This window comes from Pagrus major, chromosome 20 (genome assembly GCF_040436345.1).
Source record: "Pagrus major chromosome 20, Pma_NU_1.0".
In the NCBI taxonomy this organism is placed as follows: domain Eukaryota; kingdom Metazoa; phylum Chordata; class Actinopteri; order Spariformes; family Sparidae; genus Pagrus; species Pagrus major.
The window spans coordinates 13,589,390-13,730,097 of NC_133234.1; the positions used below are offsets into that span (position 1 = coordinate 13,589,390).

General features: G+C 40.4%; 12 protein-coding genes across 20 annotated transcripts in view; 6 read left to right on the forward strand and 6 right to left on the reverse strand.

The window, feature by feature from the left end:
- Positions 1–14,889: 14,889 nt before the first annotated feature.
- On the reverse strand, positions 14,890–19,073 carry rexo4 (REX4 homolog, 3'-5' exonuclease). The gene is made up of 8 exons (XM_073490076.1): positions 18,541–19,073; positions 18,104–18,435; positions 17,870–18,016; positions 16,172–16,365; positions 15,952–16,040; positions 15,785–15,859; positions 15,627–15,701; positions 14,890–15,518 (listed from the first exon to the last, which is right to left on the reverse strand). Exons 1-8 carry the CDS (start codon positions 18,772–18,774, stop codon positions 15,360–15,362), a joined length of 1,305 nt encoding a protein of 434 aa, XP_073346177.1. The 5' UTR covers positions 18,775–19,073; the 3' UTR covers positions 14,890–15,359.
- A 261-nt stretch (positions 19,074–19,334) lies between these two features.
- Positions 19,335–21,740, forward strand: pigp (phosphatidylinositol glycan anchor biosynthesis, class P). The gene is made up of 5 exons (XM_073489815.1): positions 19,335–19,478; positions 19,689–19,773; positions 20,804–20,876; positions 21,022–21,140; positions 21,272–21,740. The coding sequence occupies exons 2-5, from the start codon at positions 19,692–19,694 to the stop codon at positions 21,385–21,387; spliced, it is 390 nt and encodes a 129-aa protein (XP_073345916.1). The 5' UTR covers positions 19,335–19,478; positions 19,689–19,691; the 3' UTR covers positions 21,388–21,740.
- A 1,125-nt stretch (positions 21,741–22,865) lies between these two features.
- Positions 22,866–25,302, forward strand: LOC141015438 (putative nuclease HARBI1). The gene is made up of 2 exons (XM_073489514.1): positions 22,866–23,632; positions 24,471–25,302. The coding sequence occupies exons 1-2, from the start codon at positions 22,948–22,950 to the stop codon at positions 24,905–24,907; spliced, it is 1,122 nt and encodes a 373-aa protein (XP_073345615.1). The 5' UTR covers positions 22,866–22,947; the 3' UTR covers positions 24,908–25,302.
- LOC141015974 (receptor-type tyrosine-protein phosphatase H-like) lies at positions 25,302–35,270 on the reverse strand. The gene is given in 21 exon segments (XM_073490202.1): positions 25,302–25,531; positions 26,043–26,178; positions 26,388–26,548; positions 26,778–26,900; positions 26,997–27,131; positions 27,433–27,497; positions 27,613–27,703; positions 27,865–27,946; positions 28,148–28,195; positions 28,290–28,383; positions 28,637–28,912; positions 29,099–29,329; positions 30,550–30,819; positions 31,069–31,353; positions 31,356–31,478; positions 31,782–32,051; positions 32,297–32,551; positions 33,008–33,265; positions 33,781–34,038; positions 34,560–34,590; positions 35,199–35,270. Coding segments are annotated over 21 exon segments (3,402 nt in total). The 3' UTR covers positions 25,302–25,393.
- Positions 35,271–38,227: 2,957 nt separating this feature from the next.
- Positions 38,228–51,224, reverse strand: LOC141015437 (receptor-type tyrosine-protein phosphatase H-like). The gene is made up of 20 exons (XM_073489513.1): positions 50,990–51,224; positions 49,733–49,895; positions 48,799–49,056; positions 47,768–48,037; positions 46,821–47,084; positions 45,533–45,790; positions 44,495–44,752; positions 43,567–43,827; positions 43,203–43,433; positions 42,225–42,500; positions 41,867–41,960; positions 41,740–41,775; positions 41,355–41,436; positions 41,094–41,184; positions 40,892–40,968; positions 40,501–40,635; positions 40,087–40,209; positions 39,734–39,894; positions 39,389–39,524; positions 38,228–38,739 (listed from the first exon to the last, which is right to left on the reverse strand). Exons 1-20 carry the CDS (start codon positions 51,059–51,061, stop codon positions 38,602–38,604), a joined length of 3,384 nt encoding a protein of 1,127 aa, XP_073345614.1. The 5' UTR covers positions 51,062–51,224; the 3' UTR covers positions 38,228–38,601.
- Positions 51,225–52,854: 1,630 nt separating this feature from the next.
- Positions 52,855–55,142, forward strand: LOC141015439 (ferritin, middle subunit). Of its 3 annotated transcripts, none has more exons than XM_073489515.1 (5): positions 52,855–52,977; positions 53,633–53,736; positions 53,933–54,079; positions 54,201–54,326; positions 54,547–55,142. In XM_073489515.1, the coding sequence occupies exons 2-5, from the start codon at positions 53,635–53,637 to the stop codon at positions 54,694–54,696; spliced, it is 525 nt and encodes a 174-aa protein (XP_073345616.1). In that variant the 5' UTR covers positions 52,855–52,977; positions 53,633–53,634; the 3' UTR covers positions 54,697–55,142. The 3 variants fall into 3 exon arrangements, with proteins under 3 accessions (XP_073345616.1, XP_073345618.1, XP_073345619.1); XM_073489517.1 differs by having other exon boundaries at positions 52,903–52,997; XM_073489518.1 differs by lacking the exon at positions 52,855–52,977 and adding an exon at positions 53,353–53,500.
- A 3,353-nt stretch (positions 55,143–58,495) lies between these two features.
- syt5b (synaptotagmin Vb) lies at positions 58,496–62,161 on the forward strand. 2 transcript variants are annotated; one of them, XM_073489780.1, is made up of 8 exons: positions 58,496–58,694; positions 60,142–60,326; positions 60,402–60,500; positions 60,635–60,802; positions 61,164–61,331; positions 61,485–61,602; positions 61,717–61,850; positions 61,952–62,161. In XM_073489780.1, the coding sequence occupies exons 1-8, from the start codon at positions 58,496–58,498 to the stop codon at positions 62,159–62,161; spliced, it is 1,281 nt and encodes a 426-aa protein (XP_073345881.1). The 2 variants fall into 2 exon arrangements, with proteins under 2 accessions (XP_073345881.1, XP_073345882.1); XM_073489781.1 differs by having other exon boundaries at positions 60,142–60,317; positions 60,411–60,500.
- A 1,563-nt stretch (positions 62,162–63,724) lies between these two features.
- Positions 63,725–70,208, forward strand: LOC141015636 (dynein axonemal assembly factor 3-like). 2 transcript variants are annotated; one of them, XM_073489778.1, is made up of 12 exons: positions 63,725–63,778; positions 64,070–64,152; positions 66,135–66,241; positions 66,331–66,424; positions 66,507–66,661; positions 66,851–67,030; positions 67,170–67,292; positions 67,390–67,512; positions 68,710–68,854; positions 69,168–69,282; positions 69,483–69,557; positions 69,723–70,208. In XM_073489778.1, the coding sequence occupies exons 2-12, from the start codon at positions 64,071–64,073 to the stop codon at positions 69,862–69,864; spliced, it is 1,341 nt and encodes a 446-aa protein (XP_073345879.1). In that variant the 5' UTR covers positions 63,725–63,778; position 64,070; the 3' UTR covers positions 69,865–70,208. The 2 variants fall into 2 exon arrangements, with proteins under 2 accessions (XP_073345879.1, XP_073345880.1); XM_073489779.1 differs by having other exon boundaries at positions 68,743–68,854.
- A 171-nt stretch (positions 70,209–70,379) lies between these two features.
- LOC141015575 (troponin T, slow skeletal muscle-like) lies at positions 70,380–72,549 on the reverse strand. 4 transcript variants are annotated; one of them, XM_073489699.1, is made up of 12 exons: positions 72,527–72,549; positions 72,395–72,408; positions 72,277–72,303; positions 72,080–72,098; positions 71,903–71,963; positions 71,692–71,808; positions 71,488–71,565; positions 71,231–71,344; positions 71,044–71,153; positions 70,870–70,960; positions 70,747–70,787; positions 70,380–70,425 (listed from the first exon to the last, which is right to left on the reverse strand). In XM_073489699.1, exons 1-12 carry the CDS (start codon positions 72,547–72,549, stop codon positions 70,380–70,382), a joined length of 741 nt encoding a protein of 246 aa, XP_073345800.1. The 4 variants fall into 4 exon arrangements, with proteins under 4 accessions (XP_073345800.1, XP_073345803.1, XP_073345804.1 ...); XM_073489702.1 differs by lacking the exons at positions 72,395–72,408; positions 72,527–72,549 and having other exon boundaries at positions 72,080–72,095; positions 72,277–72,307; XM_073489703.1 differs by lacking the exons at positions 72,277–72,303; positions 72,395–72,408; positions 72,527–72,549 and having other exon boundaries at positions 71,885–71,963; positions 72,080–72,090.
- Positions 72,550–79,280: 6,731 nt separating this feature from the next.
- LOC141015254 (carnitine O-palmitoyltransferase 1, liver isoform-like) lies at positions 79,281–98,110 on the reverse strand. 2 transcript variants are annotated; one of them, XM_073489215.1, is made up of 19 exons: positions 97,983–98,110; positions 93,960–94,148; positions 92,831–92,970; positions 92,249–92,420; positions 90,583–90,684; positions 90,143–90,280; positions 89,829–89,906; positions 88,584–88,691; positions 88,008–88,095; positions 85,666–85,861; positions 85,382–85,570; positions 85,184–85,289; positions 84,992–85,108; positions 83,659–83,823; positions 83,084–83,212; positions 82,713–82,868; positions 82,057–82,170; positions 81,700–81,792; positions 79,281–80,644 (listed from the first exon to the last, which is right to left on the reverse strand). In XM_073489215.1, exons 2-19 carry the CDS (start codon positions 94,098–94,100, stop codon positions 80,519–80,521), a joined length of 2,358 nt encoding a protein of 785 aa, XP_073345316.1. In that variant the 5' UTR covers positions 94,101–94,148; positions 97,983–98,110; the 3' UTR covers positions 79,281–80,518. The 2 variants fall into 2 exon arrangements, with proteins under 2 accessions (XP_073345316.1, XP_073345317.1); XM_073489216.1 differs by having other exon boundaries at positions 93,960–94,105; positions 97,983–98,093.
- Positions 98,111–102,244: 4,134 nt separating this feature from the next.
- Positions 102,245–114,132, reverse strand: LOC141015770 (serine/threonine-protein kinase BRSK2-like). Its single transcript, XM_073489950.1, is given in 20 exon segments — positions 102,245–102,480; positions 103,450–103,539; positions 103,880–104,090; positions 104,405–104,528; positions 105,581–105,629; positions 105,870–106,440; positions 106,442–106,501; positions 107,829–107,889; positions 108,008–108,161; positions 108,921–109,018; positions 109,793–109,957; positions 110,088–110,119; positions 111,091–111,237; positions 111,356–111,424; positions 111,780–111,813; positions 112,064–112,180; positions 112,822–112,962; positions 113,541–113,626; positions 113,859–113,953; positions 114,048–114,132. Coding segments are annotated over 20 exon segments (2,625 nt in total).
- Positions 114,133–125,947: 11,815 nt separating this feature from the next.
- The window catches only part of LOC141015185 (proline-rich protein 12-like), a 16,824-nt gene continuing 2,063 nt past the window's right edge, over positions 125,948–140,708 (forward strand). The window contains exons 1-14 of the mRNA XM_073489139.1: positions 125,948–127,132; positions 128,956–129,113; positions 129,573–129,734; positions 129,998–134,700; positions 134,911–135,138; positions 135,294–135,984; positions 136,257–136,744; positions 137,026–137,142; positions 137,330–137,463; positions 138,197–138,708; positions 138,825–138,944; positions 139,332–139,429; positions 140,001–140,132; positions 140,578–140,673. Coding sequence (XP_073345240.1) covers positions 127,050–127,132; positions 128,956–129,113; positions 129,573–129,734; positions 129,998–134,700; positions 134,911–135,138; positions 135,294–135,984; positions 136,257–136,744; positions 137,026–137,142; positions 137,330–137,463; positions 138,197–138,708; positions 138,825–138,944; positions 139,332–139,429; positions 140,001–140,132; positions 140,578–140,673 — 7,722 coding nt within the window. The 5' untranslated portion in view covers positions 125,948–127,049. The remainder of the gene's footprint in view (positions 127,133–128,955; positions 129,114–129,572; positions 129,735–129,997; positions 134,701–134,910; positions 135,139–135,293; positions 135,985–136,256; positions 136,745–137,025; positions 137,143–137,329; positions 137,464–138,196; positions 138,709–138,824; positions 138,945–139,331; positions 139,430–140,000; positions 140,133–140,577; positions 140,674–140,708) is intronic.

A 140,708-nucleotide genomic window follows, 5' to 3' on the forward strand; every position in this document is an offset into this window, starting at 1 on the left:
TCAGCTGGTGGGAAAGGGGCGCAAAAAAATGACCTTGTGCAGGTGCAGTGGGTGAGGTAGGGGAGGGGAGGGGGAGTGCATCAGACAGGCAGGCAAGTTTTTCTTTTGACACACAGCATCCTGGCGTGCAAAGACGCCTTCAACTTGTATCAAAACAGGTGGCTTTGAGCGCATTCATGAGTCAGCATCCTGTCAGTGATGACAGTGAAGATACCCCCAGAGTCAAGGGGAGGGGGGTCCCAATCCTCACCCCCTCCTCCAACCACAATTGCATGCTCTCCTCAAGAATCACTAAATTGATCCGGTTGCATGCAAATCCTCTCCCTAACGAGGCCACTGTGAGACTTGTGAGCATCCCTCCCCACCTTGCTGTTAAAACCCTGCTCTGGCCACCCCCAGGAGGAGAAAACTGGGGATCCATCTCCAGTCTTCTTCCCCCCTTCCCTGAGAATGCCTCTCTGACGTAAGGTGGCGCAGCACCATGTGTGTGTGTTTGTGTGTGTGTGTGTGTGTGTGTGTGTGTGTTAATTGCCTCCCGAGAGTGCAGTGTCCGTACTAATGTTAGATCTCCTCAATCAGCCTATGTGCGTGCTACACACACTGCTGCAGCCCCCTCCGACCGCAACTGAGACTCATGCGATGCACAATTATGTCAATGCATCCCTCTGCCACCTCTCCCATGCACTGTGTGTGTGTGTGTGTGTGTGTGTGTGTGTGTGTGTGTGTGTGTGTGTGTGTGTGTGTGTGTGTGTAAAGACATGTGGAGGGTTGAAGAGGGGGGAGGCCATAAATCTGTTTGTTTTTTCCTTCACGGGAAAAGGACAGAACAATGAGGAAAACAATGGGAGAGAGATGGAGGGAGAAGAAGTGGGATGCAGGAGCAGCTACAGTCTCTCCCCCTGTTAATGGAAGAAGGGGGTTGAGGAGAGAGTGTGCAGGGGGAGGAGGAGGAGGAGGAGGAGGAGGCATCGAAAAGGAGAGTGCACTATAAAAGTGAATGAATTCTGCTGCAGTAAAAAGCCAGAGTTATTTGCTCTCCCTCTCCTTCTCCTTCTTCTGCCAGCGAGGTCAGATGATTCGCCCGCGAGCTGCCTCCCCATCAGGGAGGCTCACGACGCTTCAGAAAAGAGACACGCGTTCGCAGCCAAAGCAGCCCATACATGCACCGTATCTATGTTGTTAACCTTTTTTCTCTATTCAAAGAAATGCACCACTCTCTCTCCCCCCCCCTTCCTCTCCCAGCTCTCACTGGCCCTCCCCCTCTCTCCTTCCCTCCTACTACTCTCTCTCTCTCTCTCTCTCTCTCTCTCTCTCTCTCTCTCTCTCTCTCTCCCTGCCTCACTTTCTCTCCCTCGTCCGCTCTCATGTTCCGCATAAAGGAGTCACATTTCATTGAAGGAGGCGAATCAGGGCTTCATTTCTTCTTCCTCTTCCTCCCTCTCGCAACATATTCCGAATCCAGTGTCCTCTCTCCTTCCCCCTCACTTCATTTTACCCTAATGCATCATTCTCCCATTTCTCCCCTCTCTTTCGTCCTTCCTGTCCCATTCTGTCCCCCTTTCCCAAAGTCTCCTCACTTTGGGTCAACTCTCTCCTCTTCTTCTTCTTCTTCTCCCCACTCAGACTTTTGCTTCCCTCCATGTAGGACACTGCAGTCTTTTTTCCCTACTTGTTCCCTGTGTTCACTCTTGTTTTCATCGTTTCACTGCACTTTTTAAACCTGCAGAAACAACTTTTTGTTCGTGGAAAAGTTTGCTGTCTCTCTTTTCTCTTCAGATCTTCTGTTGAGTTTAAGTTTCTTTGTTTTTTTCTGGTTTTTATTTTGACTTTTTTTTCAATCTCTCTGTATTTACTTTTTGGAGATCCTGGAAAAAGACTTACCACTACCACAAGGTAAGATACTACTAAGACCGAGGCTACTGCATGGGTATCCCAGTTTGGAAACATTACTACACAAATCTTTTAGCGCTGTGTGACAAAAACTAAAAAGGACGTGTCCTTGCTGCAGGAGCATCAAATCTGCTTGCTTGACAAAAAAAAAAATCCTGCACTCCTGAGTTTGAGAGTTGTACTGCATCATTCCTCCAAAGTAGTTTAAGCCTGAATCTGTGCAGCAAAAACTCTCAAAAAACAATTAATTTAATTCTACTTGCATCTAAAACTAAACAGTTTAGAAGTGAGGTCAGGCGGGGAGAGTGTGAAAAGAGTCAGCCTCAGCCTGTGGGGCTGTCCAGCAGGAACCGCTCGTGTTGTGGGATGGATTATATTTCAGCACCATGGACAGCGGCGCTCACTCTCCCCCTCTCTCCCCTCTCTCTCTGGGACAAAACTCTCCTCTGACAGGACGCCAAACTTTCCAGAAGCAGCTCTTGTGATCTCACTGAGAAACTTTTATTCCTTAGATGACCTTTTTTCTTTCTTTCTTTCTTCCTTTCTTTCTTGGACTTCACTTTGTAACTCTGCGCCTCTCACTTCTACCTCATAGTCAGCCGTGTCTTATTGGTGAACTGCTGAATATTTTATACACGGACAGCCACAAGTCTGTAACTGTGGTTAAGTGCCTTTTTGTGCCCTCCGAGTCGTGTGTGGTAAGATTATTGATTTTGAAATTTTACTTAAGTATTATTTTTATGCGTTAAAGCAAATTTAGAGGTTAATTGCAGCCCCAAAACTAATTACAATTTAAAACAAAAAAGTAATCTTCAGATCTCTCTGGTTGCATTTCAGGAGAATGTCCGCAGTTTCAGGGTTTGGGCTTAAAAGGGGGGGAGGTAAGCACATCTCTTTAAGAGCCAGCCTCAGCAAAAAAAGGGTAGCAAAGAGGGGGGACAGCCAGCATGAGGAGGAGGAGGGGGGGGCTGAAGCTCCAGAAGGTGAGGTGCAAAATGGAGGAAGATCCGGAGTACGCATGAGGAAGAGGCTAGAAACTGAGCAGAGAGGGAGCAGAGAGGAGAAACAATCTCCACCACCACCTCTCTTCCTCTCCGCTGCAGCATTTCCTGCCTCGGCCACCATGTCCTGCGCCACCCTGCTACCACTGCCTCACCACTGCACTCACACAGGGGGGAAGGAAAGCGAGAGGAGGGGAGGGAGGAGGGAGACGCATACTCTCACCTGGCTGCAACAAACAGGCAAAGAAATGAGCAGAAATGAGGCTTAATGATCATGAGAGGAGATGATTTCTACGTTGGACTGATAGATCAGGAGAACGGGGCCGAAGGGAGAGGAACATTCATGCACACCAGCTCGCGCACGAAGCCTGCACTGACGCTAATATATATTAGCAGAAACACTGCAGCAAGAGGGGGGAGGGAGCGCGGGATTATGGGATGCATTGACTGTGAGGTACCAGCAGCAGTAACCGGGGGGAGGGGAGGAGAGCGCACACAAGAGAGAGAGGAGAGGAGAGGAGAGGAGAGGAGAGGAGAGGAGAGGAGAGGAGAGGAGAGGAGAGGAGAGGAGAGGAGAGGAGAAGGCAAGGGAGGAATTTGGAGGAGTGCTGACTATGCGGAACAGACCCTGGCAGAAAAAGCAAAAAACCTTTACCAATCACAGAGGGGAGGGAGAGATGAGAGGGAGATGGAGATGGAGAGGATGGGAAGGCGAAGGAAAGAGAGGGGAGAAAAGGGGAGGGGAAAAAAACACCTTGCAGTGGCTCAGGATAGCACCTGAATGGCTGCAAAGGTGTGTGTGTGTGTGTGTGTGTGTGTGTGTGTGTGTGTGTGTGTGTGTGTGTGTGTGTGTGTGTGTGTGTGAGGAGAGAGAGAGGTGTGTGTTATATCACCAATAAGAGAGGAGTGATTAGGAGAGAGGAGGAGAGGAAGGAAAACAAGTGTAGGGATGTGAAAGGGACATGCAGCTGAGCTCTGGGGGGGAAGAAGGAGGCGAGTGTGTAATGTATGTGTGTGTGTGTAAGAGAGAGAGAGAGAGAGAGAGAGAGAGATAGCACAAATTACGTATGTGTTTCTGGTGCGCAGCCATTTTTTTCCCCCACCCGCTACCTCATCAAAGGATGTAACCACAAGGCTTCACGCTGTTCCACCCATATCACCTCCCTCCCTGCCTCCTTTCCTCATTCCTCTCCCCCTCATCTCTCCTCTCCTCTCCTCTCCTCTCTCTCTCTCGTGCACACCCCAGTGTCGAGGAGACCCCAACAGGAGAAAGCGAGGCACTGCAGCAGCGCGTGGAAAAAGCACTGCGGTCACCTCCCCTTTTAGTGCGGTGTCACACCACACGCTGTCCTCCCCTCTCCTCTCCTCTCCCCTCCCCTCCCCCCCGCCTCCCTCCCTCCAAATCGTCATTGCACCTCCTGGCGTAACTGTGCCAGGATGAGAGAAGAAGAGCCAGATCAGGTGTGTGAGGAAGGAAGGCGGCACATGAAGAAGAATAACAATGAAAAGAGGATCATGAATGGAATCGAGAGAGAGGGAGGCCACGCAGCAGTCGCTCTGAGACAAGAGGGAGAGGGGGGGAGGGGGGGTATTTCTCATCATAATAAAGCTCACCAGCGGCCAATTCCCAAAACATGAATTAAATAGCCAATCAATTAAGCAAGCAGAGAGGAAATGGCCAATCTACCGGAGGCAGCTCCTCCACTCAGCAACACCAGCGAGGAGATCTCCGGGGGCTGACCAATCCACACACACTGCAGCAACAACACACCCCTTCAGGGGGTCTTGAGCCTTGTGCATATTGGACAATCAACCCTCCCTCCACCTCCACCAGCACCCCCACCCTTGGAAGCTACTGCTGCTGCTGCTCCATCCTACTTTTTTTTATGAGAATCATGTGCTCCTGGTTTTTCTCCTTTTAGCCGGCTGGAGATGATTAATACATAAGGCCATTTTCAGGAATAGTCTAGCAGAAGTGAAGCCTGTAACAGAGCTGGGAGAGCTCAGCCAGTGTCCATGACTAAAAAGATCCTTCCTTCACCACAGGAGGATAAGTGTTGAGATTTTTATTTTTTATTTTATGACGATAGATGTGATGGAGGAAGAGGTGGTGAAGGAGCGGTGATTGGTGAAAGAGAGGTCAGAAAAAATCCCGAAACAGCACTGTGAGCACAGGGAGGAGGAGGAGGAGGAAGAGGAGGAGGCGGGGTGGGGAGAAAAGCCATGGGATAGTGTGTCATGTCGGGAAGGAACTCTATTTTTGGACGTGGATAAATCTGAACTAATATCCCTCAGTATTTGCATCAGGAGCAAATAGCTTTAACCCCCCCACACCTTCCGACTCTCTCTGAGGTCATCTAAACCTGTCTGCTCCTAATTAATGACGCGGCCCTTCCTGCATGATTAGGACCATTACGATCCAGCAGCGCTGTGGGACCAGACAGACTGAACGGGAGGAAGAGGTATTAGTGCGCTGACACCTGACCTGTGAACTACAGCCGGCGATTATACACAGAGGAGGTGCAGGGAGGTCGCAGATTAGAGCCTCGACGGGAGGGGAGGAGAGAGGAGGAATGAAAGGTGAAGCCTCAAGGTCAAGAAAACTCAAAAAAAAAAAAAAAAAAAAAGGCTTGAGATGGAGGATGGAGGATGGAGGGAAAGTTACCTGAAGCTGCTGAGATGAGAGAGATCACGGCCAAGGAGAGAGGAAGGGTCAGAGGCAAGAACACACACACACACACACACACCCTGGACACGACAGATGCGTAATTCAATCACAGCCTCGAAATAGATCTATTCCCCCCTTTGCTTAAACATCAGCGCCCTCCTTTTTTCCCCCCCCTGAGCCCCATCACTACTCTACCAATCACATCCGCTGACAGCACGCCACCTTCTCCAGTAGAGGTTTTTTTTTTTTGCTAAAATCGAAGGGGTGTTTTCTGGGTTACCCTCAATCTAAAAATAGCATTGGCTGTAGATTTATAATGCAGAATTGAGGGAAGGAGAGGGAAGAGAGAGAGTTCCCAGAGGGGGGGGAAGAGATGAGGAGCACGCTGGAGCTTGAGGTTGCCAGGAAGAGGAGAAGTGGAGGAAGAAGAGGCGTTATGAAACTGGAGACTTTGTGTGTGATGCAGCGGAATGCAGATGGGGCAAGAAGAAGAAGAAGAAGGAGAAGGAGAAGAAGGAGAAGAAGAAGACCACGTCTAGACATTTAACTCCCCCTTTAGACTTCCTGGATGAGATCTCTGTGAGGCCGTGTCCTTCCTGTGGTTACGCTCCAGTGCCATCTTCCTCACACCTCCTCTCTCCCTCCTCCTCTCTCATGTGTGCGTTTGTGTGTCAGCCCTCTCACCCTCATCCTCTTCCTCATCTTCCTCCTATGGTTTCTTTACCAAACCTCCATTTCAGGCCCTGACACACACGCACACACACTGAGAGGGCACATGCAAGTGAAACAAAAGCACGCGTACAAACAAGCAGAGAGCAACGCACACACGCACACACACGGGAACTCGTGCAGACAGACACGAAATGATGCCGAGAGGAATGCACACACACACACACACACACACACACTGACACACACACTCCCCTCAGAGGCATGAAACTGCTCTGATCCAGCGGTGTAGATGGGGGGGAAACACCCACCATTTGTGCAACGAGGAGTGCTCGGATTTTAACAGAAAAACGAGCTGTTTCAGTGGATAAATCAAGTCTGGCTGCTGAAATCAGGCTACAAAAAAAAAAATCACAGCGAAGAGGTTGAATTTTCACACGATCCCCTTAAAAGGATAGTGATCCAAAGACAAGACAAGGCTGAAAAATGGCAGTTAATGTGGATTAAACGATACTTGTTGAATGCAGGCTAGACGCCGTGTTAATATCCTACCCCCCCTCCTCTCCTCTGTATCCTCTCCTCTGTATCCTCTCTTGTTTTAGAGCTGCCCAATAGATGCCCTGCTGTTAGACGGGGCTAAAAAACGCAGAAGAAAGCCACCAAAACACAGACATACACACAGACACGGTTCATACTCACTTGCTTTCGGTTCAGGTTCGTTTCGAGCGCGTGCAGAAACACGCACATGAAGCTGTTTTGGGGTTTTTGGTTTGTTTTAAAGAAGAAGAAGAAGAAGATGGGGGAAAAAAAGAGGAATCAATCAAAATGGTAGTTTTCTTTGTTAGCTCGCTCTTTTTCTTATGATTTTCAGAGAGTATATCCAGTTTTTTCTCGCAGGCACTCGGCTGACGCGATTATAATAAATGAGAATGGGATTGCGCGCGTCTGTTGCTGGAAATCTCGGTTTTTTTTTTTAAAGACACGCCGCTATGTTACTTATAGCTTTATGGTCATGCTGATGATGGCAAGTGGATGAGTCTTTTTCGGATGAAAATGAAGCAGAAGTCCCCCAGAAAAGCTGCCTTGTTATTTTGTTGTTGTTGTTGTTGTTTTTTTCTCCTCTCCCACCTCTTTGTTATTGCCAAAAATAATTGCCAGCCTTTGTTACAGTGTCTCTACGCTTCCAGGCGCAGGGTGCAGCTACCATTCAGCTCTTCCTCTGTCTCCCACCTCTGCCAGAATGTTTTCAATGGAGATGCAGCCTGTAGACACCTCTCTCTTTCTTTGCCTTTCCCTCTCTGTGCCTCTCTCTGTTCCTTTGGAGGAGCGTCACCTTCTGCACTATTTTTTTTCCTCAGACGATACATGTGGGCGGATTAGAGAACAAGACAGAGGGGTGGGAGGACCCCGGTGGATACAGAGGCTAATTTCTCATATGGCTGCTGAACTTCATAAATACATATGCTGGGGGGGAACGCGCACGCGGCAGAGCTATAAGAGGAACGATTGTGTTGATTTATTGGCATTTGTCTAATTGGCGCTTTCTCTTTTTTCCTCTCTCCCCCCTCCTCTTCCCCACTTAGCCCACATTGCCCACACATGCTCACTCTGCTGGACGGACGCACAAACACCATTTTGTCTACAGGTTCCCAGCTTTGACTCTCTGGCTTGGCTGACATCAGCAGTCATGTGGTGAGCAAGAGAAGCAGGTGGGTTATATGATGGAGTGAGGAGTAATATGTTCTGTAATGATGATAATGATAATCATGAGAGGAGGAAGAGACACTGTTTAGACACAGCTATCTGGGAAAATGTCACTACATCAATGAAATGCTGAAGCTGCTGCACTAAAAAAATGGATTGTTTCAGTCTGTTAAAGAGCTGTACGTGTCAAAGGCTAATGTGAAAATAAAAACATGGCTTGTTATTTGGACATTACGGTTACTGTCGATGGGCTGATGCACTTATCGACAGGAAACTCATCAAACATCGCCTCATAAAAATTACAACAGTAGTAAAAGGGCAAAAGGCTATTGCTTTGGTGCTGGTAGCATTTTCCTTTGACCGCAAAATGTTGTTGTAAAAGCAAAGTGCAGACAGACCGATCGAGGATGAGTAGAGAGACAATGAGATGGCAGTTTTTTAAAAAGAGCTTTTATAATCAGGACAGAAGAGATTAACGGTTTAAAAAGCTGTTTAATAGGAAGAATTTGACCATTATCGAAAGCGAAGACGAATACAAGCAACATTAAGATCTACAGAGGCTCCGGACCACCACACTCGCATGTGTTCAGACTGAAGAAAAAAACACATGAACAGGCTCCAAAAACACTGAGCCACTGCACCTTCCTTTACAAGAACTACCAGAACTCATAAAACACTTAATTTCTTCAGTGAGCCATTATCCGCCAATAATTCTGGCAGATAAAATCTGGGAATTGTGTCAGTTGGGAGACTGTGTTGTGACAGACCATCCAAAAAGGAGGGGAGCTGTCAGATGCAGAAAAGTGAGAACATTATGCTTAATAAGTACACAAATACAGGCACTTAGTAGCACGAGGAGCACAAAGGAGGCTTGAATTGGCAGCTATTCTGGATCGCACATCAGTCCACAAGACGATAAATGAATGTTGTATTTAATATTTAGAAACCAAGTCACACCTTGTGTGGCTCCCAACCAATACCTCCACCAAGTGTGAGTTTAAGAGCTGTTTTCTGCACCCTCAGGAAACACTGCATAACTATTCTGCACTATATCACTCCTTGTTCTTTTACAACCCCCCCAAACCCCTGCAGCACCATTAAGGATCGGTCAAACACAAGAATTATACTGGTACTCAACACCATAATACATAATTCAAGCTGTTAAAACAGTAGTCAGAGCCCTTTTAGCCAAGTCTGTAGGAGTTTTTATTCCGTATCTATAGAATTTATCAAAGCATTTGTTAAAGGCAATAAAGATGTGCATTTTGTGATATCGCCGTGTTGGTGCATCATAAGAAATGTTGGTCAAGGACAGCTGAAACTGACTAATCACATTTTTGTAATGTCATAGGTTAGCAACATGGGAGAAGTTATCATTTCAAACATGTGTTTAATGATGTGAAACGGTGTATTTTAACCCAAACCACGTTTTCCTAAACATAACCAAGTAATTGTGTTGCCTAAACCGAACAAAACAGCGACAGAAAACTGAAAAGAAATGTAATATAACAAGAAACAAGGAACAACACCAACACGGTGATATCAGATCCACCATAAAACAACAAGACACGGCATCTACAGCCATGCTAGCAGCTCTAAAATACTGTGCCAAGGCACTGCAATTCTGAGGGATTAATGCTAACATCAACAAGCTCACAGTAACAATGCTGCGTGAATATTGGTAATCCATCCAATAGTTGTTGATCTTTCAGTCTGAACCAAAGACAAAGTCAACCTCCTGATGGCGCTCTAGTGGAGCAAAGTGGGTGAACGACCGATCTAAAGACTGACATTGCCATCACCAGAGCCACGCTGCTAGCATGGCTAAAAACAAATCAGCTATGAATCAATGTAGTTAGAGCTCCATGTCACATCCTATTTCATTACACTAATTCCATGTCAAAGCTCTGTAAGCATCGTCTAATAATAAATTAATGTACAGCATTTAAATGTTCAGCATACAATGTCCAATAAGCAGATCAATCACCTCCTGAAGGCAACAATCTGCACACCAAACTTAGAGCAAACGCACCCTCAGCATCCGCAGACCAGAAGAGATGAGCAGGAAGCCGTGCACAGAAAGTAGCTGACAGTGTTTCTTCATCAACCTGCATAAATACTGAATGTCCAACTTTGTTCATCCTAAGAGTGGGCATTAGTCAACACAGACACATCCACAGCCAGTCTCTTGTCAGCAGCATAGTGCAGCTCATGCATAAGGAAGCAGCGAGCAGCAGACCTGAGGAGACGTTGTGTGATCACAAGAAAATCCTCAAGCATTGATGGAGAAAAGGGCACATCTGTGATGATGATGTCCATTATTTCCAGTAAATGTCAGTGTTCTACGACACCAAACATTGTATATAGTATACAAATTAAACAAACAGCCTATACTGTATTAACATCTGCCATGTACAGTATATTTGTCCAGGACTACACTGTAAATGCAAAGGATCGCTGGCCTTGAGGATGCGAAGACTTGACTGACACTGAGAAACTGGTGGTTCAATAATCTGTATTGATGTTGTCCATCACTAAACGAAAAATAGTGTCCGCCGACTTGGTGGACAGAAATGAAAAATGCCACGTCACAGATGAAACCCAGAGTGATCTTCAGGTCTTTAACTTTAATTTTGTGTTCAGAGGAAGGCGGTTGCGAAACAAGATGCTCAAATCAAAAAATTGGCAGAGCTGCGTGTGTAAAAAACCCACAGACCACACAACGAATGTCAATACTGACTCTAATCACTTTGGAGGCAGTAGTATGGAAGACCGTAAGCTAGGTTTTATTGAATTATGCAGTAAGTGCCATGTTAGCAGAAGCAGTAATGCCTCCAGTCCCATCATGAGATTTGTTAAACCAGTGGACGCAGTCCTATTATAGCCATGTTATTTCCAGCTCTGCAGTTATTAGAAGGAAAATTCCAGCAAACTAGTCTGTGAAGAGGCCCTCGGTTTCTCCAAATCACAATCGAGAAGTATCTAATTACCTGATTAATTAATTAATTTTTAAAGACATAATTACTGTAATATTGTTAGAATGCAACCGAAGCCTTGATTATCTGTTCTCAGAGCCTCACTGAGACCAGAGTTTTAAACAAACAGTATGCAACAGCAGCTTTGACAGGCAGCTGTACATGATGTTCTTTCATGCTGATATCACATACGATCACAACACAGACCTGAAAGTCATTCCGAAAGGCACTACAGGAAGCGTACGGCCAGATGAGACCGAATCATGTTTTGGGTTCATTTAAGCAGAAATGAAATTAGCCATCGATATCTAATTGAATAGACGAGCTCTGCGTGATCTGCTCCGCTCGCCTGTGAGCCATCACATCGTGGAGCCATGCAGGCAGCACGAGGATGGATGGCGCAGCAGATGAATGATGACTGCAACGCTCTGTGGGTTAATAAATTCTGTGTAATTTCTCAGAAATCACGTCTTTACAATAAAACCATGTTTTTGATAAAGTACTCTTGAGTGGCGAGTCATTTTTTCTGAAGGTCATAATCTGTAGTGTGTGATTACTGTGTTCTGTGTCCTGGTTTCCTGGAAATTTGACACCTGTCAAGGTGAATGACAGCATAAATACATTTGGGACAAAAGGACATCTCATCCACGCTGTTTTTTTTTCCTTTTTAGCTGTGACTGAGCAGCTCCTGATGTAGCATCAAGGTCAGATAACTATTACAAAGGCTGTGGCAGATTAAAGAAACTTTATTGCATCAAAAGTTTAGTGGTGTTACAGGATATGTTCACCCGAAAAATGAAAATTGAGTCATTCTTCATTCCTCATGTTGGATTTACAGCAAAACAGCGTTGCAGCATTCTCCTGAACAACTGAAGTAGATGGAGTCTTGTTTTTAAACGAAAAAAAAGAAAAGAAAAAATGAAGAATAAAACATACAACTTTTAAACCATAATACAACAACTGCTGGGAATAACATTTCCGGAAATGATGTCTGGTAATATTTAATGAGGAAATGACTGAAAAGATCAGTGTGAATAAAGGCTCGGCACTCTCTCAGATGTTTTGAATAAACCTTAAGGTCTTTTTGGTGCTGCTGAACATTTAGTCTACCCTCACTGAGTACGTGTACATGCATATTAGTATCCTGGATCTGGTTTATTCTGGTGTTCTGGCATTTTCATGGAACATGAGAAACCTGGTTATTCCCTGAACATGATTCTAGGAGTATCCAGGTTTGTGATCACCTGTATGCAGGTTTATGTTTCGTCCCAACAGAGAATGTTGAGAAACATCGATGAGGTGTTTACGTACCACAGGTCAGACACTCACTGACATAAATGGGGAGGGACATTAGTGAACTTACAAGCTGTAAACAAACAAAGCTACCAAAGTTTGTAACAGTGACAGTATCATGAAACCTGAATATTTATCATACATTTCCACATGATGCACTAAAGTTTTGCAACCCACTTTTTGTTGAGCACAACTGCTGAAAGAAAGGATGTATTTCTTGTACTATTTGTTCAGGGTTTGCTTCACTGCATTCACATTCACGTTATTAAGTCCGATTTCTGGTAAATGTATAAAGATTGTAAAAAAGTTAAACACTAACTGCTGGACAGAAACTAAAGTCGAATATACAAGAACAGAGTCTGCACACTAGATAATGCCCATATGTGCACCATGTATATGAGGTTTCATTGATTTTCTTTTTAATATGCATTATGTTCAGTTATGTATCAGTCCTGCTGATCTTCTCATGGTATATCTAGGTGTTATAGATAATATACCACATATAAGTTACCCTTACAGAGTTCACTGAACATATTTATTTTATTTGTAAGGTCTAGAATTGTGTTTTTTAATTGTATTTTTGTATTTTGTAGTCATATGGCCAGTCAGGTGACCCGTCTGCACAGGTACTTGTATGGTGCATCTTCACACTTGTTTTGTGTTCTGAAAAAAAACTTGAGCCTGAAACATCACACGTGAAGGTGGCAAGTGTTCACAGGAGCGTTATCTAGTGTGCGGACTCTGTTCTTGTATAAATGTATCTAGATCCCCAGGAGATGGTATGCTGGTGTCATATTCTGGATGACAACAATGATCAGATGTGGCCTCTCAGCAATACATTTCCTATAGCAGCTACAGCAACCAGTCTGTACCTTCTTCTCATGAACTCAGACTGAGCTGCGTGATGAGTCTCTTCTTTAAGCCTCTGTCCTTAAATGGCTGCCATTAGCTTTCATTATTCATAAGTGTTGCATGCCCCCACACTCTAACTTGTTCTTTCTGGTTAAGATCCGTACAAAGTGGCCTCCATACGGAGACACACGAAGCCCAAACTTCATCACATTCATCCTCTGAATTTAATTATTTCAGCTGATTCCAATTTTGAGATCATCTGCTGACTTAGTTTGCCAATCATTTTTAAATTCCCAGTAGAGAAATAGTTATCCCTTCATCAACACCACCACCTATGTTCGAAATGTATTATTTTTAATTTCAAACTGGCTGCTCTTAAACTGCTTTTTGCATTTTTTTGCATTTGTTCTACAACTTGGATGTTCCAATCATTTATCCATTACTTATTTCAGATTATCAATCACCTATGGCTACCTCCCCTGGTTGGTGATCACTGGTCTGCCGTACAAAAAGCTTCTTGTTTTGTGATTGCCTTTATTATGCTTACTATAAGGTGTATACCTTTAAATCTTTAACCACTAGGAGGAGACATTACATACAGTAGGTTAACCCTTTTCTGTGTGGGAAATCCAGTGAGGAATCATCTCTGCCGTTCCCACACACTACAGTCATAACACAGCTGTAACAAAACACCCAGCTGTTATCCAGAAAACGACATTTTCAAAAAGTCACGCATCCACACGAGTCAATGCCTGCATTTCAGTTTAAAGTGAGGCATGCTGTGCTGCTTTTCCTCTGCCAGAGGCCTCCGCTGCATCCGACCGAGCTCTGTATACTGTAGAGCCTAATTTAGAGCCTGGAGGCTGCACACCAAGGGCGGCGGTTTCATTTCAGCAATGTGGGGCACACTGTGCATCAGCTTCTGGGCAGCAAATCATACTGACACACTGTTGGCACACAGGGAGCCTAAAGTCCTGACTTTATAAGTGAGAGGGAAAAATCTAAATCAGCTCCACAGAAAAATGAGGGCAGCAATAAGATTGTGTAAGATAATAGCTAATTTGATTATAGTAATGATATAAAGTCACTTAGCAGATTCGTTAAGATGCTTTATAATATTACAACTGGGTACATTTGTGACCATATCATTTCTGTTATAAAACACTCACATTTGAAACAGAAACAATCACGAAAGACAGTTCATCCTTCTAAAATCGAAGGGTATCTGTCCCTCTCTTGTGTGCCTGTGAGAAAAAAGACAAAGTTTTCCTCCACCTGAGACCTCCAGAGTCTGATCTGATCCATAACTTAGCTTAATTTAGAGCCTGGACTCCCCTGACCAAGGTTTCATTCCTACTATGAGGGAGACAGATTATCCATCAAACATGGGCCGCAAATCACACTGACGCACAGTGGGCACACAAGGAGCCGAAATCCCTCACTGTCACTGGGATTAAAACCCAAGATACACCTGTGCAGAAGAATACGCAGCTGTGAGGATCCTCGATCTACATATGAACTCAAGAGTCAACTTTGGCTATCAATGAGGCAGTTAACAGTCCAAACTATGCCGTTGTACACCAGCATCATGAGCAAGAGGATTTTAATAGCTACCAGACACAGGCGTCAACATGCTTCCATACATCCTGTGGATCATTAGGTCCTAAGAGAGCAGATCACAAAAAACATAAGCACAAAAATCCAAAAGGAGTGGATTTCTGATATTCTATGTTGTTTCTCAGTTTAAGGTAAGATCGGACCCGAATCAACTCGCTTCCGTCTTTCACAAAAACTGTATCACTGATGACGAGCTTTATAAAAATAATTTCAACATAGCTTCATAGACAGAAGTTGTCTCGTTTAATTCATACTTCCATAAACATCCACCTTTTAAGGCATCAAGGAATCAAATGATTAAAAACAAAACCTAACACTGTAACCATAACACAGAAACAATACACTGTGTGTGAGCAGACAAAAAAATAAGTTCTCGAGAACTCCAGAGAGGATATTGTATGTCGAATGATTCGAACACCTGCCTACCAGTGGGAATAGCATTTTGGGAAATGATGTCTGGGAATATGTAAGGAGGAAATGGCTGAAAGGATCAGTGTAAATAATATCTCTCCTGTGTTTTAAATCAGCCGAAAGGTCTTTCACCTCCTGAAACGTCCGCTCTCAGGAGATCAGGCTGACAAAGTCCCACCTGTGGACATCTTTCATTTCATTGTTATTTTTAATGGTCTCTTTTTGTGGTGATAGAGTTTCCAAAAACAAAAACCCAAAACTCCTCTTGCAGCTGTGAGTTCAAAATCCCATGGGCTTCTTTTCCTCGGTCTTGGGCAATTTGGGCTTTCGCTCATTCTTTGTGTCTGAGTCTTTGTTTTTCTGACTTTCTTTGATCTCTTTTTCCCACTGTTTCCTCACGAGCGTGTAGAGCCTCATGGTGGCCTGTGCGTCTTGGACCTGACAGACAGCAGAGACGAGGGAGGTCAGTGTGAGATGTTGTAAAGTGGTTGTGGTTGTGTTGCTGTTCGAAAACAAGAAGAGAAAGTTGATGTTTTGGCAACTTACGGATGAATGTTCACCCTGCTGGACGTTAACGTTGAGTATTTCTCTACAGAGGACTCTCAGTGCGGGTCGAGAAGTCTAAAAAACAAGAAAATAGTCACTTAGATCACAGCAATGATTCTGAGAATTATATCAGGGACACTATTGGGTCGTAGAGGTACCTTTGCAGTCTTCTGAAAAGGTTTGTACTTCTGAGTGTCCCGGATTTTCTTTTTTGGATGATCCAAGAGTAAAATCTGAAACAGGAAGATTGAAGATTGGTTTGTAAATGCTAACATTTATTTTGAAAATTGTTTCAGTTTCCTCTTAGATATTTCATCCAGGCTACCTTTAAGTCGTTGTGTATGGCATGTCCAACCACTATTCTGCCTTTTAGGATCTCAGCCACCTCCCTCTGCACAGTCCGTACATCCTCTCCTGCATCGAGACAAACATGAATGAGAAATTATGGTACAACAGTACATGAACACTATTTTAAAAAGGGACACTTCAAAGAAATTATTTACAACTTGTTTCAGTTTCTCATTGTAGCTGCCTTCGTGACTCACCATCCTTGATGTCCTCTGGCCGGATGCCGCTGAACTCTGTCCTGTAGTCCGTCACCTTCTCCGTGGGTTTCACGTATTTGTCATAGATGCATTTCCCAAAGTGGTTCACGAGGGACACACGAGCCAATATGCTCTCCTCTCCCTTAGGACCGACTCCCACCATCTCGCAATCGATGGCCACAGCTCTGGTGAGGCTAATGATTGGCGAGTAGCAAACAGGGTGATAAGAGAGGACAGTCGTCACTACTATGTCAATCTGGCTGAGGAGTTAGAGCCGTGGAGATGTATCGGTTTCTGTTACATACATGATCAAATTATTTAAAGGAGACCTAATGTGCTTTTTCCTTTTCTTCAGTGTGTTACATAGGTTCTTGTGCATGTTAAATACCTTGAAAGTTAAAAAGGCCAAAGTCAGCACATACAGAAGCTCTTCTCTCCCACAGAAAACACTGATCCTGAAACGCCTCGTCAGTAGTCCTGACTTTAATTCTGTGATTTTGTGACATCACACTACATCACCATGTCACACATTCATATAATTTCTGCCTAGTGTCTATAGTTTGGCACGCAAGAATTCATTTAGCACAACTGCTGTTGTTGTTAGCAGTCTTGGCTCAAGCATTGGCCAGCTGACCAATCAGAGCAGGAGGCGGGATTTAAAGAGACAGGAGTGTACACAAAGCGTTTCTGACAGAGGAGGAATACAAAGCTGTTGTGTTTTTGAGCATCAAAGCATGTCAACCTTTTCTAGTAGTAACCCAAGTAGCAGTAGTAACACTAAAAAGCAGAAACTTTACCTAACTACAGTATCTATCTTTCTCAGGCCATTTGTATTTTGTGCCAATCTTCTTCCTCAGTATGTTGTCGTGTTTTAGACTTTTTATTAAGTGTGTTTTACGTCCCTTCAAGGCAACTGAAGGTTCAGATTTATATTCACAAACTATGTTTCAACGATTAGGAAAATGAAAATGGTAATTTCTTAGCTTTTAATAGTGATAAAACCGCTTTCTGAAGGCTCAGATGTAAGAAAGCCACACTTAAACACCCCTCCAACAAGGCATTTCTAAATCAGCCCCTGCTCTCAAACGAAAAGCTACAAGTTGATTTCATGCTGTTGCAAAATAAAATTGAAACCAGTCGCTGTCTGGAAGGCAGAGAAAACACATTCACTAATCTAAAATTGGTAGGCAGTAATGTAACAGAAATAGGCTGCTCATTTTGGGAAATATTCTTTTTCCTTGCCAGAAGTTAAATGAGAACATTAACACTACTCCTGGAGTGTTATCGATCTTATCACCTATTTCTTGCCAAGAACACAAACAAGTGAATTATCCAAAAAGTCAAACTAAATGTGCAACATTTGTAATATTCCCTAAAATATACAGAAACACCAGCATGGTCCTTTCAAAGAAAAGGTGCACATCTTCTATTCATAGCATAATAACAACACTGCAGCTAGATTGCTGCCAATGCTGCATTCAGGTTGTATCGGACTTATCAGTTACCAATTTGACTGTTTACATCAGAAAGACGTAAGTTTAGCCCGGCAATCAATTTTGTTGACATTATTAACATTATTTTGGATGATAGCATTCCAATTAATTTGACTTGTGATTGTCTGTCACATTACATCCGTATCAGTGTGACCTGAACTCTCTTGAAGCGCGTGTGTTTTGTTACATCACATTACACACTCACCCCTTAAAGGCTCTATCCTTGACCAGAGCGCTCTCTGTGTCCTTGTGCTTCTGAACGCCCTGCTTCTTCCTCATGATCTCTGCAGCCTCTGCTCCCACTGTTGCCTCAATGTCGTCAGGGTCTACATCATCAAACCAAAGGTCCTCTCTACAACAGCACAGGACGAGATGAAGTTAGCAGTCACAATTCTTCTCGACTTAAATGTGACCAGAATTCAGCGCTGTATATACTTACTCTGTAGGTTTCCTCTCTTCAACCGCAGGCTTACTTTTCTTGGCTGCTTGCTCGCTGTCTGACTTTCCACCCTCCTTTTTCCTTTTTGGAGCAGCAGGCTGTTCCGTCTCTGAGACACCTGGGACCTTCAGGTTCACCTGAGAGTCCTCGGGGACACCGGTAGGAGCTGTTTTGTGCTTCACTTTCTTCTCTGTGTCTGTCTCCTCCAGACACACATTGTTCTTGGAAATATTTTTAGAAGAGGTTTCTTCAGCCCTCTTTTTCTGCAGGGCACCATTGTGGTGTTTTGGTGGCACAGGCTTCTTCTTTGCTGGTTGACTGACCTTCAGCACCTGCGGAAAGTTTAAAAAAAGTGTGAACATTTTTTGGGGAAGCACTAAACGTGACAGAAACAACTACACGGATATGACATGATAACTTGCTAATATTCTACTCACCTCTTGTAATGTTTTCCAGTTAGAAGAGAAGTCCTGGGCCTCTTTTGGGGGTTTGGGGTCCGGGTTTACCTGAACTTTAGGTTTTTCCTTCTTCTGGGGAGGAGGTTTTAGCTTGACATACTTCACCTCCAGCCACTGTTTCCGTTTCTTTTTCGCTGTGAATTGTTTCTCTGAAGATTTTGGTCGTGGTGTTTTGGCAGACGCGTCTGTCTTCTTTGCCTGTACCTTTGACATGATGGCCACTTTCACAGAAATACTTGGTATTATTTGTTTCAAGTCTGTAAAATCTGTCCCTCTTCCTCAGCCACGCTGGACCGTCACAGCACCGTCACTTGGTTACCAGGTAACGTTCAAAAAGTAACGGTCAGTGACGTGTCACCGAGAAATGTTTCCCCAAAGTAAGTTTACCGTGTAGCGGCACCGAATCAGAATACTTGTTCGGATACTGTCTTTAATAGCTGAGACATTAGCTCAGTGGTACACTTCAGCTGCTGCGAAACCATGCTGGAATGTGTATTTCCGAAAAGTGCAGCAGTGAAATCTGTCCGGCAGAAACATGGAACCGTGACATCGTAGTTAGGTCTAGTAGGTTACTAAGCTTGATAATACACTAATTACAGTGTAGTCTTTCGACTCATATAGGCACAAATCTATATCATATATCGATACACTTAAAGTTATGTTTTGCTGTTTGTTTTGCCCCTTATTCCTAATGCGGAACTCCCTTTCTGGAAAACGTTTGACACCGGACCGGACATCGTGTGGGACAAAACGTAGGCGAGCTAATTGAGCGACGATGTTTGACAGCTTCATGTGTCAGAGCGAAGAAGGGGGCTGTGTGTTTATGTATATTTTTGAGTGGAAATGTTGATTTTAATCTTGTTTTGATCTTCCATTTTTGATAAATACGTCGCGTCGCATATTTCGACGACATCTTGGTAAATCACCAAAGCTCAGTTTAGCTGCGTTGACAGGAAAAGAGGAACACATCTGATTGTTGTTATGATTCTTGTACTAGCTGTTAACTTTACCAAACGTACACATATTTCTAAGTGTGTAACTCGAGCTAACATTGGGTTAGAACATTTATAAATTCCTTGAATTGTCACACTTCTTCATCGTACCTTTGTTTTTTGTTGTGGTTTCAGATCATGGTGGAAAACTCTCCCTCTCCCCTGCCTGAGAGGGCCATTTATGGCTTTGTTCTTTACCTTGGCTCACAGTTTGGCTTCTGTAAGTAAACCATTCATATTCTTCTTTTCCAATGATAAAATAATAAACATGTTTATAATGTCCATAATGAATGGTCCAGCAGATACATAAGTGAATTGAATAGCATGTTCATACATTTTTACATACATTACCAGTTCAACTGCAGAGAGATTATTCCAGTGAGCTCATAACCACCATAATGCTACCTAGGCAAGTTACATAGTCTTAGATATGAGACACAAAAACACATGGGAAAATATAGCCTCGGTTTGTGCCTCTGGTGTATTATCATTACACCCCATTCACAAAGTTAAGCATCAATAAACAAAGAAAGTGTGAAATTGCAGCTGGTACATGTGTATTGATATTGTGGAAAACTAATATTGAAACTGTTTCAAATATTCAGACTCCATATGTATCAGTATATAAATATGTTTGACAACGCTACATATGTCCTTGCTCAGCTACATAACACATCTTTCATCTTTTACTCAACACAGCAAGACATGACAGCATAAACACAATAATGTCTCTTTTCTTGCACAGGCCAAAATAAATGGCTAAAAAATTGTGAAATAAATATTTAGGTGTACAAAAATAACAATTTTATTCATGTGTTGCCATTTCTCTTATCAACCGTTTTTAGTTTCGTCTGGATTGTTTTTTTGGTTGTGATCAGTTAAGAAAACATCCATATGAAAAACCAAAAGACCACCTTCAAAATGAAATACAGTGTTTATTCATTTAATTTACTGAAGAATACAAAAGGTTCATTTTATCCTTGTGTCTGATCTGGCTAAGTACTCAGTACTACAGATGTACTTTAAATTCCCAGAAAATACTAATAAAATGAGTCAGATGTAGTCATTCAACTCACTCACTGTCATGTTATGATGATTGTAAATCATGCATTAACACTGGCAGTGTGTGTAAATTAACAGCTAAGGATGTCAATTATCCTTAATTTCTCAGTGTGAATGAGTATTCAAACCATAAACTCTGTCAACTATGTCTGCTGTCCTTCGCTTACTTTCCTGTCTTCTCTCCACAGGTCTGTTTTGCCTTTGGGCATATGTACCAGAGGAGTGGCTTCATTCAATAGGACTCACTTACTGGCCTCAAAAGTAAGGAGAATAATATAATCAGATAATATTCATCCAGTAAGAAGTTCCCTCTCTTGACTGTTAAATGGAGTTATGTGCCTCAGGGAATATACGTACCACATTAGAGGTTTATGATCTGTTAACTTAAACATTTTGTCTTGTGTAGATATTGGGCCCTTGCTGTGCCGATCTATCTGCTGGTTGCATTAATGATCGCTTTGGTGTTGCTGTTCGGAGTGAACATGAACAACACAGCTCCACTCGACTCTATCGACAACATCACAGGTGAGGATGTTGCACCTATGCGGCAAAATTTGGACAACAAATGTTCCTGATATTAAAATTGTAATAAATGTTCTCAAATGTTAAGAGGATTTTCTCACCGAGTTTCAAATTCCTTCTCCTTTCTGTCACAGATGTGTACGCTCAAGGCCAAAGGCCAAATGGCTGCCACAAGGGGGGAATACCCAGACTGAAAGATGTTTCCATAAGTGAAGTCAACAAAATGTTCTATTTGTCGCCCAAGCAATAACAAGCACAAACTGGAGGCAGAGCTGAAGTGAAGCTGCTGGGGATTTATTGTGCTGTCACTGTTTACGCTTATTACTGTTTACTGTTATTTATCCAGGAACAGTGCAACATCAGGGCAAAGATGTACTGAATAAATGTACTTTTTCTACATCTACATTGGACAAACTCATGTCCTGTGTGTGTGTGTGTGTGTGTGTGTGTGTGTGTGTGTGTGTGTGTGTGTGTGAGTGAGACATGCTAAATGTGATGTCACATAATAATCTAGCCAAATTAACATACTGTCAGAGCAACTTGTACATTTGGTGAAAATGGAAGCATATAATTATATTCAATAAATTACGTACTTTTTATAAATATTTACGTGTTGTGCAATAATTACACTTTTAATAACATTATTACATGAAATCAGCTATGCTTTCTTTATATACAAAATATCCTTTTGCATTATGAATTTTAAGGGCAAGATTCGCACCTCCAGATCAATTGCTATAAATTTAGGATTCATTTAAGTTTTAACAAATCACAGGTCCTGGAACAATTTGAAATTCTCTGATTCAAAATTACGACTTGCAGCACCAGACAAGGTTTTATTGCCAAATACATCAATCTGACTGATTTAAAACCCCAACTAGACATGTATAGATATGTACAATTCAGGGGCCAAGTGTAAAGGTTGATGATTATAGTTTCCCCAAGTACTTCAAAATCAAAATACGCTTTACTGAAAAACTTAAAACCAGAGTCAAATTCTTGTTGACTCTGGTTTCAGACAGACAGACAGCTCCAGGAACAATTTACAGGAAGGTAAAAATAGACAGTTAAAAACAAGACAGGACAACAAAGAGGAACAAAGATAAGTAAAAATAAATACATATTACGTACATACAGGTAGGTCATGTGTATATATAAAAATACATAAAAAGCAACAATGACCAACGGTATACAATACCTACATACACAAGTGTGTCTACAAACTGTAAACAAATACAAACAAATAAATAGTGCAAAAACACAAATATTGTGGGTGTTTATGTACAGTGTATTCAAAGCATGTGTCTTTATACAGTATATTAAGTGAATCACTTCTATTTGACAGTGATGGATGATATGTAGGTAAATCAGTAGGTATTTTATATGCCACTGAAATGTAACTACGTGATTTATTTATTTACTCATTTTATTATAGCTGCATTTGTTTGTAGCTACTATTCATGACCACTAGATGGCGACAACGAGCGACTTTTTGGATTGCCTAACCCTTACAGAAGAAGACAGCGTGCTTCCGTGATACGAGGGGATGGTGTGTAGTTATTTGAGGTACTTTCCATTAAAATTACCTTATACGTTGATTTACCCCTAAACAGCATGTTACGTATCTTTTTAAACACAGCTGCATTTGCTTGTAGTTTCCATTCCTGTCCACTAGGCGGCGGTGGCGTGCAGCTCTACCGTCTCCCTGAACCTCGCAGAAGAAGACTGTGCGCTTCCATGATTCTGGCTGCTGTTTATTTTTCTGTCATCCATGCTGTTTTTGTTGTAAACGAGCCGCAGCAGTAAACAGATGGCCTTCTCTCTGCCGGTGTGGCTGGCGGTCCAGGAGGAGCTCCTCGGACCTGACGAGGATAACCCCGGGGCTCCGAGCTGCTTCGACGACATCGACGACGAGACCTTGTTCCAGATGTTCCACCTCACCAGACCCTGCATCTCCTTCATCACAGACTCCGTCCGCATCCGCATGAGGAAAGTGGCCGTGAAGAAACCCGCGCTGTCCGTGGACGAGATGGTCATGGTGGCGCTGAACTATTACGCACACGGAGTCGCCTCCGCAGCCATCCTGCAGAGAGTCGACCTGAGCCAGACGGACTACACCGCGGTCATCGGCACAGTGTCCGGGGTCATCGCAGGGATGTCCGATCAGTTCATCTCATTCCCGCTGATGCAGGACGCCAAATCCAACGTCGCCTTCAAGATAGAGAAGCTGTGCGGGATCCCCAACGTGCTGGGCGTCCTGGCTCCGGCTCACTTCAAGATCAGAGCCTCTCCGTACGAGAAGGACAGCTTCAGGTCTTTTGTCAACACGCTGGGTCACACGTCAGTGGTGAGCCAGTTCATATGCGACTCCGACGGCAACATACTGAGTGTAGAGAAGTGTTGTGTGGGCAGCACGTTTGAGCAGGAGATGTGGGAGTCGTCGTTTAAAGGAAGGGAGATGGAGGAGGAACTGCACGGACCATACTGGGTTATTGGTAAGATGACGTACAGCATGAGACACAAAAGGCAATGGATGTTTGTTTGTTTGTTTTGCACAGATTTTCTTCAGTCTGTGCAAAAATGATGCTTAACATGTGCATGTGTGAAACTATCCCACTCGCACACAAACACACACATACACACAACCAGCTGCATCACCTGCCACTGACTAAACACATGAGAAAACGCCACCATCCACCATTTTGATGTCATATTTGATGACTGATGATATTTGGGGCTGATGCCAACACCGATATTCAGGAGTTGAGAAATTCTGATATCGATGCATCAGCCCATATCCACACATTTTTTGCAACGCTCCCTCAAACGTGTTTATCAAACACGAAAATATATAATGGAGGGAGGATATTTTACAATTTACCAGTAACTTCACTATCTAAAGAGATATCTGTGTACTAAGCAGTTAGGGATTTAATAATGATAAATTATTATAAATCGATATCAGAATCGCTCCAATAATAGCGAATCAGTCCGGCTCTAATTGTTGTCAAACTTCTGTTTCCAAGGTCAAGAATTAACTCTCATACTCAGCAAGGACATCATACGACACTGGTATTTTGTCCGCAACATGTATGATGATGCACAACCTTTTTCTGTGTGTTTTTAGCTTGGAAACACATTATTTTATCATCTTCCAAATAAAACAGTCACATTAGGGGAGTTATCATGCTGGTTTCCTTGGATTAGGGGTGCAGATGAGTTTCTCAACATTGTCTAATAAATTCCTGGCAGACAAGTCTTTAGGATTAACATTTCATTGGTCTTGTGTCTCTGATGCTCTGTTATATGTATTCTCTCGTGTCTTTCTCAAAGGTGGGAAAAGCTACAACTTGAGCACGCACGTCTTGACTCCGGTGTCACAACCGGCAAACGACAAGGAGACCCACTTCAACGAGGCCCACGCAAAGATCCACAACGTCATGCGGACAACGCTCGGCTCCATGAAGAGGCGTTTCAAGTGTCTGATGCAACTTGGTTTTGCACAAGAAGGCTCTCTGGACAAAAAGTCCAACATTATCAAGTCGTGCAGCGTCCTACACAACATTGCGAAGAAGTTCTCCACCCCTCCCCCGCCGGTAGCTGGTAAAATTGAGCCCCTGCATCCAGGAAGGCAGCGTTCAGTGCCAGTAGAGATCAACTCTGAGGCTGTAAAAGCCAGACAGGAAATCATTGATAGTAAATTTAATAAATCTGTTGTCTCCAGTAGCAAGAACCCACCAAGTAAAGGTGTCACAGAGGAGGATGTGTGAGCAGAGTTGGTTTGTTCTCTGCTGTTGGAAGCAAAAGGATCAAACACTGGAACTGGAACCAAAACCTAGTTTATAATGCCTATAATAAGACTTGTACACAGTCTGAGGCAGGTTGTTGTTCTGTGACTCTTTGACACTAACATGTAAATATGATCTGTTTGTTTTTTATCTCAGTTGCAGACTTTGTAAAAACACATTCAGGTATTTTTGTTAATAAAAAATATTTTATTTCTTGTACAAATAGAAAAATCTGCCTTTTCCACCTACATTTCTTACTGTTTCTAGATAAGAGTGACTGTGGCTCCTCACATAATAATAATGATAGTAGTAATAATGATGGTTGGTATAATACTACATGTTTGACAAATGAGAGGAACAAAAATTAAATGTAAATAAAATCGTAAGTGCGTTATGCAGAGACAGTTAATGTAGAAGACTTTTAAGGGTTTTTCAAAGTCTTGTTTAGTTCAGGGATTTAGATTTAGTTTAGGCATTTTTGTGAAATTCTTGGATCTCGATGGCATTGGCATATATCATGTCTGGATTCTCATACATGTTCTCCTCAGTTGTCTCGTTTGTCTGCAGACAGTCCATGACGCACTGGTGCAGGAAAATGTAGAGGGACTGAAAAGAAATGAATCACAGTTGCTGGTCATTTGAAAAGCAGAACTTTTAGCGAAGGAGTGCTGATTTACACACTATATTCTGGCTGCCACAGGGTTTAAGGTTAAACACATTAAACTGCATAGTGTAGATGTCTAGCACTTATTACAATTCAGTTTCACAAAGATTGTAAATGAGCTTATAAACATACACATTAGCTCAGTGAAGCCTACATTAATGAGACAGAAAACACAACTGCAGTTCTCACACAAATGTATTACATAGCAAACTTTATGTCAAGGTGTTGCTGCATATAAACAGTACAACCCTGACTGTTGACTGAAATCATTTTTTACTTTCAAAAAGACAGATCATGATAAATGGATTTGTAAATAATCAGTACAACAGTTGGATCTGTTTCAGAGTGTCTATTTTTGGTAAATAAAAATCAGGGAGAAATACTAGCCTAGACATATTCAGTGCTTGTACTATATCACATTATATTTGTGGTCAGGTAACTAAGGTAACTTACCTCTGTCTGCACCATGTGAGGTCGACTCAGTCTCATCTTGTGCACAAAGGCATTGATGCCCACTTCTCTTTCTTTCTCAAGCTGCTGAAGCAGCACATCCAGGGCAATGATAGTGCCTGTCCGCCCCACTCCAGCACTGACAGAGACACACACAGCAAAATGTAAGCAGTTAGGGTAAAGGTGTGATGTTCATCATCATCAGGTGGTCCTGATGGTTGTCACACAAAATATAATTGCAGTAAGCTTTTCAGTGTAACTATTATTTTGTTTCCCTAATGTGGTTTTCATATAAACGTGTCCAAAGATGGCTCTGGACTTAAAACAAGACAAACACTCATTCTGTACCTGCAGTGAACCACAGTTGGTGCTCCAGCTCCTTCTCTCTGGATGTGCTGTCTCACCAGTCCTCTGAACTGGATCAGGACTTCTGTGCCCTGTGGGACTCCATGGTCAGGCCAAGCAGTGAAATGAAAATGTCTCACCGTGCGCTTCTCTGGGGTCTTGCTCTGAGAGAAAGATTTACATAGAGGAAATCAAATACTGTAGGTCTGTGTTTTTAACCAATAGAGTGGTTGGTAAATAATACTTTAAATTGAAAACCAATACATAATGTTTTTCTACACACAGACATAGTCATGCTTTTCTTTCAATTCGTCGTGCTTTGTGACTTGAAAATATATCAATAAACCCAACCTATTTAATTATACCATAAACATTTTTAGAGGTGTTTCGTACATGTTTCACCCTAAATTCCCTCAAGGTCCAGTTCTGCTCCTGCAGCTCAGAATTCATGGTGACTGTCAGCTCTCCGTAAAGGCAAGGATGACTGTCGGCAGGCCAGTATTGTTCACACTTAGTCTAGGAAAAGGAAACAAACCAAAAATACAAAATCAAGTTCTTGAAGTATGTAGCTGTGGCAGTAGACCATAAAGTCAAATCTTCATGGGAACTCACCCGTCCTCCCTCAGTGCAGTTGGTTACCATGACGATGCCTTTCACTCTTTGTTCCCAGATCATCCTCCAGAAATCATTCACTGTGGACGGCAGAGGACCCTGAGTGGCGATGTACTCTCCGTCGCTGTTGTAGCCCTGAGGAGTAATTGTTAAAATGAATGTGTACACTTTTTGAGCTTTTATTTGTTCTTCATTGTCCAGATGTCAAAACTGTGCATGTGCAGATGTTTCAGCAGCCATTTACTTGCAGCTGTGCCACTTTGCCACTTCACTCCAGATAGTGAAAGGTTCAAACTTCTCAAATATGTTCTTTCTAACTGAAGGACTTTTTTAACCACTTGAGTAAAAAAAATGTTGTAAGTTCACTGTATCCTGGTGTACAACAATTAGAGAAAGAGTTTTATTAAATGATTTTCAGTCATCAAGTAATACCTACTGGTATGTAACTGGCATTTATGTAGTCAGAGGTAGCATTGGTTAGCTTCACCCGGCACCGGTCATCTAGGATGAGAGAACAGAAGATGGTTTTTGTTGCAATGCACCACAACAGCCACGACTAGAAACAGAGTCAGTGGATCGGGACTATTGTAAGAGTATGGTCTAGCCATAGGCTTACATGGCAGGATATTGTCGAGCCGATTCCTCGCTTTGTTCTCAGAAAGAAGAGCTATCTTTTGTGTCTGCTTTGTGCCAACAGGAATGAGGCTCTGCATTACAGTTGGCAGATGACACGGCATGCAATTGAGACAAAGGAAAACAGGAAACAAATGAAACAGCACCACAATGACACACAGGCACTTTTACAGTCCTTTGCAAATATAGGAAGATGCAAAAGAGCACTGAAATATTATCTATCTTCCTTATGCACCTCATACTCCTGGCTGAAACCCCGGTTGTCGTCCCCACTTAATTGGTAGAAGTGGTCTGGAAACTTTGCCACCGAAATAGTTCTAAAAAAAAACATCAAAAGTATAATTCATGTCAGGTTGTACACCTAATCATATAAGATAACTGATAAACATACATATTACAGAATAGGGATGGACATTATAATATAGCAATATTTCATATGTGGTTAACCAACTTTGTCTCGTCCAGATGAATTGACAGTGGACTGACAGTGGTGTTAACATTATGAAGAGCATACTTACTTGCACTTTTTATTAGATTGTTTGGAACCAACGATGACTGGCTTTTTTCTGCTGTGGGAAAGAAGCAAAGCAGTTCATTGATGAGTCTGATGAGTACACTTCAGGGAGATAATGCAAGTGTAGTCACTGAGGCAGCACCAACCTGATAATATCTGGTCGTTTTAGCAAGATGAAGACAATAAGACAGACCAGGACAGCAAAAAGGAGCACAGCAAACACTGACCCTGCAATGACTCCTACAGGGAGTAAAATCTGAATTAAATTATATGTAACATAAAGTAGATGCACAGTCACATTGTCTTTATGTTTCAACCTGTAAGAAAAACTGCGAAATTCAGAACCAAAGAACCAAAACCAAACAATAATCAAGTCACATTACTGACGCCAAACAGCACAATAATAAGGAAAAAATGAGACTATATTGTTTAAGTTTTACAATTAGGAAACACACTGAGATGGTATTTCTACAGTATAGAGTCACATACTCACCCCTTGGATCAGTAGCACATGAAAAAACATATGGCTCAGAACGCTGCTCAGAACCCCTTTCAGTCCCAGACAGTGAAGCTAAAGACACCTCGTATGTTCTGGCGGGTTGGAGTCCAGGTATTTCGATATGCTCTTCACCATCTTCACCACCTCTGTGACTTTCCCCGGTCACGTTCACCTCCACTGCAGTCCACACACCATCCGGTTTATTCCAGGTAATACGGACAGAATAGCCAGCATCCCAGTACTCACAGCGAGCATTTAAACGTGGAGGAACTGAAGAAAACACATAAGAGATGCCTTTACAGTACAATCAAACACAACACATATGGACAATTTCAATACTAAAGACACACAGATTTGACAAAATGACTTATAATTTTTAAAAATCTGCATTCCATTGCAAAGTGCTGGAAATGCATACAAATATTCACTTTATATGGAAGACAGATTTGTACTTACTGGTTGTCAGACTGTGATTACACTGTTCAAAGTGTTCAGACTTGTTTTCATACCAAAGATACACCTCATAGGTTGCACCAGGGTAAAGGCCGGTAAATAACACTTTTGGACTTCCAGGACTGACATGTTCTTGTGATTTGTTAGTGGCTGTTGCATTCGTGAACAAGCCTTCAACTATTCCTTGGATTGATGAGTTAGTAACATGCCACTGTACACTGACACAGTCGATGCCTGAAATAAATGAGAAAATATTGGAGAAAAAAACATTCATTTGTTAGTTGTTAGCACATGATTCAATCAAAAAATGTAACAATATCTTATTTTTCATATAAGAAAATATCTGCTGATAACAGTTCTGTATTACGTGTTACTGTGGAGTCTTCATAAGCAGTGCTGTTGAGTCCAAAGAACTGTGTGATCACGCTGAATGGATACTCAGTTCCAGGCTGGAGAGATGTGAATGTATATGATCTAACTGAGTGAAGAGTCACATTGTCCTCATTCATTTGGAGAAAGTAGCTCCAGTCTTTATCCACATCCACATTCCACTCCAGGGTTATATTGGTTGTAGAGCGCTTAGTGACAATGACCGAAGTCACAACTGAGGGAACTGATGAAGAAAGAAAAAAAAAGCCTTCACTCACAACCAATTAAAGGATTTTCAGTATAATTCACACAGACACACAGGCTATTATCAATATGAATACTTTTGGGAATGAGCTTTAAGTCTGGAAACTTAGAATATAAGCTTTCCAAGAGCTGGACCTGAAGATGAAGTGTGACAAATAGCCTATGTAGTATGATATATTTTAGAGACAGTCTAGTTAAGCCTTCAAAGTTAGTTAGTAGTTATTAGATTTATCTCAATGATCCAGGCAGTACAAGTTCACATCCAGGTCAATTTCTACTGGCTGGTGTGTGTGCAGTGACATTTATCTTGTTTCCATTGAACAAAAGTCTATAGTTAAGGATGTCATCCACTTTTTTTAAGAACTAAAATGTAAAGAAACATGATGAAGGAACTGTCACAAAATGATTTAAACTATACTTAAGTATGTAGTTCAGAAAGCCATCCACTTTATTCCACTGCAGAGTAATACTGGTCTCATTTTGTGTAACCGCTTTGAACTCTTCTGCCTTAAGAGGCGCTATAATGTAAAGAGGCATTCATTCTTGTAAACATACAGTACATAATCATCTCTCTATATTAGAGAAACTTTAAATTGAATATTCTTACAGATCTCTGGCCTGGATCTTGTTCTAGACCTGTGTCAGGACAGACAGACATTAATCTTTGTAGATATACAGTACACTGTATAATCTCTCTATATTAGCTGTTGCAAGTTGTGTTGTGCTCTTGACTGACAAAGAGGAAAGTGAATGAAAATTATTATTTTTTCATATCACAAGCAAAATGGCTTATTCCAAATGTATGTTTAGTGATCACTTACTAGTGGCAGCTTGAAATGTGTATCCAGAGCTGTTCATTTCCTCAAACACAGTGAAAAGTGTGAAACTGTATTTGGTCCCAGCAGTGAGAGAAGAGACATTAAATCTAACTGATGCTTCTGGATGAGATGCGTTGATATTTTCCACCTTGTAACTGCCATTTTCCTTGTATTGTAGCAAATATGTTGAGTTGCTGTTAACCTTCTCCCACCCCAGAGTTATACTGGTCTCACTTTGTCCTAACACGTTCACTACCTCAACATTCTCAGGAGCTGAAAAAACAATGAGTTTCATGAGAGAAAAACTGTTGAGCGCAAACACTGTCAACACAAAATGTCGGACTTTGTGTATTCTTTATTTACTAAATTAATAGTTTCATTGAATTCCATTATTTTATCAGCAACAGTCATAAGTGTTAGCGAGCAACACCAGTCTATAAATAAGAAATTGTAATATATATATATATATTGTTACAGAGCTCTGTCCTGTTGTAGGCCTGTATCAGGAGGAAAACAGCTTACCAGTGACTGCAGTGAGGTTTACTCCACTGCTTCTGACATTTTCAAACACAGTGAAGAGACTGAAAACATATTTAGTCCCACTTGTGATTCCAGGAATTGTACGTGTCACTTGATTTCCCACTGGTGCAGTAACATTTATCTCTCTTCCGTTGAGCAAAAGCGTGTAGTTGTGAATGTCATCTACTGTTTTCCACTGCAGAGTTATACTGGTCTCATTTTGTTCAATTGCTTGAAACACTTTTGTGTTACGAGGTTCTAAAATGTAAAGAAACATGATGAAGGAACTGTCACAAAATGATTTAAACTATACTTAAGTATGTAGTTCAGAAAGCCATCCACTTTATTCCACTGCAGAGTAATACTGCTCTCATTTTGTGTAACTGCTTTGAACTCTTCTGCCTTAAGAGGCGCTAGAATGTAAAGAGGCATTCATTCTTGTAAACATACAGTACATAATCATCTCTCTATATTAGAGAAACTTTAAATTGAATATTCCTACAGATCTCTGGCCTGGATCTTGTTCTAGACCTGTGTCAGGACAGACAGCCATTAATCTTTGTAGATATACAGTACACTGTATAATCTCTCTATATTAGCTGTTGCAAGTTGTGTTGTGCTCTTGACTGACAAAGAGGAAAGTGAATGAAAATTATTATTTTTTCATATCACAAGCAAAATGGCTTATTCCAAATGTATGTTTAGTGATCACTTACTAGTGGCAGCTTGAAATGTGTATCCAGAGCTGTTCATTTCCTCAAACACAGTGAAAAGTGTGAAATTGTATTTGGTCCCAGCAGTGAGAGAAGAGACATTAAATCTAACTGATGCTTCTGGATGAGATGCGTTGATATTTTCCACCTTGTAACTGCCATTTTCCTTGTATTGTAGCAAATATGTTGAGTTGCTGTTAACCTTCTCCCACCCCAGAGTTATACTGGTCTCACTTTGTCCTAACACGTTCACTACCTCAACATTCTCAGGAGCTGAAAAAACAATGAGTTTCATGAGAGAAAAACTGTTGAGCGCAAACACTGTCAACACAAAATGTCGGACTTTGTGTATTCTTTATTTACTAAATTAATAGTTTCATTGAATTCCATTATTTTATCAGCAACAGTCATAAGTGTTAGCGAGCAACACCAGTCTATAAATAAGAAATTGTAATATATATATATTGTTACAGAGCTCTGTCCTGTTGTAGGCCTGTATCAGGAGGAAAACAGCTTACCAGTGACTGCAGTGAGGTTTACTCCACTGCTTCTGACATTTTCAAACACAGTGAAGAGACTGAAAACATATTTAGTCCCACTTGTGATTCCAGGAATTGTACGTGTCACTTGATTTCCCACTGGTGCAGTAACATTTATCTCTCTTCCGTTGAGCAAAAGCGTGTAGTTGTGAATGTCATCTACTGTTTTCCACTGCAGAGTTATACTGGTATCATTTTGTTCAATTGCTTGAAACACTTTTGTGTTACGAGGTTCTAAAATGTAAAGAAACATGATGAAGGAACTGTCACAAAATGATTTAAACTATACTTAAGTATGTAGTTCAGAAAGCCATCCACTTTATTCCACTGCAGTTATACTGCTCTCATTTTGTGTAACTGCTTTGAACTCTTCTGCCTTAAGAGGCGCTATAATGTAAAGAGGCATTCATTCTTGTAAATATACAGTACATAATCATCTCTCTATATTAGAGAAACTTTTAATTGAATATTGTTACAGATCTCTGGCCTGGATCTTGTTCTAGACCTGTGTCAGGACAGACAGCCATTAATCTTTGTAGATATACAGTACACTGTATAATCTCTCTATATTAGCTGTTGCAAGTTGTGTTGTGCTCTTGACTGACAAAGGGGAAAGTGAATGAAAATTATTATTTTTTCATATCACAAGCAAAATGGCTTATTCCAAATGTATATTTAGTGATCACTTACCAGTGACGGCTTGAAATGTGTATCCAGTGCTATTCACTCCCTCAAACACAGTGAAAAGTGTGAAATTGTATTTGGTCCCAGCAGTGAGAGAAGAGACAGTATATGTAACTGATGTCCCTGGATCAGATGCGGTGATCTCTTCCACCTTGTCCTTGTATTGTAGCCTATATGTTGAGATGTTTTTAACCTTCTCCCACCTCAGAGTTATTCTGGTCTCACTTTGTCCTGACACTTCCACTGCTTTAACTTTCTCAAGAGCTGAAAAAACAAAGAGTTGACAGTTTCATTAAAAAAAAAAGAGCTAAGTGTGAGACTGTCAACACAATAATAAAAGTATTCTTTTTAGCATAGGATTAATGAAGTGACATTTATCTCTTCTTCATTGTACTTAAATAAATAGTTGGAGAAACCATCCACTTTATTCCACTGCAGAGTAATACTGGTCTCATTTTGTGTAACTGCTTTGAACTCTTCTGCCTTAAGAGGCGCTAGAATGTAAAGAGGATTTCATTCATGTAAATATACAGTACATAATCATCTCTCTATATTAGAGAAACTTTAAATTGAATATTGTTACAGATCTCTGGACTGGATCTTGTTCTAGACCTGTGTCAGGACAGACAGACAATAATACCTGTAAATATACAGTACACTGTATAATCTCTCTATATTAGCTGTTGCAAGTTTTGTTGTGCTCTTGACTGACAAAGGGGAAAGTGAATGAAAATCAAGCAAAACAGCTTATTCCAAATGTATATTTAGTGATCACTTACCAGTGACAGCTTGAAATGTGTATCCAGTGCTGCTCACTCCCTCAAACACAGTGAAAAGCGTGAAACTGTATTTGGTCCCAGCAGTGAGAGAAGAGACCTCATGTGTAACTGATGTCCCTGGATCAGATGCGTTGATCTCTTCCACCTTGTCCTCGTATTGTAGCCTATATGTTGAGATGCTGTTAACCTTCTCCCACCTCAGAGTTATACTGGTCTCACTTTGTCCTGACACTTCCACTACCTTAACATTCTCAGGAGCTGAAAAACAAAGAGTTGACAGTTTCATTAGAAAAAAAGAGCTAAGTGTGAGACTTTCAACACAATAATAAAAGTATTCTTTTTAGCATAGGAATAATGAAGTGACATTTTTCTCTTCTTCATTGTACTTAAATATATAGTTGGAGAAACCATCCACTTTATTCCACTGCAGAGTAATACTGGTCTCATTTTGTGTAACCGCTTTGAACTCTTCTGCATTCAGAGGTGCTGGGTTATTAAAAATAAATAAATAAATAAATAAATAAAACATGGAGGAAAAGATTTAACTGACAGTGCCTGATAAAATGTTGTTTTTTGTCTAGTTTTTAAAAATGAAATAATAAGTTATATTAGTCGTCCTGAATCTATAAAATCATCATGTTTTTATTGGCTATTGCCATTTTTATTTTGTTAAAGAATAGGACCCATTGTAAAAGTTATAATTACATTTAAATACAGCAATTTGTCAATGCGATTTGTATATCCCAACAAAAGTGCATGCAACAGCAGCTCATACTTACGTGGTTTTGTTGTGTTGGAGTCCGTGACATCCTAAAAAACAGAATAGAAATCATCAAGCACAGAGAAAATGACCTAATCCCCAAACATATCTAATGTCATACTGTACAAAACTGCCAGAAGTGTTTATCTGTCTATGAAATCTACTTAATTTAGAGAGCAATAATGTAATCTCTGAGTATCCCCAAACAATGTAACTTATGCTGTTATCTTGTATATTTATTAAACTATATCGAACATACTGTGAAAACAACTTACTGTCACTGTTCAGAGGTGTTTCTACTTTACGTTTTAGTAAACAACTCTCCTCAAAAGTTTGAGGCAAAGACATATTTGTTTTGCAGGAACCTTCAGGAAACATCCGACCAGAAACTGTTTTAACCTCTTAGTCTATAACAAGTGTATCACATAACAAATGCTACTAAAAAAGCTGACAAAAAGATTCAGATACAGCTGTACAACTATTGATTTGTTTCATATAATTGAAAGCAAATCACATCACGTCATATTATCTATATTTGTGCACAAAAGTTACATAAGACTATATAGTTTCCTTTTGGTGAGGGTAACTTTCTTTTGAATAACGATGCACTACCATCAAAGCTGAAGGTTAAAAATAAAATAAAAATAAATGCACTTACCAAGAGTAGACTCAGGAAGACGCACAGCAACAAGTGACCTGAGGTGACTTTGAAAGATAACGGCTTCTTCATTGTTACAGTTTATGAAGCTACACACATACTACAAACTTTTTGCCGCCAAGATTAACTTCAAGGTCTATTTTCAGTCCTGCCACTGATCGGTTGACAAAGACAACAACACTCAAGGCTGTCAAAGAGTTTCTCTGTGCCTGGGTTGATACAGTCCAATATTAACTTTCATGTATGCCTGTGATGTTGACTTTTAATTCTTAACCAAGTCCTTTCTTTGTCACCTCTGGCCCCCTCCTTTGCCCAAAGGTCACTTCCTTATTAACTTTACATATTTATTAGCTGTATCGATACCAGTTTCATGGTTGTTGGAGCCCTAGAAAACTTTATGATCTGTTTGACCTGTTTTATTTATTTATTTCAGATTTCTTCGTGAATATCCTTGTGTAGCCTCTTCAGTTGAGCAGATTTCACAGAACAGTAGATTTGCTTTTGGTATCTTTGCACTTTCTCGGAGGGCTGTGATATCTATAGCGTCCTTGTGGTTGAGATCAACTAAACTAAAAGAACGTCACTAACACCTTCAACAGAACATGAGTCATGACAGTGTTTATGGCTTCATGTTATGGCGCAGCACTCAATAAAAGTGTCATTGGGTCAAAGAAGATGTTGTCTGATGTTGTCCACGGGGAAACATGAGGAGGAAGTTGGTCTTCATAGATTATCGATTTCTGTAATCCTTTTATATTCCATGATGTGAGTCGTTAACAGAACAACTTTAATGAGCTTCCTGTTAAGATAATGAGCACAACTAGTGCTTGTTTTCAAAAGCATATTCATTCCACACTCATGCAAACTTACATTGAATACCAGTTTCATGTTAGTGACAGCCTGTAAACCCTCATGATGTCTGTTTTTTGACCTATTTTAAAATGATCTGAGTGATTTCTTAGTGAGAATCCCCGTCTAGTATCTTTGCACTTTCTCAGAGGGCTGTGATACTTATAGCATCCTTATGGTTGAGATCAACAAGGAACTACGAACAGAGAACATCATTAATACACTTTGAGCAGAACATGAAGTCAGTGTTTATGACCCTCATATTATGGTGCAGCATCCAATTAAGTGCCGTTACGCCAAACAAAATGTTGTCTGATGTTGTCCACGGGGACACATGAGGAGGAAGTTGACCTTCATATATTATAGTTATCTTCAATATTTGAATATTCAAAATTTCAAACCGATCAGAACTTAACTGATATCTCAAACTACTTTGGTGTAGCTTAAACCTTTGAATACAGAAAAACTGTAACTGCACAAATACAGAATTTCAATGTTAACAGCAGATCTTTGTGAACTGACTGTTTCAACAGACCAAAATGTTGAACTAGTAACTGCAATATTCCCAGAATCCCTTAAGAAATCACGCTATTTTGAGAGTTGTTGAGTGGGAAGAAATTTAAGATACTCATTAGAAACAGCTATGTCAAATTCTTATATGAAAAAGACTGCCTCAAGAGATACAGTTACTACATTAGAAGTTAATGACCTGTAGATATGGTTGAATTCACAATCTTTGTGGTGTTGCCGTTCAGAGTGAACATGAGCAACACAGCTCCATACGACCCTAACATCACAGGTGAGGACATAACCATAGGCTTACAATGACAAGGCACCTACAGTATGTGGCAACATATGGTTTACAAAGGCTACTGATATTTAATATGAATGTACACAAATGTTAAAAGTATTTTTTTCACACAGTTCCCAAACTTTCTGACCCTAACACTTGTGAATGTCTCCTTTCTGGCACAGATGTGTACGCTCAAGGACAAAGGGACAAAAGGCTGCCACCAGGGGAATACACAGACTGAGAGATGTTAGTGAAGTCAACAAAATGCTCTATCAATGCAATAACAAGCAGAAACTGATTTTAGCTGGAGGCAGAGTAGAAGTGAAGCTGCAATGTCACTATTTAGCTTTTATTTTTCATTAATGAAGGATTATGGTTTGTTTATTTACCCGGGAAAAGTGCAGCATGGGAGCAAATATGAACCAAATGAACTGACTTTGTCTGATGCTTTACACATCTTAATTGGACCAGGCATGTCCTGTGTATGTTAATAACAGAGATATGCTGAATGACATGTTACACAGTATCCTGACCACATTAAAATATTGGCAGAGCAGCTTGTACATTGGATGAAAAAGGAAGCATACTATTATATTCAATAAGTTCCAAACTTTTTATGTATATCATGTGTGTATGCAATGATAATCTAGTTGATAACATTAGGAAATAAATGAGCTATTGGTGCTAGTGGTTACAAGTCCTGTCACAAATCCACTTTTAAAGAGAAGGGAAATTACCACTTCCCTCTGTGCAAAAGAATATTTTAAATCAGGAAGAAACATGGACAGGAAAGTCAAGGAATATCACATCAGTCTTTAAGGGAGCTGTAAGCCAACGAGACACTGAAGCAAAAAAATGGTGCAATGCTCAAAACAAGTATCATGGATTATGTGGCAGAATGGGATGATATGACAATAAGTCAAAATATACTGTACAGGAAAATATACTCAATTTTGACCAAAAAAACAAAACAATCTTTAGTCAAGGTCCAGGTAGCTTTATCCATGTTGTTCAACCATATGTGAAAGGCATCTTCAGTTGTCATGGAGTCTCAATGGCAACTGAGCAAACTCCATTTGCTGAGGAAGAGCATGTTTGGCTGAAATCTCTGGAAAAACTAGAACATAAAAACACTAGAACGTTTATTTTGGGGTTTTTGTCAAACTACTGTATGCTAATGTCAAGACTGAACTCTTGTAATCACAAATGACATCATACAATACTGATGTTTTAATGTCTTCAATTTATAATTCGAAACTTATACACAGTTTGAGGCGAGCTGCTGTTCTGTGTTCAACACTGATATGTAAATGTGACGGCATACTGTTTGTCTTATTATCTCGTTTGCAGAATTTGTAAAAGAAACAACAACAAAAACACACAGGCATTTTTATTAATACAAAATATTTAATTTCTTTTGCAAACAGAAAATCATTTTCTACCTACATTTCTTATTGTTTCTAAATTAAATCTGAAAACATTCTTCAGTCATCTGGAGTGTTGCTCATTCACATAACAATAAAAATAATAATAAAATAGATAAAATTATATATTATATATTATAATTATAACACACATTTGACAAATGAGAGGAACAAAAATTCAAGTTAAATACAATCTTAAGTGCTTGATGCATATCCAGTAAATATATAAGGCTTTTGTCTGTTCTTCATATTTACAGTTTTATAACAAAACACAGCTTGTAGTCTTTAGAATTAGTTGTACAAAAGTTTGACTGCAGGGTTGACAATCTTGTCTAGTTTAGGCATTTTTGTGAAACTCTTGGAGTGCAGTGGCATTGGCATATATCATTTCTGCATTCTCATATATGTTCTCTTCAGTCTTCTCTTTTGGCTGCAGACAGTCCATGATGCACTGGTGCAGAAAAATGTACTGGGACTGAAAAAAAGAAAGAATCACAATTGATGGTCATTTGAAAGAGCAGTACTTTGAGTGAAGGAGTGCTTATGTACACACTGTATTCAAGCTGGCACATCCTTGTTTGCTCTATTGCTGCAGGGTTAAAGGGTTAAACACATAAAACTACATACTGTAGATTTGCTCAGAGTTCCCTGATAATGTAGACAAAGCCTTCGTGTTTGGACTTCAGTGTCACAAAGATTGTAAATGTGTATATAAACATACACCTTAGCTCAGTGAAGCTTACATTAATGAGACTGAAAACACAACTTCTGTTCTTACACAAAGAACTACTACATCGCACACTTCATGTCAAGGTGTGGTCTTAAAAAAGAAAAGCACAACCCATGACTGAAATAATTTTTACTTTCAAAATGAGTTACATCTTAACACAAGGACATAAATATCAACCATGACATTGGCATTATTTTAGAGTGCCTGTTTTTGGTAAATAAAAATCAGACGGATAGCCTTGTAAAGGTTTAAATGGGACATGAGAAAATACCTTTTCAGACGCATAGCTTACATAATGCTACAGTCAAAGTGCTTGTACCGTATCACAATTTGTGGTCAGGTCACTAAGGAAGTGTAAGCTCAGCCTGAAGCAACTTAATACAACTCGTTTTACCTCTGTCTGCACCATGTGAGGTCGACTCAGTCTCATCTTGTGCACAAAGGCATTGATGCCCACTTCTCTTTCTTTCTCAAGCTGCTGAAGCAGCACATCCAGGGCAATGATAGTGCCTGTCCGCCCCACTCCAGCACTGACAGAGACACACACAGCAAAATGTAAGCAGTTAGGGTAAAGGTGTGATGTTCATCATCATCAGGTGGTCCTGATGGTTGTAACACAAAATATAATTGCAGTAAGCTTTTCAATGTAACTATTATTTTGTTTCCCTAATGTGGTTTTCATATAAACGTGTCCAAAGATGGCTCTGGACTTAAAACAAGACAAGCACTCATTCTGTACCTGCAGTGAACCACAGTTGGTGCTCCAGCTCCTTCTCTCTGGATGTGCTGTCTCACCAGTCCTCTGAACTGGATCAGGACTTCTGTGCCCTGTGGGACTCCATGGTCAGGCCAAGCAGTGAAATGAAAATGTCTCACCGTGCGCTCCTCTGAGGTCTTGCTCTGAGAGAAAGATTTACATAGAGAAAATCAAATACTGTAGGTCTGTGTTTTTAACCAATAGAGTGGTTGGTAAATAATACTTTAAATTGTAAACCTTCAACCACAATTTACATTCACTTTGTTGTGCTTTGTTACTTGCAAATAAATGAATAAATACGTTACAAACAGTAATATTTTAGAGGTGTTTCGTACATGTTTCACCCTAAATTCCCTCAAGGTCCAGTTTGGCTCCTGCTGCTCAGAAATCATGGTAACCGTCAGCTCTCCGTGAAGGCAAGGATCACTGTCGGCAGGCCAGTATTGTTCACACTTAGTCTAGGAAAAGGAAACATCAACAACAAAACATAAAATTAGGTTCTTGAAGTTGTACCAAAGCTTTTTAGCAATAGAACAAAAAGTGGCAGTGATCATTAGTTCTACAGTAAATCACAGTTCTTTTTGGAGACCGAAAAACCCAGAAAAAGACACTATGAACTAGAGAGCAGACACACGTATACGGTTGTTTTTTTTACAATGGCTATAAAAGCAAATGATTTGTGACAACTATGTTTTCACTTCCTTTAAAGTCTTGCAATAAAAGGTTCTCAAATCTTCATGGGAACTCACCCGTCCTCCCTCAGTGCAGTTGGTTACCATGATGATGCCTTTCACTCTTTGTTCCCAGATCATCCTCCAGAAATCATTCACTGTGGACGGCAGAGGACCCTGAGTGGCGATGTACTCTCTGTTGTTGTTGTATCCCTGAGAAGTAATTGTCAAAAATAATGCGTACACTTTCTGAGTGTCCATCATTGCTCAGTATGATTATACACAATACTGATAATATGACCAAACACGATTTTATGCTCATGAAATCACATTAAGTGAAAATAAATGAGATGTCAAATGATGCGCGTGTCCGTTTTGACTCTTTGAGTCAAGGTTTTCACAAGCTCATTATATGTCGGTGTACAACAATTACAGAAAGAATTATTTTCAGTTATCAAAAAATACCTACTGGCATGTAATTGGCATTTATGTAGTCAGAGGTTGTATTGGGATTTGATGTAGTTAGCTTCACCCGGCACCAGTCATCTAAGATGAGAAGACAGAAGATGGTTTACTGCAATGCAACAGCCACAAGTAGAATGAGTCAGTGGATCTGGACTATTTTACGAGTCTGTATTGCTCGTGATAGCATGGTCTAGCCATAGGCTTACATGGCAGGACATTGTTGAAACGATTCCTCGCTTTGTTCTCAGGTAGAAGAGCTTCCTTCCGTGTCTGCTCTGTGCCAACAGGAATGAGGCTCTGCGTGACAGTTGGCAGATGACACGGCATGCAATTGACACAAAGGAAAATAGGAAACAAATAAGAAAACAATTAACAGTATCACAACTACATGCACTTTTACAGTCCCCTGCAAAAATAGGAAGATGTAGAAGAGGAAGAACAAAATACAAGTAGCTCTTTTCATGCACCTCATACTCCTGGCTGAAACCTCGGTTGTCGTCCCCACTTAATTGGTAGAAGTGGTCTGGAAATTTTGCCACCGAAATAGTTCTAAAAAACCCATCAAAAGTATAATTCATGTTATGTTATATGCAGAACGTAAATGTATCTGATATGTAAGAGAACTGACATACAGAAATACTACAGAATAAAAAATTAACTGTCAAGAGTCGTGTTGTATTCACAGTTTATACATGAGTCATAAAAGTTGCCACTACATTAATCGTAGAAATGTCTATTTTTCACATGTGGTTTACCAACTAATGAACTAATGAACCTTATAATACAAAACATTTTTACCACATTGTAGAGGAGTGAGAGTGGTATTAACATAATGAAGAGAAGTATACTTACTTTTTATTAGGTAGTTTGGAACCAACCTTTTTTCTGCTGTGGGAAAGAAGCAAAGTGGTTCATTGATGAGTCTAATGAGTACACTTCAGGGAGATAATGCAAGTGTAGTCACTGAGGCAGCACCAACCTGATAATATCTGGTCGTTTTAGCAAAATGAAGAGAATGAGACAGACCAGGACAGCAAAAAGGAGCACAGCAAACACTGACCCTGCAATGACTCCTACAGGGAGTAAAATCTGCATTAATTGATATGCAACATAAAGCGGATACACAACACAACAATCAGTCCCTATTGCATCAGCCTCACATTATCTTAATTTCCCTCTACAAGGAGAATGTTATAATCTAATAAAACAGATGAAATTCAAAGAATCAAAACCAAACAACAAGCAGGTGACATAAACAGCACAATAGTGAAAAAAAGTGAGAATACATTGTTTAAATTATACATAAAGAAACTGAAATGGTTTAGACACATACTCACCCCTTGGATCAGTAGCACATGAAAAAACATATGGCTCAGAACGCTGCTCAGAATCCTTTTCAGTCCCAGACAGTGAAGCTAAAGACACCTCGTATGTTTTGGCAGGTTGGAATCCAGCTATTTCGATATGCTCTTCCCCATCTTTACCAACTGTGTGACTTTCCCCGGTCACGTTCACCTCCACTGCAGTCCACACACCATCCGGTTTATTCCAGGTAATATAGACAGAATAGCCAGCAGCCCAGTACTCACAGTGAGCATTTAAACGTGGAGGAACTGAATAAAACAGGTAGAAAGATGCCTTTACAGTACAATCAAACACAACACATATCAACATGGTAAATTTTCATTAAAAAAGGGTTGGATGAAAATGACATTGTTGTTCTTGACAACGTTTTAAAATTTGCACTTCACTGCAAAAATCATTTTTTCTTTTGTTCCTTTCAATACGAATTGGTCCAACATTATGCTTGATGCCAAATAATATATCGTCTTGACACATCCACCATCCAATTAGTCAATCCACAGAAACTTGTTGAAAACTTTAATACTAATTGATTGCCAAAATGGGGATTTGCTGCTTTTCTCTGTTTTATATGTTGGCTACATTAAATAATTTGGGGTTTTGACTGTTAGTTGGAAGAAAATTGCAATAGCACTGCTCTGGACTCTGGGTACTGGCTGGTATTTTTACATTTTTCTCAGTGAGTAATCTATTCATTGAAGGAATCATTAATAAATCATTGATTAAAAAAAATTATAGTTGCAGCCTATATAATCATAAAGAACCATTTCAAACAGCACCATCAACTTGTGGTTTGAAATTAGAGGTATTTTTAAAGCACACACAAAATAATCATTATAAAATACAGGTATGTACAGTGTACCTTCAACTACTATTATGGTTAAAATGTTTTGAAATGAGGGCATTTCAAAATTCAAATATTCACTTTATATGGAAGACAGATTTGTACTTACTGATTGTCAGACTGTGATTACACTGTTCCAAGTGTTTGGACTTGTTTTCATACCAAAGATACACCTCATAGGTTGCACCAGGGTAAAGGCCGGTAAATAACACTTTTGGACCTCCAGGACTGACATGATCTTGTGATTTGTTAGTGGCTGTTGCATTCGTGAACAAGCCTTCAACTATTCCTTGGATTGATGAGTTAGTAACATGCCACTGTACACTGACACAGTCGATGCCTGAAATAAATGAGAAAATATTGGAGAAAAAAACATTCATTTGTTAGTTGTTAGCACATGATTCAATCAAAAAATGTAACAATATCTTATTTTTCATATAAGAAAATATCTGCTGATAACAGTTCTGTATTACGTGTTACTGTGGAGTCTTCATAAGCAGTGCTGTTGAGTCCAAAGAACTGTGTGATCACGCTGAATGGATACTCAGTTCCAGGCTGGAGAGATGTGAATGTATGTGACACAACACCTGTGAATCTAACTGAGTGAAGAGTCACATTGTCCTCATTCATTTGGAGTAAGTAGCTCCAGTCTTTATCCACATCCACGTTCCACTCCAGGGTTATATTGGTTGTAGAGCGCTTAGTGACAATGACCGAAGTCAAAACTGAGGGAACTGATGAAGAAAGAAAAAAAAAAGCCTTCACTCACAACCAATTAAAGGATTTTCACTATAATTCACACAGGCATATACGCAGGCTATTATCAATATGAATACTTTTGGGAATGAGCTTTAAATCTGGAAAGAAACTTAATAGAATATAAGCTTTCCAAGAGCTGGACCTGAAGATGAAGTGTGACAAATAGCCTATGTAGTATGATATATTTTAGAGACAGTCTAGTTAAGCCTTCAAAGTTAGTTAGTAGTTAGTAGATTTATCTCAATGATCCAGGCAGTACAAGTTCACATCCAGGTCAATTTCTACTGGCTGTTGTGTGTGTCATTGAAATTTTTAGCATCTGTTTTCCACTCTACTGCAGTGTTATACTGGTAAGATTTTATTGAGCTGTTGCTAACTTGTCTGCATTATGGATAAGTAGAATGTAAATCAATTTAATTTATTGTAAACAAACCATCTTTGCACAATTTCATTATACACACGTATAGTGACAATGAAGAATATTCTATTCTATCTTCTAAAGCCAGTCTTAACTTTCCTTCCATTGTGATATTTTCTCAAAAATAGTCATATAAGGTGAGCAAGGTGAGCATTCTGTTACTGAAACTTTAAATTAGATATGGTGGGTTATTGTAGGGCTATGTCAGAGGAAATAAATCTCACCAGTGACTGCAGTAATGTTAAATCCGCTGCTTCTGGCATATTCAAACAGAGTGAAGAGACTGAAAACGTATTTTTCCCCACTTGTGAGTCCAGGGATTGTGTGGTTCACATGTCCATGTCCCTCTGATGCGTTGACATTTATCTCACTTCCATTGAACAAAAGTGTGTAGCTGAGGATCTCATCTACTTTATTCCATTGCAGGGTTATACTGGTCTCGTTTTGTTCAATTGCTTGAAACCTATCTGTGTTACGAGGATCTAAAATGTAAAGAAACATGATGAAGGAACTGTCACAATAAGATTTAAAATGTTACTTTCTTTACAGTGTTTCTTTTTCTAAACAAACATTTCTAAACATATGTTTCATTCAATTCCATTATTTCATGAGAAACTATTAAATTAGATAGTGTTAGACACATGGAGAAGAAACTGTAGCAAAATGTTATTTAAAAAATGACTGACAAAAACTTGTGTTTTGTGTATTTTTCCAAAACCAATAAGTTGTATTAAATCCCTTTTTTTTTTTTTTTTTGATGCAACAATATAAAAATCTTTAAGCTACTACAAGGAACTTTCATTTTTTTGTTGGTTCTGGCCACCCCTTTGGACAAATGACGACAATGGTGAAACAAAGTTCTTTGTTTTAGTTGCTTATTGTACCAACAGGCTACAGAGCAGTTTCTCTCCTCAGGCTGAGACCCCTTAATTCACCCTCAGCACTCCGCCAAAAAAAAATGTTTTATGTTTTATGACTTATGACTTATCCAACCCAGTTAAGTCTGAGTCTCACCTGGTCACAGGTATAACATTAGCTACAATAATTATACAGAATGACAAACCTTCTTGCTGATTGCTTATATAGTTTATATAGAGGGATCAGTATTAAATTCAAACTCTTTCATAACGAATTAATAGCTTTTTGTAGCACCTTTAAGTGAGCAATACCCATCTATTATAAAAAAAAATAATAATTACATATCATTGCACGTTTGGTCCTAGCTCTTGTTGTAGGCCTGTATCAGCAGAAAAACAACTTACCAGTGACTGCAGTAATGTTAAATCCGCTGCTGCTGACATCTTCAAACACAGTGAAGAGAGTGAAATTGTACTGAGTCCCACTTGTGAGTCCAGGGATTGTGTGGTTCACTCGTTCATGTCCCTCTGATGTGTTGACATTTATCTCACTTCCATTGAACAAAAGTGTATAGTTGAGGATCTCATCTACTTTTTTCCACTGCAGAGTTATACTGGTCTCATCTTGTTCAATTGCTTGAAACACATCTGTGTTACGAGGTTCTAAAATGTAAAGAAAGATGATGAAGGAACTGTCACAATAAGATTTAAGCTATACTTAAGTATGTAGTTCAGAAAGCCATCCACTTTATTCCACTGCAGAGTAATACTGGTCTCATTTTGTGTAACCGCTTTGAACTCTTCTGCCTTAAGAGGCGCTATAATGTAAAGAGGCATTTATTCTTGTAAACATACAGTACATAATCATCTCTCTATATTAGAGAAACTTTAAATTGAATATTGTTACAGATCTCTGGCCTGGATTTTATTCTAGACCTGTATCAGGACAGACAGACAATAATCCTTGTAAATAAACAGTACACTGTATATGTTGATGAAAGTTCTCAGTCTTTCAGATCATGGTAAATCTAGGTGCTGTATCGTAGGTGACTGGACTTTCAGTTTCAGTTTCTTGAAGACGTTTCACTTCTCATCCAAGAGTCTGGGAGGGAACTCAGTACAGCATTGTAGGTGGGTGATAAGTAATGACAGATTGTTTGAAAGAGGAGTAAAGGAATCCATCTATGTCAAACTGGAACAACCGTCTTTGAACAGAAGAGGTGGCCTAAGACATTACTTATCACCCACCTACAATGCAGTACTGAGTTCTCTCCCCAGACAGCTTAACAACCATTCACACCTGGGCTCACCTAGCCTTAGAAACCCAAATGAAGGCCGGTTGGACCAACGACCCACAAGTGGCCCTAACGACTCTGAAACTCAGAGCTTACACATGTCCTTAACGACTCTGTAAGGACACGCCCACACAGAGTTTAAAAGCCTGCAACTCCCCTCCAGTTAGTTACAACTGAAGAAGCCTCTTGGATGAGAGGTGAAACGTCTTCAAGAATCTGAAACAAGTCCAGTTGCCTACGATACAGCACCTAGAGTACACTGTATAATCTCTCTATATTATCTGTTGCAAGTTTTGTTGTGCTCTCGACTGACAAAGGGGAAAGTGAATTAAAATGATTATTTTTTCATATCACAAGCAAAATGGCTTATTCCAAATGTATATTTAGTGATCACTTACCAGTGACGGTTTGAAATGTGTATCCAGTGCTGTTCACTTCCCCAAACACAGTGAAAAGCGTGAAATTGTATTTGGTCCCAGCAGTGAGAGAAGAGACCTCATGTGTAACCGATGTCTCTGGACAATTGATCTCTTCCACCTCGAAAGTGCCATTGTTCTCGTATTGTAGCGAATATGTTGAGATACTCTTAACCTTCTCCCACCTCAGAGTTATACTGGTCTCATTTCGTCCTGTCACGTTCACTGCCTCAACATTCTCAGGAGCTGAGAAAACAAAGAGTTGACAGTTTCATTAGAAAAAAAGAGCTAAGTGTGTGACTTTCAACACAATAATGGTTTTTTTTGCATTGTTTTTAGCATAGGAATAATTTAATTTAACCTTTATTAAACAGCAAAAGTCAAACATGATAAGCAAGCAACAACAATCTGTTAATAAGAATCTTTTAATTAGATATTGTAACAGAGCTCTGTCCTGGCCCGTGTCTCAGAACCATTTCAGCTGAAAAACATTTTATCAGTGACTGCAGTGTGATTTACTCTGCTGCTTCTGACATTTTTAAACACAGTGAAGAGACTGAAATCAAATTTTGTTCCACTTCTGAGTGCTAAGATTATGTGTCACTTGATTTACCGCTGATGCAGTGACACTTATCTCTCCTTCACTGTACTCAAGTATATAGTCGGAGAAGCCAACCACTCTATTCCACTGCCGAATTATATTGGTCTCATTTGTGCAACTGTTTTGAACTCTTCTGCATTAGGGGGAGCTGGAGTGTAAAGAGTCATTAACCTTTGTAAATATACAGTATACAATCATCTCTCTAGATCAGCTGTTGCAAGTTGTGTTGTGCTCTTGACTGACAAAGGGGAAAGTGAATGAAAATTTTTGTTTTTTCATATCACAAGCAAAATGGCTTATTCCAAATGTATATTTAGTGATCACTTACTAGTGACGGCTGGAAATGTGTATCCAGTGCTGTTCACTCCCTCAAACACAGTGAAAAGTGTGAAACTGTATTTGGTCCCAGCAGTGAGAGAAGTGACATTAAATCTAACTGATGCTTCTGGATGAGATGCGTTGATATTTTCCACCTTGTAACTGCCATTTTCCTCATATTGTAGCAAATATGTTGAGATGTTGTTAACCTTCTCCCACCCCAGAGTTATACTGGTCTCACTTTGTCCTGACACGTTCACTGCCTCAACATTCTCAGGAGCTGAAAAACAAAGAGTTGACAGTTTCATGAGAGAAAAATAGTTGAATGCAATCACTTTCAACACAAAATGTCGGACTTTGTGTATTCTTTATTTACTAAATTAATAGTTTCATTGAATTCCATTATTTTATCAGCAACAGTCATAAGTGTTAGCGAGCAACACCAGTCTATAAATAAGAAATTGTAATATATATATATTGTTACAGAGCTCTGTCCTGTTGTAGGCCTGTATCAGGAGGAAAACAGCTTCCCAGTGACTGCAGTGATGTTTACTCCACTGCTTCTGACATTTTCAAACACAGTGAAGAGACTGAAAACATATTTAGTCCCACTTGTGATTCCAGGGATAATTTGCGTCACTTGATTTCCTGCTGGTGCAGTGACATTTATCTCTCTTCCATTGAGCAAAAGCCTGTAGTTGTAAAAGCCATCTAATCTTTTCCACTGCAGAGTTATACTGGTCTCATTTTGTGTAACTGCTTTGAACTCTTCTGCCTTAAGAGGTGCTAGAATGTAAAGAGGCATTTATTCTATTCTTGTAAATCTTGTAAATTGAATATTGTTACAGATCTCTGGCCTGGATCTTGTTCTAGACCTGTATCAGGACAGACAGACAATAATACTTATAAATATACAGTACACTGTATAATCTCTCTATATCAGCTGTTGCAAGTTTTGTTGTGCTCTTGACTGACAAAGGGGAAAGTGAATGAAAATCAAGCAAAACTGCTATTCCAAATGTATATTTAGTGATCACTTACCAGTGACGGCTTGAAATGTGTATCCAGAGCTGTTCACTTCCCCAAACACAGTGAAAAGTGTGAAATTGTATTTGGTCCCAGCAGTGAGAGAAGAGACCTCATGTGTAACTGATGTCCCTGGATCAGATGCGTTGATCTCTTTCACCTTGTCCTCGTATTGTAGCCTATATGTTGAGATGCTGTCAACCTTCTCCCACCTCAGAGTTATACTGGTCTCATTTCGTCCTGTCACGTTCACTGCCTCAACATTCTCAGGAGCTGAAAAAACAAAGAGTTGACAGTTTCATTAGAAAAAAGAGCTAAGTGTGAGACTTTCAACACAATAATGGGTTTTCTGTATTCTTTTTAGCATAGGAATAATTTCATTTAACCTTTACTTAACAGCAACAGTCAAACATGATAAGCAAGTAACACCAATCTGTTAATAAGAATCTTTAAATTAGATATTGTAACAGAGCTCTGTCCCGGCCCGTGTCTCAGAACCATTTCAGCTGAAAAACATTTTATCAGTGACTGCAGCGTGATTTACTCTGCTGCTTCTGACATTTTCAAACACAGTGAAGAGACTGAAAAAGTATTTAGTCCCACTTGTGAGTCCTGGGATTGTGTGTGTCACTTGATTTTTCACTAATGCACTGACACTTATCTCTCCTTCAATGCACTCAAGTATAGAGCTGAAAAGACAGTTAGAATGATAATAATAACAATAATAATAATAATGTAATGACAGCATATCTCAGATAGAATATTGTGTTTTGTATAGTTCTTTGAAACAAATCACAAGTTGCATTATTCCTCCTAAATATACAACATCATGTTTTCATTTGCTATTGCCACTACTATTTTGTTGATTAAAAGGACCCATTGCCATGCGATTTTTATTAGGCAATAAAAATGAATGAATGTAAAAACGTCAATGGTGGCTCAGACTTACGTGGTTTTGTTGTTGGAGGAGTGGTTGTTGGAGGAGTCGTTGTTGTTGGAGGAGTGGTTGTTGGAGGAGTCGTTGTTGTTGGAGAAGTGGTTGTTGGAGGAGTCGTTGTTGGAATGGTTGCTGGTGTTGATGATTTATCTGCTGTGTTGGAGTCAGTGACACCCTTAAAACAGAATAGGAATTGTTGAGGCGCAGAAAAAAATACCTTATCCAAAAAAATATCTCAATCTAATATAATATTGTACAACATTTCCAGAACGGTTCATCTGACTATAGATTTTCATAGTTGAGAGAACTGTTATATAATCTCTGAATATACCAAGGCAACATAACTTATGATGTTATCTTGTATCTTTATATTCTTGTATTGAACATACTGTGAACATTGACAAGGAAGTAAAAAAAAGACTGTTTAGAGCATTCTAGTCTCCCCGTTAGTTAAAAATGTTCCTTACAGAAAGCAAAACCTTTTTAGACAGATATATAGCACTGCTGTGAGGAACCTTGAGGAAACATCAGCATCCTCAAATGCAAATTATGGCCCAGAAACTGTTTTAGCATTTCGTATGTCGACCTCTAAATCAATCAGTGGCAACACCTAAAATGTGCTAATAAACGAGCTGACGAAATAAATTCAGACTGAGCTGTACAACTTCTCTTTTGTTGTTAAATGATCAGAAAATCAGTCATTAAATACAGATATTTGTGCACAAATGTAAAACAGCATATCTCCCTTGGGCTACATATTCTACCACATCATATCATTCAAAATGCCATGTATACAGACTTTAACACAAAACAGTATCCAGCTACATCACCTTGTCTCAAATATACAATAAACAAGACAAAAAAGGCCAGAGGTCCAGCTCTCTTAGTGTTTTCCTTCAAGCTATTTCCTCATTTGTGCTTTTGTCTCTGAGGAAGTGAGTGAAAATAGATAACTGCTGGAACTGAAAGAATGAATTCATATTGCTTCATCTGAAAAAGTCCATCATTCTAAGTTATGCAAGTCTTTTCTTTCTTTCTTTCTTTCTTTCTTTCTTTCTTTCTTTCTTTCTTTATTTCTTTCTTTCCTTCTTTTCTTTTCTGTAAGTACTCTTATTTCAATGTAATTCCACTGTCTGAACTCTGTTATCATGCATTGAACCTTCACTGTGGTTTTGACTCTAAAGTGTCCTCTAGTTGAAGGTAACCTTTTGAAAAAAAGATACAATATCTGATAACCATCAAAGCTGAAACTAAAAAAAAAACACTTACCCAAAGTAGACACAGGAAGACGCACAGTAACAAGTGGTCTGAGGTGACTTTGAAAAATAACGGCTTCGTCATTGTTACGGTTTATGAAACTACACACACTACAAACTTTTTAAATTCCTTTGTTGTCCCCAAGATAATCATCAGGTTTCTATTTTCAGTCCTGCCACTGATGTGTTGACAGAGTCAACAACACTTGAGGCTGTCAAAGAATTTCTCCGTGCCTGGGTTGATACAGTCCGATATTAACTTTACGCCAGTGGTGTTGACTTTTAATTCCTACCCATGTCCTCCTTCTGTAACCTCTGGTCCCCTCTCATATTGGCAAGTGACTAACTAAATAGCTGCTTCTCCTTTTTGGCCTTGTACAACCACAGAGACCTTTGCCCCGCCTGTCACTTCCTTATTAACGGTCAAAGTGTGCATGTTTACATATTTATTAGCGGTTATTGCTTTAGTTCTGCTGTGTGCTTATCGATACCAGTTTTATGTTTGTGACAGCCTGTGAACCTCCATGATGTGTGATTCTTGACCTATTTTAAAATTATCTGAGGTATTTCTTCATGACTATCTCTTTATAGCCTCTTCAGTTGAGCAGATTTCATAGATTTGCTTTTGGTTTCTTTGCACTGTCTCAGAAGGCTGCGATATTTAAAGCGTTCTAGTGGTTGAGATCAACAAGGAACTACTAAAGGAACATCACTAACACCTTCAATAGAACATGAAGTGACAGTGTTTATTGCCTCATGTTATGGTGCAGTAAACTCAATAAAAGTGCCGTTAGGTCAAAGAAAATGTTGTCAAATGTTGCCCACGGGGAAACATGAGGAGGAAGTTGACCTTCATAAATGATCGATTTCTCTAATCCTTGAATATTCCATGATGTGAGTCTTTAACAGAACAACTTTAATGATCTTCCTGATAAGATAATGAGCATAACTAGTGCTTGTTTTCAAAAGCACATTCATTCCACATTCTATGATATTTGGGCCTTGTCTGCATGATCATTTGCTTTTTATAACATTTTAAATTTTGCAATATAAAGTTACTAACAAGCGAAGCTCATATGCACCACGGCACTCGTAGTGTTTTAGTCTTAATCTGTACAAACCTTAAATTAAAAAAAATCTAACTTTGCAGTACAGATACAGAACACGTTTGTGGAAATACAGAAAAAATGTCACATCACAATAGATGCAAGGCGATTTCTTGGGTCTGCACATTCTTAAAGAGAGAAAGGCCTAAGACCTCAATGCAGTGGGGTTTTTTTTTGAGTACCATTGATTCTCCAGCCTATCAAAATTTGACAGTACTGTATGTCAAGTCTTGCTTTGCTTATGCATTATGCCACTAGATTAATTCCCGTACAATTGTTATGCTCTTGGACTAATGCTGAGAAGCTCATCCACAACTGTTTCCTCTTTTTTTGGTCCTCCCAGATTCTCAGCCACATATTGCAGCACGTAGGCATGCTGTAACTGTACCACCATCCACCCTCTAAACCCTCCCTGCTGCTCACATATACTGGCTGGCTTGATTCATGTCCTCATATATGTTGATGTGCTTACCAACCAGCATCTACTTCCCATCTCCACTATCATATCTTCATCTTTGTCTTAACTGGTCACTGTACTGGTCTTTGTTTTTGTTCATGAAACATTATTAGATATGCAGCAATATAGGGTCACTTTTTTTAAAATAAAATTACTGAAACAACTGACTGCTATAACATTGTGTTGTTTACGCATTTGCTTAGGTTGGGTTGAATATACAATATATGGGATGAACACTCACATTGTTTGAAATATACCACGCGTCCCAACAACCAAGAGGTGGCAGTAGCGACTCACAGGGAGTATAAACAGGGCGAGCTAACAGGCTAGCATCAGCCGAGGGGGGGGGGTCGGTGTTCCTGGTGTGTAAACAAGAAGATAAAGCCAGCTGCAGCAACGTTTCTAGCTACGTGAGGTAGCGTTACCTTCACAGACCAAGTGAGTGACAAAAAGCAAAGGTAACATTGACCTGTAATAGACTAACTTTAGCCATAGCCTGTCTCAGCTAACATTGCGTTATTTGTCTTACCTAGCTAATGTTTAGTTGATGCTAACGTCAGCTAGCTAAACAGACAGCATGCAACTTTGGCTAGCTGTCATCGCTGACTAGTTGAGATACTGTCAGTAACTACTCCTTGTTTTCAGTGCTTTCAACAAACAAGCGAGAGTTCATGTCGTCTGAGCCGGAACTAACGATATCTATCAACGTTACTTGTACTTCAGTTAACTTTGACAGCTTACAAACTATGCTAATGTTAGCCTAACCTTCACCTGGCTACAAACGTTACAGCCCACTTTAACTCACTTCATAACACATGACGACGGTCTGGCTGATGTGTTACTGGAGCTGTTAAACACGGGTTGCATAAAAGCCGGCTAGCAAACAAGTGCAGAGCTTTGAGAAGATTACTTCAGAGGACAAGTGAACAAAAGCGTTGGTTAGCCAAATTAGCTGGAAAGGGTGAAAAATATTTATTTTTTCTTCACAACTGTTCCCTGCTACTAAACGGGAGACACATCTGTCTTAAGTATGATAAGTAAGTAATGGTTTTATCTGTTCTGGCGCTGGTTAACACTTATTTTTCTCTTTCAGAAATGCAGTCTGTGATAAAACAAAACCTCCATTCGGAGACCGAAGGAGACATCAACAAACTCATCAACCTGAAGCTCACTGCATCCTACACCTACCTTTCTCTGGTAGGATTTCTGTAAAAGTTACATTAATCCACAGTAGTATAGTCCTTGTATGACTAGTAGTACTTGTAATGTATTTAAAGCATGTTTTTACATTGATACAAAACAATAGATATTTCACTTTTTTGCAAGGAATCTTCTTTTTTATTACATGTCTGCACTGTAATCCCTAAATAACGTTTTTTTCTCATCTCTCCAGGGGATGTTTTTTGACAGGGATGATATTGCCTTGCCAAAGTTCTCCAGTTTTTTCCTGGAGCGCTCGGTGAAAGAGAGGGAACAAGCTGAGAAGCTGCTGGAATATCAGAACATGAGAGGAGGTCGGATTTTGCTTCAGACTATCGCTGTAAGTACACAATGTCCTGCCCTTGTTTGGAGGCCTAGGGGGCACTTTCAAGCCATTATCGATAAGATTGGTACATTTTTTGTTATATATGTTTATGCAAGTATAATTTTTTTTGTTGTAGAAACCAACTAGAGAGGATTGGAGAGGTGGTTTGGATGCAATGTCCTTTTCCCTGGACTACCAGAAGTCCCTAAACACATGTATCCTTGATGTTCACCGCAGAGCTGGCACCCACACTGACGCTCACGTAAGTCTGCAACCCTTAGATAGATATAACTGCCACTTGTTTAGCTATGAGATAGTGAATATGGGGAAAGACAGCTGAGTCCAATATATATTGAGCAAAGTTACAGTCTGGAAGATTTGTTAAGTTTATTAAATGTTAACTGTCAGAATTTATTTCGTATTTGTCTGTCTTTACAGCATTATTTTACATCTTACTATTTTCTGTCTTACTTCTTTTGTAGCTGTGTGACTTCCTCGAGGGGCACTTCCTCACCGACAGCCATGAAACCATCAAGAAGCTGGGCGACTACGTTGGCAGTCTGGGCCGCATCACTGCGTCGGAGACACACGGCCCTATGGGAGAATACCTCTTTGATAAACACACTCTGTAAAGGTCCCAGCAGCAAAGCGACTCAAGCTCCACATTTTAAAAAAATACACAGAGTCAAGAGGGCAACAGTCCCTTGCACTGTGCATTTCTCTCCGTTAAGAAAATTGCAAAATATTTTCAGTTTACCACAAAGGTCATTCTTGTACCAATGGCACAAAATAAGTTCTCAGCAAAATAACAGAAAATACCTCTATTTTTCTCTAAAACCACAGTGAAACAGATAAGTCTCACAAATATGGTGCTAAAAATGGCAATTTTCCTAAGCTGTTAAAAAGAGTCATTTTTACATTTGGACCCAGTTGTATCATGTGTCATGCATTCCAGTGTGTCAGAGGTTTTTACCTCCACCAATATTCTGTTTTATCCATACTACTTTTAGTCTAAAATAGTTAAGAGTTTAAGATTTGGAAAATCATTGAAATGCTGAATAAAGTCAAATTATGCTGACATATGTTTTTTGTCCTTTTTTTTGTTTACAACCAATGTAACTCTTAAAAGTGTATGTCTTATCATTCAGTCATCTGATTTTCTGTGTTTTTTCCTAATGTCATGTCTGCACCTATAGAAAGCTGTAAAGATAACAGTGGGACTTTGCTTACTCACTGTTCGGTGGAAGCTTAATGTTTAACATTAAGCAACCAGACAGCTTGTGGTTAAAAATGCCCGTGCTGCTATTTCGTAAATTACATGTTTCAGCAATGATAAAACCAAGTTGGAGAAGTATGTCAACAGTGCATCACCAGGGTTATGCCAGATGGATTTCCTGTTTTACTCTGGTAGTATTTTCACATGAAATTTTGCAGTGATGCATCACAGCCAAGATATGAAACATTGTATTATAAAGTACAGTAGAGTATAGGAAGTTTGGATCAATTCTGGATTTCTTGATAGATTTGGGTGAGTTGACTGTATGACTGAAAAAGAACATGCAGTACTGTTTACAAAGAACCATTGTGGTATATTTAAAATGGTCTCTGGTATTGTGCATAGTGAAGACCTACAGGATTGTTGGGAAAAATGCCACGTCAACAATAAGCAAAAAAAAAAAACTGAATAAAGGCTTTTCTTGCTTGAAATAAATTAGAAAACCTAGAACAAGTGAAAATTCTCTAAAAAGAAGTCCCTATATCTCACTGAAATTTTACTTTGTTGGTGGTGTTTGTGTCCTATATAGGGCTGTCGATATGGTCAGAAAGTCATACTGCGATTATACTGACAGATATTGCAATTGCAATAGAAATCACAATTTTCACTAACTGAAATATATCATGAAAATTATTTATAATAATGAATTTTTTTGTGGTAAGTACCAAATAAACTTGTTCTTTTACATCTGGGGAACAAGATTTGCAGGCTAGGACATCTCCGCAGCACTACAGTGCTTCATTTTAATGCTGTTGGGCCACTCATTTTACCTTTATCAAATAATTGCAACATGTTGTGATCAGGATATTGCATTCTGCCATATTGCAATATTGATCAGTTCTATATTAAGTGTAATGAGATATTAACAAGAAATTAGACACATTTACTTAGTAAGATTCTGAGTTTTTGCAGCGAGTGCCCTCAGTGGGGAAAAGGTCATATTAATTAGCTGAACTCACTAACAAAAATATACAAAGGCCCTCTGTTGACAAAAACACTCTACCCTACACTCTACAGTGGAAATATAATGCAAACAAGTATATTGTTGCCATAACTGCTACAAGCTAACACTATTGAATTTTTGTTCATATGTTTGTGTTTTATTCCATTTGGAATTTACTATTAGAGGAGGCTGTTGCATGTTGGATTGGAGCCACCTAGATCTCCAGATGTAGCGGTGTAAACACGTGGCACCATGCCTGGGGATTACGGTTCACAGCGCTCTAAATACGAGTATGTGTTTTGTACAGTATAATGGTAAGCCAAGGGATGGGGAGGATGGAATATCCACTCTCAGTGAAAGTTGCTGGTAGATTGACGAGTGACTGTGAGGACAGCGATGCTGAAGGGATTAGTGAAGGGCCGGATGCACTACAATCTCCTCAATCTAATGGATAAACGCACCCACCACTGCCATGTCTCATCAATCCAATGAACAGTTACTTTTCCTACTCAAGGGGAACCTTAAAGTGTTCAACACGTGTGAAATGTTCAACAATGGAGTAGTTGTACAGTACAAGAAAAGGTAGCTGTTGCTTTTTAAGCATCTTCAGTCAGAGACATGAAGCAACAGATGTGTTTTCAGCATTCTAATATCGGGAGGAGGGGTAGGGGGATTAAATCACAACACAGCTCTAGTGATTTGCCAGCGCTTTAGCTTTGATGGAAAGGGGTTGTGGGGAGCCTGCCAGTCAGAGTCAGCGACATACAGAAGGAATGATGGGTTTGTGAAGGCGTCAACAGGCCAAAGGGGAAGCAACAAGAAATACACTTTGAACTTAAAGTTGCTCCAAAAGCTCTTTTTTTTACAGAGGGAATTTAAGGGACATATCAAAAGGTAAGATAAATATACATCAGTATATTAGTAGTATAGTATAGTATATTTGAACCAGTATGAATAATAATTAATAATTTACAAAGTTACATTTGGTTTTGAACATACCTCCTCCAACAAGGAGGTTATGCTTTTTATCCATTTGTTTGTTGGTTGGTTGGTTCTTTCAGCAGGATTACACAAAAATAAAACTGCGTCTCATCCCGGAATAGACCCATTTAACTTTTGGTGCCGATCCGAATACATTTTTTTTCTCTTTCTTGAATGTTGAGAGAATAGTGTTTTTCATCATTTTCTCAGGGAATAATGCATAGATCTTGATTATTTTTGTTTTTTAAATCAACCATATTTTGGTGGTTGGTATCTATGAATGAGTACAATGTGGACTATTGGGTCTTGGTGGAGGTTTATGCTCTACTGAGTGCCATTCCAGTTTCCAATGAATCTGAACTTAATCATCACCCCCATTTAAAAGGCTGATAAGAGTTATATATAAACATGGCACAAAATAAGCACCAGCTAATAGAAAAATGCTGGTAAAATATAGAAGTGTCTGGTAGATTTGCTTCACTCAGCAGTCAAAGAAACAAAGGCAATCTATTGAGTGGCTGGTAAAATCTGAACGTCGCTGGCCATTTGGCTCGTGGGCACAAAATTAATTTTGCACCCTGCCTATAAATGTGAACAGACACCAATAATGTTGACAATTGCCATTAAGAATTAGGGTCTAACAGAAACATGTTGCTTTTCATGTATATTATATTCTAAAAAGTAGAATGTTTATTTTTTCTCTTATTATAAATGGTAAAGAGATAACTATACATGAAAACTACAATTGAAAACATCAGGATTTCACCCTCAATCTTCACCATGGTCCTTTGAAATACCTTTGTCAACAGTCGTTATTCCAGAGAACTCTTCAAGGCAGAAAAATTGAGGGAGGAGACCATCTCTCAATCCTCGGCTTTGAGGATCTGGGATTTTGGATTAATATTGTAGCGCCAGAGTTTAATCCAGTTACATGCAGAGACAGTGACGAGAGAAAAATGGGGATGGGACAAACGTGAAAGCATGGGTTAAGGGGCGGGGGAGATGGCAGAGAGAATGAGAGTAACAGAGGGATTAGGGTCAGCCATGTTGAGCATCTGGCTTAGGGATGTCCTATGCTCTGCAACTGTACTGCAACGCATGGAAATAGGGATTACACAGCATACATATGAAGTTGTGTTGTCTTGCACTATAGGGGCCAACATGACAGAGAACATAACAAACCCAACACCACATGAATGACTGCACTGATTCTGATGTTTTGACAGCTAACATGAGGTTCGGCAGTGTCGGGGTCCGAGCCCGGAGGGCTGCGGAGCCGTCAGAACCGGAGCCAGAGGAAGCAACAGAACCAATTCATCATGAACACTCCCATACAGAACACCACGAGCACTCGCATTCAGAACATCACCCAGGCCACGACTACAACCACATGAAGGAGAAGTTCATGAATGAACTTGGTCATCTGCCACGTAAGCTACTTCTACAATTTGCAGGAACATGATCAATAAAAACTCATAACTTAATTTACCTGTTGTAATAAACTATATCATCAGTTATTATTTGAAAGAGCAACTTCACTGCATGATCTGATATTGCAGTGTTGGTGTTGTTGCTGGGACCTCGTAATTAATGTTGCTCCAGGACCATCATTGCAACTGAATAATCACGTTTTTGTAATGTCATAGCTTTGTGACAAAAAAACAGAAAAATAAACACGTGGGAGAAGTTATCCTTCCTAACATGTGTTTAACATAATGAAAGGGTCTATTGTGACCAAAACCATGCTTCATGAACTAACAAAGCTTTCTCAAAGGTTCAGGATCTTGTGGCTATGACAGGAAAATCCCTTTACAAAGCCAATATTTGAGTATTTTTTTGACATATCAGAATAATGAATAATCATAATGGAATATGAGCTTGTTTTATGGGCCATTACACCGCCTATTTTCAACGTTCATGCCTGTGACAAGTGAAAAAAGTGCATGAGAAATGTTTTCCCTTCAGTTAATAACTACTGCTGAGCGGCTTTGTGTAAAGCACTTAATGATGAACTGCACTGCTGGGGACTGTGGTTGTACAGGGCAACTCCCAGCCGGGAGTGTGTTATTATCAGATTGCGTTGAAGGGTGTTGCTGACACATGTGTGCTCAGCAAACCGTCCTTAGATAATAGAGTGCTTGAAAAAAAAACATTGGAACATTAAGTTAGAAATGCTCAAAAGAACCCCCAAGTCTCAAGATGTGAAAGAGCTAAATCCTCTTGAAAACCCTGATGTGTGAGACAACTGAGCCTTCAGCAGAAAGTATTGTGCTTAAAAGTTAAGATTTCTACTTTAAGATCAAATTTAAACACAATTTTTGTGTGTTTTGTTGTTGTTGGAGGGTTGGGCTTCTATCCCAGCATGCTACTATTTAGTGCCGCATGAATATGGCAAAAATATAAACTTGATTATTTCAGTCAATATTGAGATCACAATTATGTAACATGATTACTTTCTGATTCTGGGCACATTATGCATGTATTAAACTTAAAAATATTTTTTTTTATGTTTTTTTGTTTTTGATGGTGTATTTCCTTGAAATTTAAAAGAACTAAAAACAAAAATAAATGTATTTTTGTAATTGTGATATAATAATATAAAATATAACATGATAAATAAAGTAGTAAGACTTATTTGATTTATGATGTGTATTATAATGTGATATAAAATGTGATAAAGAATCATTTTGTCTCTATTATCTTGTTTCATAATAAGAAGCCAAACTCGTAACTGAAAATAAAATCTGATCAATTGCCCCTACTACTATTGTGAACATAAAGGTCATCAGAGGATCAGACATCCACTCCTTTCTACCTTAATCAGCATACTCCCTTTCTTCATACTGATGAGTGAACTCAACTCTTTTTATTGTGCAGTTCCCATGTGGGCGGTAGTAGCCATTGTTGTGGTGGTCCTGACTTTGGTGGCGTGCTGCATCTTCTGCGTTTTCAAAAAATGCTTTGGGAAAAAGAAAAAGCCAAAGAAAGTGAGGGAGAGGAAGACAGGCCGTCGCAGAAAGGAAAAGGAAGGTGACGGAGAGGCTGGAGATAAGGTGAGTGATGTTCAGTATAATCTTACCTGGTCCAGATCTTCATGATGATTATCCAATTATGCACTGATGTCTTTTATTTTGCAGGAGGGGGAGGCGAAGAAGGACGGGGAGGAAGAGGAGAAAGAACAAGAGAAGCTGGGTAAGCTGGAGTTCTCATTGGACTACAACTTCACAGATGCCCAGGTAGGTCCTGTGTAGAAACAAATTCCTTTGATCAAAGACATTCATATAAATGAGAAGAATTTGGGGACTCAACAAATAGCTGACAAAAAGAAAGGTTTCACGTTATTCTGACATTTGATCTCTTTCTTCTCAAGCTTATAGTGGGTATCCTTCAAGCTCAGGACCTTGCCGCAATGGACATGGGGGGAACCTCAGACCCCTACGTCAAAGTGTTTTTGCTGCCAGACAAAAAGAAGAAGTACGAGACCAAAGTTCAGCGCAAAAATTTATGCCCTGTCTTCAACGAGACTTTCATCTTCAAGGTACCACTTGCCCAACGTCAAGCCTTCATTGACCTATTGTTGTCGGTGTTTTGTTTGTTCTCTCTCTTGTCTCCATGTCTCTGTCGCAGCTTGTGTTCGTGTTCGGGGGTTGTTGGTGACATATCACTTTTTACCCTCATGAGGCAGAAGTTTGGCCCATGTCTCTACTTCCCCTACATCTTTAGTCTTTCATTCCCTGAATGGCGTCTGTCAAGGTATCCCTCCCCAAAAAGACTGTCTCCTGTCAATAAACGTCTGTCTTATTGTATGGAATTACAAATGTTGTTTTATCTAAACAAAATTACATTGTCTACCTTGACCTATTCTTCATCCCAACACTTTAATAACCCTTTCTCTCTAGATCCCGTATGCAGAGTTGGGCGGAAAGACTTTGGTGCTGCAAGTTTTCGACTTTGATCGTTTCTCCAAACATGATATGATCGGTGAGATAAAGATTCCCATGAACAGTGTTGATTTGGGCCAGCCAATGCAACAATGGAGAGACTTGGAGAGTGGTGAGAAGGAGGAGGTATGATATATTGTGCTCTCATAAAACCTTGTTTCACTCAATGTTGGAAGATAAATATCTTGATAGAAATCACAGTAATCCTCAGTTTTATAAAAGATGTCTTCTATTTAATTTAGTGGGGAATGATGCTAATCCATAATATTTTTCTTTCAGCAAGAAAAACTGGGCGATATTTGCATTTCTTTACGGTATGTACCCACTGCTGGAAAACTGACAGTAAACATCATGGAGGCAAAGAACCTAAAGAAAATGGACGTTGGCGGTTTATCAGGTACTACTCCTGTCACTTATAATTCAGATATTTCCTTAATTCCTCGTACGAATGAGAGAGTAAAACAAACAAAACGAAACACAACTACATAACCCTCTTTTCCTCTTCCGTTAGATCCATATGTGAAGATTGTTTTGCAGCAAAATGGGAAACGGATAAAGAAGAAAAAGACAACTGTCAAGAAAAACACGCTCAATCCTTACTTTAATGAGAGTTTCAGCTTTGATGTCCCCTTTGAGCAGATACAGGTAGGCTGTGTCTTCATGTCAATTATCAATTTCAAAGTGTAACAGACACTAAGTGTTGACAAGGAATGACTTGATTACACATCTTTCTTTTTTTCTTTCAGAAAGTGCAGGTCGTCATCACAGTGTTTGACTATGATAAACTTGGGAGCAATGACCCTATTGGAAAGAGCTTTATGGGTTATGGAGCTACAGGAGTTGGCCTGCGCCACTGGTCAGAAATGCTTGCTAATCCCAGGCGTCCAGTAGCCCAGTGGCACACTCTGCAGCCAGAAGAAGAAGTCGATGCGGCACTCAAAGCAAAACCTCGTTAGACTTGCATCTTGTCTAGTTGTGAAATACTGCTGATATGTTGCTTATTGTTATTCCTGATGTTTTGCATGTTCTGTAATCCAAATGTTTTCTTTTAAGATGGGCCTACTTAAATGTGTGTATGTATGTATGTATGTGTGTGCGTGTGTGTGATGTACATACTATTTTTAAATTTATTAAAACCTCAGCCTCTCTGTTTTACCTTAAACGTAAACCAATATGACTCAGTACGTGTATTCTTGGAGACCATTTGCATCTTTCATATTTGCTCATGCATGGGCCTAGTAAAATTTGGATGCATAAAGAAAGAACTGCAGAATTATTCTGTCTTCTGAAATGTTAGTTGAATATATGGTAGAGCTTCTACATGTCATGGTATGTACACATGCTTTTTTTGCTAATTTTGTAGTGCTGTGGTGCAACAGAGTCCCTAAAAATGCCTGGTGTAATGCTTTGGATATTTTCAAATGCAAATAAAACCACGTTGGACAGTTCCTCATCAATGCTCTTACCTTTAATCAAATTAAAATCATTGGTTTATTTCAGTTAGTCTTAGTTGATGTTCAGACTGTCAAGAGAGAAGAATATTATGGATGCTCATTTATCCAACCATGGTTCACTATAATAATCTGTAGGTCTTAAAATTTGAAGAGGGGGCTGCTGTAAAGAAGCTATACTACTATGGTCCAGTTCTTAATGACTTCGTCAACTGGTGTGAGGCCTCACATTTGAACCTGAACACATTTAAGACCAAATTACTGATTTTTAGATCGTGATCTTATCATAGATCACAAGCACTCCTGGGACCAATGTGCTGATGTTATGTTATTAAAAAGGGCTTTACTATTTTTAAAAAAACTTTGAAAACAAAAGTTTAAAAAACCCCAGTTTACAAATTTTTAATTGAGAGTATCCTGGGTTATTGTATGCTGGTATGGACATTCAAACTAACTCATAGAAACAAATTAAGCAGGTTGACCATCTGCATCTGACTAGGCTGACTGAGATGGCAGACACGGTCCAAATGCATACATCTCATCCTTTTAGTGAAGTTCCAGTCACTCCCTTCTGGTCAGAGGTAAACATACCCCACGGTCAGAACCAACTGAGCCAAAAACACATTTATTCCACACGCAATTACTCAATCAATCAAGACGCATGAGTCATGGGAGTGTTGGGAAATACATGGACCAGGGGATGTAAAATAAATAGATACACAGGGAATGGGTAGTACGGTAACTATTGATTTTTAATACTTTTTATGATAATTGTTGACCTACACTTTAAAATTCAATTAGATTAAATTTGACTAATCTAGATTATACTATGTGAGATGACACTTGTATTGCCATTTTCCATAAATGTCTGCCTGGACCTTGATGACATTGATAATGGCTGCTACAGTCGATCTTAGGCTATTGTTCAGGCCTATCTGGTGTGTTTTGAATGCACAACAAATTGCCCCTCAGGAGACATTAAAGTTTTTCCCGCCATTTCACCAGTAGATGGCGACCGTCCTCCCCATTTAAGACACTGTTGCCATAGCAGCAGAACCCAAACTTTGTGTTCAGACGGTTAGCTGCGAACTTTACCCCAGTTGTCATAAACCAGTCTGTGAGGTGAGTGTTCCCCATTACTATACTTTAAATGACATGAACTTGGCCGCAGTTTATGTCATGTTTTATCTCCATGTTGAGGTTAGAGACAGTGTTGTGCCTCTGGACAACACCGTCTATTTTAAGCTAACATAATAACCGTTAGCTAGCGTTAGTTAACGTTCGTGCTAAGCTAAGATAACTAACAAACTGGCGCTATTAAGACATTTATATCACCACAGCTGGGTGTCATGATGTGAACCACTTACAGTAAGGTGGACGGCTTTGTTTGAGTGTTTTTCGGCCATGTTACAGGATGAGCGCTGGACGGCTGTCTGAAGCTGCGGGCTGCGTCACCTGGTGGGGCTTCAGTCCTGCGCGCGACCTGCTGAGTCCGGGTGAGAGCCTCACGTGCACACGTGCGTCAGCGTGGTCATGATTTTATGTACATTTTACTCATGTACTCTACTTGAGTATTTCCATTGAATTGTTCTTCATGTTTCTACTTCATTAGAGAATATTGTGCTTTTTATTCCACCACATTTATTTGACACATACATTACATATAAGCCCTTTATAAAATACGCTGCATTGCTATATATACAACTGCCTAACAGTAATCAAATCAAATCAATTTTATTTATTATACCAAAATCACAATCACATTGCCTCAGTGGGCAGAAAAACAAAAAAACAAAACCCTTTTAACAGTGGAAACAGATGGAAGAAACCTCAGGAAGAGCCACAGAGGAGGGATCCTGCAAATAGATGTCGCATGAACAGAACCGAACAACAAAATCACAATTTACTAATTGCATTGACAGAATATCTGATACAATTTATATAATATATGTAAAGTGTGTGGATCCAGGAGGACAACCAAGCAGGCTGAGACATCGCCAAGTGGTGCCTGGGCCACACGAACTCCTCTCCACCGTGGTGACCTGGAAGAGGGCAGGCATCAAATTTGACAGAAATACAGATATAAGGAGATAACAGTAGGCTATGTGAAGGCGTTATATTGATCACAGCCTCGACCAATTACAACATTAAAGTACCACTTGAATGTGGATGCAATAATAGAAATGATTCAATAATATGATAATGAAGCACCTATAGATAAAGTGTACTTCCATTTTGGATACATTTAGTCACTCTTGTATTGTAACAGTTTGAATGCAAGACTTTAACTTGTTATGGAGTATTTTATCAGTGTTGTATAAAGTACCCAAAAGTCATATTTGAGTAAAAATAAAGATATTGTGTTAAAATATTACTATTGTAAAAGTGAAAGTTGCTCATACAAATAGTACCTGAGTAAAAGTCTTAAAGTATCTAATATTAAACATACTTACGTATCAAAAGTACAAGTAAAAGTAAATGATGCATATGTTAACATGTATGTATGCTGTATACTGTGGGTCAATCGATTATCAACCTGGCCAATTATCTGATCTGATATTCAGCATTTTTCTGATGCTTGGAATCAGTGTTTTTTTTTTTATCTGATTGTCGATAAAATAAGTAAATTTAAATATACTCTCATTTGGCTCTGATGCATCATGTAATCTGAAAAGTAACTAGTAACCAAAGTTAGAAATTAATGTCATCAGTAAAATATTTTCCAAAATGTAGTAGAATGGAAGTATAAAGTACAAGAAACTTGAAATACTCAAGTAAAGTACAAGTGCCTCAAAATTGTACTTAAGTACAGTACTTTCGTGCTACATTCCATCACTGTATTTTATAGTATGGTATTGTTACAGGCTTCATGTTATACTGGCAAATAATGTATCATAGTCACAGCAGCAGAAAACAAACATGAGTTTTAATGAATTTGACTTTGTACACTAAACCAGACACATCACTCATGAAACAGTCTGTATGCACTATATTATATATACAAATTAGCTTAATATATTTGTTTAACCAAACTATGGTCTCAACTATGACTTCCTACTCAAAACAGATACACAGACAGTCCCTAATAATATCGTATTGGTATCTACTGCAAGGCCATTAATCTTAATAATACAGTGTTTCTATAATAAAAGTTGGACACGTGTTGAAATGTTTTACAGTACCTTACTTTTTTTCAGTCAAGAACAGCCAAACTCCTTTCATGATTAATGATTTTTACTCAGAAACAGCTGTTAAAAACACTTGATAATACAGTCTAAAACTATGACAACGTTATGAATTATATATCATTTAACTATCTGGCTAAAAGTTGATACTGCAAATCTGACCATAGATTCAATGCACAAATTTCAAAATTCAATAGACAAATTTCTGTACTAACAAAGCATTGAGGTTAAGTGCACAGCCCTGGATGTATAGTGTGTTGGAGCTAGTGTATGCTCTCTCTCTCTGTGCCCAGGCCCTGCAAGACCTGAAGGGGAGGTCAATGTTTTGCTGGTTGGCAGTGCAGATCCACGACATATTTTGAAGACCATTGCTGGTTTCCAGAATGAAGAAAGCCTTCATGTGAGTCCCCTAAACGTGAAGTCATGTGACCCCTGAGAACAAATTGCTATACTGTACTGTGAACAAATCTTCTATCTGCTCTACTGCAGGTGTGGGTGATAGAAAACAGCATGGAGGTAGTGGCTAGACAGCTGCTGCTCCTCTACTTGGCTCTGATGCCCCTGGAAGGCATGGGAAATAATGGTGCGTGGGATTTTGTGAAATTAATATTATTAATAATGCTAAACATTTTGGTTATTTTTCCATGTTTATTTTTTATTTTCAGAGAAAACAGAGGTTTTCCTGGAGGTGTTTGGGAACAGTGAGATCCGCAGTCAGACGGAGGAGACGCTGAGATGTGCAGCATCACAGCTCTCTCTGTCTGTTACTGAAGCACTGGAGACGCCCACACACCCCTGTCTGAACACAACTCTTCTCAAGGTTGTTAAACTAGCCCATTATCTGTGTTTCTTTAAGACAAGAACATCAGACATTGAGGCCTGCTCAGTTAAATCCATGTGAAATTAGACATGGTTTACAGTTTATAGTGGACAAAACACAGCTGTCTAAGAGCTCCACGAATTCATTGGAAGTCTCGTAATTTCATAATCAACATTTATTTTTCTGCAGTTCAAGGAGAGAGATGAGCTAGCCAGGATATTCAAGTTGTGGATGCAGCCTCAGTCTTCATCATCTATCTCAATGTCCAGAGCCTGGGATTATCGAGTCAGGCAGCACCTTGGAACGCGTTACAACTCCAAGATGGGCTGCTTCGACTGGGACCTTACAATGAAACTGCACCAGAAAGGGGTACTTGAATACTTGGTGTATTTTCTTTTGCATGTTAATTAAAATGTGATTTCCAAATTTGCCATTTTTATTAAGTATGGATATTTTGAGGTTGCAAAAAAGGATGGACACGCTTTTTGTTCTGACTCTCTATCTGCAGTGTGGTGTCATAAACAAACAACAATACGTGCAATGGAGGGAGCGGGGTTTGGCATTCGAAATGAGGGAAGGTGTCTACCAAATGACCAATCCAAGTTTGCTCTCTTCAAGAGTCTTCAGTCAGGTTAGTGTTCGCCTGTTTTCCTACATAACCTTTCTATAAGATGCAGCAATAAGATGAAATAAAGGTATGTATGTATGCTACGTATGTTTTCGGACAGAAAGGGAACAAAGTGGCTGTCAAGGGCTACTGGGGAGACATTGTTTCCAGTCCTTACCTCGCCTTTGGCATTGAAACTGATGACAAGAGTATGCTGAAGACACAGAATGGGCAACACATTAAGGTAAAATATACAGTAGTGGTGCCACAGATTGCATGTTAGAGGCTGTTCACACCTGGCATTTACACACATCTTGGTTGATCTGACCACAAGTGAACAGCTCAAGACGCACACAAGACACATCGAGGGCCTATTGAGATCTGATCTCTCGGGCCACATTCAGAGGTGTTCAGGGCCAAGTATGACCACAGTTTTTCAGCAGTGTTCACTTGAATGTGTCCTGGGCCATACTGATTGACCACCTACTCAACTGACCTCTGCTAAACAACAGAAAGAAGCTGCAGGCAAAATTAATTCTTGTACACACGAAACAAGCTGTCTGATTTCCTTTTTCCTCACTGTAATGCAAATTACTTGTTTGGACTCCCTTATCTGTCAGTATAAGCAGCAGATGTTTGTGAATACACTGTCTGTTTCAACTGATTTCACCACTTAACTAGTTACCACTGTATCTCCAGACTCCCTTAAAAAATTGCACAATTTTGAGAGTTGTGATTGAGGAGAAACTAGTCTAAGTTTGCTCATTTACGACTACAGCAGATTTTTAATAATTTGCGCCTTTTTGTTTTTTTAGTATTTTATGCAATACATTTGGTTGTGTCTTTCCTTTAAAAAAACATGTCTGAAGTGTGTCTTACCTGCCAACATTTGTTTGAACACCCTGTTTCAACCGATTTCAACATTTACAAATTTTATTGACAGTTAATATGTCAAATTTTACAAATACAGAAAAAGTAAACAATACAGGCTACTTCTTTGTCGCCTGTGGAGAAAGTCCCAGACTCTCTTGAAAAATCACTTGTGAATTGTTGAGTTAGTAGAAACTTTATGAACTATGTAAAACGATGTCAGTGAAAAATTCTTGATTATTTGGGACTTCTTGTAAATTCGGCAAATAGGCATTAATATAATTCTTTCTTTGTGAAAAAAACATAGTATCTGTTTGTCTCAGCAACTTTCGTGTTTATTTGCATATAGAGCAGGGAAGTGAGATCCAATCACGTGGTCACTCGAGGAGCCTGTCGAGACACATTCTAAAGCCAGGTGTATATTTGTGTACTTTGAGCTGTCCACTTGTGTTGGATTACCCAGGACAGATGTTTATGCTGGGTGTCAACAGCCTCTTAGATTATAGTTATGCCTCTGCTTCCTTTTATCATACAGAAGCAGTAAGTTCCTTCCTTTTTCTCACATCTACAGACAGCGCAGGATATCTCCTTTGTGAATGTACAGGCATTGTTCCAGTCCCTGTCCAGTAGACGGGGCTGCCCCACTACCTCTCAGTCAGACACAGAGGCAAAGGAGCCATCCCCACAGATTGACCGAAAATCTGTCACTATCAACGGTAAATGGCTATTTAACACTAGCAGGTCTGTGGCTGCAGATGATTGTCACTGTCAGTGCAGGTGAGAAGTAGAACAGCAGCTCATAGAAAACAAAAGCTGTTCAACTCAAAGTGAAAGGGTTCAGGCTGAGGTGGAAGATTGAAATTGATTATGTTGAATGATTTGTGGTTTCAGTCTGTTTTAATTTCCATATTTAAGCGTATGTATGATCGATGACTTCCCGTCCCTCTGGAGTCTGTTTTGATGTTCAGCACACAGAAAACAAATGAAACCCGATGGTTTTAGAACTGAATTTTCTAAAATCCTCCTCAGACCTGATACATCTTAATAGAGTCTCTGTGACGTTCCTGCCTATGGATTCACTTCACAAGCTGCCAGATAAAAAGAAATACTCCCACTTCTTCAACACCATCTACTTCGCTGCAAGGTGAGAGCTTTTTCCTCTAATTACAACAAAGATAATTTTACTGAGTAAATAATCCATATTTTCTTAAATATAAATACAGTAACTTAACCTAAAATAGGATCCATTCACCACCCAGTCTCCCAGACAGCAGACTACTGGTATGACTGCTGATCATGTTTCATTTCTGTGCTTTTGTTTCCCTCTCTGTCACTGCTGTGAAGCTGCGCGCACCAGTTGGGCCCGGCGATGAGACAGATTGCAGCACCAGACGCCGTGCTCGTCGTGGAGTTGGCCAAGTGAGGGTTTTTATAGTAACTGAGCTTGTTACCATGGTGACAGTACAGTCACCAAGAGTACAGTGACTATGTAATTCACAAGTGCAGAGTATTTGCTTTTGTGTATGCTATAATTAACATATTTAATTGTAACTGCATTTATTTGTGTGTCGCTGTGTATCTCAGGTACATTTTGGATCTGAACAAAGACCAAGAGGAAGGCTTTGCAAAGAAAGTGGCGAGCATCGCTCTCGAGGGTGGATTTGAGACTTGGCACGAGGGGAAGAGTGATGACGTATATGCTGTTTTCATACCACAGAAGAAGTAAAGGTGGTTAATATCAGCAGAGAGCTCTGCTCCCATTGTCAGCACCTTTACCTTTACAGTATGTAACAGACTGACAGTCAAAGTGATTTTGCTTCACAGCTCAGACATTTTACAAGATCTTAAGCAAGAATGTGTTTTTCCTTCATAGAAAAGTTAAAGGTGCAATATGTAAGAATTGGCAACTTGTCAATTTCATCCTCAGCCCCTTTGAGCTTCATCTGTGTGTGGCCTCAGATAGCATTCATCTGTCTGCAGAAGCTTTGAATTTTACTGTTTTAATCTTAAAGAATAATAATCAGAATTAATTTCCAATTTGAATGACACTGATTTAACATCCATTTTATGTTTACGTGCATTTTATTGATTACAGACACAATTGTGAATGGATGTATTTCAATAAATGCCACACAAAAAAATATTTTATATCTCTCCAAGAATAAGTGATAAACACTGCAAAATTGCTAATATCTTGTTTTGAAACTAGTGAACTGTCTTCTCTTTGCATCTCGTACTTGTTCACTTCCAGCGTCCTCCAACCTTCCCCTTACCGTGGACTTTTTTGCTGCAATGACACAAGAAAAATAATAGGCGGTTATGAAGAGTTGCAGGCCACACAGAAAAGACCAGTAGTTGTGTCTGACTGGAGATAGAAATGGAAGTACTTCTCTTTCTGCTCTATCACATATGTTCTATGTTCATATCTTGGATGTGTGCATTCTGTTGTTGCAAACGTTTCAGAGTTGTGAATTTGATGTTTCCTGTGCACAAGTGACTTTTGCCATATGTTTGCATAATCTATGCAAAGTAGCTTTCTACAATGCTCTATTTTTTTCTTTCCTTGGGCGTAGGAGTTGTGTAGTTTGAGTCGAGCAGACTGACTCACAATTTCTGAGCATGCTGGATTCTGTTCAGGAGGACATTGATCTGGAAAGAAAACACATTCTGACGTCACAAATGAGCCTTTTTTTGAATACTACTGTTGTAAATACTCAGTAAAATGGCCCACCTCATACTTCTGCCTCCTCATCTTCTCAGTCAGGTCGAATTTCTCGGACTCCAGCTGGTAGATACTTTCCCACATCTCCTTGGCTCTCTCTCTAAAACACAACAGCATTAACAGCTTGAGATGACAGAAGTACACACCCTCTAAAATCTTAATAAAAATGGACTTTAAACTGACCTCAGACCGTCCTCTCTCAGGTTCTCAATCGCCAGAGGCTTGCGTCTCTCTGCCAGAGTCTTCTTCTTGATTTCCCTTGCAGTTTGCCTTTTGCCTCGCCGCTGCTCTACCTGCAGGAAGCAAAACCCACTTTCTAGGGAGTATGAGGCACATGAAGTCTACAAACTTTCGGATGTATTTGTCTGACCTTGGCTAGGAACCCTCCAAAGTGAGCCCCCATGTTGGAGAGAACTTTCTTCTTCTTGGCCTCATCGTCCGCCCTCTTCTTGGCCTCCTCATCCTCTTTCCTCTGTCTCTCCTCCTGAGGAAGCAACCTTCAGCTTATTACTGCACTTTCTCTTATTTAAATAGCTTTTTTACAGTGTGTAGGGTTATGATATTGTGATCTAAGCAGATTATTGACGTGCATGGATTAAACAACATACGGAATACAACATTAATTACCGCAATCCGCGTCTGTCTGTCGCGCTCTTTTTCAGCCCTCACACGCTGCTGCTCAGCTCTTTCCGCCCGGCGGCTCTCCTATAACACAGACACCATGCCAGCTGGAGTTTTACACATGGCTCTTTAAGCTCTATTATTCCGAATATTCAGTGTGTCTCCATTTCAGACAAATAAATGGGAAAACAGCATATAAAAAGGCTTTACAATCCTGTCTTTGAGTCCAATGAGCTCCTCCTCCTCCTTCTTCCTCTGCTCAAAATGGACATCAATTAGAGTCTGCAGCTCCAGAAGATCTTTCTCCATCCTTTTCCTGTGGATATCCTAACAGGAACCAGTGGATCAGGATTATTTAATGCTATTTTTGGTGCTAGAATAATTGAACTGTTGCATTAATAACAACCTTTCGGGAACATACATCAAAGTCAACCCGCTCCCCCTCAGGGATTTTTGGGGCAGCGAGCTGTGTCACTAAAGGCCTGTAAAATAACATGAGGACGGGTCACAAAATACATTCATTTTAACTTCTTTGAGATGCATTTACTGGAAATATCTGTCTTTATTTTTAATACGAAGTATTCCCATTTAGGCTTACTTGTATTTGGGGCGTTCTTCTTCAACATGACAGCCAGAGCAGCAATGAGAAAGTGAATCAGTTAGTTTTTTTACAAACTACAGACCAGACAAAATCAATACAAGTTTAACTCTAAAAGGCAAAGAGGCATAAAGAAAATTTTAATCAGAAAACCAACAGTTCAATAAAATCAACATAGCTCTGCGTCACAGTCTCACCTCCCTCTCCCTGCTCCTCATCCTCTTCTGGAGAAAAGAAAGAGTGACAGAGTGATTGAGTTAAGAGAAAATATGAAACTGCTGCTTTATTAAACTGATAATAAATGAATGTTCTTACCCTCCTGGTGGCCTCTACATAAAATAAAAGAGTTGAAAGTATAAATCAGACACACAATCAAAAAAAAGAAATCAAAACAGAAGCTCATGTTATGAAATGAGAAATAAGGTAGCTAGTACAGGATTGACTCACCCATGATCTTCTAAGTCAGACATGGTGACACTGAAATCAAAAACATACCTCATATTATTTGTTTGTTCATGATTTTTTTAAATGTATTTCTGCTAAAAAGAGTAAAAAATAAATTTCTAGAACATATATGACGCCTTTATAGAAACTGCACTGGAAAATGTTGGGAAATGAATTACACAACTAGCTGTTTAACAAAAGTTACAAACTTAAATATACTATTTCAGTAAAGGAGATCGTTCAATTTAACTTCAATAATACACCTGACTGTATATAAATTGTTTGCATGCGACTCCTGATGGCTGAGCTTTAATAGTACCAAAAGCTCCTGCTGCCTGAGGTCAGAAAATAAAAATTGTGAACAAATATCATGACTTATGAGAGGGCCACGGGAGTCAGCGGGGTCAGTGCTTTTGTTCAAAGAATAAGATTAAAGGGAAGGCCATTTGTAGCTAATGATCTAGGAATAGAAGAGGCTGGAGGGGGAGAGCAGTGTCCTGTTACCCAAGATAACAGCGAGGTATCAGCTGGCCGATCCCTCTTTATTAATTTGATTTACAAGAGAGAATGTGGGATGGAGAGATTAAGCTGGTCGGCCGGCTGCTATTAACACCAGCCAAGTCCTCTATTATCATTTGATCTACTAGTAGTCTCACTGAACTGAGGGAATATCTAAATGTGTGTGGGAGGAACCCATAAATATTTTAGCATTCCTAACCATAACTGCAGCAGTTTATATAAGTATTTCAGTGTGACTTGTTACAGGAGACACAGTATTATAATCTTACAAAGGCAAAGCAGTCTGATGAGCTGCTCTTAAACTGAATAAACAAAAACGAAAAATCTCTAGGAAGACACACCAGCAATAGACCAAATTTTAAAACACTATTTCCAATGCAAATAACTGGAAGCCCTCCTAGACTGTCTGTCTTTGAGTGTATTAACGTGGTAGACGAAGCACTGAGGCTCCCCAAAATCCCTCAGATCCCTTCATAGCTAGTTTTTAGCCAAGATCTCAGAGCATGAGCATGTGATTCTGAGTAAACACGGGCACATGGACAAAAGGCAGATGAGGGATTGGGAGAGGAATTCATCACATTGCTTCACTGTTGGATGTTTCCGGCTAAACTGACCGCCATGCAGGCGGACGGAGAGGCCAAGGGCAACAAGAATAACTTGTCATGGGGAGCATTCCGAATTTCAGAGATATAATACACCTTTATCAACACCCACTGGTGCAGTCCAGTGTTCAAGCACAGATTATGATGTTATGTTTCGGAGAAGAGCCCACTGAATGTTTATGTAATTAAGGGGAAAATCCCAAAGTTGCCAAAGATATCTAATACTGCAGGCCTAACATGTCTGTTAAATTGCACACAAGACATCTATATATTTCTGTTTGGAGCATTAATGCTTCAATCATTCCCCAATTTCAAATGTTTAAAGTTAATTATTTGCCCATTTTAAAATGTTAGAAGTTAGCTGATTTTTTGGCCACTTGCAGGTAGTAGAAACAAGCTATGAACTCACCACTAATATATTAGCACCTTTAAAGTTAATAAGGCAAACTTGTTAGGAAACACCTGCCGTTATGCACGAAGCAGTCGAAGAGCAACATTAGCGTTCATTCACAGTAATGTTTCTGGCTACCTGATGAAATATTTACTCTCCTTTTAGCTCCGTTTTTGGTCTCCACCAACTCCTTTAGCTGCTAAATGCTCAGCTATGCTCACTAGCTAACATCAGTTGCTAACTTTGTGTATGTCTGTCAATTGGTCCTGGACAACAAGTAGGCTAGCATACAGTGTTTTTTGTCACAAGCACAAGCTTCTTGTCAATGTAGATGCCCTGATAAAATGGCTCACAACTAACTCTGTGGATTATCTTGAGTAATGATTATATGGAGGTCATGATTTCTAGGGAAAGACAGTGCTGTTGAGTTTTTTTGTGTGTGCCATCTAGTTCCATCAAGAGAATAAACAGCTGATATCTCCAAAACTCGACAACTCACACCAGAACAATCTAGATGGATAAATAGCAGTACATGTACAAAAAAATATGTAGGTGAACTGTCCCTTTTAAGCTGCTTTAAGCCAGAAAACTAAAACAATACGCTTGAAGAAGCTGAAAATCTCTGTAGTGCTGAGAAGAACTGTAGATTTGGTGATAGTTCTCTATAGATTCATTATATGAGTGTTCTTTTTTGTTTTTTATTTTATCCATATTTTGACAAAATGTTTAACAGTCTTGAAAGTCACCAAACAATAATGTAATTTAAAATGTTTACAGTTCATTAACCATATTGTGTAATCAAAACCAATGTTGTGCACACTAACCGGAAATTGTAGATCTAGATATCAACCACAGTAGTCTGCTGCTAATCATGTCACTTAAAGATTGTGCCTGATAAATGTGATGGAAGACATTTCCTGAGTCAAGAAAAGCCCAAGCTGCTTTGATGGCTTCAACTTTTTGACTTACTGCAAATATGTCAGATAGGCAGAAACTACTGTACTGCTTCCAAATGGTCTCATGTTTCATAAGTATATATATACCACAGCATTGTACAAGAAGAAAAATGTTGATTCAGTTTGGAGGAAAAGTCAAAGCAACATACCTGAAGAGCAAAAGTGAAGGATGTTCACTGATGATGAAAACAAGAGAAGTAACAGGTAGAGGGGTGACAGAGCTTTATATAAAGGGGGTCCTCTGGAGTGAGAGAGAAGTGTGTTGAACTACAATGTGTGCGTGTGTGGGGGGTGGTGAGGGGCATGATTTAGAAAAGATGGACAGGGACTGTATGTGGATTATTGGTGGCTTTTGAGAGTGTAAGCTGAAGTCTGACAGGCAGTATAATGAGTGAGGGGTTTGCTGCTGACCTCACCGCTGAAACAGGAGACAAAAAGACAGGTGGTGCAAGATAAACAGAGACAGAAGAGAGAGAATAACTAGGCAAAACAAAAAAGGCAGTTTCTGTCAAGACACAAAGAGATCCTTCGTACGGCCCCGAACATCACTGATACCCTCGATCTTGGTTACAGAGCTGGACCTTGAAAACTAACTAACTTAAATGAAAATAAGAAAATCAATACTTGTATAGCAGCAGTTTCTGGTAAAACAGGCGTCATACTTATAAGAGTAGGATTTTTATTTTGGGTTTTGAGCCACCTATCCTCATGTTGAAATGGTTTACAGTTCATTCAAAGACAAAGATAAGTCAGACCATGAACTGTAATAATAATGTTAGGCTTTATTTACTAGTCAGGGGAAAAAGAGGAACAACCACAACAGCTATTTATCTAACTGTAAAGGTTGTAATTAAAAAGAAGACGTCGTAAACATTTATCGCACCCTGTCGTAACAGCATTAGCAGATTCTTACAGATATTTTTGTGAAATGCAAATAAGCCCTTGTGAATGTCATATGCAAACAGCATTTCCATGAGTTCCTTTGGGTTCACAGAAAGGAAGAATAACAACCTGCAGAAGTGAACTCTCATGAGGAAACATCTGAGCATAAGGTGAGAAGAATTATTTACAAAATAGAGGTATTAATAGAATGTAATGTGTAATTATTTGCAAAATACAGCAGGGACTAATAATGCTAATTTACAACATTATTAGTTTTTTGTTATTATGTACAGATATCATCAAATGTGTCAAAGAATACACCAGGACTGAAAATAACCATTCTTCAGACCATTTTTATTTCCATTAACCAATATGATGACATATTCACGTCTTTGTCATACCAACTGCCCCAAAACTCAAAGATATTATGTCTCAAATTATATAAACTAGAATGTTTTGTCATTTTTTCTTAAAGGGGCACTATGTAGTTTTGTTAAAGAAACTCAGACAATCAGAATTTAATATTTACAAGATTGATACGGTAATAATACAAACTCAGATAATTTATTATTCCCTTAACTGAAATTGTGTTGTCCTTTAAGGTCTTTTTGTTTATTCAGTTTATTCAGTCATGAAAGCAAAGTTTGTTTCCCAAGTTTTTTTCAGTCAGTGAATAAAATTTCGTCCCAAGAACTACATCGAGCACCTTTAAAAGGAAAACTTAAACGATAAATTAATAATGAAAATAGCAGCAGATTAATATTCTGTGGATCAGCTAATAGATTCATCAGCTAATCGTAGCTCTTGAATACATCACATGCTTCTGGGATGCTCTTCAATTGTGTCACAGATGTAGCTATGCAGATGTTGAGAAATGAAGTCACTGGAGGCATTTATTACTGGAGTCAAGGATTTTAACTGTAAAGGAAAAGGGCTATTAGTGGTATAAACTGAGGTTTCTGTGATTTTTTTAATTCATTCAATACATAGTAATCCCATTGTGGCCTAATTATTTTCAGAAGATAACATAATGAAGGCAAATAAAATATCGTAAGCGGCGCAAGCAAACTAAACGACTACTTGCAGAGCCAAGGTCACTTGAGAGTCTCGAATAGGCAAAGCAGTTATTTAAAATCCTCTGCCCATTTTGTTGTTATGTGTTTATTTAAATCAATTAAGTAAATTCAACTCAGAAAAGCTTGGACCTGCACTGAGAGGAGTATTACATTCATTTTTACATATCCTAGGAGAAATATGCTCCATCTGGTGATCTGGCTGCTAGGTTCAGGTAAGTTTCTTTGTGTAAAATGACAAAATAATTGTGTGAAATTAAAATAGACACTGTTAGAATAACAATGCCTGCTGTATTTAATGTTTTAGCGGGTGTCCCTCTGCAGGTTGTGTCACTTTGTGCTCACCCATTCATCGAGAGTACCACCTGATTAGTGAGGCTAAGACATGGAGCCAGGCCCAGAGTTACTGCAGAAAGAGCTACACTGACCTGGCCTCCATCGGCAACCGCAATGACATGAAGAGGCTGGTGGAGATGGCAACAGCCAGTGGTTTGAGAAGTATCTGGATTGGTCTGAAAAAGGATGGGGTGGCGTCCTGGATGTGGTCTGTGGGGGAAGCTCAGACCACTGACTACACTAACTGGGCCAGTCCACCTGATTCCTCTCACAACTGTGGAGGCATGAGGGGTGATGGGAAATGGCTCAGTGCATCCTGTGGAGCAAACCTTCCCTTTGTCTGTCAGGAAGGTACTGACTTCGATGTGACAGTTAGACAGGAAAAATACATTCATTTCCTCGAATCAGGAGCAAACTTGAGTGATGTCGCTCATCCTCTTGATGCTCAGATGCATGGTCTTATTCACTTACTTGACGAGCTTTAGATTATCAACTTTGCAAAAAGAAACAGTTAGCCTGGCACAGTCCAAAGGTAATATAATAATCCAACCAGCATCTGTAAAGCTCACCTTGGTATAATTTATACTCTTTTTAGTAGACACCTTAAATAAAAGAATGAACTGGAAAATGAACATTTTTGAAGTTTTGATCTTTTTTCTTCATCCATTCAATGAAAGTGCAATGTAAATCACTGGAGTATCTCCTTATCACACCTTTAAGTGTACGCAGAAGCTTGAACCACATCTACACGTCTACATGTGTTTTTTCCATCCTCCCCAACCATGTTAATCTTTTCAGTACATTTTGCAATATTCACAGGTGAGGGGTCCAGCAGGATGCATGTTGTTCTTGAAGAGAAGTCTTGGAGAAACGCCCAGGAGTACTGCCGACAGAATTACCACGACTTGGTCGGCGTGAGCAGCCAGACTGAAAATCAGGCCTTACAGCAAATGCTTAATGAAGAGGGGCCGTCAACGACCACATTCTGGATCGGTTTGTTCAGAGATGAGTGGAAATGGTCGGACCAGAGTGACAGTTCCTTCAGATACTGGGCGAGCAATCAGCCAAATAATGATGGACAATGTGCTTTGTATGACACCTCTTACAAGACGTTGTGGGACAGAGGGTGTGGCACCTCATTTCCCTTCTACTGCTATGTTGGTAAGCAACATGTACAGACTTAATGATTGATTTAAAAAAAAGAAAAGAAAGTGAACGTATGCTTGTTGTAATGTATTATTTCTGTTTGTTTAACCACAGCAGTCACAAGGAGGCACATCGTGAGGCTGGAACTGAAGTCAGATTCGTCCTTAAACTTCGGTGATACTGCTACGAGCAAAGCCATTTTGACCCAAGTAAGTTTTTGTTTAATGCTCTTGCTCTTTCGAAACACTGGCAGAGATCAAGAGGTTGTACACCACCAGTGTATACATACCACTATCATAGTAACATACCAGCTACTCTAATTGAATTAAGGTGTGGTTTGAAATACTAATTTTGTCTTTCTTTCATAGATCCAAAAAAGTTTCAAGGGTGTCAGGGTTCAGTGGAGAGTCCAGCCAGATGGGAGGATTTTCAAGAAAAAAGAGTGAAGTCTGCAGTGCCAAACAACACAGTACAATTACTCCTGAACGTCTGTAGGGACACTTTAAATACTCAGATATAATTTGTTGTGTTGATGAGGTGGATCAAATACATCTATGTATATCTATATATCTATGTATATTTATAACATTAAAGTCTGTTTACAGGTGTCGGGGAGTTTTACTGCATATGTGAAAAATCAGTGTAAAAGACTTCATCAAGTGAAAGAGTTGCATTTTGGTTAATGTAGGCACCGAGTTTTGAAAAGAAGAATGTGACTGTGTGAAAAATAAATAAATAAATGCATTTAGAGTCTCTGGTTCTGCTGCATTGATTCAACTTTTTTTTTATCTGTCCATTGAGATTGACTGTAGGAGTATGATGCTAAATGTGAAGCAACAAACAGACACACACTTCTTTAAGAATGACTTTATGTTGTCTCGTAATAATGCGTTAAAAAAGGCTGACAAAAGCAATACAATAAGACAAGCTCAACTGATCAGGAGTGAAAACAAAAAAGGCAATAATCAACGGAGAATAACATCATCTGGAATCTGCATCATCCTTTGTCAAATGACATCTAATCCACATATGACCTGCAGCACTGCTTGAGACTGTAAATCTGCACAATGTGTCCATTACTATAGCTTGCATTGTTATGGTGCTTGTTTCATAACACAGTGATAGAAAATAAAATAAACAGATTTATAGAATAAAATAACTGGGGTTCATTACAGTACAGTTAACTTGATTAAGTTTGAAATGCCTACTGACCACTGAAAGATAAACTGACCTACAATATTTGTATGTACAGTTTGAAAACATGAAATAAAAGTTGGCACTGAATATAATACCAGTCAAACAGTAATGCCAACCTATGAGTCTAACAGAGCCATGTCATTTCACTACATGTATAAACAGCCTGGCACTCTCAGCACAGCATTACAATCATGTGTTTGTATAGAAAGCAGATTTATACATAATGAGTAAACACGGAGAAGTCACAGACTTCTAAGATTTTAAAATACCTGGTGTCACTGTTACAGCAATGTTGCATTCAGACCTCAACAGTTGTGAGTTTTCTCTCCATACTAATGCTCCAAGACTCAGGATGTATCACACATTTCTAATGACATATTCCAAACAAATTCAACAACAGAAAAGTAGTGGCACAAAAAGTTTGGCATATTTAATGGTGTCAAAACTACACTTAAATTTCTTCTAAATGACTCCCTGCACTGAGGGGAGGTGTTAGGAATATCTACCCTAACTTCGAGTGGTGCAGTTTATATCGTCCTTTTTCATAATAATCAAACCCTGTCATCTTTTTACATGGTTTGACTGTTAAAACTAAACTAAACCAATAAACCGTACTGTCCTTGAATGACACTTGAGAATTTGTTTCTTCCTTCTCACACACTTTCCACACAGCAAGTATACATACACAAATACAGATGCAAATCAGTAAAAAAAAAAAAACATCACCTCCATTATATCAGTTTCCCCATGGAGCTGTGTCTTTAATATCATCTGGCTGGCTATAAAATTCTCCCAATGCAGGAGGAAAAAAAACTTCCTTTCCTCACTTCATGGAGTAACATTTATGCTGGCACACCTTCCCTTCAGCATCCGTTCTCCCCTGAGTAAAGCGCCTACAGGTCTTTCTTGACCTCCGGCCGTGTCTTTTCTGTCCTGGTGGGCTCTTTTTGGTTGGGGCTCAGCAGCTGGAGCAGGTCGTGCAGGGCTTTTCTGATCTGAGCACCGAACTTATGGGCATCCTGGAAGGAAAACAGAATAAAGAGTGAGGATACAAATGGGGCAGGGAGAAAAAAATAATAATTTGCATTTTATAAACTTCACAACCTCAAGGTGAAAAAAGCTGTGCTCGAAAAATAAATGTGTTGTTATTGTTGTTGTTAATTTTATTAGATGTTTTTAAACAGTGAGGCTGTAATGCTCAGTTTAACACCTTCATATGCTTAATATTTAAGTAAAGTTAAAACCCAACTCTACAGAAAAAATAAATACTTTAAAAAGACCATGCATACATCTTGATGACTGAAAATACACACATCTTGTCTAATCTATCTAAATAGAAGCAACTTTAAAAAATATAATGCATTCCCAGTGCTCCAGACTAACTTCATCTAGGTGCACCAGCCCATAATTGAGATAATACATTTCAATTTAATTTCTTAACACATGACTGCAAATAGGAATAAAGGTGCAAATACATGTTTTCCTTCATGTATTTCAAAACCACAGCACATGCAACAAGAAATGGCAACACCCTCAATTGTTTAAAAATTAACTGCTGAATTGCAGGCGCACCGGTGCAACTAATGAATATGTTTAGTTGCATTTGACAGATTTTTGAGCGCATGTACGACCAAAATAGTCGCACCCTGGAGCCCTGATAACATACAAATAAAAACAGGGTTGCAACTAATGATAATTTTCACTGTTGATTAACCTGTCAATTACTTTTCAATTACTCGATTAATCGATTAGTTGTTTGGTCTATAAAATGTCAGATAATGGTGAAAAATGTCAATCAGTGTTTCATGTGACGTCCTCGAATGTCTTGTTTAGTCCACAACCCAAAGATATTCAGTTTGCTGTCACAGACAAAATAGAAAATATTCAGATTTAAGGGACTGGAATCAAAGAATTTTAATATTTTTTTCTTTAAAAATGACTCAAAATGATTAATGGATTATCAAAATCATTGATAATTTAATAGTTGACAACTAATCAGTTAATCAATCAATTGTCAGTTTCTTTTCTTCACTCTTCTTATGCAGCGTAAAATTACTGCTTTCATTAAACTCACAGTGTCTGGACACGAGTGCTTGCACGAGATGTGGAAGTTAATCACGTCCTCTCCCAAAACGCTGTAGGCCACCCCATAACCGTCATCAGCCACCTGAAAGAGATACAAACAATATTTAACCTTGTGGCTGCTTAATGAGTATCAATAAAACAAAGCAGAAGCACTTTATATTTCTTCCAGAACTGAAACTGTACAGCCATTAAAAAGGAGCCACTGAGAGAAAGACTGCAACTAGAGTCACTTACAATGCAGTTACATAACAAAACCAGTAGAAATACATTCTAAAATGAACAAATCAGCTTTTATTTCTGCTTAAATGCCTCTTAATGTGACTGAAGTACTGAGGGCAGCACTGACCGGTCCAAAGCCCCCTCCACAGGAGACGTACTCTGGGTGGTTGACCATGTCAAACAGCTCCATCTGCTGGACTGCAGTCTGACTGGTGGACAGACGCCAGGGCTCAGACAGCACCTGAAACACACACAAGAAGCCATTGCATCAGTTCACTGAAGCAGCTGCTGCATATCTCTACTAAAGAGATCAACATTCAGTGGCGTTTAGTATTTCAATTAGATTTTCACACAAGTTCAATGTAAAGGGTCACATTTAATCCAAATCCTTCATATTGAGTCAATGTGAAAAAATGTAATAACTTGGAGTGTAATTTATTACCTGAGACAGATTTGAAATGCATTACTTTTATGTATAACACTTGAATAATAAACACTTGAATAAATACATTATGTTCATTTAGAAGTCCCCCTTAACTCTACATGTAATAACTGAATAAACAGATAAGGTTTGTCTGCATTCATTGAACTTAAGACTAAGTTATTTAATTGTTTCACATTGACTCAAACTCTGCATCAAAAGTGACCCTTACATTGAACTTAAGTAATAAAATTAGATGGGAAAATTACATGTATATACTCAAAGTCAGGTAACTGTTTTGGGCAAAGTTATTTTGTGAGTGCATTCTGATGTAAATAAAGTGACAGAGGAAAGAAATGAACCTCTTTCAAGAAAGGAGATTCCACTCCGAGGTATTTGGACACCACGTAGAGGCAGAAGAGGTGTCTGTCGATACCGCCTCCAGTCATGGCCATTCGGTATAGAAGCTGGTGCTTTTCTGACGCTGAGCGGAACAAACGCCTGCACACATCTGCTGCCTGTTGGAGAATGGCATGAGTGGCACAACTGCTTAGCATACAACACGCTAAAAAAAGCTACTGTATCATTCATGCGAGAGCAACAGGAATTAGATATGATTGTTTACAATGTGGATTTATTTTCATCCTGTGTGTAATAATTATATTCGTCATCAAACAATTCCTCAGTCTGTGCAAAAATGATGAAAATCAAGAAAGAGTTTCCACCATCTCACCTCTCCGCCCTCCAGCGCTTGGACAAAGGCACAGCTCTCATTGGAACAGGAGCGAACGGTCTCTGTCCTGCCCTCCCTGAACAGACGGGTCATGGAGGACTCATACGTCAAACAGAACGTCCTCCGGTCCTAGAACACAAAACTCACATGTAACAAAAAATATTTCCAGTCCCAAAATTCAATGTCCAAATATCCAAATTTAAAGCAGTCTGATTTTCTTTCTGTTAAATTGTCACATGTACAGAGTGCAGGCCCAAAACAACAAACTGCATTTGTGTTGATCATGTAGGTGTATATATGTAGACACCCTGTCGGAAGTGGGTGCACGAGCTCGACCGTGCCTCGAGGGTGTAAATAATATCTTTTCAAATCAATGTGTATGAAGCCCTTTTAATTTTGTTGTTGTTTTTTTACATTTTAAAACAGGTCCCCATCTACTTCACTTCAGGAGAATGCTGCAGCGCTGTTTTGCTGTGTAGCTCCAGAAATGTTTTGTGGAATATGAAACTTTACTGCACTTTACATCGGCATGAGGGTGAGTAGATAATGACTGAGTTTTCATGTTTGAGGCTCACCCTGTAGTAGGCCAACTGAAGAGCCATCTGAATGAAGGCATCTGGACTGACTCGACATTTCTTGACCTTTCCTTTGCCGAAGTCTCGGAAGGCAAACACGTGGAAGTCCACATCGTCAGCTAGAGCCTGGGCCACTGCCAGAGACTGGGAGATCTGCTCCTCACACTGAGACAGACACATCCAAACAGTTTACATCACCAGGACTGAGTAACCTATAACCATATCATTGATTTAAAAAAAAAAAGCCATGGTCATGCAGTCATTTTCAAGACAAACACCCTGTACAACATCCAAGTACAATGCAAACCTTAAACAGAGTTTGACTTTTACGCAAATGTACTTATTCGCTTTCTTGCTGAGTGTTGATTGATTGATACTGCTCTCATGTTTGTACCCTAAATACAGCTCGGCTTGAGTGTTGTCATTACCGTGAGGTTACCAGGCCAACAAGCAGAGACTCCAGGAAGTTACTTCCTCCTAGCCCAAAATACTCTGGCAATGTGAAACCACAACTTTCTTTCAAGTTTCTTTATGACATAGTCAACAGAAATCTAACTTAATCTAAATAACATTTGGAGGTACTGGTAGGTGAACTGTTTGACCTCAGGACAGAGCCAAGCCACTTTGTTAGGCTAACTGCTGATCTTCTCATCTAAATCTCTCCAAAACAAAAAACAAATAAGCATATTAAAAAAAATATTGAACTATTTCTTTTTAAAAATACAGCATCTCTACATTTGATCTTCCAAATTTTACATTTGGTCAACAATAGTACATTTGTTCTCTTTTAAGTAGTTTAGGCTGGTTTGAAAAAGCTATTTCTCACTGTGAAAGACAAAATCAACAAAATAAGATTTAAACAACACAACATAACTCAAAGGCACTCTCTTCTAATATCTTAAAATGCCTTTATTGTCATGGCACGGTCATGTTAGACCTTAAAAACAAGCCTTCACACCTTTGTCAGTGTGCCTTGGAGTTTTTTTTGTGATTTATGTCTGTCTATCCAAAGTGCACCTCTAACAAATTCAATTTGAGTCCAGGAAGCATGCCTTCCCCTACATTTGTTAATGTAAACCAAATAAGGTGTTTGCATGCTACTGTACCCATTTACATTTGGAATAATCAAATCGGGACTAATTGTGATCTTACAATTTTAATGTGAGCACAATGTAAATTATGATATAATGGTGATAAGCTAAAGGAAATGAGAGAGTGGAAGAACGAACACCAATGCTGGAGAGGTGCTGACCACGATGAAAGTACAGGTGTGAAGGGAGAAGTTAGCTAAAGGTGTCAAGGAATTGAGGGAAATGAGTGAATGATAACTAACTTCTGGAGGGATCTCCCAGTTCAGCTTCTGTGGCCGTGGTAGTGATGAATCCACTTCTCCTTTGCAGTGACCCTCTGTGTTGTATCCAAGCTGGAAACAGTCGGTGGCCAAGGTGTACTGCAAACACACAACAATTATTAAGTGACGGCCTCGACAACAGTGTGCAACCTGTCTTTCTTTCATGTGACTTACCTCCCATACATGTGATAACACCGGGGCATCAGCCCACGAGTGCTCTGCATTGATGCCATTCTTTCCATTCTTGTAGTAAACAACAGAGAAGGACTTATCAAACCACCTGCAGGACAACAAGATAATGACTGAAGGCTACAATTCAACAACTTAACATGACATCTTCACAAGGCAGTGATCAGTTCTGTGTGAAATTACCTGTCATAACATTTCCCATGTAACAAGGATTTGGCGTAGCAGTCTAAACTAGCTGCTGGGTCATCTCCCATCATGCCCTGTTCATCATCATCCAGAGTCACAAAGAAGGCGGCTTTCTCAATGCAGTCCAGAGAGCGTTTGTTGACCCCACTGCTGAAATACTCCGCTCTGGCTTTAGCCCATGGAATTCTGGGAAATATTTCAGGAAAAGGTGACAGTTCATTAAGGATGCAGTGTGCTGCGTGGTCCACGTGATTCAAGCACTGGTGGTTTGTCACGCTGACCTGTCTCCAGCAGTCAGGGCCCCAAGTTTGGCCTCTCCTTTGGCAGGAGGGGCAGGGTCGTCGAGGATCCTCTGAATCTGGAATTCAATCTCCCTCGGGGAGAGGAGTCTGCCTGCCTGGTACACCCAGAGACGAAAGTAGCGACCTCTGTGGTATACCGCCACGTAGTCACTGTCCTGCCAATGCTGCACAGAGTCTTCACACATGAGAAAGAGGAAGAAAGACTGTAAATATTTTCTTCATCGAGTCGGAGATGATGCATTTACATTACAGATTTATGTGTGCCTTGTGCTTTGGTGTATTCAAAACCTGAATGTGTATTTTCGAACTTCTTTTAACTTTTTTAACTCAACTCTCTCTGTCTAAACTTTTGCCGGGAACATTTTATTAGCAGGCTTTAAGTGCCAGATTCAGTGAACCATCAACAATTCAACTTCCCTCAACAAATACAGTCAAGGTTTACTTGAATCTACTTAACCCCCAACCTGCTGCAGTGACATTAGGGCTCATCCAGACCAAATCAGGCGCCGCAGAGAAAATGCAAGTCCAACCATTTATTTTGAATGTGCATTTCAGCTGCGGCAGTGCGGACCACAGGTCGACAAATGACGTGACGATCAGACCAGCCTGTCAACAGTATCGTTGTTCAAGCTGTTGACACAGGTTTTATAAAATGACACTATAAATACAGCCTACTACTGTAAAGCTTATAATGGATGTTTTTCATGGTTCAAGTGCTGGTTGACATGTTTGGTGTCAGGGTGATGCAGATACTAAAAACATTTAGAGGTCCACCAGAATTTCTATCATGTTGCTTGGTACGTAATTAATATTATTAATCAATATTCAGGGAAATAAATGTAACTAAAAGAAAAAACAAATTGTACTTATTTATTTCCTAATTTCTTGTTAATCAAAAACATAATTTCAATACCATAATTTCTGCCCTGCACTAATCACCGCAACACCTGCTGTGGTCTCAATACAGCCTTACTCACTGGCCACAAACAGAAGACTGCATTTTCACTGGATAGAAAGTTAAGTATGTTTAAATATAAAAAATCTTGAAAAACAGAAACCCTCCTTCCACCACCCACTGAATGAAGGCTAAAAACAACAACCACACAGTAAGATGCCTGAGATGTTTTTCCTACATCCCTGGCACACCCTGTTAGAACGACTCTGCTGCCAGAATGAAAAGGACGCTCGTTACGGGCACAAATGATTAAGTTCTTATCCTATGCAAACACTTGACACACTAGAGCACATTTAACTGAGTTGAGATGAAGGTGAAATGCCTTCAACCTCACAATACAACTCAAACAGATCGTTTTATATTAACCTAGCCTACCTTGTATTAACAGGCTGACTGAGGTGACTCTAAACGGATATAACTGAAGGCCTACTTAACAAATGCAGGAATGAAGAGATATTGTAGGAGGTTTGACTAAAGGTCAGAGCTGCAATACTGAAAGCAATTCTGGTTTCTAATCCAAAATGACTGACAGGGTGACTATCTAGATGTTGGCACATCGATGTGATGGACAGGGAACATTTATCGTATATGAGACAGGTGTGTATCTTCATTTTTGATCATACACAGTAAAAAATGTTAAGCACTTTTCTATTGTTATCGTATTGGATTGACATTTAGAGATCTAAAGCTAGAATTTGGCCAATTGTGTAAAAATATAAATACTACCTGTTAGTGTTCCAGGGATTCGACAAGTGTCAAACATCCGCTCAAATTGATAGGAACAGCAAGGAACTGCAGACCTCAACAACCACTGAGCAGGATAAAAAAGGATGGGCCAGTACAAAAAAAAACCAAGAGGACACAAAAAGGATGGTAGAAAAAAAATACAGGAGAGAACCAGGGGAGAGAGAGAATAAAAAGATGAGAAAACAAAACGTGTGGGCAGAAGAAAATAGACATTAGTTGGAGACGGACCCTTTCCAGAAAACCCAGACAGATCTGAGATGAGACCAGAAGGTAAGAGGAGACTGATGAGAGCTGACAGGATGGGCTGTGCAGACGTATTATGACTCAGTGAATCACGACACCTTGCTTCTTGACACCACACACACACACTCATGCACACACACACACACACACAATTTTCTATCCCACACTTCAACTTCAGAGGGTTCAGACACCTTCAGTATGCCTCATCATCTCTGAGGCAGCGGTGTGTTAGCACTGCTCACTAAAGTGAGGGCAGAACTGGTGCAGGATTTCTGGTTGAAGCCAACTGGCATCATGTATCATATCTATATCAGCACTGTGTGAAACGCCACGTCGTCACAGTATCTTCGTGTGTGTACATGTCTTGTCATTTTACCGGTCTCCTCTCCAGGAGTGCGTGTGGTGCTGAAAATCCTCTCACACTGAGCTGCACACAGAGGAATGACAGTGCCGGGTATACGACTCTGGGAAACGTAGAGGAGAAGGAGAAGGAGAGGAGAAGGCAAAGGGCATAAGGAAAAGAACAGAGGAGAGCAGTGGAGGAAACGAAGAGTCAAGCAAAAAAGGGAGAATGTTTTGAAACGAGGAAAGAGAAATCAAGCAAGCGGGAGAGAGGTTGAAAGGAGAAGAAAAGAAAGAGGTGAGAGAGATGAGCATGGTATGAGAACATGAGGGAAATGTCTTCACATAAACATGAAAACTAAATAAATGAATGGCGATGCACATGCTGTCTACCAAACACACATACACTGATGGATGGATGATACTCACACAGTCAAAACACCTGAGTTTTTACCAGCATATAGCAAACTGAATGCTCCACAAATATCTCAATGTCTCAAAATCTGAGACATTTGATTAACAAGTCTTCTGTTGCCATAGCAAAGAGACATGAATAATGAACGCCTCCGCGTACATGGAGCAGCAGAGGTTGACTGGTGGCTAAACTCACAGGTTTGATCGCTTCTCTGTTGAGTTTGCGGCGGTATAGGAAAAACGCATGGATGCTGTTCCCTGCCCGGGCCGCCTGGATGGGCGTGGGTGTCACGTACAAGAAGTCCTGAGGAGAAACAGAAACAGGAAGTCAGGTGAAGGTATTAACCCGAGTGATTATCATGAGGCCTGCACAATATGAGTAAAAACTGGTGTGCAATAGCATTCAATATTGTGATAAGGTATGACTTGCTATGAATAAACAAACATTAAAGGGTATTGTAAGTAGAACGTGACCAGCACCCGATTTTTAGGGCCAATGTTGACACCGATATCAGGGAATGAAATATTCCAATACCAATATATAGGCTGTTGTACACACATTTTTTGTAATGTGGTTATTAAACACTTGAGACAAAAATATGTGACAAAACGGGATATTTTACAGTTTAACAATAAACTTCATTGTTTATTCACAATGAAGCTGTCAATGTTTAATAAACATCACTGTATAATTACATGTAGATTTTCATACTGTTATAAGTATATTACTACACTCTATAGGTGTATTACAGTTATGGGTGCGATTATCATGTGCAACTGCCTCTCTTAATCTTATCTGTGTGTGAAAGGTGAATAGAGTGTATATAATCTTTATTATTTTTATCTTTATTTTTCTATTCTTCTATTTTGTCTTGCTTTGGCTCCTGTCACTTTTATCTGTCACTTTTTTTCCTCTGCCAACCACTCTTTTTTCACATCGTGAGGACGATAAAAATACAATCTGTCAACACTAATAACACTAATAATCATCCAAACGAAAAGGTCTGCAAACATGCCTGAGATTAAAGAATAAAGATCCAAGTCCTTCTTGGAGAGTTTAAGTTCTCTTACTCCATTACCATTGCTAGGTTCCCTTATTTAATAAAGAACTGTTTAAGAAACATGCTTGAGGAAATAGTTGAGTGTGAATGTTTGAGAAACCACAGCGAAAAAATATTCACACAACACTGCATGTGTACATTATTAAAAGGCAAAAACAGGAATACCCATCTTAGTCTAATAAGCAGTAACACACAATTATATCCATTGTGTTTTTGTCCTCATGACAAATAAACACCAACATATGAATGAATATCTAACTATCTAAAGCCATAAAACAGAGTAAATGCACCTGTAAGGTAAAATCAACATGTCAGACATTAAACTGAATCAAATTTAGAAAGAGGACTACACCACCAAAAAGATAAAAGGATTTTCATACCATGCCATAATAATTACTGTTGACCATTATTGGGCTGCGTCCACGAAGATAAACATATTCCTCCCACCAGTCACTGACCTGAAAAATAAAAAATAAAAAAACACACAGATATCCATGTGAGGAAGCTAATATTGCAGCCAACTGGCACTCACAATCACTTGCATATTCAGACAGGATAAATAATTCAAACCACAGAGCCTAACAAAGATATACATTGTTAATGGGATTTTAAATTGCCTTTGGACTGCTTTGCTACTTTTAAGTGACGTGTGAAGTAGCCACACTTCAGCAGAGTGTCACGGTCGGCCACTTACATAGTTGGCGGCCCAGAGAGCTTTGAGTTTGAGGTACCACTGCAGGCGGTTACCGAGGCTGCTCTCGAACTCTGCGGCCAGATTGGTCATGCGTTCATATTCTGTATCGTCCATCAGCGAACGCACGGATTCCAAGTACTAAACAAACAAACAAAAAAAAAAAAACATTTCAATAAATATAACAAGTAGCACAATTGGTGAAATTTCCTACCATTATAACTACATCTAATTCTGCTGATATAATACCACATCTCCTTTTATCTGTCAAATATACATTCTTATGCTTCTTCTAAACCAGCTTGCAGGCAGATAATAAAAAAAAAATACAATAACAAAAGGAAATTTGGTGCAGAAAATGATGATTGTGAGAAAGCGATCCATCTGTTTCATGGTCAGCGAGCAGCGTGTTGTCATTTCCTCTACTTGGTGTGAAGTCTCACCCTCTTGACTGTGTCCTTGATGGCAGGCACAGGCAGGTTTGGCAACGAACCCTGGTAGCTGTAGAGCAGAGGCTTTCTGCCAGAAAAGATCCGCACCAGCGCCTGGCAGAGAAACACAAGCATTCAGACAACAGATACACAGACCAAAGTGAGGATACACCTAAGGCTTAATATTTATTGTTTTTTTTGGGGTTTTTTCTACAAGTAGTTTTGCAGAATATCATAAGAATTAGATATTAAGATAATTCTGTGTGATTTCAAAGGGAATTGCAGTATTTTTAAACCTGGGCTGTATGTTTACATAGTTTGTTGTGTAAATGACTAATAGGTACAAGAAGTTTTGGAATTGGTCCAGTAGATCGCCTCAGCCAGTTAGATGTGAAAACATTCTGCTTCTACATGCTGTTTTCCCCTGCTGCCTCTCTCATGTCCGCCCTCCCTCTCGCTTTCCTGATATTTTCACCTCTAACTGGGTACATTAAGGGTTTATTTCAACCAAAACAGACTTGGTGAAAGACTAACCAAGATGGTTTTGTTGATCTTTATTTTGTTTCAAGTGATTTTAAATCAAATGTTTTACAATGATAAAATTACTGGTTCTGAAAATAGAGCTTCGTGGATCTGGCGAGAGCGACATAGCGGCTGTTTCTGGCTAAACAAAAAGGATCTTGGTATTTAACGAAAAGGTCAATCTCTGTAGGGATCCTTTCCATAATGCTGTCAGACACTCAGAATGATAATCTCATCCTGTCAGTGGCAAAAATAAGCACTTTTATTGGACGTACTTTGACGGTCGAAGTTGTCCTTAAGGATTAAGTCGTAGCCATTGCAGCCCGTGTTGTGGATGAGGGCTGAAGCAATCTACTGGCTGCAGTTCCAAAACCTTTTGTGCTGATTAGTCATTTAGACACCTAAAAATGTAAATGTGGTGCCCAGGTCCATTAGTATTTAGACCTACTTAGAGGGACTCATTTCCATTTTCCTCTTATCTAGCTCTTCACTTCAAATAACTTGAAACTTTTTTTAAACAAAACTAATATTACAGCCTCACAGGTTATGCCTCCGTGCACCTGTCAGGGTGCTGTTTCTGAGCTATGGCAATGAATAATGGCCAGAACATTTTTTGATGACGTCACATACAGTTAGATATAAAATATCATAACGTCATCATTTCATCTTATTAGACATTTGTCGGAAATTTTGTCCTAATTATTGTATGAATTCTTGAGTTATGTTGTTTTGTGAGGTCACACTGACCTTCGATCACCAGAAAAAAACTAATCAGTTCATCCTTGAGTCCAGGTGGATATTTGTGCCAAATCTGAAGAAATTCCTTCAAAGTATTCCTGAGATATCACATTCACAAGGATGGGACGTTCAGATGTACCCACAATCCGACGCATTAAAATCATTTGTCGCTTAAGTACAGTAAACAGGGTTTTACTAACAACACTTAAACAATATGAAACTTTAAAAAAAATAAATATGATGAGCTTTAGATCGCATTACATGACACTGTACTAACTGTATTTATAACAACAGCATATAAAAGCATCAGTATTCAGTGTCCCCTCAAGCTGCATACCAAAGATCACATAACTGGCAAACAGTAAGAGTTACGGTAAGTTTACATTAAGAAGTGAAAGAGATGTGAAACGACACTGACCACCCAGACTTTGGTGGTGTTGGACATCTTGCCGTGCTGCTCGAATATCCAGCGGTGGTAAGACAGGAGTTGTTTGAGGCACAGGCGCATGGTGAAGATGAGCAGGAGCCACAGCATGGTGCTGAAGAGCACTGCTGACACCAACGCCTGGCACTGGGAGCTCATAGACTGGCTGAGAATGGTGGGAGAAGATGGACAGATGGATACATGGGAAGTTATAGAATAAAGACACCGCACATAAGGTTGAGTGGGAAGAGAAACAACAAATATCTTTATCTTAATTCATTACGGTATTATCAAGCTAGGAATTGTCCCATTTCTATCTTTTCCAAATGATGGCTGTAAGTGATATCCCTTAACTTTAAAGTAAATGTGGTTTATATGAAGAGAACAGTGTCAAAGAGAAAGGAACAAGAAGGGGTGGGGTAAGGCTTATTTAAACCACACTAAACATTTACACCATATACCGATCTCTCTGTGACACAATGTACAATCAGGAAAAGGGAACATTTCATGTCTGCAGGGGTGTGAGTCAAGACATTAATCATTAACTTTAACCATGGAGTCATGAGATGTGTTTACCTGACTGGCAGGTGCTCCTGTATCTTGGCTATGAGTCCCATGGAGGGGTCGGAGCGAGTGTACATAGTAGCCAGGATTGCTATGACCACAAAAAGCCAGGACGAGGGACTAGCAGGATAAACCCCTGTTATCACACTGTTCTGTTAACATGAGAGAAGACAGGTTGATTTTAAATCCCATTCGTCCAGTTTACAATCACTACACAGACATGCACACTGAAAATTCAGTTCAGATTAAGGCAATTCATGTCATGTAAATGCTCAGTTCTGACCGTCTAAACTGCATTTAACTCGGAGTCAGACATTAACTAGTTAACTTGACAAATTAAGGAAAATTTAACTTTAAATTTAAGGCTTTTGCAGGACGTGCTTGTCCGACATGAAATGCTTACACACCACAGATCACTTCAATCATTCCTCATGCTGCTTTCAAAAACGAATGAGCGATGGAAGTGAGGATCAGACAAAGTTATGAGGACACCCACAGTGTCAGAGAAAACTCAGACAAAAAAAAAACAGAGACAAGTGATCTTTTTCAGAAGTGCCCTGTATTCAGCATTTCAATTTAAAATGTCCAGTGTGTAGGATTTAGGAGAAGTGGAATATGGTATTCATAATTATGTTTTCATTCATGTATTATTACCGTAAACAAAGAATCATGCTTTCGTTCCCTTGGAGGGAGCGGGTCTGCTTCCAAGGAGGCTGCCATGTTTACACAGTAACCCAGAGCAGACAAACCAAACACTGGCTCTAGAAAGGGACTGCTGTTTTCTGTGTTTTTAGCGGCCACAGCAGGGTGAGACGAGGGGCGTTCACTTGATGGCAAACCTCACCGCTAGATGCCACTAAATCTTACACACTGGACCTTTAACCATTATATACAATATAAAGGACCGCAATTGAGTTAAAACACCACAATTAGACAACAACTATAAAGGAAAACTAGCAGTGAGAAGTAGCGAGATACAAACCTGCAAATTGAGAAGACTGATCAGAATTAATAGAGATAATAATAATCTAGATCATTATATGGGCAGGCCAACAGAAAAGAATACTTTAAAGACTCCTCAGCATTTAACTCTGGTACAGAAGCGAGTGCTGACATGCAAAGAAGTGCAGAGTGGAGCTACCTTGAGTCTGATGAGACGCTTCTTCCAGGAGCGCACACCAGAGAGGTAGATCTCAGTGAGGGCCTGGTGGGACAGTCGCACGTCGATGCCCTCCGGAGTGACGGTGAACTGAAAGGCCACCGCCTGGTGGGCTTCTGCCATGATTACTGGGCACGAAGAGAAGGACAATTGAAATAGTCAGCCAACAACCTAAGGGCGAGAAAGAATGTGTGTCTTGACACAGAGCTGTCAAACCTCAGACACTTCAGACAAAAACTCCTGGTTGGATTACTGGCAATATAAACATACAGGATTAGCAGGTTTAACATGATTGTAAAAAAACGATTATTCTCCTTAATCATCATCTTAATCAACAAAAAATAATGAAATCTTCTGTCAGACAATAAGATAATTCGTCTGTAGTTAGAAACAGAACACAAAACAACTGATGAGACCTCCAATGTGACATTTAGGTACCCGGGGGGCAGATTACAACGAAGGGCACATGGGTAGGAGCATTTAACGGGCGCTTTTTAGTGCTTTTTATACCATGAAATGACCCACTTAATAACACTGAGGACTGTACGCACGCTGTCAACAAGAAAAATATACAAAACAATGTTAACTTTAGCTTTGTGATCACAATTCATATATGCAACTGCACTGCAGCAGCTGATGGCAAACTGAATCCTGAAGGTGGAAGCTGTGAAGAAACTGATTCATCAATCTGGTGATGAATTGCAAAACGTGTGTGTGTGTGTGTGTGTGTGTGTGTGTGCCTAACAAAAACACATCCCTCTTATGAATGAGCATTTTTTTAGAGAAACTCAAAAGAGACAGATTATTCATGAGTCCCTTTCAAAAGCAAAGTCAGCTTGAAACTGATACAGTCTGATGGGAAATCGCTGACTGGCTGCTGATGCGATCGGGTATTTTTGTTTAAGGCAATAACTGCATCTCTTCACAAAGAGAATTGATTTTCCTCCACAAATAGGCTATGGATAATGCCCCGAGGTTTAGTCACTGTGACACTGGACTGCACCCATGTGGAGAACACGTCCGCTCTTGTTGTGTGCGTTAAAAAAAAAAGGCAAAAACACACACACACACACATTTCCCTCATCGTCCCCAGATACCATTGAGGTTCTGCTCTTTAGGTCAGATCTGGCAGATACAGTCAGTAGAGAAGTCAGTCTGACAGACTAACAGCAGTACATTTCAGATTGTTTCTTCCAGTGCCAATGCAAACACAGACAACACAACACACCTGCTCAGTTCAGGTCAACTGCGTGCACACCAAAAGAGCCTATTAATTCTATTAACAATATCCCTTTCACGGGAATGTAAATGTCTGGGGAGCTTAATGTGCATTAGCATCTCTGTCTTTAATTGCCAATTCATTTCATGGCTTAACTGTTGTAGTTTTAAAAAAGACTGCCAGACAATTAAACAGCTTAACAATGATATTTTTGATCAGGCTACAGATATAGTATAACTTAATAGAGTAATTAATAAGGCGCATGGGCTATAAATGGTTACATCTGTTCAGTTAAGGTTTTTTTTTTTACTGACTGTATTTTTCTTTTACTTGCTTGTTTTAAAGACTAAACAACAACTTTTTGCATTCTGATCTTTGGAAAACATGCAGACAGAAAGCGAGAGGCTCAACAGTAGACAGTGAGGTCGGAGCAGGATGTAAGGACAGAGGAATGTAGGAGAACTATGTGTAAACTAGATTAAAAGGTAAACACCAAAGGAAAAGTATGAACAAAATACATTTTCCAGCCTGACACCTCACAAAACAGGCAGGTGGCTCCTGCTGCTTCTCACTAACTTATGATAGATGATTCTAGTTTTGGTAGATAGCAGCACTGATTTTTACAGTCGTGTAATAAAATACAGAATTAATGGAAATTATAGTTCTGTTAAAGTGAGATACTTTAAACAACTTCAACCATGTATCTGCATATTTTTTTCAACGAGAGCATCTAGCTGAAAAAAGCTTCACATTTAAATCCCTCCAACTACTGTTTGATTGCAGTCGTTTGCTATTATGGCTGTGTGCCCTGCAGGAAAGACAGTTCCAGTAAGGAGTAACTGGAAAGTAATGGTTTGGTAAAAGTGATACTATTCTTCACACACACAGAATCACAGCGAAAGATGTATAAGAAAAGACAGAAGATAAATTGAGATGTATGTTATTGTATCATGCCCAATTATGGCAACCAGGGAAAATGTAATACGGTCAGGTTACTGTTAGTGTGCTCATGCTCACCTTGTGGACACAATCACATAATTCAAGACAAACATATGAGAAACAAAATATTCTTGAATTTCAAATCTGAATGATGTGTTATTTTCATACTATTAATCACCAAAAACATACAAAAATCCAGCACAACCAGTAAGATGATTAGCCAAGGTTATATGCTGGCCACTGTTGATATATTCTCATAAGAGGTTGATATCACTATAAAATAAAGCAGATTTGAATGTAAAATGAGACACTGATTAAGTCAATTAAGTGTCTGAGCCAGCCTCCGTAAATAAAGTTTATTATTAGAACAGAACTATTTTTTATAAATTCATAAGAAATGTGGCCACATATAATGTTAGATTTTAAGGAGCACTGTGTAGGTTTGGGGAAGAAATTTTAGAAGAGAAAAATCTTCATTGACTGATTGTTTTTATGCCTAAAGAAACTGAATAAACAAACTATCTTTGTTTTCATGACTGAATAAAAAGAGCTGTTTTACTTTGTTTATATCTGGCAGACCCTGCCACCTTACTAGCTTCAAACTATTTTCTGGGGATCTTATTTTCGTCCGAGAACAGCTTGTTTATTCAGTTATGGAACATTTTAATATTTCTCAGTTTGTATTATTACCTCAGTAATAATGTAAATATTAAAATTCTGAGTTTGAACTTCAAAACTACACAGTGCCCCTTTAATGTTTCCTTGTTACAGTAAGGCTAGTCCCTTATAAACATGACATCCCAGGTAGGACACTCCTTGTTATTATGAAAACATGCTTTACTGGCCTTTGCTGTAGAGGTCCCACGGTCTGAATCTCTGGCAAAATAACTATCATTTGTAAAATCCTTTCATCAAATTTGATTCTTTAAGATCTGCCTGGCTTTTATCAGGTTTACTGAAACACTTCTAACTTTGTTTTAGAGTGCTATACTCTGTATAAATAAAGTTATTCCTCTTCAGTGGAGGAATGCAAGGGTGTACACAGGTATGTCAGCAGAGTGTAAGCTAGCATGAGTCCTTTTAAACATACTGAGTGGACTGTAAATCCCTTTACATCCAGACATTACAACTACAAAGCACTGTAAAAGCTCTGGTAAGCCAGTGTCTTATTTATTGTGAGTGTTTTATGAGGAGGGGATGGGCAGAGATCTGTGCATGTTTCAGTGTTTCACAAGCAGAGGTCTTCTGACTGGAAGTAGCTAATGTGTAAACTCTTTAGAGAAACATTAGTGAAGCCATACACTGCATCAATGAGCATATAAGGCAGAAATAATAGGACAACTTCCAAAACGTATGTCAACAAACAAAGCAAATAACGGTTAGGCTGACATTTTAGCCCTTTCAGCCAGGTCAGCTCATGTCAGAGAGCAGGTAGGGATTTGAAAAAAGCTTGTTATAGCTAGCTAACGCTTATGAAATGAACCAAAAAACGTCCTGTTTGTTTCTGTCGTGAACACAAAGTGGAATTTGATTCAGCAGTAGGAAATCATCTTTACATTTAACATCAGCCATCACCCTCGTATTCTTGTGAATATTTCTGGCAGCTACGCACTATTGTTAGCTATTATGCTAACTTACAATCGTGAAGAGCTGATTGATAGACGTGAACGCTAGCTGACGTTTTAATTACAGTATGAAATGCAATGCTAGCAGCTGCTATAGCAGCTAGCCGAGCGCCCAGCCCAGTGTGTGTAGCCGATAGCGGTTATTACCGCTCAGAGGAGAGGCGACTTGTGTCTTCACAACGCACTACAGCACCGTGGCACAGCGGAAGCCTGTTAGCATACCTGTTGTTGTTGTTTAGGAAATGTCGACAGTCCAGAGCAGAAGAAACCGACTGTTAACTTCTGACGTCGACCCAGTGCTCGGTGCCTGCAGCTGTATCTGAGGTCTGTGGTGTCCCTCCCCTCGACTGACTGAACAACTGTACTACAGATGATCGCCTGGATGGAGCTGATGCTGCCTTCAGGGGCTGTCGGAAATGTTGCAATCATGCAGTGGCAGCGAGTTCTCATGTTACGTTTACGGCACGGAGAGGTATAGGAGCCTGTGTCAACAGCTGAAATTACAAAATATGTATTTAGCTGGCTTTCTATGTAAAGGGTGCCCAGATGTTTTCCATTAAAGTGCCAAAACTGAAACAAAGCACTTATTGTATTGTTTTGTACTGGTGCTCTATGTAGTTTTGGGGAAGACATTTTAATCAGAAAATAAATATCTTCATTGACTGATTTTTTTATGCCCAAACAAACAAAATATTCAAACTCTCTTGTTTTCGTGACTGAATAAACTGAACAAACAAACAATCTCATACTGTTTTACTTTGTTTATATTTGGCAGACCCTGCCACCTTTCTAACAGTGATCTGGGGACCTTATTTTCCTCTGAGAACAGCTTGTTTATCCAGTTATGGAAAATATAATTATTTCTGAGATTGTATTATTACCTCATTAATATAGTAAATATTAAAATTCTGAGTTTGAGCTTCTACTACAAAACGACATAGTGCTCCTTTAAGATACAAAATGGTACTGTACGGAAGCCCTGAAGGTATGGAAGAAAAATAAATCTTGTGATCCATTTTCTAAGTCCAATCTGTTTTTTTTTCTCTTCTGTATGACTAAAGTACAAGTGTGGATGTAACATGTTTAAAGTAAATAACAAATCCATGCCATAGCTTACCTTTTTTCCACAGCGAAATGAAAAAGCTTCTCCTGTCTACGAAGATTTTCTGCCCTGACATCCAATTACTAGATTTTTCTGGAGCTTTCGACCATATATCATGCTCTTCCTCAGCTGTTATTTTATTGTGGTACATTTTTTGGATTAGGATGAAGTAACCCGTGACCTGTGAGATGAGCTCCACTGAGAAAAACTGTGATATGCGATTGAAAGTTTTGAAAAACTCTATTTGCCTGGGGTAACCATAAGATTTAACGTGTGGATATAATGTTTTAAATAAATTCATTAACAGATCTGTGGCATAATATAATCTTTCTATGGTAAATAGATCTTAAAAAATACAGGATAAGTTGTCAGTATACTTTGTGCAGTGTCCTTTTCTAGGATAAAACAAAAAGCTTATCTTGACAATTTTATGAAAATAAAGAAATGACCAACTATCCCTATCCTATCCAAAAAAACTGAACTCAAAGTCCTCTTATTAGATTTTTCTGGGGCTTACATTCACATCTCAGTCTTCCTCTGCTGTTTCTGATCTGGATGAAGTAACCCGTAACTGAAAGATGAGCTCCATCCTGAGGAAAAGCATGATATATGAAAGCTTTGAATAACTCTATTTGCCAAGGAAAACTCTAGAAAAGGCTATTAAGTAAACCTTGACTTTTTCTTTTTACTGTTCCCAAGGTCAAAAACTCACTTCAGTACTTAACATTTTATTCTGCTACTTTTATCTTGTTTGAGAATAATGACCACTTAGGTTCATGTAAATATCATTATTATATTAATTGATGACACAAAAAATTAAAATAATGTATGCAATCAGAAAAACATTTTCAGCATTATAGCAAGGTAAAATAAACAATTTTAGCCCAGAAACTAAATAGACACACACATGAATTTAGGGTTTATTATTGTAACCATAACAATAAGGTGGATCTCTCTTTATTTTGACCATCACTTCAATCATAATTGTTCTTTTTATCACAGGCAATAGTTATAATAGTGCACTTTTTATATTTAAATTATGATACAGACATTTCTTTTTTTAAACACCTTATTCTACTGACCCTTATGAATGGAGAATAGTTTACAATCTTAGCCAGAGTTGGGTCAATGAAAGTGAAGGTGACGTGGTGATGAGAAAGATGAAACTGGTGATGGTGAGCAATCATAAAGTGTGTACGGACAGTGAGGCAAACAACTTTGTACAGTTTCTCTTGTGATGATGGCTACACAACAGGTGAGGCGGCAGACAGACAGGTCAAAGGGACAAGGCTATAAAAGCAAGAGATGAAGCGGATTAGCAAGCATTCAGTGTGCATGAGAGAAATCATGTGCCTGTCAGGGTTTGGTTATCTTAATTAATTGAATATTCCTGGGTCAGTCGAAATCTCCGTGCGTAATCAGCTCAAAATGCGTCTGCTGCAAAGTTTCCAGCTCACTCCACCGTCATCCAACCGTCTCACATCACACACATTCCAGTTACCAGAGATAAGCGTGATAGAAGAGACGTGAGATATAAACAAAGATGATTGGAGAAGTAAGATGAGAGCCACTTGTCAGTACTGCTGTTGAAGTCGTTCTTGAGTGCAGAAAAAGTAAAAGAGAGGTAATGAAAAGCGAAATAGAATTAAATTCTTGAATTAGCTCTCGATATATTTTTGTTGGCATTAAATCAATTAAACATGACACGAGAAAGCAAATAAAATAAATAAATAAATAAATAAATAAATAAATAAATAGATGGATAGTTAAGTTGACAAATATAAAAAACACAACAAAAAATACCATTTAAATAAAGAGAACTGTAGCATGTATCTCTCTGAAAACATTCTGCACTTTTGTTGCATATTGTGCTGTATGGAAGACTGGTGATGAACATCGACTAGTCTGACAGAGTGCCGGAGTAATACATGACTGTCCGAGTTGCTACGTCTGCTTGCAGAATGGTGCGACTCTCAGTGACGAGCGTGGGCGCAGTGATGGACTACTTGGCTTGTTGGTGAACACTGAAGTGAGGAGCACGTGGGGGAGTTCGGAGGCTCTTTGCTTGCTTCCCATTTTGAAGTCCTGTTCAACAAGAAATTGACATCGCAAGCCTTTTCAGGTCTGGCATTATGAAAATGTCCATTGATGGATTTCCTTTGTGTTTTTTTTTGTTTAGTTTTTTATTTTGTAACGAGTCAGTAGGTGAATACTATGGCAATAGGAGACAAGCTCGACAAGAAAGGTGGCTTCTGTTTGATCCAGGAATGCTCTTCTCATTCAACCTGGGCACAAACAGCTGTGATGAGGTTCATGGAACTATTCACGCATAGTGTTTTTTTTTTCATATAGTAATGTTCATATTTCTGTTTAAAATCAAAAATACTTTTCTTCAGAGCAACAAGGGGTCCAATGCGAAATTCTTAGGTGCATTGCTTCATATTGTCTCTGAGTAAAACGAAAATACAAAACGAATCAAAACTTGAAACGAACACCTGTTAAAAAAAAGGAACTGGTCAGCTTCCCCCTCTTCTCCGACACTGCAGAGTGTTTTCAGTTACTGCCATTACTGCTATCACTGTGCTACTGACATCCTCAAAAGAAATATGTAAACATAAATAAAAACTAAATAAAAAAATATCTTTTTTCACATTCACTTACTTAGCTTACTTTCTTGGTTTTCTTTACCTCTGGAGAAGACACTGCTGGACGTCCAGGATGTCGTTTCTCCTGAGAAAATCAGGACCTTTTGTTCCACTTGCTGAAGTGGTAGCAGGTTGCTAACTCTTAGGGTTCATCTGCTGAGAGATACATCTATATTTCTTTCAGTATGGACTGGTAATTGCATGTTGCTTGATAATGATATGAGCGCACTGGTTAATTTTAAGAGTAAATCTTGAGAACTGTCACAAGACATGTTATTTCTTTTTGGTGTCAGATACTGTATTACAATGATATGGTAGAGACTAGCCTATCTGATCGTGTCAGCATCCTTTAGCAGGCTGATTTGCTAACTGGCATGCACATTAGCACTTCAAAATTCCTAGTTTGATCTGTGAAGCTGTATCTATGATGGATACCAAACTGCTCATTCACATATTATTATAATTTTTTTCATTAAAGGGTGATTCCTTAACACTTCTTTCTCATTTAAGGGAAGGAATCTGAGTGATCCAAACGTTAAAAAGAACGTTGAGTTGGAAAAAATAAAAGCATGATGGGGGGGGAAGGCTCAATCCTTGCTATGGTCAAGCACCTTCAATAACTTAGTCAAGGAAGAATAGGAGTAGCTCATGGCTTGCAGGGATACTTGGAGATGAAGTTATACTGTCTTCTTTCCGGTGTGGTTCAGGCATCCTGCTGCGCGGTCTAGCTCTCTATCCTACGGTTGGGATTGGGTTCCGTTGGAGGATAGCAGTCGGGTTCTCTCTTTTGCCGAGCCTCTGCGCTGCAGAACTCCCCCGCTGCCTCCTATGCCTCCGCCATCTGCTCGGTCACCCCACTCACACCTGTCGCCCCCACCCTCGGAGCGCCTCGAGTTTTGGCGGGTGGGGGTCCCGTGGGGCCGTCCGTTCTTCTCATCTGGGAAGGGATCAGTAGAGGAGGACAGGAAAGTCACTTTACATGTAAACATTCTGTGGGTCAGGGCCGGAAATTAATGTGGCCCTGAAAATCAGCACTATCCTCTTTTATATTCTTATAAGTCAGGTTTTCAAATGGCAACTACCGTTCCCCCTTGGCCTTGACCACTGTAGGTGATGAGAGCTTATGACCTTTAAAGGGAATTCTTAGCAAAACAAAAAAACAGAGTACTGTTGAACATAAAAACAACCACGTCGTTAGGTGACATTAAATGATCTGTTCATGCGACACAAACCACTTCTTAAAGGTGCACTATGTAAGCCTTTTAGTTGGAAACATTTAAAAATTAACAAAACTCATATAACAGACTGTGAAGAAATAACAGTTTTGATGTTATAATGTCTATGAATTGTATTGCAGAGATATCTACTGAAGTTAGCATGTCGACCAGATAGCCCTAGCCCATTCCAGTCCAAAGCTCCTGTGCTATCAATGTAAACACCAACTATACCTGAGCTCCCAGTCGGGACTACTAGATGAACAGCTATCCCAGCCAGCTAGCCAACGGCAGCTAAAGTTAGCAGCCGTTATCGGTTACCCTGGTGATACGCCGGCCCATATATGTTGAGTATGAATTCGACAGGTGGCCAATTCTTACATATTGCACCTTTAAAAGAAGTAAAAAAACTGCATCGAACAAAAAATGTAATATGCATATAGTTGAAAAGCTCAACAGTCCTGTAGACATTGCTGAAAACAGCACCATACTTTCCTGCGAACAGTCAAACAAGTTTCTAGGAAAAGGAAATGAATAATGCGTTATGTAAAACACAAAATTGAATATATTTCAAAAGAAACAATTAAGTGTTCATTTGCAAATGCGTCATAGAAACACAAATAAAAAAGAAAATTGTCTCATTGAGAAATAAGATGGCCCCTGTATGCACCTATACAAAAAGGTGTGTTAAGGGGAAAAACTGTTCAAGTGTGTAAAAGCAGTCTCACCAGATAGGGCTTGCACCATGGGTTGATCATGGGAGCTGAGAAGCTGAGCTTGAATCGTTTCCACCACTCGTCTGAACCTGCGACTCGGACCTGGAAACGCACCAGGGCACACAAATGTTATTAGCTAGGTATCTATATTGTTTTACCTGGAAATATGCCCAGATGTCCCTCCAGATTTTCACTATTTATTATCTTTTCAGTTGCAGATCAATTGGGAAGCAGTGACATGATAACAACTTGTCAGATTCTCTACGTTTACACGACTTGGAACCTGGAACACGCTCCCACCCTGAACGTGATGTCAGAGGAACATGGCCACCATGTGAATATGGTCTTTCATACATATTCCCCAAAATGTTGAACTTGTTTTAAGTAGGTACAATCATCAAAAAGTCCCTATTTAAAGGGGTTTACTGGCCACCCCACTTGCCTGATATGAGGGTGAATGTCACGCTGTAGATTCCTGTCTCCCTCCTGCCCTCCCTCTCGGTCCTCTCCCTGTCCCGCTCCCTCTCGCCTTCGGAGAAGGCAATGTCCACCTGAAACTTGACAGGCTTCTGGAAGACGGAAGGGCCGCCGGAGGATTTGTACTCGGCCCGGAAGCTGGTCTGGGAGAGGACGCTGTGACTGAGCGATGGGATCTGGGTGGTGGGGAGAAAGAGAAGAAGCAGAGAGACCGACAGACTTACGAGGCGGGAGAGGTAAGGGGGCCAACGTGAGTATAGGGAGACAAAGGGTGAGGGTGAGGAGAAGAGAGAAAGAGTGAGCCATTGGTGAAAGCAAAGTGATCCATCAACGTGCCACGAGTGAGCAAGACTGAAATAAAGAAAAAACAGAAATAATGAAAGAAATGAAGTGCGTAAAGTATGAGAGTGAAGTGCTAGTAGCTTTGACAGTGAGAGCCATGCTTTCTAGAAACGAGAGGCTTGAAAGACAGACAGCATCAGATACTCACAGACAGGAAGGCATGGACAATGTCAGCTTTGACAGAACTCAGAGGTTTGTCTCTGATCACCACAAAGATCTGCTCCTCTTTTTCCAAGCCGATGAAGTTCCCAAACCACGACTTCTTAGCCAGCCTGGTAACCAGACAGAAAATTATACAGTTTCAGGGCTCAACACTAACTTTTAAAAAGTGGTATTGGCACCACCAAGTCCTATGGAAAAGATTTTTTGACAAGCGTGTTGTTTTGAAACAAAGTAAACTGTACCACCACTACAGAGCAGCATCTTTCCTCAGGCTGTGACACTCCTTAATTCATCTTCAACATACTGTCATACAAAATATATTTAAAGCTGCTGTAAGCGATGTCGTTTTGGCTAACTTCCTGTCCGTTTGCTGTTAGCAATCTCCCCTCCCTCCTCTCTGCGTCACCATATGAATGTGCAGCGGTAATCGCCAGACAGAGCAGCGGACAGCAGGATCCTGCTCATGGCACAATCACGAGCAGACAGGACCGCCTCTCTCTGGAGTTCTCTGTCCTGATTGGATAAAGTGGGCAGGGATACCCGAAAATGTATTTCCTCTTTTACTGAGCAGGGGGAGGAGAGACATGGGTTACTGATCAAACATTCTAAAGAGTGATTACTGTTGAAATATAGAACTATTAAAGATTTTAATTTTTAATATTTTAATAAAAATATATCACTTACAGCAGCTTTAATTTTATGACTTATGACCCAAATAAGTTGGAATCCGACCCGGCCGCAGGTATTAAGAATAACTACATAGAAATAGCCAATCTTGTCACTGATGCTCATGTAGGTCATATAGAGGCATCAATATTAAACCGAGACTGTTTCACAACCAGTATAAAGTTCCTTGTAGTACATGTAGATGTCACAAAATTCAACAAATACTAAAAAAAAATTTTATTTTGGGGTGCACTTTTTGCTATTTGCTGTATTTATGTTTGTATGTTAAAAAGTGGTTGCTACTGAAGGAGACCAAAGGCAAAACACTGGTTGCCAATTTCTCAAAATCTTTTCAATGGCAACCTGCCAACTGTTACTGTCGAGCCCTGCAGTATTAGCAGGTAAACAGAACCATCAGAGAGCACAAAAACACTACTTCATATTGTGATAACAAGTGAGACCTCATCAATAATTTCTCTCAAGGAGTGTGACTTACTCAGGGCTGGACTCTGGTGTTAGACTGGACATGTCTTCTGATGTGGGAACTGAAAGAGACAAATCACTCTTAGAAGTAAAATTTGTGTAGAATATAAGGTTTTGAGCTGGAAACCAGAGGAAATACAATGGAGATATAATCCGTTGCCATTTTAGAAGTCTGTAATATAATATGCTGAAACAGAAAATAATGTTTTAGCAGAGAAATTTTCTCAAACTGATGTGCAGATTCTGGTGCATCTGTAAAAAACATGACATCAACTCCAACATGATGTTGAAACAAATCTCACCTTGCAGTTTACGGCGATGGAAACGGGGCGAGCCCAACAGGTTGTTCTTGAAAGAATTGAGGCGAGTCCTCCAGTGGGCAGAACTGCTGGCTGCCATGCCGCTTCCCCCTCCTGGGCTTGAGGGCGGAGTCAGCGACAGCGAGCCCACCCCTCCCCCTCCCTCCGCCCGCGAGGAGGACGAGGACGAGGAAGAGGAGGGCGGGGTGGAGGAAGGGTGGTGAGGGTGGTGGACAGGGGTGCCCAAGGGTGTGGGCAACGGAGAGCCTTGGGGAGTGACCTGCGGCACAGAGTGGGCAGAGTTTGGGTAGAAGCTCTTAGTCACTGACTTTAGGACAGAGGACGAGGGGAAGAAGAAACGGGGGATGGGTGACAGCAGCGGAGAAGGGGAAGGTGAGCGGGAGGATGGGTTGTGCAGAGGCAGGGATTTGATGGGCTGCAGGTGGGGTCGGTCGGCGGGTCCCTTGGTGGGCAGGGTCTGGGTCTTTGGGTTGGGGGGAGCTTTGGGCTTGTCATGAGCCCGTGCTGAGCGAGGAGTGGTGGTGCTTCCCTGTTTGGGCTCCTTTGTGAGGGGGGGTAGCGGTGGCAGAGGTGACGTCTGATTGGCTGAAAGTGAAGACGGGGCTCTGATAGGACTGGGGAGTGGGTTCGTGGGGTGGGAGAGATGGATAACAAGAAAGAGAGGGGATGGAACATGGAGAAAGGATGGAAATGAATACCATGCTTCATGACAAGAAAGAGTGCATCTTGTGAGTAGTGAAAGTGCTGTATGTAATACTAGCAGTGCTGACTATTGAAGCTTTCTTTTGTATCATATGTGAGTGAGGGTTTAGTGACAGTTGTGGCAGTGACAGGGTTAAGAATGCAGTGACAAAGGACAGTGGCAGTGAAGGTGTAACTGTGCAGTAACACTGGCAGTTAAGCTTAATTAATTTACCATGGACTGTTTTAATGCTGTTTTGAACATGAACAAACTATCCTGTAAACCAAAACAAATCATCTAATTTATGGTACTATGTTAACATGCTATATGTGTATTTCTTAACAATTGTCAATACAATAAGTTCATGCAAGGTGAGAAAGAGAAGTGACATGAAGACAGAAGAAAAATGCCAAGTAACCTCCTGTTGGGTGAGTGATTTATTTGGAAGAATTGGTTCTGTGAAGGGTTTTAAAAATGTCTGAGGAGCTTGATAAATGGATACTTTAGGGGGTTGTGAAGTGTGGTTGGAATTTCTTAAAGAAGTTTATCGCAGAGGTCAGGTCATATCGGCAAGAAAAAAGAAATAACCACAGCTGTGAACCACATTTATCTCTTTCCCATCAAATAAGCACTGGTTCTGGAACCAATTCTGCTCAAGATTCTTGTTCAAGTCTGCTTTTCCACCAGTTTTGAGAGGAACCATTTTAATCAAGTATGCGTCAACAAGGGAGGGCTTTTCAGGTTCTCAACCAATTTATTTTTGATTGAAATACTCTAACTGGTTCAAAATTTTATTATAAATACAATCGGTCTACAGGACTGATGTCACAGAACCGTGAGAGTGCACGTGGCCTAAATATGAGCAACATGTGGAGCTGCAATGGAAATGCTAACCATGTTGACTCTGCTCATTGGGAAACACTGCAGTACACAAATTAATCATACATTTTCACGTCTGTCTTAAAACAATACTCAGGTGCCCATATAAACATTGAGACACTTTCTGCCTACTGTAATTGTTCTTCCTGTTCATACTGGCTATTAAGAGATTCCTTAGCTGACCGTAACCCTAACCTAAAGATCCCTCTTTTAATTTACCAGATTAGATTAGATTAGGGGGGAGTTTAATAATACAAATTAACGTTTGAAATTCAGCATTTCATAATGCATGCTTGTATCATGTTCAAAGACAGTGCAAGTAATCGAAGCAGCATCAGTTATGTATATAGTTTGTCAAAAGTAGGCCAACAGGCCCTTACCCTGGGACTGCTGAGAGGGCTGGAGGAGAGACCAGTTGATGCTCCACTGACGGAGCGAGACCTGACAGAGAGACCAGAGGTCAAAAGACAAGAGTATACCCAACAAGAAACTGTGTGCATTCTTGGTATGCAGCATTTCTTGTATATGTTCTGAAGAGGCATAATATACTGAACTGTACCTCTGGCTGTGTGCAGCTGTGTCCAGGGCCCTGCGAGGCGGGGTAGGAGACCCCTGTTCAGTAACACTCAGCACCTCCAGGCTTTTCCTCTCAGGGCGACAGCGGCCGTGGCGCGTCAGCATAGGAGAGTCGACACGCTTTCGAGGAGGGTCTGCTGAGGAATAATGGCATTGAGTTATCAAAGAAAGGAAAGAAGACCACTCTCACAAAGATCCTTTGTTTCATTAGCATGGCAGCAGGGTTATTGTTAAAGTGTTTCTTAATTTTTTCTATCTTTGAAACCACTTTTCTAATAAACTCTTGCTTCCTTCTGGTTAGAGATGTTACTGCATCTTCAACGTCCCGCTCCCTGTTGTCACTCCGTCACTATGCATTTATTTTCTCTTTTGCAGTTCTGAAGTCTGACTGTGTTGAAAGTGATTTTTCGCTTGCTGCACCATCTGTGCCTGTGATAAACTTAGCTAAATTGCATTTACAGAATAGCTGCCCTCTCCCGTTTTGTACCACAGAGAAATCCTGCAAATGTCCTGCAAAGTCTGGTTTAAACATCGCAAAAGTTAATTGACAAATGACTTATTGTTGGTAAAATGTTACATGTGGTTCCATAAAAATTCAACCATTTAATATTATTTTCAAAGACAAAGCTAGAGAGGCTTCTTGCCCACAAAGCCAAACCCAACAAGAGGGCAAGCAAACTGTCTGTCTGTCTTCCAAATTGCTTCATGTTTTATTGCTAACTGTGGGGATCACAATAACTGATTGATCTCAAATAATCCCAAATATACTGGCAGAGGTAATGAGGACCTGTGTGTGGCACCGGACTCACAGACCGTTCGGCTGCTTCACAGACACTGAGAATGAGAAAAGCAGCTCCTTCAATTGAGTGGATCCCGCCTGCCCCCTAATGACTGACCTACGTCATTGCGCGGAGGCAAGTCCTCGTCCTCATAGCTTGGGTAGCGCTCTTTCCTGTCCAGCAGTAGGTAATAGATCATCTTCTCCTGGTTTTCTCTGAGACAAACAGAGGGAAAGAAAACATTTGGAAAGAGAATGATGTGATTAAAAACCTGGGGGATCGGGTTTTAACAGGCCCCTTTCTTAGAGTCAAAAGCTGATGACACAGCCCATTCATTTATGGGCACACAATTGATGTGTTTATCCACAGCTCTCCACTGAAATATATATCTACTTACACATGTAGACACGTACTTACTCCTTCTCTTACTATTTTTCCATAATGCTGTATGTTTAAGAGCTGGATCCTCCAAACAAGCCACAAAACGCAGTCTTTTTTGAGCAAAAAATGGTCAGTTGAAGCCCTCAATATTACTTTGTTGTGATAAATCTGATTTTTTTTTTTTTTTTACTTTAAAGTTGACAAGGAGCACCTGACTGCAACACTACTTTGATATTTGTGTGGCAGGACATGAAAGCCAACTATTCTTTGGAGTATCTAGTTCCTGAATTTGGACACAGCTTCAGTCTATCCACCATCTTGTTTGCTTTAACCCAGTCAATCTGAATCAGAACAGGAGTTTCATGTGGCATGATGAAGAGGAAACCATATCCCCCTCTTGTTGTTGGCGCTGTGTGAGGTGTTATATGTATTTAATATTTTTGCTATTTTTGCACGTTTTGTATACATGCTCCTCTATGTATGTATAAACAGTAGACAAAATAGTAGAAACACCTTTCAATACAATGCCAAATGATATCACACTATAGACTCATAATTATCCATTTTAACATAGTCATAGTCAGGGTTGAAAGAAAAAAAAGACTTACTCTTCACATTGCAAATCACGCGTGAGCTTGCCTCGGTCTCGGAAGCAACCCAGCGAGTGCATGCTGTCCAACACATCTGGGTCCAGCTCAGTCAGGGACAGGATTCGCCTCACACACACTCGCCTGGGCGGAGGCTGCTCGGGACATGGCTCGTTACGACCACCCCTGGGAGCCACACACACACGCGATGAAACACGCATGAGTGACACAGATATAATGTACATGATTAAATATGATGTAACATCACTGTAAATAAGTGTTTCATTCAAGTATGTAAAAGTGAACGTATACTCACAGATACCAGGCATGTTTCTGGATGACCTCTAGCTGTAAGGGGTGACAGGGCAGATGGGGCAATTAGTTTCTACAGTCTGTTTAGAGCCAGATGGCTACAGAGCTGTGCTGTGTAAACAGTTCGCACCACACATTATTGTTACATGTAGAAATGACACCTCATCAATTCTGAATATTATATAATACTGTAAAATCACAATTCCCAACTTTGTGATGATTCTGCAGTTATTTAGATTTTTTTTTTAATAACAGAAAGTCATGCATTACTAAGCCTTGCCTGCACATATACAGCATTTTTTCCAGCACATATTTTCGCTTCCGCAAGCTTGCCGGGCCAGTAGGCGGCAGTGAAGTCTACACAGAAGATGCATCAAACACCAGAGAAATCAATCCGAACCTGTGTAGTGAACTTACTAGCTAATTATTTATCAATTTGTATTTGTAAATTTGTAAATGTAAACTGAGATGATGCCGTCATCATTTCCCAAATGCACAGAAATTGGAGATTTAATAAAAATAATTTTAGTGATGTAAAATGCAGTTTGCTTGTGAATGAGAGGCCAAATGCATAGGGAAATTTTTGTTTTTACAAAATAACCATACAACTGTGGACAAGGCCTAAGTATGCTGGAGAATTGTTATAAATATAATCTTGGTAGTGAGAACTGACATTCCGATTGTACTTTAATAGAACAAAATAGCATAAAAACCTGGTGTGAATACAGCTAACCATGCTGACTCTAATCCATGTCAGCTATGATGATTAAAATGATTGAGAGCAGATCGAGCTACAAAGAGCAAAAGCAAAGACAAGCAGGTAAATCTAAAAATGAAAGTATTTTCAAAAGGAAAGAGGCAGACATGATCCCAAATCATTTTGGAGTTTACACAGGTGTAAATTTCATTAATACATCCCTGCATACAGCCTACACATGAGACTTATATTGATTCCAGGTGTTTTAGAGCCATTCAATCCCCCTGTGTATGAACCTGGTGTCTCGTACCGTGAGCCTCTTTTCAGGGTTGACCTCAATCATGCCCTTGAGCAGGGACTGGCAGTCCGGGGGGATGAAGTGGGGCATGTGAAACACCCCGCTCTTCACCTTCTCCAGGAGCTGGCGTAAATTGTCATGGTCAAAAGGCAGGGCACCCTGCAGGAGGAAAAGATGAAGGAGGAGACAGGAAGGAAGGAGAAACAGATGTGATAAAATTACTTGACAAAAGAGGGTAAGGGACCAAACTGTATCATTAAAACTGGAGAAGACTTACCACCAGCAGAGCAAAGAGGATGACCCCACAGCTCCACACATCTGCTCTACGTCCATCATATTTCTCCCCCTGCCAAAGACACAATCCTCATGAATAACCCTCTGACTACTTAAAAACCGAAATGAACCAAATGAATTGATTAAATAATTTCATCTCATTTAAGGCTTATCCAAGCCTACAGTATATAACGTCCTTTGAAAGGTATCTGTGTCAAAAGAAACACTTAAATCCATTATGATACAGCACTTAGTCGATCTCAGTCCAATTCACAGAGAAACCTTGTTTGTATGAGCGGCATCAGACACCTCTTCTTAAAAACAACTATGTATGCAACTATGTATTTGCCACTAAATGAATAATTTATCAACATCAATTGCTCAATTTTACTACGGTACCAACATTTGAGGAGGAGCAGAACACCTACCCGTATAACTTCAGGGCAAGCATAATGTGGTGATCTAAAATGATAGAGAAACGTGTTACAAGCAACATTAATATGCTTACAATTTTATATGAATGGGGAGAAACATTATTAATAGTAAAACTAAAGCATGTACTCTGTGTATATAGGCACCTCTATAACTGTTTGTGATGTATTTAGCTTCTGTGGCAACTACTGTATTCTTTATTGTGAAGAAATAAAATATGACCCTTATGTTAATGTATGCACTCACTATTTATAAACACACTCACAGCATAGGTACTCACCCACAGCTGGTCTCTAACAGACTGTCTCCCACCTGTAGGGAGGCCATGCCAAAGTCAGCGATACGGATGTTGTTCTTTTCATCCAGGAGCAGGTTCTCGGGCTTCAGGTCTCTGTGACTGCACAAACACAACAGACACTTTTTGTCTTCTAGTGACAATTACGGCATGGATTGTTCAGATTAACTGTGACAGCAGTATTTTCCAACTCATTTATTACTTGATCAATTGTCACAAAAAGTCCATCTTGTCTAAAATAAATGTAAGAATGAGAAGTGAGTGCAAACATCAACTCAACACTGAAGAGGAGTGACCTATTTAAGATAAATTTTTTATGTTTCTGACTAATGCAGAAGAAACTTAGAGGTGGGTGATCTGGCCAAAAATTCATATCACGCTGTAGCTAATCACAACCACCGTCCACGATCTAAGTCTGTGATCTGTTTTTCACACTTTTGAAATGCCCTGTAGACTACAGTCAGACTTGGAATAGCCTGTGAATTTCTCCATTCGCACTATTAAAACACAACATTGCATTAAAGATAGTTCTTGTTTTGAACTCAGGAAATTCTGACTTATTTTGCCTTGTCACATCAAATTGGCATTGAATCTTTATTGTTTAAAGAGTAGGCTATGTATTAACAACATTGGAATTGTTTCTTTTTCTAGACCTCCAAAGAGCGTATTAAGTAAGCAAAAGATCACCCTACACATAACCGGACCTTCAATTTTAGAACCACGGGCGTATGCAAGAAACCAACCAGATGGAATGACTGTGGCAGAAATCCAAAGCAGAGATGATCTGCCTGAAGAACTTCCTGGCCTCTTTCGGAGTCAGCCGGCCCTTCTTTACCAGGTAGTCAAACAACTCTCCTCCCGACACATGCTCCAACACCAGGTACCTGTCGACACATGGGGACAAGAATGTGATTTCAAACATTCAGCTCTAGGAGACAGGGGGAGTGACAAAAGGAATAAATTATGAATGACAATAAATCTTACCTCAGATGCTTTTAAACTAAAAGACAACATCAATTTATGATGTTGGATTCTAGGAGAACAATATTTAGATTAAATCTTGTAATTTATGTCTTTTAAAAGGTGCACTATGTAGTTTAGGGGAAGTCATTTTAATAGAGAAAGATCTTCATTGACTGATTTTTTATGCCTCAACAAACAAAATAAACAAATTACCTTCAGCTAACCTGCCTGTCCATTCCAGCTGTTTTAAAACAGTGTTAAATCATTTTTGGGAGTATCTTTTATTTTTTTATCTTTAAGACCGATTAAAAACTTCTGAGAATCATTGTAGGAGATAAAGGAAAGGTGAGAATTAAAGCGATAAGAGCAGTTTAATATAGTTTTTAGAGTAATATATATACCCGTCCCACTATCAAGTTCAGCAACAACAACAAAAAAAAGGCATGCAGGCTGTGCTGAGCCCAATCGCGAGGCTCTTTTGAATGCAGAGGGGACTCACAGATATTTGTTATTCTCGTAAACATCATGCAGCTTCAACACATGCGGATGCTCGATCAGTTTCAGAATGGCAATCTCCCTCTCAACCTGGTTAGAGAGAAGAGACAGATGTGAGGAAAAAGAGACAGAAAGAGATGCTGAAGCAGAGCACACACACGCCACTCAAGTGTCACATTTGAAGCGACAGAGCCAAGGTTAGTTAATCGACTAACGCAGAAGATAAATATAGAGAATATGGAGCAGTTTGTGTACAGCAGAACACACCTGGCTGTGAACAAAATTAGCATCATTATCGTCACTTAGGAGCATCATACTGTACCTTCATCAGGACTGACTCAGACAGCTTCTCTCTGTTGACAATTTTGATCGCTACCTTCTGACCCGTAATACAGTGGACCCCGAGCTTGACCAGCCCTGAATGACAGAGATTAAAAGTGGGCAAAAAATGAGATAAAGACTCACATTTGAAGATGTCATTTTATACTCAAAAACAGTTTGTTGTACTCACCTGTCTGTCCCTTCCCCAGCGTTTTTTCCAGTCGGTAGGGCCCAACATATTGAGCTGACTGACTTAGAGACAGTTCCTTACTCATACTGCTCTGACTGGAGGCTAATACACTACTACTACTACTACTACTACTACAACTACTACTACTACTGCTGCTGCACTGTGGTTATTGCAATTACTGTGATATTATACAGCTTATACAGTGTGATACAAGATGGTGCTCAACTTAGAGGAACCTCGTTGATATCAGTGATAACACTGCTACTCTGGAGTTACTGGGTGAACATGTGAGAAATGCACAAGCTGATTTACAACATCTGGATGATAAATGAACATCCTCCTCCTAATCCTGGTTAATAAACACAGCTAGATATTGTCTGAAAACATGTATGACGTTGATATTTAACAAAAAACAGCTAGCTAGTTGTAGTTTAAAGCAGAGAAACTGGGATGTCAATAAGTTAAAAGGTTGCTTTATGCGTTAAATACTGACCACTACCCTAAAAGATATAACATGACAAGGTAGGCGAACTGATGAGTTTCACTCCTGTACATTAGCTTATTCGTATAACTCGCACTGTGTTACATGTGTGACGTTAACTATGACGGTTAATAAGAAAAATTAGCGCAGAGTAGCGTTCACGGTATATAGCTTTAAAACAAGTTTTTTTCACGCCCGCCGCACAGATTTATGACATTTGTCGGCTGAGTAAACCTGCGAAACGTGAAAATACGTCAAGTGGATGTCAGGACTGACAATTAAATCAGTTGAATTATCTCCGTCAGGCCTGTTTTACAGGTGCAACAACATGCTATTTTAGCCTCGCCGCCGCTCTCCCACACAGCAGCGAGGCTAGCTTTAGCCTCACCGCCTCGACCGACGGCCGTCTCGCTCGCGCCGCCTGTCAAAAAAACCGACACCTCCTGAAGTTTCCGGTCATCGTCAAACGGTAAGATTTATCACACGGCCGCCGCATTCTCGCAATATCTCCCCGCAAAACAACCATCTTTAGCGTAGTCCTCCCCCTCCCTGTCGCTCTCTCCTCCCGTCGCTCCCTCTCTACATCCCTGCGAGTAGCGGATCACAGCATCTTCTTCTCCTCTCTCCTTTGGCGTGTCCTCCTCCCTCACCGGCGGTTACACAGGTAAAAAAAAAACAACAAAAAAAAACAAACACACAGATATCCGCAGATCGAGCCGCGCTATTATCGACTGCCTTATTCCCCTCTTCACTTCTGATAACAGTTCACGCAGTGTGAAGGCCCCCTGTATGATACTCCCTTCGGTTTTCTTGCCGTAAATCGATATTTTCTCTCTCCTCTTCCTTCCTTCGTCTCACTCGCATCAGCATCCGGGTCCCACTCTCTCTCCATCCTCTCTCCTCTCGCCTCTCCTCCCCCGCCCTCCTCCACCTCCTCCTCCTCCTCCTCCTCCTCCCGATCATCTTCCCCGAAATACGCTTATCTCTGCATTCACCTCGGCGGCGGCCACACTGTGGGCCCCCGTGAGCCGCTGCGGACACCCCATCTCCCTGTTTCACTGTTACTGTGAGGGACGTCTGTAGACATCATGGTGGAGGATGCTGGGCCTGTCAGAGTCACTGTTATCCCGCAGGGGGGGTTTTGTTTACAGTCTGATATGATATCATTGGGATATTTTACAAATATCAATACCTTAATGTAAAAATACTCCAAAGTAACTGGTACATTTACTCAAATAGGCTTCTTAGAGGGGCCGTAGCTACCATTGAGGACACTGAGGTCATGTCCTTTGATATCTTGATATATATATATATTTGGTAACACTTTATCATATCTGTCATATCGTTAAGATAAACAATATGTATACCAAAAATGCTTTATAAACCATTTATTAGCAATTGTTTATTGAAAGTTGCAGTTGATGTTCATAATACTTTGTAAATGGTTAATTAATACTATGTAGTTGATTTATAAACATTATTTGGATGGCCATTAGAGAGCTGCAACTGACGTTTTTAACCTTTACAATCGCTTAATAAATGTTTAATGAAGCGTTTCATTGTTTCTTAACAGTGATTTTACTTAGTTCTTTTTGCAAAAATTCAATACATTTAAGTCAAAATTGGCCATATTTGTATTTATCTTATTTTCATAGATATTATTAAGCAATTATTGGTCCTGTCAAATTGCAGAGAAATGCATAGATTTATACTATAGTCAAACTTATAGTAGTAAAAATGTTCTCAATGGATGGATGGGGGTGGGGGGGCAGGACCTCGGTATGTCTAAAATCCTGGCTATGGACCTGGCACTATGTGGTTTTGGAGAAGAAATTCAAACTCATAATTTTAATATTTACAATATTGATTAGGTAATAATTCATCCGAAATATTTATATTTTCCATAACTGAATAAACAAGCTGTTCCCAGAGAGAAATAAGGTCCCCAGATTACTGTTTGAAGCTAGAAAGGTGGCAGGGTCCACCACATATAAACAAAGTAAAACAGTATGAAATTGTGGTTCTAATAATAATGAAATAATGATACGATATCTGATAAATATAATACTCTGAAAGGGACCATTATGCATAATGCGTTTTATTTTTCTAACTTTAAGTTCCATTCTGAATTAATGTAAAATTGAATCCAGTTCTTTTTTCTTGTACATTGTGGTATCGCTACTTTTACTCAAGGCTCTGACTAATCTTTCATCCCTGTTCATTAAAACTAAAGGCCCTGCACTCAATCATTTTACTCAAATTGAAGTACAAAAGTATTTGTAGCAAAATGTAGTATTGAAAAAATAAAAGTATACATTAAGCAGCAGAATTGCTCCTACTATACTATATCAACAAATTGTTTTTATCATCTTGCAGAAAGGCATTTAATTGTAGTAGCACATTGCAGCTTAATCTTTAGATAATGTATCATATTTTATAGGATGACTATATATTTTGTATTTTTTGCAAAGTATTAAAGTCCCCCTCCAGACAAAAATACATTTGTCTTCTTTCTTTTTCTTCTTGAGTGTTTAGGCTTTACCGTATAAAATAATGTCTGGGCAGAGTTTGACACTTTTGACACACTTTTTTTCCTTATTATTGCTGAAAGTGTACATTTTCTCTGCGCTCGTTGAAAATCTAAGTTAAGAGGCGGACCTATGAGCCTGATTTGTGACATCACAAATAGTTTGGAAGCCAATCCTTGTCCAGTATTCAGAGTACACAAGTGTGATGTGGAAACCTCCAGTGCACACACACTGAGGTGTCCAAAATCACACACTCATTCACTACTCCTCACTCACTACCTAGGGAGGTCTACATAGTGAGCTCATCGGTCAAATGAGAAAAACACTTTTCGAACACCACACGCCATTTTTCCTCTCCAGGGCACTGCATGATGGTGTATAGTGCTAATCCAACAACAGTATATAGGGTGTAATAATTCTCACTATACATTCGGACGGCGCTACAAAATGGCAAACTCATATAGTCAACTAGATAGTGGGTAGTGACTGATTTCAGACACAACTTGAGACTAGACTTTACAGTGAAGTAAGAGACATCTTGTGTCCAGCAGATACACTTGTGAAATGAAAAATATTTGCATATTCATATATTCTGGGATTTTTATTGAGGGAGAAGGAGTAGTTGCTATTTTAAGGATTTTAACAAGACAATTTTTTGTGGAAAAAAACAATATCAGACACAAATCATGATTTAAAGTAGAGTATTTCATATACACCTCAAAAACATGTCTGGAGGGGCTCTATAATATAAGTAACTTTAATGAGCTGTCAGATTAATGTAGTGGGCTAAAAATGAAACGTTCCTCCTGAGATGAAGCTAATGTAGAATTGTGAAGTAGAATAAAATTAAACTGTCCAAGTAAAGTACAAGCACCTCAAAACTTTCAGCCGCTGACAGTATCTTCAGACTGCTTCATTAACATTTTCATTATTGTGCCCATTTAGTTGTAATGTTTGCTGATAGACTGTCGTCACTGATGATATGTGACAGGAGGTAAAACCGGTTTAAATAATGAAATTAATCATGGTTGCATTCCATTCAGCTGCTTCAGTTTCAGGGTCCTGGTATTGTGCAACCTGCTTGAGATACTTGAACAGTACAGAGCCATCCTTAATGTTATTAGTAACACCTGTGTTTTTACCTGCTGTGTCAAGCCACGATATCTGCTGTGGAAAAAAAGGCCTGTGACTTGGATACATTATTATTAAACACATATTTTGCATCACCTTCTACATTATCTGTCAGCTCCATTTTACCTGATATCTATACAAATTGACCCATGATGAAACCATGGAACAACAAAATCCCAGAAAATGTCACAGATTTATGCTTTTTATTGCCAATTATCAAAGTATGGGGAAACAAAACACACCTGTTTTTTCTTTCTTCACCCTCAAAGAAAGATGACCATCACACCTCCTCATCTTGAGAGGAAATTGTAAAAAAAAAAAAAAAAAAAGTATTGGATGCTGCTTGAAATGAATCAGGCAGAGATGACAGATTTATATATTTTTTTAAAAAAGTGGATAAGTAGGACATTTGAATGTATCATCTGTAAAGTGCCTTGAAAAATCTCTAAAATCTCAGTTTGAAATGTTGTGTGTGGGCGGATAATTCCCCAAAGCCCATCTTCATCTGCGCCTATGCTGGTTGATTTGCACACAGCCAGAAGGATTTGTCTCCAACCATGGAACAGAAATAGAACGGAAAAGATACTCATCCTACCATTTTCTGGTCTTTGTGCGTCTGATGGGACGCACATGGTGTTTTCAGATCAAAATACTGATACTAAATCAGACACATCCTGCAGGAGAAAATGAATAAAGTCTACCTAAATTGAATATCATAAATCAGTCTTCATACTGATAAATATCATGCCCTGTTTGGTTTTTCCACAAGAAGTATTTGAAATAAAAGAATAGAGGCAACAAGAAGAGCTGGGGGATTAAAAAAGTAGGACAAAACTTCTCAGTCAGACTGAATGAAGTTACACAGATACAGTATATATTGTTTATGTGACTGCTAACTGTGCTCCTTCATGGGATTTTTGTCTCTCCACAGCTTGATCCTGAACCTCTCCGTCAGCTGACAGCACTAGGATCTACCCTGTCCTCTTGGATTACACAGGAGGTTATTCTGTAACATACGCCATGTGATTCCTTTGGCTCCAAAATACCTTCCAGCTCTACTAATAACTCTAGAAAAACTTTCCTTCCAGGTCCCTTCTCCTGTCTAACCTTTGTGCATTCCCACAGTCGCTACAGTCATTGCCGGAGCTCAGACTGGTGAAATGACATTAGACTGCTCACTGCAGGTACTAATGTGAGGATTAAGTAAAGATTAACAGGCTCTCCTTAATTCCATTAAGAGCAACCATTCTATGCTCGGGCAGTGAAGAGACTCCAACAGCCGGTTCATCTAATAATTTTAAGAACATAACATTTATTGCTCATATAATAACTAGAGACTAATTAATTGAGTAGTTTTTTCTCTATTAAATCAATCGGCAGCTATTTTAATAATCTGTTCCGCTATGACAGTAAACTGAATGTCTTTGAGTTGTGTTGATCGTCATTTTCAACATTTCAACGTTTTATAGACCAAAAAAACTAACTGATTAATCAAGAATATAACTGAGAGATTAATCAACAATTAAAGGGTAACTCCACCTATGTCACACATCAAAGTGTGTTTACAGGTCTTTGGGAGTACGACTGCATTAATGAAAAAAGTAAAGCCTTTTGTGGCTCCAGAGGAAGCTGCATGTAATCTGATAAATTGGCTCTAGTGATGTCACTCAGCGGCTAAATTGCATTGTGGGTAACGTAACCATCTCCACATATGCAGTGGTACTCCCCCAAGTCCTGTGAGAACCCAATATAGAGCCGAAGTCATGCCCCTTGTGGTTCGCCCCATGTGACCTTGTTTTGGAAAAACTTTGTATGGTAGTGAATGAAGAGAGACAAAACATTTTCTGATCCTGCATGAAATGTGACATGAACTACAAATATGATGTTTGTCAATTTAAAATATATTTTTTTTACTTGAGAAAATTGTAGTTTGTTGCAAATTAATGAAATATAAAGACTGTAAAGATACATAATTATATCATCTCATTGAACGGTCACCAAAACCCGTAATTTAAACTTTGTAGAGCTGCTCCTCTAGATTAGCAACTCGCAGAACTGACGAACTCCTCTTTCACATAACTCAAAATGGGCAGTTTCATTGTGATTTTCATCTATTTTAGTACCTTTTCTGTGCCAAGTTGGCGGCTATGTTGGTGTTGGTGACGAGTTAAGCAAGATGTTGTAGTTCACGGAGCAGTTTAACACAAAACTAGATGGTATTTTACTTTGATTACAACAAACAGCAACTTTCTTGACTTGGAAAATCATATTTTAAATTGTCAAACATCTTATGTGTTGTTCATGGCAGAATTCAAGTGGGATCTCCTTTCTCCATTCACTACCATACGCATTTTTTTCCAAAATGAGGACCCATGGGGTCCACCGGAATTGCGGTGACATCGGCTCTCTATAATGAGTAAAATGGGTGGAGTTACCCTTTAAAATAATCTGAAGTGGCAGCCCTCGTGATAAAATCTGCATGATTACCAAACAAACACAATCTACTGTGTGGTAAATGGACACGCTTTATTTCATTTCATTTATTTTATTTAGGTTTCTTGTGCATTTTCTTTACAGTGCATAGATCAGTGTCACAGTATAACAGTATGGTACATAATGAAGTTATAACGCTTCACATTAACAGAAAAATACAGTATCAGAAGCTCAGTGTCAACACCCCCTCTTCAGTTTCTCAGATGGTTCGGTCCAGTATAAGCAAGGAAGGGAATGCTGGGAAAGTGGAGGACTTTGATAAAGTGGAGCTGTGATAACAAAAACAAATCAAAGATGGGAAAAGTTAGTTTGTATGACAGAAAATGTGATTTAAATACAATACAATATAGCATCATATGTATATTTGAGCTACAACAAACACTATGGTTCATAAAGAATTATATAGAATAAAATAAGAAATAGAACCACCTGGGTCATTTCATTGAATTTGTTTTATCACCTGTTCTTCCTGAGTTTTCTACACTACATCTTTATTTTTCATTTTTAGTTTTAATTTTAATTTTAATCTAATTCTGTTTAAAATTATCCTCCACAAGCTTCAGTAATCATCTCCTAAAGATGGATGGCTTTCTTGGTTATCTGCAACTGAAATTAGCAAAGTTATGTGACAAGATGGCAAGAAAAAAAATTAACACCCCAGTGTGGTTCAATGTTTTGTTTCCTTGAAAGATTTGAATGAGGGAAAAACAATAGTTTGTAGTCATGTGTGTGAACTTACATTTCGTTACGATGTATTCCCTTATGTATTATGATCCCTCAGACAGGGTTTTTATACAGGCCTGGAAAGCATCCATTAGATCTCTACAGCCCTCCGCTCCCTTCTCTCTGACACTGAAACACAAAGCAAGATTTACAAAAACAAACTCTCTTTTTTTGGCATGTAACTAGGCTTTCAGTTAAAATTGTGCAAACATACATGATGTAAATGTCAAGGGGGGTGAAACAAGTGAACACAGTCGAAGTGACATCATCTGAAACTGTATTAAGGACATAAGGAATCTCTCTAAACTTAGTCCACATGTGCATCAAAGGGATTATATCAAACTATTTCAACTTAAACCCCCTACAGCTGCTCTTATCTGCATTTGATGAAGTATGATCCTGAGGTTGAGTAATCTGCACAGCAGCTCCACTAACACTAATCACCACTGCACGTGGACACACACACCACATGTCTGTCGCTTCTTCTGTGTAACACGAACCAGCAGCCTGGAATGTGCCGGTCCTCTGCAGCAGGTCATACATGTGGAAGCCCATTTTAAACCTCAGGGCTATTTATGCTTCTCCTGACATTTATGTCACTGTAAGAGACATCTGTAAATGTCATTACACTTAGTCGTATGAGTGGACTTACTGACTGTTGTGAACAAGAAATCTACATGAACTCCAATTAGACTGAATGATGACCCCACAGGCGCTCTCACAAATTGAAGATGAGATGTTAATGTCATTCACAGAGTTCAATAAGTGACCAGTATTTTGATAATTTATGTTTATTAGTTGTATAAATACAATTTTCAGCATCTAAAATTGAGCATAATTCATGTCAGGACTCACCATTTGTCAACGTCCTCTTTGATAACCTGGCACGCTGCTGGCACGGCTTCGTTGCAGTCGGGCATTTTGACAGAGGAGAGCTGAAGTTGGTGAAGGTGTGCTGTTGTACGAGCTGCAGTCAAGTATGGGTAAAGATTAGTTACCGAGATTGAAGGAAAGACAGTAAGGGAGGGAGGGAGGGAGGGAGGGAGGGGGGAAGGAGGAGGCATGGCATGACATGACACTGACAGAGTATGATAGGCTTAAAAGAGTAAATCTGATGGAAATTAATCGTTACTTTACATTTGAATCAAAATCCTTACTTAAAGGGGCGCTATGTAGTTTTGGAGAAGAAAATCAAACTCTGAATTTTAATACTTACAATATTAATGAGGTCATAATACAAATTCAGAAATATCAATTTTTTTCCATAACAGCATATCTCCAAGTAACCGCTAACTGCTGCAGACTGTGGGTTATGTTAGATAGATAGCTCACTTAGATGTGCAGCAAGCGGTCCAGACTGAATGCTTGGAGTGGTATTTTGAAAAAGGACATGGTGGGGCTAGCTGGTTAGCATGCTAACTTCAGTAGATATCTCTGCAACACCAAACATTTACCTCTTCGATAAAATATTAAAACTCCTATTTCTTCACATTCTGTTGATAGTTTTTATTATTTTTTTGGGATGTTTTTAATCAAAATTCTACCATATTGCACCTTTTAAGATGCAGTACGTAAGAATTGTATGTAGTTTTGGGAAAGGAATTTGAATCAGAAGAGAAATATTATTATTATTATTATTTATGTCTAAATAACAAACTCTTCATTTTCATGACTGAATAAACAAACTGACCTTAAAGGACAACACAATTTCATACTGTTTTACTTTGTTTATATCTGGCAGACCCTGCCACCTTTCTAGCTTCAAACAGTGTTCTGGGGACCTTATTGTCCTCTGAGAACAGCTTGTTTAATTAATTAATGGAAACAATAAATATTTCTGAGTTTGTATTTCTACCTCATTAATATTGTAACTATTAAAAATCTGAGTTTGGATTTCTTCTCCAAAACTACATTGTGCCCCTTTAAATTTCTTGTCTTGCTATCTTTTTTATTAGATTTACCTTTGTCTCTAATATCCTTTCCCATTCATGTACATCAACCTAAATAATCTTAGTATTCTTAAATTCTTTTACTGCTGCCCTTTGTTTCACACTCTTTCTAATGAATATGCAGATAGCTGACCTTTTGAGCTAAGCATCATGCATTACAAAAGCCTAATAATGCATCTAAAATACTCACTACAGGGGAGGACCTTTTCCTGAAAAGAGACTGGGGAGCCTGACTTTGTTTAACACTGTTGGCTTAAGAGGTTGAGGTGAGACTTGTAGCATTTGTTTAACCTATAAAATGTTGAATTAGCATCAAACATGCTGTAAAATGGGAAGCAACTAATAGTCGTGAAAATAATCCAGAATTTCGAGGCTTTTAAAGATAAAATAAAAGCAGATGTGAGCAGCATTAGATAGGTTAATCCTTACAGGAACACGCATTTCTTTCTTATTTAAAACATCTGACTCATCCTGTAGTGACTGTGTAGTTACGCTCATCTACACAGCATGCATTTGAGAAGCATCCTGTTTTTGAGCATTTGGAGGTTTAGTAAACAGTAAGTAACTTTTTGTCCCCCAGTCAAAGGTTTTTCATCACACATCTGCTCCAGTAGTTCATTAACATACATGCAGCTTTTTACTGAAAAGTATAAGGAGCGCAATTCCTAATTACTTCTCATCAAAAGTAATGTTTTTAACATGTTATTATGCATATTACTGTGGAGCTTTATCATCCTGTGCACATTACAGTACAATAAATGCACCTTCACTCGCCTCTTTCAACAATGCCAACTGGATAATACTGTGAAGTGTTTTCCTAGTTCAAAATGTGTTATAACGATAGCAATATTTTCCTGTAAAGAATAAACCAATACCAGTTTTGCTCCATAAGAATTAGAACAAACAGCTGAGCGAATTTACAAAAACAAGTAGCTCTTGCTTTTCAAAAAAATAATGACCTTGTTAGTTAATAGAAAGTGAAAATTCAAGATAATATAAGATATGACTTTTTTTTAATCCCAAAGGAAATTCTTGTGCCAGAGAATGCTCAAAAATACAGTTACATCAGAATAAAATACAAAAACACAATAGACTAATTATAAAAGTGCCCAATAGAATAACGATACGAATAAAATGAGATACATTTAGGAAAAATAAGCTACAATAAAAAACTGAATATAAAAGGTAGCATATACAATGATGTTGAGAAGTAATTAAAGGAAATATTGCACCTAGTGAACAGTGAGAAAGTAATATTGCAGACCTGGTTAGGACAGGTCCTCTGCTTCCTGAAATACATATTATCCATATTGAAATATTGTTTACAACTGTGACTAAAATAATGATTATATGAACATGGAGATGACCGCCAATCGAAAAAAAGACATGTTGTATCCTATGTTATTATTCTATTCAACATAAAATGTGAGAAAATAACTCACTGGTGTCTTGTGATGTTTTCTATCTATCTGTAATGCATATATTAACAGCGAGATACATGCAAAACACTTTAAGACCACTTTTTAGCATGTAGAATTTATTGATATATATGGATCCTAAAATAGTATGAGACATGTGTATACCACACAATTCTTTTTAGCGTTTGCATGGATTTTAAATGTATATACTTGAGTGAGGTATGCCTCACTCAGCAAAATATGATATACCACTTCACCCCTTTGTTCTCTACAGTAAACAGCTCACAAGAAACATTGAACATTCATCATCAGCATAATAAAATAGGTACAAAGATGTGTCTGCCGTGCATGTTATAGATAGTGTAGGAAAAAAACACATGAGGTTCTTTGTCTCCTATGTTTTGTATATATGACACAGTGCCCCACAAAGCACAAAAGTTTAAACAGATAAAATGTAGTCACTACTAAGTGTTTACAGTTTTGTAGTGACAATATTCAGCTTCACCACTAGAGGGCAACAAACACTCACATACACACAATGATGGATCCTTGGACGAATAAAAGGCCCCTTCACTGTGTGCATCAGTATCACCTGTAAACAAAGGGGATCGCATTTACATCCAGCGATATTTACCAGTTGTGATCCCCCTGACTCTTCTCTAACACGTTATCTAGGTTGATGCGTGCACATTTTGCGATGGTGAAATGGGTCGAGCAAATAAGAGTGTCTCAGAAAAACCCTGGACAAACACCAAAGATATGAAATATGAGCGAGAGCCAAGCATCTCTCTTGTCTCGGATCCCAGAGATCGGTGATTCCTCCTGCTTTATAACCATCATTAAATCCAGTGTGCCATCTGCTGGTGAACAAATCAAGTGCACATGGGCTCCGGCAGACAGGTTCTCCGTGTACCACAATTAGCAAAAAAAACAAAAACACAATGATTTCTGGCATATCGACAGGGGGGAAATACCTCCTATCGGTGCGTCGATTATATGCAAACTGCAGTCTGTTTAAATCATGTATCCTCTGACTGAAGGGAATGCTGCTGTCTCTAAAAAAAAAAAAAAAGGCTTTGCACGATGTGGATGTGAATTTGCAAAGTGGCTGCTAGAGGCCTGTATAAATCTGGTTATTACTGGAAATACTTTTGCACTCGAACGCGTCTCGGCCAATCGCAGCGTTCAGTACAAACAGCTGACTATTTTTTTTCTCTTTAGCTGCTGTTCGTGTAAAATGTAGTCGAAATTATTATTCTAGCAACAATATGAAAGGCATGCAGGGCTTGTTGGTAGACTGTGGGCTGGTGAATGGAGGTCACCGCAGACACTGAGTGAGTGAGTCTCAGCGGTGAGACAGAAGAGAGGGGGAGAGGGAGGACGGACAGCGGCCAGCCGCCTTCAAAAATGGCGTCTCCGGAGGAAAATGAGTAAAAAATATTAAAACGCGGCCTGCTTTCTTTATACTTCCTCGGTCGGTATTCACGCTCGTATCGCGCTCTTGTTGTGTTTTTCAACGCTGCGAGGGAAACTCGTCGTCGCTTTTACTTCAACGGCTAAAAGAAAGCAGAAAAATGGGGAGCGAGCATTTGGGGAAATAAAGGCAGCCCTGTTTTATTTTGATGCGTCGTTAGTGACAGCTAGCATCTGCTGCTAGCCCACAGCTCTGCTCCTCTCACCGGAGGAGGGTGGGAACGATTTGCATGCATAGAGAGGGAGAGAGAGAGAGAGGGGGAGAGAAAAAAGAAGAAGAGATTTTGAAATTGGGGATTTCTGTGCTCGTCTTATGGGGGAATGATTGGTACCAACGTGGCCCGTCGATTGCAATCTTTTTCTGGTGCTAGCAGCGTAGCAAAGCCTAGCCTAAAGAAAGGGGAGGAGAGACGGTGAAAAAGGACGCATTCAAATCAAATGTTTATCAGCAATTCGCCCATCACCGGCCGAATCCGCGGCATCTTCATCATGACCGAGACTGATTTTGGACTAAATCTGCATTCGTGGAAATGATAAATGTGAAAGGAAAAGGAGGAAGACTGGCTTTTTTTGGAGGTGGTTGGATTATAACCCCGTAGACCCCCCTCTTTTTTCATCCAGCTTTCTCCTCCTCCCCTCCATTTCTCTTTCAATATGCTGTTTTCCACTCCTGAGGACTTGCTTATGAAACCGGGGAAAATAGCCTGAAACCGACAACGGGAAAGACTGGATTTTTTTTCCGTAAATCTGCTCTGCGACGTTTCTCGTCGCTTTTGTCCTCATCGCACACATTGTACGCCACATAAATGGATAGAAATTACCCGGGAACAGGATTTGGCGATTTGGGCGCAGGAGCAGGATGGAGTTACGAGCGATCGGCAAAAGCAAGGTATGCATTGGATTCAGACAATGTGCATGCATCACTGGTACTTTGCAGGACACGGTGTGGCCCATGTAAACAAATTGTCGCCATCGGGTTCATTTATAGTACCATGCCCTGCCATTATGTGTAGTGCATTGTCATCCAAAACAGTTGCATAGTAATAATATTATAAACAGGATCGGGGAGCCGTGTGCGTGTCGTGGGGGTGGGCGGGGTGGAGAAAGGAAAGGTTGGGGATATGAATTGTGTGATTGACAGACGTGGGTTTTAGGTGGACCTGGCGGGTTGGAGGTGGGGGTATGTCTGGAGCATCCATAGGAATTATTGTTCCCCGTGTGCAGGCCTGGACACAGACCCTGATAGATAAATTCACTGGATTGATGGGAGCTGCGAGGAGTGCAGACGCAGCAAAGCTCTCACAGCAGCCCCCCTGACAGACATCAACAAGATGAACTGATGCATATTAACCGGGGAGATGCGTTTAATGACACCTTTTATTAATCGTGTGGCTGCAAATAAAATAGGAAATGAAAAAATCTTGGTGGAGGCTAGTCTTAACTGAGATTTCTAATGCATTTTATCCAAGCGTGATCTAGATAATTGGTGGTGGGTTTTGGATGATTTAGATTCATTTGCATAATTAAATTATGGCTAAGCTTTTTAACACAGCATCGAACTTGCAATTTGCAGGTCGTCCAAAAATAAAAAATAAAGCCAGGGTGAATTTATGAGAAGATGAAAATTGGCTGGACTATGCTACATAGCTCTGTCTTTTAGCTTTACATTAGCCTGCAAGCTAGCGCTGTGTTGCATGGAAGTCAGCCGAGGCCTGTGCACGCAAGCATCACTGCCTCTGTAGCTTTTAGCTCCACATATTTAAGATATTTTAACCCAGAGTTGGCCGCCCAATCAAACCCAAAAGCCACTATCCCACCATGCTTTCCCATAGGAAGCGATATTTGGCTAAACAAACCCGGCTAGTCGCTGGTGTTTGCTTGCAGCTTAGCGTGTATTTGCGTCGACTTGCACCATCCAGCTGTTAGCCACATCAACATAATAAATAGGCGCAGACAAATGAGTCGTTTGTCTCTGGTTTAAATTGAGGAAACTGTTTTTGTTCACCCTGTCTAAATCTGCTCATTGGTTACCAATGGTTTATTTACACGTGAAAGACTGGCCTTGCAGTTTGGGCCTAGTCTCTGCATCTCTACCATAGCTGCTGTGCATCGCTGCTAGGCGGTGCTACCAACAGCAAAAATGCTAGCATGTTATCTGGCCAGCCAGCCACGCATTTCGTCTGTCTTTGGTGAAGCAGATTTCTGCAACTGGAAAATCCTCAATGTTGAATAAGACACTAATTTAATTTGTACATGTCCTAATTATAAAGTGGTTGAGTCTTGTGGGTCCATTATATTAATTGCAAATTAACTATCCCATTATTTTTAAATGCCACTTACACTGCTGGTTTGACAGATTTGCATCTACTGTAATACACTGTTATAATGCTTGCTTGCTTGCTTGCTTGCTTGATTGATTGATTAATTGATATTTATCTGAAAGATTTCACGAATATGAATTAGACTCATCAGGGATTTTGGTTCACATGTTGGTTTATTCAGAAGTTGCATATGGATCCAGAACTAACACAGCTTTAAGTTGACATCTGATGTGTTGATTTTTAATTAAAGAACAATTTACTTGCATGACCTGAGACCAGACAGTCTTTTCTCAAGGGTCACATTTTGGGAACAGTTTATGTAAATGTACTCTGAAATTAATGACACTTCACAATCCCCCCCACCCCCCACCCAACTCCCCTTCCTCCATAGTCTTGTATATGGGAGTTCCAGATCATCCCACCCTGAGTCTGAGCTCCTTCACCGACAAGCCTACGCCACCCCACACCCTCTGCAGGGCTATGCCACCAATCACCACCCAGGGAGCTCTGGCCAAGGCGGGGCTTGGGGAGCAGCTGGACGGAGTTTGGGTGAGATAAATGTCATACCTTCCATGTCACCGCCATAAGGGGCCCCAGCAATGAATTATTGTGTCTCTCCTTGCAGGTCCCGGTAGATTATTGTCATTGAAAAATGTGCACATTAAAGCTCAATTGAGTTGAAGCCCTGGATGTTAAACCCTGATTTCCTAAAAAAGCCACAGCATTCAGTCTCACACAGTTTTCTGATATCTTAACGGATGTTTTTAGCAGCAAAGGTCGATGTGCTTATAGGTGCACTTAGAACTACTGATATCCTAAATCAAATTTGTATGTGTAATTGTAGGCTCATCAAATTATCTCAAATTAACTCTTGTTAAGATTAATGTAGATCCTAAAATACTTAACTCTATGTCTCAAGAATTCATCCACATCTCTGCTAGTAGCTGTTAATATTTGCATTCTTAATCAATTAATAATTTTCCATTGTTCTGTCTTTCCTTCTCTAAGGTCTGTCAGGGCTCTTTGACACTGGCCTACACCATGCTAGCCCCTCTGCTCCTGATGCCTCCGTCATGAATCTGATCTCAGCCCTGGAGTCCCGGGGTCCCCAGCCTCCACCCTCTGCCTCCTCCCTACTCTCCCAGTTCCGCACGCCATCCTGGCAGACAGGTGGGGCTGTGTTAGATCTTCCCTCATGTGTTGACATTCAAACAGGCCAGACAGTCAATATGACATTTAAAGAACCTCCAAATGTTTGGCTGCATTATTATTCAGATGGTGTTGCTATATTATAGCATTTTCATATACAATTGAAGGATTTTACTGGACTTGTCAGTAGTTTAAACAATGAATACTTTTTATTATTTAGTAGTTTAAATCACAGCTTGATGGATACACGTTAATTTTGAAATATGTCTTCCTCTTCCTAACAGCGATGCACACACCTGCTCCTCCTGAACTATTCATCTCTGGAGCCCTTCCTGGCTCTGGCTCCTTCCCCTCCTCCTCAGCTCTCTCAGCCTATCAGCATCCAGCATCCTTCTCCAGCCGCTCTTTCCCTGCCGCCTCCCTTTCCCTCCAGGACACGCCCACGTTCAGTCCCACATCCAATGGCCTGCTCTCCCCACATGACCCCCTACTACACATCAAAGCCCCTTCACAGTCTAGCCTGGGTTTTGATAGACTCCTGTCCTCGCAGGGTGCTGCGGCAGCTGCCTATAGGGGCAGCCAGGATCCCACCAGTGCCACATCAGCCCAGGCGTCCTCTGCCAGGCACCTGCAGTCGCACCAGTTCAACCTGCTGTCATCACAGCTCCAGGACCAGTCCTCTCAGCTGTACAATGCATCAGTGTTTTCCTCAGCCCAGCCCCAACCTCAATCCCAGTCTCAGTCCAATTCGGCTCAGGAACGGGCCGTGCCTCGGCAGGACAGCGTTATCAAGCACTACCAGCGGCCAACGCCAGCTCAGTCACAGCTCTCATCGTCTGCTGCCCACTCCCTTCAGCACTATCTCAGCTGTGGAGGAGCGGGGTATCAGCAGATTGCCACCCACCACAGGCATGCTGGTCTTTCGTGCAGCCCACTGGGCGACCAGAGCCCCTCATCTGACCACAAGCCCCCCTCTCGCACTGAACAGTATCGGCCAATCATCCAGCCTCCCTATTCTTCCTCCTCCTCCTCCTCATCTTCTTCCTCAGCTGGGAAAGGTACCAAAAGCAGCTCCAGCAGTGGCTACTCCTCTGCCAGTTCAGCATCATCCTCAAGAACTCCTCACACACCCCCTTCTGCATCCTCTACCTCCTCTTCCTCCTCCTCTTCTTCTGCCACCTCTGGGGCTCATCCTTCCAACTCAATCCCCACCTCCAGCTCCAGTGCAGCACCTTCAAGGCAGCAGCCACCCCCCCAACCAGCCCCCCCTCCCCAGGCCCCTCAGCAGCAGCCACCTGCCACCTCCAGCTCAGCCCCTCAGTCTCTCCCTAAATCCTGCCTCTCAGGCTATGGTTCTCCTGTGCCCCCAGTGAAGACCCCCACCTCAGCTCTTACTGGTCAGACCCCACCCCAACAACAGACACAGTCGTATTCCCCTAACCAGCCCCCTACTTCCCACCTGGCTCAGTCATACGGAGGCTTCAGCTCACCACAAGCCCAAGACTTGAGCTCAGGTACAGGTGGGAAAGGCTATGGCAGTTTAGGAGGGCGAAGCCAGTCATACTCGACTGATATATATGGCGCTGACTCTGCTTATGGGTCACTTCCATCCTCTCTGGGTGGAGCTGGAAGCCCATCGCTGGGCTATGGAGCCCCAGGTCACTCACCTGCCCTCTTAAGGTCAAGTGGTTCTTCAGGTAGTGGAGCATCTGGGGGAGGAAGCAGTAGCGGTGGAGGAAGTGGAAACTCTGGGTCAGGAGGAGGAGCGGGAAATAGTATGACCAATGAAAGAGGTGGAGGTGGAAGTGGTGGAGGGTCTTATCATATTCCAGACTCTAGCCCCTCACCTTCAGGCAACTCAGGCATCATCCGTCCAGGGTTGCATTCCCCAGTGCCCACCTGCCCCACGCAGTCTCCAGGGGGTGCAGGATCAAATAAATACATCTCCTCAGTTCTCTCCCCCACCTTCCTCGCCTCCCCACAGGGCTATCCTGACACCCGAGGCCCCAGCTCCCAACCTCAGTCCTATCATTCCACCTCCTCCAAAACAAAGGCAGACGCTTCTATGCTCGGAGTGGGCTCTCAGAGATCCCAAGAGGAAGTAGATGACGACGATGAGTTCTTGATCCAGCACTTGCTGCAAGCCCAAGCAAGTCCTGGTCCCCAGGCTGCTCATCACCATCCTCAACAACAACCCCAACAGACGTCCCAACAAACACAGCCTCAGCCCCAGTCAGTGCCCCCAACCACTGATTCAGGCAAAGGGCTGAGCTATGACATGGGTAAGACCTCTGAGGAGAGGTACCACCCCCAGAGTGTCATACGTACCCACAGCGCCACAACCACTGCTGGAGTAGGTAATGCAGGGTCTGGAGGGTCCATCTCGGGGCTGGAAAACCAGTTGGAGATGTCACTGAAGAAACAACAACAGCAACATCAGCAACACCATCATCAACAGCAGCAGCAAAGGAATGAGAGGGCTGTTGGAAGCAGTAGGAGCAGTGGAGGGAGAGGCAGCGCTGAACAAGTGCACTCCCACCTCCATCACCATGACAACCTCGGTTCGGTGGTCCACTATGGGAGAGGTGATCCATACACCCAGCACTCCCTTGCTCCTCAACACTCCTCACACAGTCAACATGTGTCCTCACATGCTCAGATACCGTCCCACACCCAAATGGAGCTCCAAAAGAAGCCACAGGAGCGCGCTGAAATCCCTTATCCTCGGAAAACACCGGAAGTCCAGCAACAGCACTCCCAGTCTCAGGCTGCCGCCTCCCTCATGGACTCTCCCACCGATCAGTCCCGTCAGCCACCACACCTGCTCCAGTCAGTGCTGTCCCACACCACCCGCAACAAACTGGAGCCCCACCAACAGCACCACAAGATGGACTCCCATCGGCAACACCCGCAGCATCACAAAATGGACTCCCACCAACCACATCAGCAACACCCAAAAATGGACGCCCATCCTCAGCATCAACAGCACCAGAAGATGGACTCCCATCAGCACCAACAGCACCACAAAATTGATTCTCATCCACAACATCCACAGCACCATAAAATGGACTCTCACCCCCAACAGCAGCACTCTATTAGCCAACAGCAGGCTGTAATGGAAAGTGCTGGTGGGGCACTTGGCTCAAGTAAGCATCAGGCTCAGTCTCAGTCCCAGTCCCAGCTCCAGCTTCAGCTCCAGTCCCAAGCATTGGAGGTGGCAGCCGCTCACTACAACCACGGCCCCCCTCCACATCAGCATGAGCAGAGCCAGGTCAAACAAAGCTCAGTGGTGTCTTCCTTGGATATGCTGGAGCGCTCCCTTTCGCAGACCTCCAGCACAGACGTAGCTGTTGCAGAAGACAGACGTGGCGGAGCTGGCAGCGGGGGGAGGAGTGGAGGTGGCAGCGAGCGCCACAGACAGCAGCAACAAGAGCAGCAGAGGCAGCACCCATCCCACCACCACTCGGCCTCTGAACTTCACTCCTTCCTCTCCGAGCCCGATATTGGCTTATCCACCCCCTCTCACATGCACCATCTTTCACAGCACCACCCGCAGCAGCAACAACAGCACCCTGGCTCTCAACATCAACAAACCCACCCTCATCACCCTCACTCCCAACCCCACCCTCACCACATACCCCCACCTTCTGCCTCAGCCCACTCCCAGCCTCAGCCTGACCCACAGCAGCCACTCTCATCCCAGCTCACCCCTCAGCAGAGCCAGCTGGACCAACAGCGCTCGGAGCAGCACCAGTTTGACACAGTCAGCCCAGTGGAGAAAGCAGACCAGAATCAACAAAGTAACCGCTTTGTACCCCTGACTTCCATCTGCTTCCCGGACTCCCTCCTTCAGGATGAGGACCGCTCCTTTTTTCCAGGAATGGAAGACATGTTTTGCGCAGAGGACTACAAGTCGAGCTGTGCTGGAGGTGCAGGACCAGGGCAGGAGGAGATGAATGAAAGCCACACTGGGCAAGAGGGAATGGATTCAATGAAAGCCGGACAGAGTGCAGGTGGAGCGGGAGGAAGTAGTGCTAGCTATGACATGATGGGCCACCATGGTGGAGATCAGGGTTATGAACCATACTGTCATGGCCTGGAGGAACCCAGCAACAACACCATGACTCTGGATCTAGACTCCCTTAAGACCCACGAGCTCCCTTCCACTGTCAACACAGAACAGCTCGGATTGATCCAGTCCCAGGCCCCAGCTATGGGTATGGGCGCCAATACTGCTGGTCCCAACAACGCTGGAGCTAAAATGTCATCTGGGCCTGGAGGACCTAGTGCAGGAGCCGGTTCTGTAGGCCTCCAATCTCCCATTTTCTGCTCATCTCGTCCCAAGAAGCTCCTGAAATCCAGCTCTTTCCACCTGTTAAAGGAGCGCAGAGACCCCAACACACTGCCTAAGAAAAGTTACGCTCAAGAATATGAGTTTGAAGATGACGAGGATAAGGCCGACCAACCAGCTGACATCCGGTTGAATAGCCGGAGGCTCCCGGACCTTTTGCCAGACTTGGTGTCCAGCTGCAGGAAGGGAGGAGGAGGAAGCGGCTCTCTCAGCCCTTTAATGGGTGACATTGACTTCTACCACTCCTCAGGCTACTCCTCTATGGGCTCACACACTCTTATGCCTCAGGATGGACCCAAGAAGAGGGGCCGAAAGCCCACGAGACCCAAGAGAGAGGGTCCCCCTCGGCCAAGAGGCAGGCCTCGCATCCGCCCGATGCCTGAGCCCTATACTCCACGAGGAATGATGGGGGAGATGGGTGGAACGACAGTAGGAGGGGGATTCAGCGTGGAGGGACGAGGTAGGGGCAGGGGTCGTGGAAGCAGAGGTAGAGGAGGAAGGAGGGAGGATATGTACATGGAAATGAGTGGGAAGGAGCAGGACCAGATGCACCACCATCAGCTCCATCAGCAGCAGCAACAACCACTCCATCACCAGCCCCAACAGCAGATGCACGAGCCTATTCCACCTCTCAAGGTTAGCTATTAGATATTTTTTGGGGAATATATATATATACACAGTATGTGTATGTATGTGTCTATATATATATATATATATATATATATATATATATATATATATATATATATATATATATATATATATATATATATATATATATATACACAGTATGTATGTTAAGGCAAAATTCTTGAAAATCTTACTGTTTTCTTTCTTTTGTTTTAGATTAAGCTACCAATTGGTACCCTGTCCTCCTCTGATGCCTTGCTGAGGACAGACTCTTTGTCTGGCACGGACCCCGCTTTGTCAGACGGCTCAGTGGGCTCCGCTCCCTCACTCGGTTTAAGTCCTGGACCCCCCTGCAGCGCTGACAGCACGAGAAGTCAGGACAAGAACAAGCAGAAAAACCAGATGATGAGTGAAGGAGTGGATGAAGAGGGATTAGAGGACAGGGTAAGAGCTAACGGACTATGTCGTTGTTATGTTCTGGAAGAGAAAACATTTATATAAACTGATTTAAAACAAGTTGAATGTGTGAAAGTTATGGAGGTCACTACTATTGTGGTGGTATTTGAAGTGAGTGAAAGTGTCTCTTGTTTTACTTGTAGGGTGATGAGAAGGACTCCGAGTCCAAGGCTGGCTTCGTCGCTTCATTCTTGGACTTCCTGAAGACAGGAAAGAGACCTCCAGGCTTGGACATCTCACCCGGAATGGAACCTGACAACGGTGAAAACTCACCCTGTAAATCAGGAGGTCTGCGCCCACTGTCTCCAGCACCTCCTCCTCCACCGCCACCACCTCCATTTGGGGACAGCGAAGGTAATGGGGGTCTTGCTCTGGGCAACTGCTCCAGCCCCAAGCGCTTGGAGGATGAGCTGAAGAGGAACTTGGAGACGTTGCCGTCATTCTCCTCTGACGAGGAGGACTCAGTCGGAAAGAACCAGGACCTTCAGAAGAGCATCTCTTCAGCCATTTCTGCTCTGTACGACACTCCACAGCTAACTGCGAACATTCAGCCCCCGCTGTCTCCACCACCTCCCCAGTCTCAGCCTACTCAGTCCCCGCTTACTCCCACACTGCAGCCCCCTACACTTAGCCCACAGCCTGCAATGCACACCCCTCACGCCTTGCCCCAGTCCAACGAACCTGATATCCTCCAGCCAGAGGAAGGAGACATGGATGAGAACAAAGAGGATGAGAATGAGGAGGAGGAGAGGAGCATAGGAGGGGATGAAGAGAGTGATATGATGGAGGAGAGAGAACCACAGCTGGAAACCCTGGGTGCCCCTAATCTTGATGGTGAGGCTTGGAGTCAGCTTTTTATTCATCTCATGTCCCATTTTCTTGCACATTGATTTTTCTGCAGCTCAGCTTAAGAAAATTAATATTTTCCCCTCAGGCTGAGCTATTGCTCTACTTTTAGTCTTGTAAAATATCCCATTCTGTATTTGTTAAAAAATTTAATTAATTTAAATTTAAAAAAAAATTAATTTCTTTTTTTTCTGTTTTGACATTGTTTTAAATTGATTTTTAAAGTTGACCTTAACCCTAATCTTTCCTCTTTCTTTCAGCTCCCCTCGCCGAGATTCCTCCAGCGCCAGCAACTCCTGAACCTCCCTCCGCCCCTCCATCTCCCGCCTCATCCTCTTCCTCTCCTACTCACTCCCCCCTCCCTCCCCTCTCACTTCCCTCACCCCTACCTGCGCCAGAAGAGCAACAGGAGAATTCTCAGCCTCCGAGCCCCGTTGCTCCCACATCCCCATCCCCGCCACCTCCGCCGCCCACTATTCTCCCTCAGCCGGCAACTCCTCCTCCTCCGGCTTCCCCTCCTCCCCCATCTTCAGCTCAGAAGGAGTCACCTATGCCATCACCAGAGTCCCCCGCCTCTCCCGAAGAGCCCCCAGCTCCTAAGATCACATCGCTACACCTTGCCCAGAAGCAAGAAGATGCTGCCATTGCTGGAGAGAGTGAGGAGGATGAGAGTGAGAGTGGAGGGGAGGGCATCTTCAGAGAACGGGACGAGTTTGTGGTGCGAGTGGAAGACATTCGAACTCTGAAGGTATTTATGAGTGTGTGTGTGTGTGTGTGTGTGTGTGTGTGTGTGTGTGTGTGTTATTGACAATTACAAAGTACTTTGTTAGGCCAAAAATAGATGTGGAGAAGCAACAAACCGAATAAATTATTTTAACTAAATCATTAGGCTGATATGTAGGTGTCAGAACAGGCTAAAAATAAGTACATGATTGTTAAAGCCTGAGGCCTGAGTCTTCTTTTTCAATGAGTAAAATCAGTTGAGCCAAGTTACAGAGACTAACCTGTGTGTCATGCATTTGGGCACAGCTGGCCCTGCAGACAGGCCGTGAGCCTCCACCCATCTGGAGGGTACAGAAAGCGCTGCTGCAGAAGTTCAGCCCAGAGATCAAAGATGGACAGAGACAGTTCTGCGCCACGAGCAACGTGAGTTCCCCCCAAGTCTTCAGTGATCCAACCACACCTGCAAACAGTCACGTTGATTTGGACTCTTTACACTGTCTTAGCTGCATCATCACATAAAAATAGTATATGCTGTAATATGCATCCACACTATATTAATAACACTGAAAGTTGTGGCTAATTAAATCTTTATACCCCATTTCTGGCCCAGTATCTTGGATACTTCGGAGATGCCAAGAGGCGATACCAGCGAATCTATGTAAAGTTTCTGGAGAATGTCAACAAGAAGGACTATGTCAGAGTCTGCTCTCGGAGACCATGGCGCAGAGCTACACCTGCTCTCAGGTACCGGTATTTGCCATTTAACAAATTCTATTCATATTGCTAAAAATAGGCTGTCAATAAAGGCGAACTGCAAAGTAGCTGTTATTACGTCACACAAAGTGTATAGATCGGACCCTGTTTAAACAAACCTCTATGTATCACAAACATGCATGGATAACAACAAAGCTTTTAGAAAGCTTTTTTTATTCAATGATAATACAGAAAAACAATATTGTAGAATAGCAGAATCCTTAAAGAAATATTGCCTTTAATTAAAGGTGCACTATGTAGTTTTGGGAAAGAAATCTTAATCAGAAGAGATTATTTTTTTTATTTATGCCTAAATAAACAAACTTTGTTTTTATGACTGAATAAACAAACTGACCTTAAAGGACAACACAATTTCATACTGTTTTACTTTGTACATATTTGGCGGACCCTAAACCTTTCTAGCTTCAAACAGTGTTCTGGGGAGCTTTTGTATTCCTCTGAGAAAAGCTTGATTATTCCGTTACGGAAAGAATAAATATTTCTGAGTTTGTATTATTACCTCATTAATATTGTAAATATTCAAATTCTGAGTTTGAATTTCTTTTCCAAAACTACACAGTGCACCTTTAAACTAAAAGATGCTTTCTTTATGTAGATTACTACCAAAGCTCCGGAGATCAAAATATTGTATTCGGCCCTAATATATATAAATTGTATTAAACTCTAAATTGCTTTCATCTCTAAAACAATTTCTTCATCACAGACGCCAGTCCCTCCCCAAAATGGCTTCACCTCCTGCCAGCCAGGCGCCACAGAGAGTAGTTGAGAAAGAGGAGCGAGTCGCTCCACCAGTGCAGCGCGAACAGAGGGAGAAAACAAGATCAGCAACCACGACGACAACAAAAGAACCACGAGAGAAGAAGGAGGCTCCAGCAGCTGTGCTCAAGGCCAGGGAGAAGGAGAAGGAGAAAGAGAGGGAGCCTGAGAAGGAGAGGGAAAAGGAGAGAGAGAAGGAGAGGGAGAAGGAGAAGCGAGTGCAGCTGCAGCAGGAGAAAGTGGAGAAACGTGCCGCAGCAGCAGCAGAACGAGGCAGAGCGAAGGAGGAGAAGAAAGCGGTGGAGAGGAAGGAGAAAGAGAAGGCTGAGCGCCCACCCAAGTCCAAGCCGGCCAAAGTGAAGGCGGAGCCACCGCCCAAGAAGAGGAAGAAGTGGCTGAAGGAGATACCTTCATCATCTGACTCGGACTCATCGGAGGAGGCAGCTAGTGAGAACGAAAGTGAGATGCCATTTTGAATCTTTCAGTCATTTTAAAGGAGTTTAACAAGGAGGAAATAACAAAGCAGTTGCTATTTATGTCATGCCGTTTTTAAAGTCAAAGTTTTGTCCACCCAGTGCCAGTGAAAGGTGGAGTGAACAACCGTGCCATGAGGGAGATGTTCAGGAGCTACGTGGAGATGCTGGTCAGCACAGCGCTGGACCCCGACATGATCCAAGCCCTGGAGGACACAGACGGTGAGACCTGCAAACATGCACGCACTGGCTCTTGGGCCTTGACATGTAGTCCTGCCTGTCTGGTCACATGTTTTCTGCAGCTTAAATGTCTTCATTGAGGCATTTTAATTGCATTGGCCAGATTGAACCAACATCACCACCAATGATGAGCAGAAGCTGCCAGGTAGCAGGGGAATTGTTGAAAATTCTGTAGCATATTTTGATAAATCTTTAAATGTTGTTTGAAATCGAAATAAACAAGGTGTGACAGGCTGAGGGGAAGCCCCGGGAACTCTGATAGATCAGCAGCCAGTGAGAGCCGCTTTGAATCTGTCTTCGGTATTAAAATGATTGGCAGCTACATGAATGATGACTAATGAAACTTCCTCTACCTTGATTGGCCACCAGATGAGCTTTACCTCCCACCGATGAGGAAGATTGACAGCATCCTCAGCGAACAGAAGAGGAGGCTGCTGAGGAGAATCAGCATGAGCTCTCAGCACCAGGTAATCTGTCCTGAATGTACTGCTTCTCTCACTCCGTCCCTGACATGTCTGACTGAAATAACATCTTTGATTTTTCTGTCAGTTTTTATTTCACTGCACCATGTTTTTTCATTAAAACTGGAACTGCTTTTTTTACATTCTGTAGAATATACTGCTGTATGTGGCGCAGGAAACAAATCCACTGTTAAATGGCCTGGTGGCGCTTAATAAGAACAACGCTAGACTCATTTATAAGCTGTATCATTACTGTAATGGATTCTAGCGCTGAAACAAATTGATTAGGCTCAAAACAGAAAGTTGATTTACAACAAATGTCAAATGTTTGCTGTTCACAGCTGCCTTTTTTAGCTGCTTTTTAAATTTAATTTAATGTCATTGTATATTCAACTCACATTAAGTTTTATATGCTAGATGATTCTTTAAAAAAAATAATCAACAGATTTAATGGTAATGAAAATAATCACTTACACAAGCCTTTTTGTTGTTTGTTTTTTTTCCCCCTTTTTTCTCGGATCATTCCCTGTGTCAGCTTCTGATTTGTATCCTCCTTTTTCTGCCTCTCTCCTGACAGGAGGTCCTGCATGCATACCCACAGATAATTGTAGACCCCCTGGACACAGGAGTGGTGAGGGTGCGGCTAAGCGGGGATGCTTACAACCGCAAGACCCTCAACAGAGTCAAAAAGTCCCTGCCTAAACCACAGGTAGGAGTGTGTGTGAGCCTTAGGTAATTACATGTATTTTGAAGCGACTGCAGTAAAAATACCCTTTTCTCATTTTTTTTATTTGAGATATAGATATATATAGAAATATTTAAACACACTGGGACCTTTGTGGACCATCGTGAGAGATTTTAATCTGTAATCAGGTGATTCTTTCTGGTTTCTGGGTGACACAGAAACCATCAGTAAAATTAACCATTACTTATAAAAAGCTCAGTGACAGTGTAGGGCTGGTGACAGATGGACAACGAGGGTCTGAGAGGGTAAAACAGTCCCAGCTTCCCCTCTAACACCTGCTGCAAGTTTCCAAACCTGCTCCACTTGCACTTTTTTTTACACAGAACTGTAAGATTATTATTCACTGCGGCTTTGTTTTTTTAAAACTGATTGCATCTTAACATGATTCTTTTTTTTTCTTGCTTTTTAGGACCTTAAACTGTCAGCCGATACATATCGGATCTACAGTCTCTACCACTCCCTGCATCACTATAAATACCACACCTTCTTACAGTGCAAGAAAGAGGTAAGCAGGACACTTCTAGCATTTGTGTATGTTTC

Coding starts and splice junctions, on each gene's coding strand:
- pigp (XM_073489815.1), top strand. CDS start 19,692: ATGGTGGAAAACTCTCCCTCTCCCCTGCCTGAGAGGGCCATTTATGGC. Junction 19,774..20,803: donor TGGCTCACAGTTTGGCTTCT/GTAAGTAAACCA, acceptor TTCTCTCCACAG/GTCTGTTTTGCCTTTGGGCA. Junction 20,877..21,021: donor CTCACTTACTGGCCTCAAAA/GTAAGGAGAATA, acceptor TGTCTTGTGTAG/ATATTGGGCCCTTGCTGTGC.
- LOC141015437 (XM_073489513.1), bottom strand. CDS start 51,061: ATGACGAAGCCGTTATTTTTCAAAGTCACCTCAGACCACTTGTTACTG. Junction 45,791..46,820: donor CACATTTCAAACCGTCACTG/GTAAGTGATCAC, acceptor TTTACATTTTAG/AACCTCGTAACACAGATGTG. Junction 40,636..40,891: donor TAAATGCCAATTACATGCCA/GTAGGTATTTTT, acceptor ATTACTTCTCAG/GGATACAACAACAACAGAGA.
- syt5b (XM_073489780.1), top strand. CDS start 58,496: ATGAGGTTCGGCAGTGTCGGGGTCCGAGCCCGGAGGGCTGCGGAGCCG. Junction 60,501..60,634: donor ACAACTTCACAGATGCCCAG/GTAGGTCCTGTG, acceptor TTTCTTCTCAAG/CTTATAGTGGGTATCCTTCA. Junction 60,803..61,163: donor ACGAGACTTTCATCTTCAAG/GTACCACTTGCC, acceptor CTTTCTCTCTAG/ATCCCGTATGCAGAGTTGGG.
- LOC141015575 (XM_073489699.1), bottom strand. CDS start 72,549: ATGTCTGACTTAGAAGATCATGG. Junction 71,809..71,902: donor GGGAGCGGGTTGACTTTGAT/GTATGTTCCCGA, acceptor GGTTCCTGTTAG/GATATCCACAGGAAAAGGAT. Junction 71,566..71,691: donor TTGGACTCAAAGACAGGATT/GTAAAGCCTTTT, acceptor TCTGTGTTATAG/GAGAGCCGCCGGGCGGAAAG.
- rexo4 (XM_073490076.1), bottom strand. CDS start 18,774: ATGTCAAAGGTACAGGCAAAGAAGACAGACGCGTCTGCCAAAACACCA. Junction 18,017..18,103: donor GAAGAGAGGAAACCTACAGA/GTAAGTATATAC, acceptor GTGCTGTTGTAG/AGAGGACCTTTGGTTTGATG. Junction 15,860..15,951: donor CCATACACAACGACTTAAAG/GTAGCCTGGATG, acceptor TTCCTGTTTCAG/ATTTTACTCTTGGATCATCC.
- LOC141015636 (XM_073489778.1), top strand. CDS start 64,071: ATGAGCGCTGGACGGCTGTCTGAAGCTGCGGGCTGCGTCACCTGGTGG. Junction 64,153..66,134: donor GCGCGACCTGCTGAGTCCGG/GTGAGAGCCTCA, acceptor CTCTGTGCCCAG/GCCCTGCAAGACCTGAAGGG. Junction 67,031..67,169: donor TGAAACTGCACCAGAAAGGG/GTACTTGAATAC, acceptor CTCTATCTGCAG/TGTGGTGTCATAAACAAACA.
- LOC141015254 (XM_073489215.1), bottom strand. CDS start 94,100: ATGGCAGAAGCCCACCAGGCGGTGGCCTTTCAGTTCACCGTCACTCCG. Junction 92,421..92,830: donor CAGGAGCACCTGCCAGTCAG/GTAAACACATCT, acceptor CACCATTCTCAG/CCAGTCTATGAGCTCCCAGT. Junction 85,109..85,183: donor TGTTATCACATGTATGGGAG/GTAAGTCACATG, acceptor GTGTGTTTGCAG/TACACCTTGGCCACCGACTG.
- LOC141015438 (XM_073489514.1), top strand. CDS start 22,948: ATGGCCTTCTCTCTGCCGGTGTGGCTGGCGGTCCAGGAGGAGCTCCTC. Junction 23,633..24,470: donor CGGACCATACTGGGTTATTG/GTAAGATGACGT, acceptor TCTTTCTCAAAG/GTGGGAAAAGCTACAACTTG.
- LOC141015439 (XM_073489515.1), top strand. CDS start 53,635: ATGCAGTCTGTGATAAAACAAAACCTCCATTCGGAGACCGAAGGAGAC. Junction 54,080..54,200: donor TTTTGCTTCAGACTATCGCT/GTAAGTACACAA, acceptor TTTTTGTTGTAG/AAACCAACTAGAGAGGATTG. Junction 54,327..54,546: donor GCACCCACACTGACGCTCAC/GTAAGTCTGCAA, acceptor CTTCTTTTGTAG/CTGTGTGACTTCCTCGAGGG.